The sequence below is a fragment of the Polypterus senegalus genome, chromosome 4 (genome assembly GCF_016835505.1).
Source record: "Polypterus senegalus isolate Bchr_013 chromosome 4, ASM1683550v1, whole genome shotgun sequence".
Lineage (NCBI taxonomy): Eukaryota > Metazoa > Chordata > Cladistia > Polypteriformes > Polypteridae > Polypterus > Polypterus senegalus.
The window spans coordinates 253,057,154-253,196,030 of record NC_053157.1 but is presented as its reverse complement, the minus strand read 5'-3'; the positions used below and the strand labels follow the sequence as shown (position 1 = coordinate 253,196,030).

General features: G+C 39.9%; 4 protein-coding genes across 7 annotated transcripts in view; 3 read left to right on the top strand and 1 right to left on the bottom strand.

The window, feature by feature from the left end:
• Positions 1-20,773: 20,773 nt before the first annotated feature.
• Positions 20,774-47,858, bottom strand: LOC120528488 (gastrula zinc finger protein xFG20-1-like). The gene is made up of 5 exons (XM_039752666.1): positions 47,526-47,858; positions 45,783-46,100; positions 31,416-31,505; positions 31,125-31,189; positions 20,774-20,906 (listed from the first exon to the last, which is right to left on the bottom strand). The coding sequence occupies exons 1-5, from the start codon at positions 47,758-47,760 to the stop codon at positions 20,790-20,792; spliced, it is 825 nt and encodes a 274-aa protein (XP_039608600.1). The 5' UTR covers positions 47,761-47,858; the 3' UTR covers positions 20,774-20,789.
• Positions 47,859-65,799: 17,941 nt separating this feature from the next.
• LOC120529052 lies at positions 65,800-68,914 on the top strand. Its single transcript, XM_039753112.1, has 4 exons — positions 65,800-67,075; positions 67,165-67,314; positions 68,422-68,514; positions 68,606-68,914. The coding sequence occupies exons 1-4, from the start codon at positions 66,731-66,733 to the stop codon at positions 68,912-68,914; spliced, it is 897 nt and encodes a 298-aa protein (XP_039609046.1). The 5' UTR covers positions 65,800-66,730.
• Positions 68,915-70,231: 1,317 nt separating this feature from the next.
• Positions 70,232-93,564, top strand: LOC120528483 (zinc finger protein 665-like). Of its 2 annotated transcripts, none has more exons than XM_039752658.1 (3): positions 70,232-70,306; positions 88,691-89,235; positions 92,556-93,564. In XM_039752658.1, exons 2-3 carry the CDS (start codon positions 88,821-88,823, stop codon positions 93,218-93,220), a joined length of 1,080 nt encoding a protein of 359 aa, XP_039608592.1. In that variant the 5' UTR covers positions 70,232-70,306; positions 88,691-88,820; the 3' UTR covers positions 93,221-93,564. The 2 variants fall into 2 exon arrangements, with proteins under 2 accessions (XP_039608592.1, XP_039608593.1); XM_039752659.1 differs by lacking the exon at positions 70,232-70,306 and adding an exon at positions 76,251-76,315.
• A 21,598-nt stretch (positions 93,565-115,162) lies between these two features.
• The window catches only part of LOC120528469 (zinc finger protein 184-like), a 120,574-nt gene continuing 96,859 nt past the window's right edge, over positions 115,163-138,877 (top strand). For 2 of the 3 annotated variants that reach the window (XM_039752632.1, XM_039752630.1), the window contains exon 1: positions 115,163-115,643. In XM_039752632.1, coding sequence (XP_039608566.1) covers positions 115,226-115,643 — 418 coding nt within the window. In that variant the 5' untranslated portion in view covers positions 115,163-115,225. Of the gene's footprint in view, positions 115,644-116,482; positions 119,092-138,877 lie in introns of those variants that run through there. The other variant, XM_039752631.1, reaches the window with a different exon arrangement.

The window sequence follows — 138,877 nt, the reverse complement described above, 5'->3', positions numbered from 1 at the left end:
AGAGGAGTGTCAGTCTGGAGGAGATCAGTGAGGTGTGAAGAGCTTTAAATGTTAAGAGCAGTGTTTAGTATTGTAGTCTGTAGTGAACAGGGAGCCAGTGAAGTTGAGAGAGGATCGGTGGGATATGTTCAGTGGATTTAGAACAGCAGGTTATTATCCTGGCAGCAGAGTTTTGAAGAAGTTGTGTTTATGGATACGTTTTTTATGGGATGCCAGATAGAATAGCATTACAGTAATCTATATGTGAGGTGACTCGGGCATTAAGCAATACTTCAGTGCTGTGTTGCGTAAGTACAGGACGAAGTCTAGAAATGTTTCGGAGATGGAAGAAGGCAGCTTGAGAAATTTTACTTATATGGGAGGAATTATTAAATAATAATAATAATTATTATCATTTAATAATTGCCATTATTAGTGTATAAATGGATATAAACAATTGCATATAAATGATTCGCCAAAATCTGTTGTACGTAAACGATACTGTTTTAAACGTTATTGTTTTTTCATCAGAAAACCCAGTTTCCACATCTACCTGTACTGTATTAGTTTAAATGGCACTTTGCCACTCGCAATGTGACTGACGCTCTGACTTATCGTTTCGACTGGGAAACACAGTGAATGTGGCGTCTATCTATATATGTCTATGATCCAGTACAGTTTGGAGACATCTTCAGGGCTCTGTCTAGTTAAGAAATCCCACCCTGAGTCGAGAGGGTGCTGCTCCTGCTAATGTCATCAATTCAGTGAGTTCACGGGCCACAAGACGAGTGACGTCACTTCCACAGCCCGCTAATTAAGCTCCGTCTCTTCAGTGACACCACTGTAAAATGTCACCAGAAGTTGGTGTTCATTACAGATCTGTGACTGAGGAAGACGGAGCTCCGACTCACAAGTGACTTTAACTTGACAGCCTTTGATTGCAGCAGATGTCATCATTGTGCTCCATCTTTGTGGTTTTTACTTCATCTTCATCATTAAATGGGGTATTTCAGGGTGGTACCCCAACTCTTTGTGCCCACTCTCTGCTTATTTTCACAATATACATATACAGTAGCGCAGCATGGTGGCACCGTGGTAGTGCTGCTACCTGACAGTAAGAAGACCAGGGTTCATATTCAGGGTCCACCTTGCATAGAGTTTGCATGTTCTCTCTGTCTTTGTGGGTTTCCTCTAGCTGTCCAGTTTCCTCTCATAATCCACAAACATGCAGGTTAGTTGGACTGGTGACACTAAATTGGCCAGGGGAGTGTGAGTGTGTGTGTGTGTTTGTCCAATGATGGGCTGGAGCCCTGTCCAGACAGGTTTATTCCTGTCTTGCGCTGTATGCTAGCTGTGATTGGCATCAGTAGACCACCAACACCCTCCTCAGGACTAAGCAAGTTTGAAAATGACAGACTGACATATGCAGTATACGTCTGTTGTGGTGGACGGCCAAGATGGACTCTTTGCTTGAATAGACCTTGTGTTTAAACAAACTGGAATCTTTATGCGTAATATAACTAACTCTTAAATTGTGAAGTGCACTTTACCTTTGAACTTGTCACTGTGCTCTGAGGCTGCACTCACTGAAATGTCCGGGGGCCTCATGTATAAACGGTGCGTACACAGAAATGTTGCGTAAGAACTTTTCCACGTTCAAATTGCGATGTATAAAACCTACACTTGGTGTAAAGCCACGCACTTTTCCACGGTACCTCATGCCTTGTCGTACGCAAGTTCTCCGCTCGGTTTTGTAAACTGGCGGCACCCAGCGTCAAAGCAGTGCTACTGTTCCTGTGTGGTTACACCTTATTTTCCTGGCGCGGCTTTATAAATACACAGAAACTAACTGCATATTGTTTATTAGTGTAATGCATCTGATTGTAATTAACTTGTAACAATATAATGGTCCAGGGAACAGCCATAGTATTCCAAATACCAGAACTGCTTTAGTGTTGTTACTCTCACTTCTTCTTCTTCTTCTTCTTTTTCTTTCAGCTCCTCCCGTTAGGAGTTGCCACAGCGGATCATATTTTTCCATATTACTCTCACTGCATGACTCGGAGTATTTATATCACTGTATCTGAGTGTGAATCACAGCAGCAGCTGATCGGAAAGAGAATTATCGATATACAGCTTTAAGGACACGCTGTCTCAGCCACTGCAAAACGTTTTAAAGCCTTTCCTGTACGGACCTCGCGGTTCAGAAACAGTTTCATCCCAAGAACTTTAAATGCACTCAATCAATTGCTCCTTGTAGAACGGTTTGTACTTATAAGTACAATCACCCCACTGTAAACTTGCACTACAGTTATAATATCTCACAACCTGAGCCACTTTATTAAGCGCGTATTTACATATGATGACGAGATCATTTTTAAGGTGAAATGCAGCAAAATATGTTTATTAAATTATACAGATAAAACTTTAACTTCATTTAAATAATCTATATTCTTCACTGGGAGTGTCTTTAAGGATAGAATAATTAAACATGTACTACGAAGATATTTCAATGTTCTTTAAACGTTTTGAAGAATCGGCGCTCTAAGCTTACAGATGGCTTAACTTCTATTACAGAGTTGATTGTATGGCGATTGGTTACTTGGGAAAGAAAAGCACTGACTGCAGTGACGGCTACGCCAATATATATTGAATATAAAACAGAAAGAGAAAATAACAACACAGCTAAAAACGCAGCGACAAATTTCGGCAAAAGTTAAATGCTTGTGTCATGAGCACGAGGCGGCTATGCAGTGTCTGCAATGGACGAGGCCATCCACTGTGCATAAGCTACCTTACTGACGGGCGGGCGAAGGAGCCACCGATTCTTCCTCTGCCCAGTGCCACCACAAGCCTAGAGCCGCCCCTGAGTACTGCTGCAATAAATTATTTCATCGAAGTGAAACACATGTTTAATAACGTGCTTTAAGTCCTATCATCATGAAAATGATATCACGTATACATCTCAGTATTTGGAGTTATTCAGAGAGCTGTAATATCACAAATGTAATGGACTCTGTGTCCAGTTGGAGGAAGAGAGCCGGTTTAAGAAGCAAGTAGTGATTCACACACATAGAGCACATAGAAGATCAAATACAAAACAAAGCATTTAACGTGCTACTTTAATTACGATGTGATTTGAGAAACTAGTAAATTAAATGAATTTAAGATGAAGTTTATGATGTTCTACTTTAATGACAAAATAAACTACGTGATTAAAGTGGAAATGTCGAGATTGAAGTTGACATTTCGTGCTTTTTCCCCACTGTGTGCCTTTTTTCTGTACCCTAATAAGCTTTCATATGACACTCAGACAGTGGGCTACAACTCGCCTTTTCACGGCAACTTTGATATGTGACTTCTTTTTTATTTCTGGCACTGTGTGATTTTGTGAACGTGAGCTTTCAAGTTTCTCCAACACGCTATGTCACTCGATCAACTTCCTTTTGTTGATTATACCATGGCTTATTTGAACAAATAGTATGTTTTTCCTTTGCCTCCACTTGGTATTCGCTGAAATTCTTATATTTTCCCCCGTGCTTTTCCTATTGTCTTTTCACAGAAGGCTGCGCTTAAGGGCGATTTATATCCATCCATCCATCCTCTTCCGCTTATCCGAGGTCGGGTCGCGGGGGCAGCAGCTTAAGCAGAGAGGCCCAGACTTCCCTCTCCCCGGCCACTTCTTCCAGCTCTTCCGGGAGAATCCCAAGGCGTTCCCAGGCCAGCCGGGAGACATAGTCCCTCCAGCGTGTCCTGGGTCTTCCCCGGGGCCTCCTCCCGGTTGGACGTGCCCGGAATACCTCACCAGGGAGGTGTCCAGGAGGCATCCTGATCAGATGCCTGAGCCACCTCATCTGACTCCTCTGCGCGATTTATATTGATTTGCATATTCAAAGGGGCGTAATTTGGGGAGGAGTTGGATAAAGTTGGGGAGGCGTTACATAAAGTGCGTGCACGAGCGTTAGTTTTCACGCTGATCAGGATTTATGTAGCAGAATTACGTGGAAGTTGGAGTACGCACAGATTCCTGCATCTGAATTTTTCTGTGCGTAAGCACATTTCAGCTTTTGTGCTTACGCCATGTTATAGTGCGAGTTCTACGCACGGCGTTATACATGAGGCCCCAGGTGTTCCTCAAGCAGTCAGAGTTTTGACACAGTCCTGCAATATGCTTATCTTCACCACCAAAATATAGCAAATAAAATGCTTCTGTTACTAAACAACAGCAGACATATAAAACACGAGGGGGAGCACAGCTGAAAATGGATGAACGTGAACTTTTAACATGGACTTCATCCAGCAGAATGTAATGGGCACGGAAGACAGGAGGGGCAGATTCAGATGTTCTGATATTATAAAGCACTGACGCTGAGCTCAATTTGATTCCGTTAATGACTTCACTATTCTCAAATAAACAATTCATTTGTGCACTGAGCCGGCTTAGCCATTTAAAACACATTTTTGTTCATTAATCTTAAGGTGAGGAAAGCAAAGAAAATAAAAAGAGTCCCAAGTCAAATGAAAAGAAAGGACCTCCTTTCTCAGGTCCTCAGATGAGAAATCAGCAGTGACAATGAAGCTCAGCGAGTCTCCATCAGCAGGAAGGACACAGTGAGATGAGAAAGTCTGCATCAGGAGAGAAGAGGGGACGAGATTTCAGAAAGGAGACATTAAAAAGTAAGTAATGATGATAAGAGGGGACTCTTCTGAATTAAGGATCAGTGTGGTGGGCAGTCAGCCATCTCTTTGCAATGTCATCTGATTGGATAGAAAGATTTAAAACTAAGTCACCCAATAAGAATCACCAGTCTCAAGACACATTTGTTGGTATGTTGATCTTGTGAAGGACAGTTTGAATTCTTTGGAGTGATTGATGGTAATTTAATCACAGAATGGAGAGAAGCTGAAGACCACCTCCCAGAAAATATGTGCCCCCCACTATGCCAGGTATCATCTTCTCTCTGCTGATGCTCCTATTAAGGCACCTGCAGGACTTTATGGAGTAGGCTGTCCTGTGTATTCAGCAGGGGGTGATCTATGTCCCATGGGATGTGTCCTTTCTTGATTCAGAACCAACATATTATATGTGCATGGATAAAATTACTTTACACGAGCCCAGAAGTCAGTCTGTGTTAGCAACATGAACTCAAAGTGCTTCAAACTAGAATGTGGGACTTGACAAGGTTGCCCTCTATCACCATTGCTTTTTGCACTAGCCATTAAGCCACTGGCTTATCATTTTCAAAACACATCAAAGGATAAAGGGGATTATTAGAGAAAGAGTTGAACAGAAAATATCAGGTGCAGTATATATGACATTAACAAACATCCAGTAATCCTCTAAGCTCTAGCAGAAATTCAAAGGACATTAATTTGAATAAAAGTGAGCTTTCTCCTGTTTTGTATTTCAGAGCATCCCTACATACATTATATGAACAAATCATTCTTTATTAAACTAGACTCAATTATAACCTAATTTATCTGGAATTCAAGATGTCCACTCATTCTAAAGGTTACTCTAAAAAGACCTAAAGCAGAAGATGGCATGGTGCTACCTAATTTACGGTTTTATTACTGGATGGCAAATGTACCAGCTGTAAAGACCTGGGGCCTCATGTATAAACGGTGCGTACGCACAGAAACGTTGCTTAAGAACTTTTCCACGTTCAAATCGCGATGTATAAAACCTACACTTGGCGTAAATCCACGCACTTTTCCACGGTACCTCATACCTTGTCGTACGCAAGTTCTTCGCTCGGTTTTGCAGACTGGCGTCACCCAGAGTCAAAGCAGTGCTACTGTGCCTGTGTGGTTACTCTTTATTTTCCTGAAGCGGCTTTATAAATACGCTGAAACTAACCGCATATTATTTATTAGTGTAATGCATCTGATTGTAATTAACTTGTAACAATATAATGGTAGAGGGAACAGCCATAGTATTCCAAATACCATAACTGCTTTAGCGTTGTTACTCTCACTTCTTCTTCTTCTTCTTCTTCTTCTTTCAGCTCCTCTTGTTAGGAGTTGCCACAGCGGATCATCTTTTTCCATATTTCTCTCACTGCACCACTCAGAGTATTTATATCACTGTATCTGAGTGTGAATCACAGCAGCAGCTGATCGGAAAGGGAATTATCGATATACAGCTTCAAGGACACGCTGTCTCAGCCACGGCAAAACGTTTTAAAGCCTTTCCTGTACGGACCTCGCGGTTCAGAAACAGAAACGATATCATTTATAAGGTGAAATTCAGCAAAATATGTTTATTAAATTATACAGATAAAACTTTAAACTTAAAACTTTAAATAATCTATATTCTTCACTGGGAGTGTCGTTAAGGATAGACTAATTAAACAGTACTACGAAGATATTTCAATGTTCTTTAAACGTTTTGAAGAATCAGCGCTAAGCTTACAGATGGCTATTACAGAACTGATTGTATGGTGATCGGTTACTTGGGGAAAGAAAAGCACTGACTGCAGTGACTGCTACGCCAATATATATTGAATATAAAACAGAAAGAGAAAATAACAACACAGCTAAAAACACAGCGACAAATTTCGGCAAAAGTTAAATGCTTGTGTCATGAGCACGAGGCGCTATGCAGTGTCCGCAACGGACGTAGCCATCCACTGTGCATAAGCTACCTTACTGACGGGCGGGCGAAGGAGCCACCGATTCTTCCTCTGCCCAGTGCCACCACAAGCTTAGAGCCGCCCCTGATTGTGTTGCTGCAATAAATTATTTCATCGAAGTGAAACACATGTTTAATAACGTGCTTTAACTCCAATCATCATGGAAATGATATCACGTATACATCTCAGTATTTTAGTTATTCATAGAACTGTAATATCACAAATGTAATTGATTCTGTGTCCAGTTGGAGGAAGAGAGCCGGTTTAAGAAGCAAGTAGTGATTCACACACATAGAGCACATAGAAGATCAAATACAAAAGCATTTAACGTGCTACTTTAATTACGATGTGATTTGAGAAACTGGTTAATTAAACGATTTTAAGATGAAATTTATGATGTTCTACTTTAATGACAAAATAAACTACATGATTAAAGTGGAAATGTCGAGATTGAAGTTGACATTTCATGCTTTTTCCCCCACTGTGTGCCTTTTTTTCTCTGTACCCTAATAAGCTTTCATATGACACTCAGACAGTGGGCTTACAACTCGGCTTTTCACGGCGACTTTGATATGTGACTTCTTTTTTATTTCTGGCACTGTGCGATTTGTGAACGTGAGCTTTCAAGTTTCTCCAACACGCTATGTCACTCGATCAACTTCCTTTTGTTGATTATACCACGGTTTATTTGAACAAATAGTATGTTTTTCATTTGCCTCCACTTGGTATTCGCTGAAATTCTTATATTTTCCCCCGTGCTTTTCCCATTGTCTTTTCACAGAAGGCTGCGCTTAAGGGCGATTTATATTGATTTGCATATTCAAATAGGCATAAATCTGGGAGGATTTGGGGCGTTACATAATGCACGTGCATGAGCGTTAGTTTTCACGCTGATCGGGATTTATGGAGCGGAAGAACGTGGAAGTTGAGTACGCACAGATTCCTGCATCTGGATTTTTCTGTGCGTAAACACATTTCGCTTTTGTGCTTACGCCATGTTATAGTGCGAGTTCTACGCGCGTTATACATGAGGCCCCTGGAAATTGACACAAATTGAATATACAAAAGCCTGGACTGCAACAGAAATAAAATTCTGCTGTACTTTTTTATATGCCCTGCTTTATGCCCTAATAAATACAAATTATCATCAATATACTGTACCAGTAATCTGATTATGGAAGCAATGCAGGTTACACTTCAAGGCAAAGAAGATTTTATCTGTTGCACCTCTACATGATAATCACCTTTTTCTAGCCTCTCAAACCTACACAGTATTTAATCATTGGAAAAAATCTGGGATTAATACACTTGGAGAATTGTATATAAATAAGGTCTTTGCATCTAATGAACAATGATGCTTCAAACTTAACTCCTTGGCAACACAATTTTTCCCCTCCTTTCAAATTAGAAATTTTACCAAATGAAACCCACCCAGTTTTCCACACCTCCCACCCATTTCTATTAAAGAAGCCATCCTGATCAGTCCTGAAGACTCCAACAGCATCTCAACAACATATAAAACATCTTAAAGAAGCTCCCCTTCAATGACCCTGGGTGTGCTGAGAAATGAACCTTTCAATCCATATCTCAGAAACGGAGTGGAAGGCAGCCATGCAGAGAATACATTTAGCTCCATATGAATTAAGCATTCAATCACTCAACTTAAACTCTATCATCAATCATCGATCATTTATCTCATTTAAAATTGTCCAAAATGTGTCCAGGACGAGATTCAACCTATCAGTGTGACAATCGAGCTCCAGCCTCACTGGCCACATGTTTAGGGAGGGGAACAAATTAACAACATTCTGGAGAAAAACCTCTGAATGGCCTATCATCGGGGTCACAATCACTAATAACACATTGACAGCTGTGTTTGGTGGTCTCCCTAAAGTGGAAAAGGACACATTGACTGTAATTGCCTTTACCACACGATGAGCTCATAGACTTGTCCTGCTGAACTGGAGGAATCCCAGCACACTGTTATAAGTCAGTGGTTCACTGATGTTCTGCACTGTTTGAAATTGGACAAAATCAAATGTTAACTTAGAGGATCTGCTCAGTTTTTAATTAAAATATTTTTAAATATTCTGTTGAATTGTGTTTTGTTAAGTTTTCTGTTTTTTTCTGCTCCTGCTTTCTATTTCAAGTTTATTTTTTATTTTTGAGTTTCACTAAGGAAATCATTTGTTGTATAATTTCAACTTCATTGTATGCAATGTTGCTTTCTTCAAATAAAATAAAAATAAAAAAGACCATTAAGGAATGTTGTGCCCGCTGATCTAATTCAGAACATCAGCATCGATCTTCAGTGTAAGTTTTTGTTAGTAGAGTTTAGTCTCCTTTAAGCATTTCATGGAATATCAAAGGACTTTAGGGTGATGTTGGCTGAATCTCCACTGAATAACACCTGGGATTCTGTTAACAGTGAAAGGCCATGAAGGACACCACACAATGTCTTCTCTAACTCTCCCTTCTCGTGTCCCTACTCCTCATCACCAGTGAACCTCTGTTGCTCTTCAAGTTCTCATTTGTTTCTCCCCTCTTTGATATGAAGTGCTACCTTCCTATTCCACTCACCTTCATCTCGTCCATCGCCCTCCTCGTCTCCTTCAGTGTCTTCTCTCTCTCCTCAAGTCTCCTCTTGATGTCACTCAGTGTCACATCCAGCTGTTTCTGCTTGGACACAAAAGAGGACACACGTGGTCAGATCAGAATTTCACGTTCACTTTGTGATTTCTTCTTCTCTTTCTGACTCCTGATATTCTCACAACACATTTGTTTGACATTTCATGATACAACTTAGATTTAATTTAACAAACAGGAATGACAAAAAAAAATTAAAAGAAAGGTTAAATTTAATTGATGCAAGATTGAGTTTGGGCTTGAAGAGCACATCAAATACAGAAGACAGTTTAAAGGCATACTGGTGTGTGAGTTAGTTCTTGACATTTAGAAGACATCACATCGACAAACTGGGAAATGTGAAGTTCATACAACACCAAAAATAATAAAACTGGAGTGTGTAAGTAAAGAAACTGCTGAAAGGCCAGGAGGACTTATTTGTATATCATGTCAGTAATTAGATGATCTACAAGGCCATTTGATATCCTGAGTCGGACATGTGAGGACGTTGTCTGCCATTGTCATTTTCTGGAGTCAAGTAAGATAGACAAAATGCACAAACGATTCTGTTGAATTCAGGAAGAAGGCAACTTAAAGGAATTCTAAAACTAAAAATGATATTTTTATATGTTACTCACACCATTTGTTTTGTTTAGATGAGATTTTTTTTATGTTTATGTTTTTTGGTTTCTCCAGAGCATTTAAGACCATCCAGCCATCCCTGTTAAGGGGTCAGCTCAGGGATATAGAGGTGGGTTTGCTTGTGGTGTCCTGGGGCCTCATGTATAACACCGCATAGAATTCACACTAAGACATGGCGTATGAACAAAAGTCTAAATGTGCGTATGCATAGAAAAATCCAGATGCACAAATCTGTGAGTACGCCAACTTCCACGTTCTTCCGCTACATAAATCCCAGTCAGCCTGAAATATAATGCACGTGAATGTGCCTGCCGCCACCCCAGATTTCTCCCAGAATTATGCCTCTTGGAAAATGCATAATCAATATAAATCATCCCTTAAGGTCAGCAATCTGTGAAAAGACAATGGCAAAGCATGGGGAAAAAAGAAGAATTTCAACAAGTGGAGGAAAGTAAAAACATACTATTTGTTGGTTTAAACAGTGGTATAAACAGCATAAGGAAGTTGATCAAGTGACATAGAGTGAAAGTGCCAGAAATAAAAAAAGAAGGGGTCGGATATCAGAGTCACAGTAAAAAGGCAAGTTGTAGCCCACCATCTGAGTGTCATATTGAAGCTTATTAGGGTACAGAGAAAAGATTAAAAAAAATAGGGACACAGTGGAAAAAGCTTAAAATGTCAACTTTAATCTCGAAATTTCCACTTTAATCACACAGTTAATTTTGTCATTAAAGTAGAATGCCATAATTATATTTCATCTTAAAATCGTTTTATTTACTAGTTTCTCAAATCTCATTGTAACTAAAGTAGCATGTTAACTACTCCGTATTCTATGTGTTTGTCTGTGTACTCTGTGTGTTAATCACTATGTGCTTCTTAAACTGACTTCTCTTAAGCCAAGAGGACATGGAATACATTACAATTGTCGATATTACAACTCTTCACATTTAAAGCCACCCAGCATGTCGCGATCTTCCTCACTGTTGACATTTCCACCCGTACGCGATCCCCACGTTCGACTTTGTCTCACCTTCCGCAACTTTGGTTGATCTTGTGGCCGTGAAAAAAATCGTAGCGCAAGGGTCTCCTAAAATCAAACTAGTGATGTGCTGCTCGATACTGAAGTGTAAAGCTCTCTAAGCTCCGCTATGATTGTTGTTTGAAATGCGCCCGTCACGTGATTTTGAGGCACGCTAGCGTCATGACGTCATTGATATTCGCGTCATAAACGTAGAATAACTAGAGGACGCATGCTCAGCAGAATCGTACGTCAACGTCGCCGCCATATTGCGAGTGGCACTGCTGTGGCGTGAAGGGATGGATAAGATGCCTTACACGTGCTGCTTGGGATTGTACAAACTGCTGTACGCTCCAAACCAGATCACAGTGATTACATTTCATAGGTAAGGCTGAACAATTATTTTGGTTATATTTGGCCATTTGAAAATCCCGTTTTATAATCTTAACTTTAGCTACGGCAGGCTAAGCAAGCAAAGCTATGCATTTATGTGGTCAAGCGAGCCTCCAAACAATGTTTTGGCTAAACGTATTTAGTCACTAACTATGTAGATTGCTGTTAGCTGTTAACATTTCTCAAACTAGATGATTTTTTTCTCAAGGAGAACATTGAGGAAACACAGTTTGAAATTGACAACCATCATTTTATGCTCATGTCTTCCACAAACTAAGGCTGCACCACATTGCCAGACTGAATACTCTCAAATTTCAGGATCTGAGTGAGCGAGAGGAGTGTCAGTCTGGAGGAGATCAGTGAGGTGTGAAGAGCTTTAAATGTTAAGAGCAGTGTTTAGTATTGTAGTCTGTAGTGAACAGGGAGCCAGTGAAGTTGAGAGAGGATCGGTGGGATATGTTCAGTGGATTTAGAACAGCAGGTTATTATCCTGGCAGCAGAGTTTTGAAGAAGTTGTAAGCGATGGATACGTTTTTTATGGGATGCCAGATAGAATAGCATTACAGTAATCTATATGTGAGGTGACTCGGGCATTAAGCAATACTTCAGTGCTGTGTTGCGTAAGTACAGGACGAAGTCTAGAAATGTTTCGGAGATGGAAGAAGGCAGCTTGAGAAATTTTACTTATATGGGAGGAATTATTAAATAATAATAATTATTATCATTTAATAATTGCCATTATTAGTGTATAAATGGATATAAACAATTGCATATAAATGATTCGCCAAAATCTGTTGTACTGTAAACGATACTGTTTTAAACGTTATTGTTTTTTCATCAGAAAACCCAGTTTCCACATCTACCTGTACTGTATTAGTTTAAATGGCACTTTGCCACTCGCAATGTGACTGACGCTCTGACTTATCGTTTCGACTGGGAAACACAGTGAATGTGGCGTCTATCTATATATGTCTATGATCCAGTACAGTTTGGAGACATCTTCAGGGCTCTGTCTAGTTAAGAAATCCCACCCTGAGTCGAGAGGGTGCTGCTCCTGCTAATGTCATCAATTCAGTGAGTTCACGGGCCACAAGACGAGTGACGTCACTTCCACAGCCCGCTAATTAAGCTCCGTCTCTTCAGTGACACCACTGTAAAATGTCACCAGAAGTTGGTGTTCATTACAGATCTGTGACTGAGGAAGACGGAGCTCCGACTCACAAGTGACTTTAACTTGACAGCCTTTGATTGCAGCAGATGTCATCATTGTGCTCCATCTTTGTGGTTTTTACTTCATCTTCATCATTAAATGGGGTATTTCAGGGTGGTACCCCAACTCTTTGTGCCCACTCTCTCTGCTTATTTTCACAATATACATATACAGTAGCGCAGCATGGTGGCACCGTGGTAGTGCTGCTACCTGACAGTAAGAAGACCAGGGTTCATATTCAGGGTCCACCTTGCATAGAGTTTGCATGTTCTCTGTCTTTGTGGGTTTCCTCTAGCTGTCCAGTTTCCTCTCATAATCCACAAACATGCAGGTTAGTTGGACTGGTGACACTAAATTGGCCAGGGGAGTGTGAGTGTGTGTGTGTGTTTGTCCAATGATGGGCTGGAGCCCTGTCCAGACAGGTTTATTCCTGTCTTGCGCTGTATGCTAGCTGTGATTGGCATCAGTAGACCACCAACACCCTCCTCAGGACTAAGCAAGTTTGAAAATGACAGACTGACATATGCAGTATACGTCTGTTGTGGTGGACGGCCAAGATGGACTCTTTGCTTGAATAGACCTTGTGTTTAAACAAACTGGAATCTTTATGCGTAATATAACTAACTCTTAAATTGTGAAGTGCACTTTACCTTTGAACTTGTCACTGTGCTCTGAGGCTGCACTCACTGAAATGTCCGGGGGCCTCATGTATAAACGGTGCGTACACACAGAAATGTTGCGTAAGAACTTTTCCACGTTCAAATTGCGATGTATAAAACCTACACTTGGTGTAAAGCCACGCACTTTTCCACGGTACCTCATGCCTTGTCGTACGCAAGTTCTCCGCTCGGTTTTGTAAACTGGCGGCACCCAGCGTCAAAGCAGTGCTCCTGTTCCTGTGTGGTTACACCTTATTTTCCTGGCGCGGCTTTATAAATACACAGAAACTAACTGCATATTGTTTATTAGTGTAATGCATCTGATTGTAATTAACTTGTAACAATATAATGGTCCAGGGAACAGCCATAGTATTCCAAATACCAGAACTGCTTTAGTGTTGTTACTCTCACTTCTTCTTCTTCTTCTTCTTTTTCTTTCAGCTCCTCCCGTTAGGAGTTGCCACAGCGGATCATATTTTTCCATATTACTCTCACTGCATGACTCGGAGTATTTATATCACTGTATCTGAGTGTGAATCACAGCAGCAGCTGATCGGAAAGAGAATTATCGATATACAGCTTTAAGGACACGCTGTCTCAGCCACTGCAAAACGTTTTAAAGCCTTTCCTGTACGGACCTCGCGGTTCAGAAACAGTTTCATCCCAAGAACTTTAAATGCACTCAATCAATTGCTCCTTGTAGAACGGTTTGTACTTATAAGTACAATCACCCACTGTAAACTTGCACTACAGTTATAATATCTCACAACCTGAGCCACTTTATTAAGCGTATTTACATATGATGACGAGATCATTTTTAAGGTGAAATGCAGCAAAATATGTTTATTAAATTATACAGATAAAACTTTAACTTCATTTAAATAATCTATATTCTTCACTGGGAGTGTCTTTAAGGATAGAATAATTAAACATGTACTACGAAGATATTTCAATGTTCTTTAAACGTTTTGAAGAATCGGCGCTAAGCTTACAGATGGCTTAACTTCTATTACAGAGCTGATTGTATGGCGATTGGTTACTTGGGAAAGAAAAGCACTGACTGCAGTGACGGCTACGCCAATATATATTGAATATAAAACAGAAAGAGAAAATAACAACACAGCTAAAAACGCAGCGACAAATTTCGGCAAAAGTTAAATGCTTGTGTCATGAGCACGAGGCGGCTATGCAGTGTCTGCAATGGACGAGGCCATCCACTGTGCATAAGCTACCTTACTGACGGGCGGCTAAGGAGCCACCGATTCTTCCTCTGCCCAGTGCCACCACAAGCCTAGAGCCGCCCCTGAGTACTGCTGCAATAAATTATTTCATCGAAGTGAAACACATGTTTAATAACGTGCTTTAAGTCCTATCATCATGAAAATGATATCACGTATACATCTCAGTATTTTAGTTATTCAGAGAGCTGTAATATCACAAATGTAATGGACTCTGTGTCCAGTTGGAGGAAGAGAGCCGGTTTAAGAAGCAAGTAGTGATTCACACACATAGAGCACATAGAAGATCAAATACAAAACAAAGCATTTAACGTGCTACTTTAATTACGATGTGATTTGAGAAACTGGTTAATTAAATGAATTTAAGATGAAGTTTATGATGTTCTACTTTAATGACAAAATAAACTACGTGATTAAAGTGGAAATGTCGAGATTGAAGTTGACATTTCGTGCTTTTTCCCACTGTGTGCCTTTTTTCTGTACCCTAATAAGCTTTCATATGACACTCAGACAGTGGGCTACAACTCGCTTTTCACGCAACTTTGATATGTGACTTCTTTTTTATTTCTGGCACTGTGTGATTTTGTGAACGTGAGCTTTCAAGTTTCTCCAACACGCTATGTCACTCGATCAACTTCCTTTTGTTGATTATACCATGGCTTATTTGAACAAATAGTATGTTTTTCCTTTGCCTCCACTTGGTATTCGCTGAAATTCTTATATTTTCCCCCGTGCTTTTCCTATTGTCTTTTCACAGAAGGCTGCGCTTAAGGGCGATTTATATCCATCCATCCATCCTCTTCCGCTTATCCGAGGTCGGGTCGGGGGGCAGCAGCTTAAGCAGAGAGGCCCAGACTTCCCTCTCCCCGCCACTTCTTCCAGCTCTTCCGGGAGAATCCCAAGGCGTTCCCAGGCCAGCCGGGAGACATAGTCCCTCCAGCGTGTCCTGGGTCTTCCCCGGGGCCTCCTCCCGGTTGGACGTGCCCGGAATACCTCACCAGGGAGGTGTCCAGGAGGCATCCTGATCAGATGCCTGAGCCACCTCATCTGACTCCTCTCGATGCGATTTATATTGATTTGCATATTCAAAGGGGCGTAATTTGGGGAGGAGTTGGATAAAGTTGGGGAGGCGTTACATAAAGTGCGTGCACGAGCGTTAGTTTTCACGCTGATCAGGATTTATGTAGCAGAATTACGTGGAAGTTGGAGTACGCACAGATTCCTGCATCTGAATTTTTCTGTGCGTAAGCACATTTCAGCTTTTGTGCTTACGCCATGTTATAGTGCGAGTTCTACGCGGCGTTATACATGAGGCCCCAGGTGTTCCTCAAGCAGTCAGAGTTTTGACACAGTCCTGCAATATGCTTATCTTCACCACCAAAATATAGCAAATAAAATGCTTCTGTTACTAAACAACAGCAGACATATAAAACACGAGGGGGAGCACAGCTGAAAATGGATGAACGTGAACTTTTAACATGGACTTCATCCAGCAGAATGTAATGGGCACGGAAGACAGGAGGGGCAGATTCAGATGTTCTGATATTATAAAGCACTGACGCTGAGCTCAATTTGATTCCGTTAATGACTTCACTATTCTCAAATAAACAATTCATTTGTGCACTGAGCCGGCTTAGCCATTTAAAACACATTTTTGTTCATTAATCTTAAGGTGAGGAAAGCAAAGAAAATAAAAAGAGTCCCAAGTCAAATGAAAAGAAAGGACCTCCTTTCTCAGGTCCTCAGATGAGAAATCAGCAGTGACAATGAAGCTCAGCGAGTCTCCATCAGCAGGAAGGACACAGTGAGATGAGAAAGTCTGCATCAGGAGAGAAGAGGGGACGAGATTTCAGAAAGGAGACATTAAAAAGTAAGTAATGATGATAAGAGGGGACTCTTCTGAATTAAGGATCAGTGTGGTGGGCAGTCAGCCATCTCTCTTTGCAATGTCATCTGATTGGATAGAAAGATTTAAAACTAAGTCACCCAATAAGAATCACCAGTCTCAAGACACATTTGTTGGTATGTTGATCTTGTGAAGGACAGTTTGAATTCTTTGGAGTGATTGATGGTAATTTAATCACAGAATGGAGAGAAGCTGAAGACCACCTCCCAGAAAATATGTGCCCCCCACTATGCCAGGTATCATCTTCTCTCTGCTGATGCTCCTATTAAGGCACCTGCAGGACTTTATGGAGTAGGCTGTCCTGTGTATTCAGCAGGGGGTGATCTATGTCCCATGGGATGTGTCCTTTCTTGATTCAGAACCAACATATTATATGTGCATGGATAAAATTACTTTACACGAGCCCAGAAGTCAGTCTGTGTTAGCAACATGAACTCAAAGTGCTTCAAACTAGAATGTGGGACTTGACAAGGTTGCCCTCTATCACCATTGCTTTTTGCACTAGCCATTAAGCCACTGGCTTATCATTTTCAAAACACATCAAAGGATAAAGGGGATTATTAGAGAAAGAGTTGAACAGAAAATATCAGGTGCAGTATATATGACATTAACAAACATCCAGTAATCCTCTAAGCTCTAGCAGAAATTCAAAGGACATTAATTTGAATAAAAGTGAGCTTTCTCCTGTTTTGTATTTCAGAGCATCCCTACATACATTATATGAACAAATCATTCTTTATTAAACTAGACTCAATTATAACCTAATTTATCTGGAATTCAAGATGTCCACTCATTCTAAAGGTTACTCTAAAAAGACCTAAAGCAGAAGATGGCATGGTGCTACCTAATTTACGGTTTTATTACTGGATGGCAAATGTACCAGCTGTAAAGACCTGGGGCCTCATGTATAAACGGTGCGTACGCACAGAAACGTTGCTTAAGAACTTTTCCACGTTCAAATCGCGATGTATAAAACCTACACTTGGCGTAAATCCACGCACTTTTCCACGGTACCTCATACCTTGTCGTACGCAAGTTCTTCGCTCGGTTTTGCAGACTGGCGTCACCCAGAGTCAAAGCAGTGCTACTGTGCCTGTGTGGTTACTCTTTATTTTCCTGAAGCGGCTTTATAAATACGCTGAAACTAACCGCATATTATTTATTAGTGTAATGCATCTGATTGTAATTAACTTGTAACAATATAATGGTAGAGGAACAGCCATAGTATTCCAAATACCATAACTGCTTTAGCGTTGTTACTCTCACTTCTTCTTCTTCTTCTTCTTCTTTCAGCTCCTCTTGTTAGGAGTTGCCACAGCGGATCATCTTTTTCCATATTTCTCTCACTGCACCACTCAGAGTATTTATATCACTGTATCTGAGTGTGAATCACAGCAGCAGCTGATCGGAAAGGGAATTATCGATATACAGCTTCAAGGACACGCTGTCTCAGCCACGGCAAAATGTTTTAAAGCCTTTCCTGTACGGACCTCGCGGTTCAGAAACAGAAACGATATCATTTATAAGGTGAAATTCAGCAAAATATGTTTATTAAATTATACAGATAAAACTTTAAACTTAAAACTTTAAATAATCTATATTCTTCACTGGGAGTGTCGTTATGATAGACTAATTAAACAGTACTACGAAGATATTTCAATGTTCTTTAAACGCTTTTGAAGAATCAGCGCTAAGCTTACAGATGGCTATTACAGAACTGATTGTATGGTGATCGGTTACTTGGGGAAAGAAAAGCACTGACTGCAGTGACTGCTACGCCAATATATATTGAATATAAAACAGAAAGAGAAAATAACAACACAGCTAAAAACACAGCGACAAATTTCGGCAAAAGTTAAATGCTTGTGTCATGAGCACGAGGCGGCTATGCAGTGTCCGCAACGGACGTAGCCATCCACTGTGCATAAGCTACCTTACTGACGGGCGGGCGAAGGAGCCACCGATTCTTCCTCTGCCCAGTGCCACCACAAGCTTAGAGCCGCCCCTGATTGTGTTGCTGCAATAAATTATTTCATCGAAGTGAAACACATGTTTAATAACGTGCTTTAACTCCAATCATCATGGAAATGATATCACGTATACATCTCAGTATTTTAGTTATTCATAGAACTGTAATATCACAAATGTAATTGATTCTGTGTCCAGTTGGAGGAAGAGAGCCGGTTTAAGAAGCAAGTAGTGATTCACACACATAGAGCACATAGAAGATCAAATACAAAAGCATTTAACGTGCTACTTTAATTACGATGTGATTTGAGAAACTGGTTAATTAAACGATTTTAAGATGAAATTTATGATGTTCTACTTTAATGACAAAATAAACTACATGATTAAAGTGGAAATGTCGAGATTGAAGTTGACATTTCATGCTTTTTCCCCCACTGTGTGCCTTTTTTTCTCTGTACCCTAATAAGCTTTCATATGACACTCAGACAGTGGGCTTACAACTCGGCTTTTCACGGCGACTTTGATATGTGACTTCTTTTTTATTTCTGGCACTGTGCGATTTGTGAACGTGAGCTTTCAAGTTTCTCCAACACGCTATGTCACTCGATCAACTTCCTTTTGTTGATTATACCACGGTTTATTTGAACAAATAGTATGTTTTTCATTTGCCTCCACTTGGTATTCGCTGAAATTCTTATATTTTCCCCCGTGCTTTTCCCATTGTCTTTTCACAGAAGGCTGCGCTTAAGGGCGATTTATATTGATTTGCATATTCAAATAGGCATAAATCTGGGAGGATTTGGGGCGTTACATAATGCACGTGCATGAGCGTTAGTTTTCACGCTGATCGGGATTTATGGAGCGGAAGAACGTGGAAGTTGGAGTACGCACAGATTCCTGCATCTGGATTTTTCTGTGCGTAAACACATTTCGGCTTTTGTGCTTACGCCATGTTATAGTGCGAGTTCTACGCACGGCGTTATACATGAGGCCCCTGGAAATTGACACAAATTGAATATACAAAAGCCTGGACTGCAACAGAAATAAAATTCTGCTGTACTTTTTTATATGCCCTGCTTTATGCCCTAATAAATACAAATTATCATCAATATACTGTACCAGTAATCTGATTATGGAAGCAATGCAGGTTACACTTCAAGGCAAAGAAGATTTTATCTGTTGCACCTCTACATGATAATCACCTTTTTCTAGCCTCTCAAACCTACACAGTATTTAATCATTGGAAAAAATCTGGGATTAATACACTTGGAGAATTGTATATAAATAAGGTCTTTGCATCTAATGAACAATGATGCTTCAAACTTAACTCCTTGGCAACACAATTTTTCCCCTCCTTTCAAATTAGAAATTTTACCAAATGAAACCCACCCAGTTTTCCACACCTCCCACCCATTTCTATTAAAGAAGCCATCCTGATCAGTCCTGAAGACTCCAACAGCATCTCAACAACATATAAAACATCTTAAAGAAGCTCCCCTTCAATGACCCTGGGTGTGCTGAGAAATGAACCTTTCAATCCATATCTCAGAAACGGAGTGGAAGGCAGCCATGCAGAGAATACATTTAGCTCCATATGAATTAAGCATTCAATCACTCAACTTAAACTCTATCATCAATCATCGATCATTTATCTCATTTAAAATTGTCCAAAATGTGTCCAGGACGAGATTCAACCTATCAGTGTGACAATCGAGCTCCAGCCTCACTGGCCACATGTTTAGGGAGGGGAACAAATTAACAACATTCTGGAGAAAACCTCTGAATGGCCTATCATCGGGTCACAATCACTAATAACACATTGACAGCTGTGTTTGGTGGTCTCCCTAAAGTGGAAAAGGACACATTGACTGTAATTGCCTTTACCACACGATGAGCTCATAGACTTGTCCTGCTGAACTGGAGGAATCCCAGCACACCTGTTATAAGTCAGTGGTTCACTGATGTTCTGCACTGTTTGAAATTGGACAAAATCAAATGTTAACTTAGAGGATCTGCTCAGTTTTTAATTAAAATATTTTTAAATATTCTGTTGAATTGTGTTTTGTTAAGTTTTCTGTTTTTTTCTGCTCCTGCTTTCTATTTCAAGTTTATTTTTTATTTTTGAGTTTCACTAAGGAAATCATTTGTTGTATAATTTCAACTTCATTGTATGCAATGTTGCTTTCTTCAAATAAAATAAAAATAAAAAAGACCATTAAGGAATGTTGTGCCCGCTGATCTAATTCAGAACATCAGCATCGATCTTCAGTGTAAGTTTTTGTTAGTAGAGTTTAGTCTCCTTTAAGCATTTCATGGAATATCAAAGGACTTTAGGGTGATGTTGGCTGAATCTCCACTGAATAACACCTGGGATTCTGTTAACAGTGAAAGGCCATGAAGGACACCACACAATGTCTTCTCTAACTCTCCCTTCTCGTGTCCCTACTCCTCATCACCAGTGAACCTCTGTTGCTCTTCAAGTTCTCATTTGTTTCTCCCCTCTTTGATATGAAGTGCTACCTTCCTATTCCACTCACCTTCATCTCGTCCATCGCCCTCCTCGTCTCCTTCAGTGTCTTCTCTCTCTCCTCAAGTCTCCTCTTGATGTCACTCAGTGTCACATCCAGCTGTTTCTGCTTGGACACAAAAGAGGACACACGTGGTCAGATCAGAATTTCACGTTCACTTTGTGATTTCTTCTTCTCTTTCTGACTCCTGATATTCTCACAACACATTTGTTTGACATTTCATGATACAACTTAGATTTAATTTAACAAACAGGAATGACAAAAAAAAATTAAAAGAAAGGTTAAATTTAATTGATGCAAGATTGAGTTTGGGCTTGAAGAGCACATCAAATACAGAAGACAGTTTAAAGGCATACTGGTGTGTGAGTTAGTTCTTGACATTTAGAAGACATCACATCGACAAACTGGGAAATGTGAAGTTCATACAACACCAAAAATAATAAAAACTGGAGTGTGTAAGTAAAGAAACTGCTGAAAGGCCAGGAGGACTTATTTGTATATCATGTCAGTAATTAGATGATCTACAAGGCCATTTGATATCCTGAGTCGGACATGTGAGGACGTTGTCTGCCATTGTCATTTTCTGGAGTCAAGTAAGATAGACAAAATGCACAAACGATTCTGTTGAATTCAGGAAGAAGGCAACTTAAAGGAATTCTAAAACTAAAAATGATATTTTTATATGTTACTCACACCATTTGTTTTGTTTAGATGAGATTTTTTTTATGTTTATGTTTTTTGGTTTCTCCAGAGCATTTAAGACCATCCAGCCATCCCTGTTAAGGGGTCAGCTCAGGGATATAGAGGTGGGTTTGCTTGTGGTGTCCTGGGGCCTCATGTATAACACCGTGCATAGAATTCACACTAAGACATGGCGTATGAACAAAAGTCTAAATGTGCGTATGCATAGAAAAATCCAGATGCACAAATCTGTGAGTACGCCAACTTCCACGTTCTTCCGCTACATAAATCCCAGTCAGCCTGAAATATAATGCACGTGAATGTGCCTGCCGCCACCCCAGATTTCTCCCAGAATTATGCCTCTTGGAAAATGCATAATCAATATAAATCATCCCTTAAGGTCAGCAATCTGTGAAAAGACAATGGCAAAGCATGGGGAAAAAAGAAGAATTTCAACAAGTGGAGGAAAGTAAAAACATACTATTTGTTGGTTTAAACAGTGGTATAAACAGCATAAGGAAGTTGATCAAGTGACATAGAGTGAAAGTGCCAGAAATAAAAAAAGAAGGGGTCGGATATCAGAGTCACAGTAAAAAGGCAAGTTGTAGCCCACCATCTGAGTGTCATATTGAAGCTTATTAGGGTACAGAGAAAAGATTAAAAAAAATAGGGACACAGTGGAAAAAAGCTTAAAATGTCAACTTTAATCTCGAAATTTCCACTTTAATCACACAGTTAATTTTGTCATTAAAGTAGAATGCCATAATTATATTTCATCTTAAAATCGTTTTATTTACTAGTTTCTCAAATCTCATTGTAACTAAAGTAGCATGTTAACTACTCCGTATTCTATGTGTTTGTCTGTGTACTCTGTGTGTTAATCACTATGTGCTTCTTAAACTGACTTTCTCTTAAGCCAAGAGGACATGGAATACATTACAATTGTCGATATTACAACTCTCAGAGCAAGTTATATACTAAGATGTATACTTGATATCATTTAAATAATGATCTGAATTAAAGCATGTCTGCCCAGAGGGGACTGGATGGTCTCTTGGTCTGGAATCCCTACAGATTTTATTTTTTTTCTCTAGCCTCTGGAGTTTTTTTTTTTTCTGTCCACCCTGGCCATCAGATCTTACTTATTCTATGTTAATTAATGTTGACTTATGTTTATTTTTTATTGTGTCTTCTATTTTTCTATTCTTCATTTTGTAAAGCACTTTGAGCTACATTTTTTTGTATGAAAATGTGCTATATAAATAAATGTTGTTGTTGTTGATGTATTAATCATGGGGGCACGTTGGCACAGTGAGCTGGCGCCCATCCAGAGATTGTTCCTGCCACCTGCAAGATGCTTGCGCTATGCTATGCACAACCCTTAATGAAATAATTTATTGCAGCAGTACTGTCTCTTTCAAACGCTTACCCCAATTCCTGTTATTCCTTTACATTCTCCAAGTAACCAATCTCCACACAATAAGTCTTTTAATAAATGTAAAACCATCTCTAAGCTTAGCATGCCAATTCTTCAAAACTTTTAAGGAACGCTGAAATATCTTTGCAGTACATGTTTAATAAACTCCATCCATCTATCCATCCAGGCTCAGTCCAGTCCCAGCCTGCATGCAGCACGAGGCAGGAACAATCCCTGAATAGGGTGCCAACATGTTTAATTATTAACAGTATACATTATTTAAATTAAGTTAAAAATCTATCTGAATAATGCAATATACATACTTTAATGCATTTCATCTTAAAAATGATATCAAGAGCTCCAAGAAGATAAAGCTTGGAAATTTAAATCTGCTTAGAAGCCAGTTGTCATCATATGTAAATATGGGCTCTCTTCAATTGAACTGAATTGAATTCCTTTATTGTTATTGAGATTCAATAAGCAAATTGTCCATAAACTTATTTTTGCATAAAATGATAAAATAATAATAATAATAATAATAATATGAAAAAAACCTATGAAAAATGTACAATATGAAAGCTTAAGTGGTTCAGGTTGTGCAATATTACAACTGTAGTGCAAGTTTACATTGCAGATTAAAGTGCAAAGAGCAAACAGTTCTACTGGGAGAACTTGATGGACTGATTGAGTGCGTTTAGAGCTCTTGGGTTCAAACTGTTTCTGAACTGTGAGGTCCATACAGGAAAGGCTCTGAAGTGTTTGCTGTATGGGAAAAGTTCAAATAGACTGTGCCCATGGCTGAGGCAGCATGTGCTAGATGCTGTACCCTGATAATTCTCTCCGCTCTTGACACAATCTGCCATCGAGCTTTCTGATCAGCTGCTGTAGATCTGTGATTCCACATTCAGATACACTGGGTTAAAATACTCTGAATGGTGCACTGAGAGTAATAACGCTAAATCAGCTATGGTATTTGGAATAGTTTGGCCATTTTGTGCACCATTATATTGTTCCAGGTTGACTATAAGCAGATGCCTTAAGCTAATAATATCACTAATAAACGATATGTGTTATTTTGAGTGTATTGATAAAGTCACATCAGACAATCTAATAAATAAAGAGAATCCACGCAGGATCATTAGCACTGCTTTGACACTGGGTACTGCCAGTTTGCAAAACTGAGTTGAAAACTTGCATAGGCAATAAATTGAGCTGGTGTGAGAATGTGCGTAGCTTTACACCAAGTGTAGTTGTTATACATCATGAAGAGAGTGTGGAAACGGACGTATGCAACATATTTGTGTGTATTCACCTTGTATACATGAGGCCCATGATGATGGACTATCTGTCAGGCAGAGCGCAGTTGGGGAGACTCGAGGACTGAGTGAGCAACACTGGAGCAGCACAAGGAACAGGCCTGTCTGCTTTACTCTTCACTCTGTGCACTTCACACTACAGAGAACAATTTTATTTTTCTTATATATCGAAAAATCACCCAAGGAGAGTCTCAGTGGGCTTTAACAGGCCCTGTTTTTGAGAGCCCCCTACTCCAGATTCCCTAAGAACACAAGAAAAAACTCCCAAATAAACCTTGTAGGGAAAGAAAATGGAAGAAATCTTGGAAGGTGAACTCAGAGAGAGACACCCCTGTAGGTTGGCTGGTCATGCAGTGAGTGTCAAACACAAGTAATCCTCTTCACAGAGCTAGATGGCCAATCCATCATGGCCTCCTCAGAAACACAACACAACAGTACAAACTACAAGCCAGAATGCAAGAACAGATGAGACCACTCAGTAAATACAGAACTACCACATACAGTAGGTACGGAAAGTATTTAGACCCCCTTCAATGTTTCACTCTTTGTTATATTGCAGCCATTTGCTAAAATCATTTAAATTAATTTTTTCCCTCATTAATGTACACACAGCACCCCATATTGACAGACAAAAAAAAAAGAATTTTGAAATTATTGCAGATTTATTAAAAAAGAAAAACTGAAATATCACATGGTCCTAAGTATTCAGACCCTTTGCTCAGTATTTAGTCGAAGCCCCGTTTTGAGCTCATACAGCCAGGAGTCTTCTTGGGAAAGATGCAACAAGTTTTTCACACCTGGATTTGGGGATCCTCTGCCATTCCTCCTTGCAGATCCTCTCCAGTTCTGTCAGGTTGGACAGTAAACGTTGGTGGACAGCCATTTTTAGGTCTCTCCAGAGATGCTCAATTGGGTTTAAGTCAGGGCTCTGGCTTGGCCCTTCAAGAACAGTCACAGAGTTGTTGTGAAGCCACTCCTTCGCTATTTTAGCTGTGTGCTTAGGGTCATTGTCTTGTTGGAAGGTAAACCTTCGGGCCAGTCTGAGGTCCTTAGCACTCTGGAGAAAGTTTTTGTCCCGGATATCCCTGTACTTGGCCGCATTCATCTTTCCCTCATTTGCAACCAGTCGTCCTGTCCCTGCAGCTGAAAAACACCCCCACAGCATGATGCTGCCACCGCCATGCTTCACTGTGGGGACTGTATTGGACAAGTGATGAGCAGTACCTGGTGGTGTCCACACATACCGCTTAGAATTAAGGCCAACAAGCTCTATCTTGGTCTCATCAGACCAGATAATCTTATTTCTCACCATCTCAGAGTCCTTCAGGTGTCTTGAAAACTCCAAGATAGAACTTTTGGAGTGCTGTGTGTACATTAATGAAGGAAAAAAATAATTTAAATGATTTTAGCAAATGGCTGCAATATAACAAAGAGTGAAAAATTGAAGGGGGTCTGAATGCTTTCCATGCCCACTGTATGAGGACACATATTTGAGTAAATTCATCAAACTAAAATAGAAACTAATTAAGATAAATGAGAAATAACAACATCTGACCATCAGTTCATTGTAGGACCACAGCCAGATTGTAGAACAGGAGTCAGACAAGCCAGCCTCATAATGGCTTCTGTGGGTGTCACTGCCACAGCTCCAGTCATAGTATTGAACAAAAGCAGCTACAGACCCCAAAGGGCAGAAGAAAGCCCAGGTGTCTTATGAAGCCATGAAGCCCACCTGAGGATTCACAAATGCCTGTGATGCCAAGTGTCTCCAACATTATGGTGTCCTGAAATGGGGGACTGTGTAGAAAAAGTGCTGTGTGACTGAAATGTCTGAGAATAAACTCAAATGAAAGTCTGCCGTGTGAACTTTAATCACGATGTCTGAATTGTTTGATTTGAAATTTGAAACTGTGGAGTAGACGAGTGAATCAAGGAGAATTGTGTCTTTGTGTTAAACATTATGGAGGTCACTGTATAACAGCAGGTCAGGTCACCTGTAGACATTCACAGATGATTCTGCACTTATTGGGTGTGTTGATAAGGAGATGAGACAGGGGAGAGGAGTCAGGGGGAGAACATTGGGAATTGTCTTGAATTTAACATCAGCAACACCAACAAAGTGCTCAATGACTTTCACCACACCAAAGAGCCTCTATGTCTGGTCACTGCTCAGGGAGTGGATGAAGAGGTGGTCCACTCCTACACGTACTTGGGGGTCCACATCAATGACAGGTTGGACTAGACTCGGAACACAAAGGAACTTGAGAAGGAAGGGCAGAAGAGGCGCTTTTTCCTCAGGTGGCTGTGATCCTTCAATGTGGGTAGTGACAGCCTTCACATCTTTAATAGCTCATAAGAACATGGCTGATAATGGAAATATTGAAAACTGAAATACTCCAATGAACTTTATTAATACAAACTAAGACATCTCGACTACAGTAAATAGCATAATCCATGCAAACACTTTGAGACCAAATGCAGATTTACACCACAATGTGCACAGATGGCCTCACTTAACTCTGTCAAGAGCTTATTGTGCATCCAAAAATATCAAAATGTCTGGAAGTTCAGATGCTTCAGAGGTAAAAAATTAAATTACAAAAATACCAAACAGTAAATCCAGTGTGGGGGTCTCTGTTTCACATTAACGCTAGAATTTCAGAACTGTTAAGAATTCTGTTTGGTGGAATTCACTGAGTCAGTGAGGCACTTCAGACAGAAACTGTGACCACAGGGGATGGTGACGGAATCCGTCAGGGTGTCCAGACACACCGAGGAGTTGAACTCGTCCTGTGACACAAACAGCTGGACTTCAGCCATCAGCAGTCTGAAAAGAGGCAGGCAGAGAGAATCAGTCATACAAACAAGGATGAGGGGTTTTCAGCAGCTTGTTAAAGTGCTCCATCATATTAGCCTATCAGTAAGCTATTCCAGATTTTAGGTGCATAACAGCATTTCTTTAAAGTTTAGCTCTTGGAATTATAAACAGACACTCATTTGAAGATCTAAGGTTACGATCTGCTGTGTAAGGTGAAAAACATTTTGAAATATAGGACGAGGTGAGATGATTTAAGGCTTTGTAAACCATTAGCAGTATTTCAAAATAAATTCTAAATGACGCAGGTAACCAGTGTAGTGATGCTCAGACTGGTGTGATTTGTTCGGATTTTCTTTTCCTAGTTAAGATTCTGGCAGCTCCATTCTGTATTAATAACTGATTGATGTCTTTTTTGGGTGGTCCTGAGAGGAGTGCGTTACAGTAATCTAGTCAACTAAAAAAAAAAAGCATGAACTCATTTTTCAGCATCTTGCAAAGTTATAAGAGGTCATAATTTTGCTATATTTCTTAAGTGAAAAAATACTGTCCTAGTAATCTGATTAATATGTGATTTAAATATCAGGTCAGAGTCAATAATTACCCTTAAATTCTTTACCTCCTTCTTGACTTTTAAGCCTAATGGATCAAGTTTATTTCTAATAACCTCATTATATCAATTTTTGACACTCACTGAGATTTCTGTTTTCTCCTGATTTAGTTTGAGAAAAGTCCTACTCATCTACTCAGAAACACAAGTAAGACATTAGGGTCAGTGACCCAAGAGAGTCGAAATCCTCAGGCGCTATTGATAAATACAGTTGTGTGTCATCAGAAGAGCTGGGGTGGCTCACGTTATGCCTTGAGATAATATAACCTTATGGAAGCATGGATATCGAAAAGAGCAGCAGACCAGGAGAGATCCTTGTGGGCCACTATATCAGTGTCACAATATCACAATATCAGGGGTCTCTGAAGTATAATTACCACAACTAACAAAGAATTTTCTACCTGTCAAGTAAGACTGAAACTAATTTAAGATCCTGTCAGAGAGGCCCACCAACTGACTATGTGATTTCTATGAATATTGTGATCAATGGTATTAAATGTGACACTCAGATCTGAGAAGATGAGAACAGATAAACGGCCTCTGTCTGCATTAACCTGCAAGTCATTCACTACTTTAACGAGTGCAGTTTCTGTGCTGTGATTTGTTCTGAAACTCGACTGAAACTTGTCAAGAGCAGCAGGTTTATTCCGGTGATCATTGAGCTGCGTAATAACTGTCTTATCTAGGATTTTACTTAAGAAAGGCAGGTTAGAAATGGGTCTAAAATTGTCTAAAACAGAGGAGTTGAGATTATTTATCTTGATCAGGGTTTGACAACAGCAGTCTTAAGAGAGTCTGGGAAGACCCGCATATCTAATAATGAGTTCATTATGTCAAGCACACTATCAATTAGCACGTCAGATACTTTGAAAAATCTTGTTGGTGTTGGGTCAAGGAGACAGGTGGAGGGTCTCAGTTGAGAGATTATTCTACATAGATCAGTAAATCTATCCTGGGGAAATAATTCAATTTGCATTAATATGGAAAACCAGGAATTAATAGGATCAGTTTTGGGGAGATTTGCTATATTATTTACAATATCATTAATTTTGTGATTTAAAAAAAATAGCAAAATTTTCAGAAGTTTCCCTGGTAGTTTGTTGGAGACATTCCATTGAGTGAAGTGGGTTTACCAGCCGATCAACAGTAGGGAACAAAACTCTCAGATTACCAGCATTTTTATTTAGGATTTTAGAGGAGTAGCACAGACTCTCCAGACAGATTACGTTGTTGTTTTCTGTGATTTTAGCCTTCAATATTTCATATTGGACAATCAATTTATTTTTCCTCCATTTACGCTCAGATCTCCGCCATGTTTTCTTTAAGTCAGACACTCTTTGGCTCTTCCATGGTGTAACAGTACTGGACGATTTCTTAACTGTCTTTTCAGGAGCGACTATGTCAGCAGCAGCTCTCACTTTAACATTAAAATGTTCCACCTTACTATTTACATTATTATCACTATTGTAGTAAGCACTACAAACAGACTGGTTGATTAATGTATTTGTATATTAAACAATTAGAGAAAATGGTCAGATAAAGCGATATCCACGATCTGCCTCACTTCAACTTTTAACCCTTTAGTAATCACTAAATCTAATGTGTGCGCCCCTTTGTGTGTTGGCTGGCTATCATGCTGGTTCAGATCAAAAGAGTGCAGGAGATTCATGAATTGAAGCTACAGACCACCAACAATGACGTCCCATACGTGTAAAATAATGGAGTGTATGGTTACTCAAGAAGAAGAAGAAGAGTGATGAATCTGATTATCAAAGTACAGTGGAACCTCGGTTTGCGAGCATAATTCGTTCCGGAAACGTGCTCGCAATCCAAAGCACTCGTATATCAAAGCGGATTTCCCCATAAGAAATAATGGAAACTCAGATGATTCGTTCCACAACCCAAAACTATTCATATAAAAATGATTAATACAAAATATAAAGTAAAAATACATAATACAAATTAACCTGCACTTTACCTTTATAAAGAATCATGGCTGGTGTGAGTTTCTAAACTCATGTGGGATTCCACCCAACGGGACGACATGCAGAAGAGCGTCCCAAAGCAATTGCAGTCTCCCAGCGCTGTAGCAGTTCGCCGTATAAGTGCATCCAAAAAGATCGCAGACATGCTATAAGCGCCTGTCATCAATGGGTCATTCAAGGAACATTATAAAGATCCTGGTACAATAAATAACAGCGCTGTTGCTGTTTCAAGCTGAATAAAGCTGGTGTTAAAGTACTGAGACTCAGCTTTGTGTTTTGGGGAGCAAGACGGGGACTCGCACTTCACAGCGCACACACACACAGTCACAATGCTGTAGTAAACAGATGTTGACAATATGAGTGAGGCACACAAACTCAGACGGAGAATAGGAGACGATTACCAGAGTGAGAGAGAGAGCGACACGCTGGGCGGGCGAGATAAGGAGAGAGAGAGAGACGCACTGGGCGAGTGAGCAAGCGAGATAAGGAGAGAGAAACGTGCTGGGCGAGCAAGCGAGATAAAGAGAGAGAGAGAGACAGAGACGCACTGGGCGAGCGAGATGAGAGAGAGAGAGAGACGCGCTGGGTAAGCGAGATGAGAGAGAGAGAGAGAGACAGAGACGCACTGGGCGAGCGAGATGAGAGAGAGAGAGAGAGACGCACTGGGTAAGCGAGATGAGAGAGAGAGAGAGAGAGACGCACTGGGCGAGCGAGCGAGATAAGGAGAGAGAGAGAAGAACCATCAGCTCAGTTGTGATCACATAACGTTCAGCAGACAAAGTGTATCCATACTACTCGTATTGCAAGACATCGCTCGTTTATCAAATCAAAATGTATTAAAAATTTTTGCTCGTCTTGCAAAACACTCGTAAACCAAGTTACTCGTAAACCGAGGTTCCACTGTAGTTTGAAGAGGTAGAAGGACTAGAGACTCTGTACTAACAGAATCTTTGTCTGCTGCCATGTCAAGATGCTACCCTAATAGTCAAATCCACTCAGCCACATCAGGGCAGATATCTCCACGCCACATGCTAATTCATTCTTCCATATGTGACTGGAGCCCTCAGCCCAAATCTGTTTGTAAAGTTGCACAGCTCAGTCTGGTGAAAGGCAGCAGCCAACGACTCAGAGCGGCCATCGCCACACCACAATCAGCCCGTCACTGTCACAGACTTCAAGTCACAATTGCCCCAATTCCCTCTGCACCACTGGACACTGCAGATCTCACATTCTCATCTTTCAATCTCAAAATGTGGTGCCTCAAGAACAGGGGAACGTGAATTAGAAACAGAGAGAGATAAGAGAGTAATAGAAATAGAGAAAAAAGAGTAGAAAAAGACAAGAGGACAGAGAAAGGAGAAAATAACATCAAGTGAGATGAATGAAAGTGGGCCAGCACTTGTGTGACACAGTGACACACACACAGTCACACCAGGAGAGGACATGAAGTGTCACAGATACTTGTCAGGACCACCAAATCAATAAGAACACAAACTCACCTGTAAAAACTCCTCAGCTCTCAGAGGTTCAGATGACTGCAGGAGGACATTTGGAGCTTCAGGACCTGCACATGAAAAGAGCAGAATGAGGACAGTGAAGACGGCATTTGGTGACATTAGTCTGTTCACTGGGCAGTAGTTACTAGGACAGGACGGTTCAAATGTGACACAAAGTGATGAGCAGTGACCTGCTGAACTCACTAAAGCACCACTCAGTGCCCACCATACCCACTGGCCCATCTTGTCAGCACACTGGGCTCACTGGTGTTTAAAGACTTTTGGTAGACTCACCAGTTCTCACTTTATGTCTCAGTTGTTCTTCTTTACCACAGACAGTCTTCAGGTCCTCTCTGTTAGAGAAGCCGGCCATGAAGAATTCAGCTGCAGAACCCACCAAGAATGAGAAAAACACAGTGTGCTGAGTGTTTTTAAAGGCTTTAGTCATCCTGTGCCTTGGGGGTCTTCATATTTTCATCTCAGGGGGTCTTCATATTTCTATCTCTCTGTGACTTTGTGACCAACCACGACCTTTCACAGGGTCTGACTCTCCAGAGGCTTCAGTCCTACATGAAGAGAAGAGCTGCAGGGTCACAGTGGCCAACAATTTGTCTTTTCACAGGGCAGGCCTTATAAGAAGCCATCAGCTCCTTGGTGAGGTGCCCTGTTGGTCACTTTACATGTGTGTACATCAAGAGCATCCAACTCTGGTCCTGGGGAGCTACTGTGGCTGCATGTTTTCATACTAACCATCATCTTCATCAGTCACCAATGTCTGCTGCTCATTGACGTCTTTTGACTTTACTTCAGTCTCCTTGTTATTTAGAACACAATGGTAGTGTTACGGTCTCACAATATGGAGATCACAGGTTTTGCGTCTGGGGGTCCTCCCTGAGTGAAATATTGTAAGAGTTTTTGCTTTTTCATTTAAAAAAATATGGGCCAATGGTAAGTGAGGGGAGCTATTGGGGCCAGGGGGGCTATTTCTGCCACAGTTGGCGTCATATCATCCTCTAATTAGCCATAAATCAACCTTGGCCGATACATTTTTAGACCTAAACATTGTATTAGACGACTCAGAGATCTATGAGAAATGTCTAACTCAGAAAATGCTCTTTGTTTTAATTTTTTTGAGGCTCTTCATAAATGTCTGACTCACTGACATGTGATTTTCCTGGCTGATAACAATCACTGGCCAACAAACTGTTATATCTCAGCAGAATCAGCTGGAGCAGCAGTCTCTCTTTACTCACAACAACTGCCTTTCATCAGAAGTGGTTCCATCCCACATGACTCCATTGCTAAGTTCGTTCACTTTCAATGGCGTGATGTGGAACCATGGGTATTAGCATGTCAGGAAAGGGAGGATTGGGAGTATGTGAGACCTAATAGGCTTTGGGATATGTGGAAGGAAATCTCAGAGGAAGACCCAACAGAGGACACAAAACTGATTTTATTTAATGGCTGGTAATGCCAGTGAGGCACATTACCACAGCCTGTCTTGGCCTGATGCATTGCCTTTGGCTCTTGCTGGTCTGTGGGGAAGGACTCGTTGTCAGACAGGACTCTCTCTGTTTGAGATTCTTACTGTCTGCCCCATGCTGATGTGCTTTCCTCAAGGTAAAGTCGCTCTCCACACAGTCGACAATGATCTGGTGTCTTTTCTTTCAGTTCTGCGTAGTGCCTTACGGAAAGTGCATGAACATGTGAGGGAAACATGGAGGACTACCTCGTTACTTGAATCATCTATTCCAATACCTACTGGGACTTGGGTCCTCATCGGAGACATACGACATAAACACTGGCAGGAGCCCAGGTGGAGAGGACCATTCCAAGTGCTGCTAAGAACCCTGTGAAGGTTAAAGGACTCCCTTCTTGGACGCACGTCTCTCACTGTAAAAAGTGGACTAAATCCTGAAGCTGTTACTATTTTTTGGACTTACTGTGCTGGACTCTCTCAAGAGATTATTCCCTTTTTCCTAGAGGATAATCTGTGGTCTACGTGGTTGAATTTTACCGTTACACAATTAAGAACAGAGTCCCGTTCTGCATGTCCCACCGCTAAAACCTCTCTCCTAGTTCTGCTCCTTCCCTATAACCTTTTCACTTCTGATATTTTTAAGGATGCCCATAACTCTCCTGGTTGCCCTTTCAAGTGTATCTTAATGTCAGGAAGTACACGCTTAGTGGCCTGGCAGAGTAGAGTAGAGCGTTAGATATGCTCCTAGCTGAACGTGGAGGTGTGTGTGTCGTGTTGGTGTACTTTAATTCACAACGCTGCTCCCAATGGCTCCTTTACTACAGTCCATAACATGCTAAAGTTGCTCCAAATAGAATTTACTGTTCATGTCACCACTGCACCTACGTTACTTTTTGATGGTTCGATCACTATTTTCCAACTGGAAAGTGTCCCTTGCTCAGTTCGCTGTCATGGTAGGGTACTGTCCTTCTTATTGTCTGTCTATTTTTTTGTTGTGCACTGTTCCCTCATCACCCATTTTGTGGCACATCAATTCCTTCTTATATCTCTGGTTCCTGAGTATTCAGATCAGATAGACGACACCCAATGCTTTAACTATCCCTTGGACGTTAAAAAAAAACAACAAGCTACTAAGGGTTAAAAGCTGTTTTGTCTGTCATAAGACAAGGTGAATTATGCTGACCTTCTTTATTTAGAACTTGTCTGTTAGACACAGGAGAGATGACCTGTCCTTCTTTGGGGCCACTCTTGATACGTACACAAAAACAATCTATACTAATAAAAGGCAAAGCCCTCACTGACTGACTCACTGACTGACTGACTCACTCACTCACTCACTCACTCACTCATCACTAATTCTCCAACTTCCCATGTAGGTAGAAGGCTGAAATTTGGCAGGCTCATTCCTTACAGCTTCCTTACAAAAGTTGGGCAGGTTTAATTTCGAAATTCTACACGTAATGGTCATAACTAGAAGCTATTTTTCTCAATTTACTGTAATGGAATTGAGCTAGAAAGCCGTGGGGGCGGAGTTTCGTGTGACATCATCACGCCTCTCACGTAATCACACATTACGTAGAAAACCAGGAAGAGCTACAAAAAGCGCTGAAGAAAACATGCATTATATAATTAAGAAGGCAGCGAAACAATTAGAAGCAAGTGAGTGACATATACAACCATATTCAGCGGCTCACGTGAACTGGCGCAGTGCGCAGACAAAAAGCAACAGTTCCAAAGAGTGCTGAACAAAACCGAATTACACTGCTACGCTCAAATAGACAAACCACACGCCGTGGCTCAATAGTAGAGGCTTTGCCTCTAGCACCGAGGTTCGATTCCCGAGAGGGATGCACTAAGTATGTACGCGCGCTTCTCGATTCATTTTAGCCTCGCATCCCCTTGGTTTGAGACATATGAAAACATATGCGGTTAACGCAGAAAGACAGATCACCAGTTGAAGCTTTATGAATAATGGATACATTATTCGCCATCAATGATTGTTTTGGTAAAGCCATACTCAGTGTATTCATTAGATGAACGGTAAAAAAGTAAGAGCGAGGGGAGGGTAACTTATTGAGGCACACAGGCAAAACCACAATAGCACACGGGCTCGATGTACTGTAGTGCGCGTCAACTCGATCTGAATTGCGCAATCACATTCGAAAAAATATTTCTTTTCAAGTTCTATTTAGTCCATATGTGTCAAGCTCAAGGCCCACGGGCAACATCCGGCCCGGCGTGTAATTATATCCGGCCCGCGAGATCATTTTATATATTATTGTTATTAATGGCCCGGGGATATGAACACTTACCGCGTTAATCAAGTCTAGCTTATGATGCTGCAAGTTATTGCGAAGCTAGCCCACACGATGCCGAAGAGAAAAGGTGATTCTGATCATAGAGCCTTTAAAAACCGATGGGAGGCTGAGTATATGTTTGCTGACATTGCCGGTAAACCCGTGTGTCTCATTTGTGGAGCTAATGTGGCTGTAATTACAGAATTTAATCTAAGACGGCACTATGAGACAAAACATCAGGATAACCTGAAAGACCTGAATGCAATGCAGAAGATACAGAAAGGAGAAGAGTTAAAGAAGAATCTGACACTTCAGCAGACGTTTTTACCCGTGCACAATCACAAAGTGATTTCAAGTGAAGCTGCTTTTATGGGAGACACAAGTGCACCAGTGCAACTTGCCCCACTTTCCCTGTTGCCAAGTAATGTTGAACTAAGTCGGCACAACGATGTTCCCAAATACGCATTTTGCTGATAAACTGAGTTCATGATGCTTTGAGTTCGCACGGCGCTTTGGTGACTTTGAAGAACAAAAAAAGAATTTTGAGTTGTTTCGCAACCCATTTGCCGTCGATGTGGAAACTGCACCTGTGCAGGTTCAGATGGAGGTGATGAGCTGCAGTGTAATGGCACACTGAAGGCAAAGTATGATACTGTACAGTTTATTCACTCCATTCCTGCAGAAATGCTCCAGCTCCGTCTACATGCGGCTCGAACCTTGTGCATGTTTGGTATCACATATCTGTGTGAGAAGCTCTTCTCAGTGATAAAGACTAACAAAACAGCACACAGGAGTCGCCTCACTGATGAGCACCTGCAGTCCATCCTGAGAATCTCCACAACACAGAACTTCACACCAAACAGAAACGAACTTGTGGCCAAAAAAAGATGCCAGGCGTCCAGCTCTGATAAAATGACATATGAGCAAAGACAACTGAATGATTTGATTTGTTATTGCTGAAAAGAACACATTTTATTTATATTTACAGGTTTTGTTGTGCACCATGTTCATATTTGAATTTGTATAATTTTGACAGGATATATTTTTATGGAGTGCAAAATCTTTTGGGATATTTAAAATTTAGGTTTATTTTTTATATAAAATTACATAAGAGTAAAGAAATTTGAATGTTTGTTCTTTTAAAGTTTACTTTATTTGACCATTAGTCAAATATAACACAAGTAAACACAAAATGCAGTTTTTAAATGATGGTTTTTATTATTTAGGGAGAAAAAAAAATCCAAACCTACATGGCCCTGTGTGAAAAAGTAATTGCCCCCTGAACCTAATAACTGGTTGGGCCACCCTTAGCAGCAATAACTGCAATCAAGCGTTTGCGATAACTTGCAATGAGTCTCTTACAGCGCTCTGGAGGAATTTTGGCCCACTCATCTTTGCAGAATTGTTGTAATTCAGCTTTATTTGAGGGTTTTCTAGCATGAAGCGCCTTTTTAAGGTCATGCAGGTCATAGCATCTCAATTGGATTCAGGTCAGGACTTTGACTAGGCCACTCCAAAGTCTTCATTTTGTTTTTCTTCAGCCATTCAGAGGTGGATTTGCTGGTGTTTTTTGGGTCATTGTCCTGTTGCAGCACCCAAGATCGCTTCAGCTTGAGTTGACGAACAGATGGCCGGACATTCTTCTTCAGGATTTTTTGGTAGACAGTAGAATTCATGGTTCCATCTATCACAGCAAGCCTTCCGGGTCCTGAAGCAGCAAAACAACCCCAGACCATCACACTACCACCACCATATTTTACTGTTGGTATGATGTTCTTTTTCTGAAATGCTGTGTTCCTTTTACGCCAGATGTAACGGGACATTTGCCTTCCAAAAAGTTCAACTTTTGTCTCATCAGTCCACAAGGTATTTTCCCAAAAGTCTTGGCAATCATTGAGATGTTTCTTAGCAAAATTGAGACGAGCCCTAATGTTCTTTTTGCTTAACAGTGGTTTGCGTCTTGGAAATCTGCCATGCAGGCCGTTTTGCCCAGTCTCTTTCTTATGGTGGAGTCGTGAACACTGACCTTAATTGAGGCAAGTGAGGCCTGCAGTTCTTTAGACGTTGTCCTGGGGTCTTTTGTGACCTCTCGGATGAGTCGTCTCTGCGCTCTTGGGGTAATTTTGGTCGGCCGGCCACTCCTGGGAAGGTTCACCACAGTTCCATGTTTTTGCCATTTGTGGATAATGGCTCTCACTGTGGTTCTCTGGAGTCCCAAAGCTTTAGAAATGGCTTTCTAACCTTTACCAGACTGATAGATCTCAATTACTTCTGTTCTCATTTGTTCCTGAATTTCTTTGGATCTTGGCATGATGTCTAGCTTTTGAGGTGCTTTTGGTCTACTTCTCTGTGTCAGGCAGCTCCTATTTAAGTGATTTCTTGATTGAAACAGGTGTGGCAGTAATCAGGAAATTGAACTCAGGTGTGATACACCACAGTTAGGTGATTTTTAACAAGGGGCAATTACTTTTCACACAGGGCCATGTAGGTTTGGATTTTTTTTTTCTCCCTAAATAATAAAAACCATCATTTACAAACTGCATTTTGTGTTTACTTTTGTTATATTTGACTAATGGTTAAATGTGTTTGATGATCAGAAGCATTTTGTGTGACAAACATGCAAAAGAATAAGAAATCAGGAAGGGGGCAAATAGTTTTTCACACCACTGTGTATATTGTATATATATATATATATATATATATATATATATATATATATATATATATATATATATATATATATATATATATATATATATATATATATGTATATATATATATATATATATATATATATATATGACAGAAACACTCATAACAGTGACAAAACAATTACATTGACAATCATGTTACGTTATTTTCAAAATGTTTCCTTTTCTTTTTCATTACTCCTTTAACACACTACTTCTCCGCTGCCAAGCACTGGTATTTTGCTAGTAGAAGATGAAATGCTTAGCTGCTGTTTCATAAGTAAGAGGGAGGGAGGAATATGAATATTAAAAGCCGACTGAAACAGGGGAACTTTGCTCTTCTGCCTTGTAACATAGAATCCATGTCCTCATCTGTGACTGAATAAAGACTTGTAGTGCTTCTTGAAACTTCAACTCCCAGCAGACCCTGCAGTGGCTCTGATTGTTCATCTGCATAAGGTGCAGGGGCTGATGGGCACAAAGAGACTGGTGCATCATTTTAAATGGGGGTAGTGTTATCAAAAAACTACCTTCCATTGTGATTCCTGTGCCTTCTCATTTTTGCCCTGGATCGTTTCTGGGTCGGGGTCTGGATTATCTACTACCTGCCTGTTACGTGAGGACTGTATGTGGATTTATGGTCATCCTGTGAAGAAAGGAGCGCTCCTGAACCCGTCCACCCATCTTCACCATTTCAGGAACTTTAGGTAGGACTATCTTTACATTCCCCTTCAACGTGTGATCTCTGGACTATTTACCTTCATCTTTACATTACATCTGTTGCCGTTTTTTCATGGACTTTACTGTGTGTGCTTTTTGTTTGTGGTTTGTTGTATTTAATGTATAATCGACGTAAGGAGAACTGGGGTGGGAGCATTGTTTTCATTATTATTGTTATTAAATTCTTTATTTGCTGTTTTATTTCAGGTGGCTTTTTGTCATTGTTTGTGAGTGTGTGAGTGTCGAGCCAAGGCTGGGGGCATCCCTGGAATATCCACTAAATAATAAATAAACCATCGTCTCCTCGACGTTTTAAATCTTACTGGCAGTGGACCGCTACAGACTAATTGATTGAACTATTCCTGTCTTCCTCGGAGATCTCCTTCCTCATTGCCCAGAAGGCTCAGTTTATATTACCAACATTACTTCAGACAACTTCAAACTAGAACGTGATACTAGACAAGGATGCCATCTCTCACCACTGCTCTTTGCAATCTCCATTGAACCACTGGCTATTTACTTTAGAAATGCATCTGAGATTTACTGGCAGATCACTGTTGAAATGCTTATGAGATAGACTGGACTAGACTGGACACCTTCCCATTTATATTAGCAGATCAGTTTAAAAACCTGGGGTTAAATTACAAGTAAATATAAAGCCTTTATCAATAAAACTTTTCTGTCTGCATGGAAAATATTAAACAAGAAGTGAAGAGATGGCCTACCCTCCATCTCACGTTAAGAGGGAGAATCAGCACTGTCAAGATGAGCATCCTTCGCAAGCTTCTTTTTCTATTTTTAAAGCATCCCCCTATACATTAATGTATAAAAGTCTGAGCATGCTGTCTTTTGCGTCATCACGCTCACAGGTTATGTATGAGCGTGTGCACGTGTTATTTCTTTACCTGATATGCGGAAAATGCTGTACTTCCAGGAGTCTGCACGTACCCGCATTTATGCAATTGTTTGTTGACTTTGTGTGCATCGGTTTGATGTAAGTTACGCTTTGCTATTTATTTAATTAGAAATACTTTTCTGCAAGTAATGATAAAGCTCGTAACGTTGTTTTACTAACAAGTTCAGACATCCCTTTATGTCAAAGTGTGTTCAGTTTAACGTTCAAAATTGTATAAGTACATTCAGAAATGTTGCTTCTTTATTAATATAGAAGAGCTTTAAGAAAACAGACTTGGTAATAGTTGCTTAAGTAGTGATTTGTCTGAGTCTGTACACTGCTAATGTATTTGGTAAGTTTTATTTAGTGCCTTTTGCAAACGACAGCACGTCATAGCGCTCTGTTAATTTCTGCTGCTATCTATTGACCTTTTTGGGCATTACCTGTTTTAGCGTTCTCTGAGCCTTTATTTGTGAGTTATTTTATGTTATTGGATTTGTTCTGTTTCAGAGACCACACACATAAATATCTGTCTGCAAATAAACATTTAGCTCTACAAAGCCAATGCAGCGATTCATTCCTTTGCAATGTTCAGCAGTTAAATGAGATCTTTCTACCTTAATTCTGGTCTGCCTCATCCTTCTTATCGGGGATTAGGATTTGGTGCAACAGACACACCAGTTTGACGCACGCACTATTTAACAAAACTCAAAGCGTCAAGTTCTTCATCTGACCGGTGCTGTAGACTCCTTGAGGAGAGGATTGCTTCAGCCATACACCTCAATACACACACAGCCAAGGGACTGGCAAAGCAGAGAATGGGATTAACAGTTGGATCAGCAATCTTGGATTCTGCCTCACGTGTGATGAAGGGTGTGAGGCCGAGCGTCGGTGATGTGGCACTTAATTCTAGGGAGGCAACAGTGCAACACGTCCTAACAACACAGTCAAGAAGGATAAAGATACAAAATGGCAGCAGGCCACACTTATAACTTAGCAATAAAAACAGTTTATTAATTGTCAATTCATTATTAACACTAAATGCTCATGTATTAATAATCTCTATGTAGAAGGACTCCAAGAACTCAAAGTAAAGAAGCAGAAAAAATATTTAAAGTAAACCAAAATGTCAAGAACGTTCACATTGTAACAGGCCTGGCTCATCTTGGATTAACTCTGCTGGTTATCTGATGAAACACAGAAAGCAAGCTGATGAAATGTCGGCTAACAGGAGCACCGCAGAACAATCCCACCACTCAGGTGAGTCCTTCTGAATGAAGACAGAGTAGGGAGGGCAGCTGGCTTTGTTCACGTCTTACAAGTCTGTCCTTCTCAGAGTGCCATCCACCTTGTGCTTCAATCCCAAACTCCAAATGTACCACGGGGTGCAATGGGGTTGCCGATCTGGAAGTGGCACTCTATACAGGGCTGATGAATGGTGCCATAAAAAACAACAAAAGTGATTGATCACAAATGTCACATTACGTGTTTGTGTGATCTTTGTGATGACGTTACAGTTTCAGAACATGCTAACTGATAAATAACAGACTTATTCAGTGCATGGTCACAGATTTGAAATTAAAAACACATGAACTTTGAAGTCTGCATGCCACGACTGTCCTCAACAGTCCACTCAGGAGTGACTGACAGTTCTTTCCACCAATCAGCTTTCTTCTGTTGTCTTCAGTTGGTACCTGCCTTTTCTGTGCTGTCCTCAAACTGAAACCTGAACCAACACATTCGGAGTATAGAGCGTCCTTCACACACCACCCCAGGATATACTGCCACGTAGAAAAGTAACATCTGTTACATTTTTAGGTTAATTTATCAAATTACCAGCTGGGACAGCAAGGATCCCTGTGAGTTTTCTGCTTTGTCTTCCCTTTTTCTCTTAAATGTCAGAAAATAAAATCAGTTCATTTCATTTACAATATGTTCTGCATTCACTATGGTGTCCCATTTTCATAACATCATTATTTTAAATAATATTCCTTCTACACATTAATTGAAATTCTTCACAACTGTGTCTCCTGTGCTAACTGTGCATGCTGTTGTGACTCCCTCCTCAGGGGCCTCATGTATAACGCCGTGCATAGAACTCGCACTATAGCATGGTGTAAGCACAAAAGCGGGAATATACGTACGCACAGAAAAATCTAGATGCAAGAATCTATGTGTACGCAAACTTCCGCGTTCTTCTGCTACATAAATCCCGGTCAGCGTGAAAAGTAACGCACGTGTATGCGCCTGCTGTCCCGCCCCAACTCCTCCCAGAATTACGCCTCTTTGAATATGCAAATCAATATTAATCGCCCTTAAACTTAGCCTTCTGTGAAAAGACAATGGGAAAAGCACGGGGGAAAATATAAGAATTTCAGCGAATACCAAGTGGAGGCAAAGAAAAACGTACTATTTGTTCAAATAAACCGTGGTATAATCAACAAAAGGAAGCTGATTGGAGTGAAAGAGTGTCAGAGCTAAAGTTCATAAAGTCACACAGTACCCGAAGTAAAAAAGAAGTTACATATCAAAGTCGCTGTAAAAAGGCGAGTCGTAGTCAACCGTCTGAGTGTCATATGAAACTTTATTAGGGTACAAACAAAAAAAAAATAGGCACACAGTGGGAAAAAAAGCACGAAATGTCAACTTCATTCTCGACATTTCCACTTTAATCACGTAGTTTATTTTGCCCTTAAAGTAGAACATCATAAACTTCATCTTAAAATCGATTAATTTACTAGTTTCTCAAATCCCATCGTAACTAAAGTAGCACATTAAATGTTTTGTTTTGTATTTGATCTTCTATATGTTGCATGTGTGTGAATCACTACCTGCTTCCGTTCTTTCTCTTTCTCCGACAGGACACAGAATCCATTACATTCATGATATTATAGCTCTCTGGATAATTAAAATACTAATATATTATATGTGATATCTTTTTCATGATAATAGGAATGAAAGCATGTTATTAAACATGGGAACACGATGGCACAGTGATTGTTCATGTCTCACATAAGATGCTGCTGCGTCATGCGTGATCTTCGATGAAATAATTTATTGTAGCAGTACTGTCTCTTTCAAATGTACTAACCTCCAATTCCTGTCCTTACTTTTCTTTCTCCAAGTAACCAATCACCACACAATTAGCTCTGTAATGGACGTTAAGCCATCTGTAAGCTTACAATGACGATTCTTCAAAACTTTTAAGGAACATTGAAATATCTTCGTAGTACGTGTTTAATTATTCTATCCATCTATCATTCCAGGGTCACGAAAGCACAGCAAGAATACAGTGCGAGGCAGGAACAATACGTGAACTAGCTAGCCCTGCGGCACCGTGTTCTCACATGTTTAATTTTTAACAATACAGATTATTTAACTGAAGTTAAAGTTTTATCTGTATAATATTATCAACATATTTTGCTGCATTTCATCTTAAAAATGATATCATCATCATCATCATATGTAAATATGTGCTTTATAAAGTGGCGCAGGTTGTGCAATATTATAACTGTAGTGCAAGTTTACAGTGGGGTGATTGTACTTATAAGAACAAACCGTTCTACAAGGAGCAATTGATTGAGTGCGTTTATAGTTCTTGGGATGAAACTCTTTCTGAACCGCGAGGTCCATACAGGAAAGGCTTTGAAACGTTTTGCCGTGGCTGAGACAGCGTGTCCTTGAAGCTGTATACCGATAATTCTCTTTCCGATCAGCTGCTACTGTGATTCCCCACTCAGATACAGTGATTTAAATACTCCGAGTGGTGCAGTGAGCGTAATATGGAAAAAGATGATCCGCTGTGGCAACCCTTAAAGGGAGCAGCTGAAAGAAGAAAAAAATTAATTACAATCAGATGCATTACACTAATAAACAATATGCATTTAGTTTCAGTGTATTTATAAAGCCGCGTCAGGAATGTGGATCTAAGAAAGAAAGAATGAGCACACAGTAACAGTAGCACTTCTTTGACGCTGGAGGGCCGCCAGTCTGCAAAAGCGAGCGGAGAAATTGTGAACGACAGGGTATGAGGTACCGTGGAAATGTGCGTGGCTTTACACCAAGTTTAGGTTTTATGCAGCACGATTTGAATGTGGAAACATTCGTATGCAACATTTCTGTGCGTACGCACCGTTTATACATGAGGCCCCAGGTCTTAAACAGTTCTCTTAATATTCCTCCTAATATTCTCTTAATATTACTTCTATACATTAATTGATATTCTTCACCCCATGCTAACCCTAACATGCTGTTGTGATGCCCTCTTCAGGTCTTAAACATTTCTCTTTGAACCCTAAATGTTTCATTTTATTTGTATTTAGATCTTCTTAAATTCCCACTTTTGGACTCACCCTTGACACACAGCAGATGACTCTTATCATTTATAAATGATAACCTAAATTAGTGTCAAAGTGTTATAAAGCCCCTCTACATTGGTCTGTCATGTGATGGCTCTCTTTTTAGTCTCCTGTCCTCCTCGACTGTCCCTCCCCAGTATCTGACTGGACAGCATTGGCTGTCAGCTGACATCACTAAATGACTTCTTCATTATCAGGGTTGAGAACGGCTGTCTGCACTCAGCCCAGGAGTCAGCCATCAGATGACATCCCAGAGACGGTACACGTTCATGGCTACTCAGATAAGGCCCCATCTCCAAAGCTCTGAAACAAAAAGATCCCCCTTGTTGTCAGTGGCACACCCTGGTAGTTGGCACTTCACTGTGGATTTGCTTTGATTTCTCCATTTTTAATTAGTACATTTAACTTTTTCAGTTGTGTTTTGTGGTTGAAGTTGTTATCACCACACAGTATTGTTGCTACCTCATTCTGCTGTCTGGTTTTTGTATTGTTCACCATCTAATGTCACAGCACTGGTGCAGAAATGCTCAGTCCCTTTGTGGCTGACATCCTGGCAGTACAGTTTCTGAGTCCATCATGAAATCTTACGTGTTGCTGATGATGGCTGATACAGGAGGACCACTTTCAACATTCAGAACAGCTAAGAGGCTTACCATAAGTAAGCAGGTCATTTATGACTATGAAGGCCACTGCTGTCTGAAAAGCGTTAACCACATTTAGGACAACAATGAGGTTTTTTTCTTGCACCTATAAGATCTTGAAATTAGATTCTTGCTGTTTGTGAAATATGTGTTGTATTCCAGTGTGAATTCATATGCAGCTCTGAGGTGACCTTACATCTACGATCTGTTTGCCACTTTCAGTGTTTTCTCCACTATTCTTATGTACTTATTAACTACTTTCAACTGGAGTCCTTTACAACATTCAAAATTTTTTCTTCATTTTTTGTGCCCGAGGACCAAAGGAAAGATCATTTGTCATTGCTGGGACAGGCTTTACTCCAATATGACTGTGTGTCTATGGAAACTTTTTCTGGAAGAGTACCCTTTACCACATTAAGAACAGGTGTACTGCTTCTCTCTAGTGTGGATCCTTCTGTGGCACCGAAGTGCACTTGGAAGTGAGAATCGTTTGCCACACCCTGGACAGCAATAAGGTTTCTCTCCAGAATGAATTCTCATGTGATCTTTAGGAGTCACACTGTCTGAAAAAAGCTTGCCACATTCAGAAGAGCTTTGTTTCTTACCAGAATTAATTATTTTATGATTGTGAAGAGAACTGTTATATGAGAATCGAATTCCACATTCAGTATAACTGTAAGACTTCTCTCCAGTATGACTTCTCCTTATACAGAGAATTGAGGTGTGAGAATTGTTTGCCACATTCCAAGCAAAGGTGAGTTTTTTCTCCGGTGTGACATCTGATGCGACTCTTTATGGTGCTTTGTTGTAAGAACTGCTTATCACATTCAGGACAACAATAAGGTTTATCTCCAGTATGAGTTCTGATGTGGCACTGAAGTGTGCTTAAATCTAAGAATAGTTTCTCACATTCAGAACAACAAGGAGATTTTTCTTCAGTATGGATTTTGGCATGTTAGTAAAGACATGTCTAGCTTGTATAACATTTTCCACATTCAGAACATACATGCTGTATTTTCACTTTAGTGGGAGTTTGTGTGTTTACTTGAAAAGAGCGAATGTTTAAAACCTTTTTCCACATTGAGAACAGCAAAATGGCTTCTCTCCAGTATCAATTTCTGTGTGCTTTTGAAAACTATATTTGTCAGAAAATTGTTCATCACATTCTGGACAGCAATTAGGTTTTACTCCTGTGTGGCTTCTTCTGTGCCTCTGAAGATTGCTTCTCCTTGAGAAAGACTTACCACATTCTGAACAGCAATGAGGTTTATCTCCCGTGTGGATTCTTCTGTGGTTCTGAAGAGTGCATCTCCTTAAGAACGACTTACCACATTCTGAACAGCAATGAGGTTTTTCTCCTATGTGTATTCTTCTGTGTCTCTGTAGATCGCTCCTCCATAAGAACGACTTACCACATTCAGGACAACAGTGAGGTTTTTCTCCTGTGTGGCTTTTTCTGTGATTCTGAAGATTACTTATCATTAAGAACGACTTACCACATTCTGGACAGCAATGAGGTTTTTCAACTTTGTGGATTTTTCTGTGGTTCTGAAGACTGCTTATCCTTAAGAACGACTTACCACATTCTGAACAGCAATAAGGTTTTTCTCCTGTGTGAATCTTCATATGCTTATTAAGATCACTTTCGTGTGAATTGTTTGCCACATTCCAAACAACATTTTCTTCTGTGTGAATTTGGATTTCTTTCTCCAGTTGCTGTTGATTAGTTTTGCTGGCTTCTGTCTGTGTTACTCCAGTAGCAGGGAGAGAACTGCACTGCAAAAAGGCTGCTGTCAGGTTCTCTGATCCTCTTGCTGATTTCTTCATACCTTTCTCTTTGTATTGAAGAGAGAGCTGACTAAATGAAGGTGGAGAGAAGCTGTCATTCTTCTGTAAATCTGAAATAACACAAACATTTTAACTATTTTTTTCCTGATACCTTTATCCAAGGTGACTTACAACATTTGAGACACAATTGGTTATAGTTCCCTTGTTCTTCCAACTGGAGCACAGAGAGGTCACGTGACTAACTCAAGATCACATGGTGTCAATACCTGAATTTGAACCTACAACTTCAGGGTTTGATGTCCAAATTCCTAAGCACTACCCGCCTTTTAAAATAAATGACACAGTGCAAGTAAAGTGGTGGCACACTGGTTGGAGCTCCTTCCTCACACAGAAGTGCCATTTATGGTCTGGCCACTCCATGAGTGGTCTTTACATGTTCTGCTGCTGTCTGTTCAATTTCTCCACCTTTCTCTCACATGTGAAAGACAGGCCTGGTCTGATCAATCCATCACAAATCAAAATCAGCCAATTTTCACTCCACATGACTTGATCGATGATCAGCAAATCAGCTGATCTTAAAATCTGATCTTGAATGATAAAAATCATGCGAGACAAAGTTCTAACATTACCAAAATACAGAAACACATCCTTGCCAGTCTAAAAGTTTTATTGCCTTCCAACGGGAGATAGCAAATTTGCCGTTTGTAATATATGTATAAAAAGAAGACAGTGATGGTGGATTCTCTGCAAACACTTTCAACAATACAAACCTTATTCACCATCTTAGAAGTCAACACAAAGGGACTGGTGTGAAGAACGAGCTGTTCAAAGACTGAGTTGACCATCAAGCTTAGTGTAGCTCAGTCGCCTACTCTCACTTGGCCTCCAATAATGGCAGCACTTAGAAAACTCAACCTTATAATAGTGTTAAGGCAGTGCTGGGAAATTATGGTGGTCACACAAAATATTGGCACTTGGGCACAATTTGGACATTTTTCACTTAGGGCTGTACTCACGTTTATTGCCAGCGGTTTAGACATTAATGGCTGTTTGTTATTTTGAGGGGACAGCAAATTTACACTGTTATACAAGCTGTACACGGACTACTTTACATTGTATCAAAATTTCATATCTTCAGTGTTGTCCCATGAAAATATATAATAAAACATTTACTAAAATGTGAGGGGTGTACTCACTTTGGGGAGATACTGTATGTCTTTAACAAAATATGACTTTGATATTTTAATGAAACGTAATGTGCTGTTGGCCTAACATACGTCACAGCTTCAGTCAGAGACTCATGATTTTTAAGTCATGTGCTCAACACTTTAGATTTTTCCTTATTCACCCAGGTTTTTCATATTTATCATTTATTAGGTAACCTATAGTTTATTATCATGCACCCAAGCAGGTGGTCTTATCCAAGTTTAATTAACTGTGTTTTCCACTTTCATTTCAATCTTCTAAAAACATCAAAGCAACCACCATTAGAATTTGTAAATGCTCTTTCTTTTATATTTAATCACATTACTCACATATTCCAACACTCCCAGGTGACTCTTCTCCTTCTCTCTCATTTCCCTCTGTGATGTTCTCTTCAGACTCCAAAAACTCTGATTTCAGCTCTGCAGAATTCTCCTGTGTAGCCAGTCGTCCCGTATTAGTGGACCAGGGCTGTAAACTGGACGGAAATTCTTCACAGGCCTCTTGCTTGAAAATATCCTCAGTTTCATGATTTTGAAATTCAAGAGCAACAGAGTAATCATTCATATCCTCAGTTTTAATGGCAGCAGTCACCCCATTGCACTCCTCCTCCTCCTCCTCCTCTTTAAAAACTGAAATTCTTTCTTCGTGATCCTCCACTTTCACACACACATACTCTGGTGTGAGCCACTCAAAGTCCTCTTCTTTAATGTCCACCGTTCTTTCATCCATGCCATCTTCTTTGGCAGAGGCCATGCTCTGTGGGAAACTCTTCTCTCTCTAAGTGTCTGCCCTTCTCTTCTCAGATTTACTTCTCACATGGACAGCCCTGAGCTGGAGACCACTAGACACCTCAGTGTATGGCCATGTGAAATGGAAAAGACCTGTGAAAATAAAAAAAAAGTGTAGAATTAACTTCATAAAGTCAGTAAAAATAATGAGCACACTTCACGGTCACAGTGCCCTCCATAAGGTTTTGGTCTGAGAAAGAAAAAACATTAACAACTGAAATGATTAGAAGTATTTACCTCACAATACCAATGACTGTATTTTGTACTAATCATGAGGCAGAGAGCTATATGATTTATTACTTCTATATAATTTGTTCTTCGTTTAGGTAGACAAGAATTAAGTTTGTCCACAGAATTATTAGATAACTTGCATTCTTTTATTAGAAAATGCTGATATCTTGACATTAACAGAACACCATATGAAATTAGAAACCAGTTGTGACCGTTTCTGAATTCTTGCTTAAAACTGTAAGAAACATGTCACTTATGGATTAATGAAGAAGGATTTATTAATCTAACCAAACAAAATCTAATGAAGACATTAAAGCTAAGTAGACTCACACCTGGTGGCATGGATTGTGAACCATCTTACAGACAGACCTCAATATGTGCGTCTCGGTAACTGCAGGTCTGACATCGTGTGCAGCAATACAGGGGCGCCGCAGGGGACTGTACTTTCTCCGGTCTTGTTCAGTCTATATACATCAGACTTCCAATATGACTTGGAGTCCTGCCACGTGCAAAAGTTTGCTGACAACACTGCTATCGTGGGCTGCATCAGGTGTGGGCAGGAGGAGGAGTACAGAAAGTTAATCAAAGACTTTGTTAAATGGTGCGACTCAAACCACTTACACCTTAACACCAGCAAGACCAAGGAGCTGGTGGTGGATTTTAGGAGGCCCAGGCCCCTCATGGACCCCGTGATCATCAGAGGTGACTGTGCAGAAGATGCAGACCTATAAATATCTGGGAGTGCAGCTGGATGACAAATTGGACTGGACTGCCAATACTGATGCTCTATGTAAGAAAGGTCAGAGCAGACTATACTTTCTTAGAAGGTTGGCATCCTTCAACATCTGCAATAAGATGCTGCAGATGTTCTACCAGACGGTGTGGCGGCGCCCTCTTCTACGCGTGGTGTGCTGGGGAGGCAGCATAAAGAAGAAGGACGTCTCACGCCTGGACAAACTTGTTAAGAAGGCAGGCTCTATTGTAGGAGTAAAGTTGGACAGTTTAACATCTGTGGCAGAGCGACGGGCATTAAGCAAACTCCTGTCAATCATGAAGAATCCACTGAATCCACTGAACAGGATCATCTCCAGGCAGAGGAGTAGTTTCAGTGACAGATTTTTGTCACCGTCCTGCTCCACTGACAGACTGAAAAGATCGTTCCTCCCCCACACTATGCGACTCTTCAATTCCACCCGGGGGAGTAAATGCGAACATTAATTTTATTTTCTTTTTTCATTTTTATTACTATTTAATTTAATATTGTTTCTTTGTATCAGTATACTGCTGCTGGATTATGTGAATTTCCCCTTGGGATTAATAAAGAATCTATCTATCTATCCATCTATAAGACTGTAATTTCTTTATAACTAATCTACTGAACTATAAGAAACTGCTTTAAACCGGTCATGTGTGTGTGCGCTGATAAAGGCGTTTTTTTAGGAATACAAGTGCCCTGATGACTCTTTAAGTTGGTGATAAACTCTGTACACTCTTGCATGTAATAAATTAGGATGTAACCGTAATTTACAGCAATCTATGTATGACCTTAAAATGAACTGCCATGTATTTTTTCTCTCTTTGGTTAATGAATACGTTGGGTAATAAAAAGAGAGGATTTCTTACTTTTAGGCTGCCTGTCCATTCTAACCAATCATTGGCACTGAGCCAGGGGGGCTGCAGTCTCTTTGACTCACCAAGAATAAAGAAATTGCTTTTTATTTTAAATTGGTGTTTTTGTCTCCTGTTGTTTTCAACTTCAGCGTCCACAAGTCAAAGACACATTTTTCTCGATTTCCTCCTCTGCCTCACAGTTTAAAATTACAATTCAGACGTGATCAAAGTGCACTGCAGACCTTCATTAAAGGGGATTTGCATACATTTCAGTCCCACCATGTAGATATGACAACACTTTATCTACACGGCACCATCATGTGTGGACACAGCAATGGCAGGTCTATTAAAGCCGTCATATTAGGGCTTTGTTGGCTACAGACTGACATGAACTTCAAACAGGAGGACGGGGTCTTCACCTCATTGACACAATCACATGTTTCAGTGCAGGAAGTGTTGTAAAGACAAAGAGACCATCAGAAATTGTGAGACAATTCATTCATTCATTCTCAGATAAGAGTACAAGGAGCTCCTCAGAAACTACTTACTGATAATGGTGGAGAATCAGAGAGATGGCAGAGAATTTTAATATTGAAACAAAGACCACCGCAGCATACAGTCCCTGGGGTAATGGACTACCTGAGAGACACAATCAGACACTCACAGAGATTATACACAAAGTGATAAAGAATACTGGATGTGACTGGTTAGTGCCAGATTAGCGCCACGGGGCACTAGTGGTAAAGAATACCATGCACAATATTTATGGGTACAGCTCAAATCAGCCGGTGTTTGGTCGAAATCCAAATCTTCCTTGTGTTCTCGTGGACAGACCACCCGCCCTAGAAGGCACCACTAGGAGTGTGTCAGTGGAGCACATATTCCAGCGCTGCACACTCCAAGAAGAGCATTTACTGAAGCTGAGTGTTCAGAGCGAATACGGAGAGCACTCCAGAGACAGGTTAATTCTGAAAATGATAAATCGGAGACAAAGTGGATGACCAAAGAGTGGACTGTGCAGAATGGAAGGGACCTGCAGATGTCATTGGACAGGATGGAGTTGTGAAATGTGTCAGACATGGAGGTGCTCTTGGAAGGGCCCACCATTCTAGACTACGTAAGTCAACGGTAAAGGTGACAATCGACATACCACCAGCAGTGAGAGAGATGAAGAGAGAGATTTATCTAACACTACATCAGATAATGAAGACACTGGAGATGAGAAGGAGACTCTAAACTCTTCAGTCCCAGTAGAAGATGTCGATGTTGAAGTTGATCAGACTCACAAGTTAAGACGGAGTCGTTGTGTTTGTCTAAAAAAAGGGGCAAACTGAGAGATATGTGGACAGAGATGGTGGCATAGAAATAAAGAATTAGATTGGGCTGGCAAAGCAGAAGTTGGTATAATTTAGAGTTTACTGATCCTGACAGCATTGCTGACACAGAAGGTCTGTTGACACATCAAGTGTGGATAATCTGCAAGTTGAACCAGAAACTAATGAACTGCAACTATGGGACTTGTGTGTGGAAATCACGGAGATATCAGCTGAGTCAGCAAAGCAGGAAGAGATAAGCAGCTGGGAAAGAAATGGAGCATCTGAGAAGGTGGAAAACCACAAGATGGATATGCCCTTTAAAAAGAGACTTCAGCAAGAATCGCACCTAAAGACCACCTAGTGGCACGAGGGTCTGAGGGGCAAGATAGGAGTGGGCTCAACAGGGATTCACCAACATGGGCATCAGAATCTGCTCACCAAGGTCTCTGAGGCGGCACTGACACTTTAAACAATGAGGAGAGACAGTTGAGCTCCAGCCCATAATAGTTGACTTGCGGCTCTGCTGAGCTCTGCAGCTTTCATATTATTTTATTTTGATGGCTTTATATGATCTGACACAAACAGCCCTGATGGGCTCACCACTACCCTCCCTGTCTTGCCCAGAGGGGACTGGGCAGTCTAATGGTCTGGAATCCCTACAGATTTTATTTTTTTCCTTCAGTCGTCTGGATTTTTTTTTTTTTTTTTTCTGTGCACCCTGGCCATTGGACCTTACTCTTATTCTATGTTAATTAATGTTGACTTATTTTATTTTCTTACTGTGTCTTTTATTTTTCTGTTCTTCATTATGTAAAGCACTTTGAGCTGCTGTTTGTATGAAAATGTGCTATAGAAATAAATGTTGTTGTTGTTGTCTTGAGTCCTGTTCTTCATTTAACACAGCCATCTTTAGTAAGCAAAAGAATAAAAGTACATATAAATACTGAAAGTAGCTGCAAAGGATAAAAAGACATTAAATAAAACAATACCATTTCAAATATTGCAAAAAAAATTTTAAATAAAATAAACTGTAATGCCATGCCAGCTGTAGATTTTATTGTATCCATCCAGCAGCACTAGCTTGCGGGAGTGAGCGGCTGAAAAAGCGCGTGGCCGACGGACAGCACAGTTCGGAGCATGCGCGAAATCAAAAGGCGAAGCCTAGCAGAAAAGTGCACGAGCGCGAAGAGAGCAGAAGCAATCCCGAGGTAACGCGCCTGCGCCAAGTCAGATGTAGCATTACATTTAACGGGACACCGACAGGAAAATAACATAACGTAGCAGTAGCAAAAAAAGTGCGCGTCCCCCGTCATCCACAGTAAACTCGTGAAGGTGCGATTTGCGGTGCCGCCTCCCAAACGCAGCGCTCAATCCTCAAAATTTACAAGCAAACGCAGGCGGCGTCAGGCACCTCCTCAAATTTAAAGCCTCTCAGCGTGTCGCTGCCATTCCCACCCGTACGCGATCCCCACGTACGACTTTGTCTCACCTTCCGCTAGTGATGGGCTGCTCGATACTGACGTTTCGACATTGTGTCGGGCTTTCGAAGCTCCGCTCTGAGGCTTCTTTCAAATGCACCCGTCACGTGATTTTGAGGCACGCTAGCGTCATGACGTCATTGATATCGCTGCAGTCAGCAGCCGATTTGGTCAGTTGCTCGTCCGCTGAACGGCTTTGGCTCAAAGTGTAATGGCAGTTGTCCACATTGCAGCGGTGACGTGCGCTGCCCCGAGTCCAAATCCTAATTGGGGCTCGCGTGTTGTTCTTACCTGAAGCTAAAACAGTTATGTAGTACTTGTCTGTAAGTTAAATATATTTTGAAGACATTATGTAGTATATTGGCGCAATCAGCTACGAAGAATTGACCATTCACAACCTGCTTCGGCTACCAAGAATTGGCCAATGACGGCTCGTGTTGGCTACCAAGAATTGGCGAATCACGGCTCGTGATGGCTACGAAAACTCGGAAAGGGCGGACCAGCCTCTTGTCAGTTCATGGATTCTGCTAAAGCTTGTCGAGTCACACAGACGCTCTGCGAATTGCGTTTATTTTTGAACTTTCTCAAAATGTTACTGACGAGTGTCGGTTTGTGCAGATATATTTACATTCAAGTTCACATCTTCTGAATGATGTTTTTAAACATTCTTGGTGCAGTTTATTACATTTATTAAATATGTGTGCAAAACGGAAAGTAAAGAAAGATATAATTATGTGTAAATATAATAAACATTGAATTGTATAATCCTAGTTGGATTTTACAGAATGAGCTTTAAAATAATAATATTGTGGCGCTCTGGGTAAATAATAACAGGAGCACTCGCAGCTGTCAGGGCCTCTTCAGTTTTATTTTAGTTAAATTGGTCGTATACTAAAGTAATGGGGCAATCTCGTTGACTCCGGAAATCCACTCACTCCCAGCTCACACCAGGAACCCCAACACGCCCCCAAAACAAGAACCCCCAGGTGTGTCCGCCCCTCTCAATTAGAAACCTCCCTTCCACTCCTCCTTCTCCCTCAGACAAGGCTAGAAAGCATTGCCTGCACGTTACAATATGAAGTGCTGTATAATTATAAAAATACAAATCATAGAAAGTGAAAACTTTTTTTTCTTGACTTCATCTTTGCCAATTTAAAAACTTTTTTTCAATGCATTGTTTGGGTGAGTTAATTTTTATCTGAAAACATGTGCACATATTTCCTACAGAAGACCCTAGGAAAGTCTTTCTGGTATATAAAGACCAATAATTCGTAATGAATTTCTGCAGTGAAAATTATATAGAAAAACAAGTGACTGATTTGTTTTTTATTTTTTTATACTTAACACTTATTTCATAAATCGTTCATATCAATGCCAATACAGAATAATAATAATAATAATAATATATAGTTATACTCTATATTAACACTAATGTTATAAAATATGCTTATAAAATAGACCTACACCTTTAATGCTCAGACGAGTCTAATCATGCTGTAGAACAGCGTATATAATTATAATTATAATATATAACTATATGTGTGTGCTGTTTACCAGAACACATATACTTGTTTTACGCTAAGTATATAAACATTCCCCTTTGCAATATTTCCAAATATTTACTTTTACCAACTCCGAATTAATTCAGTGTCAGCATCAACTAGAATACAAGGCTGAGCAAAATCATTTATTCATTCTTATTGTACCCCTCTTAATTATCTGTGCAGCCGTCTGAGACCACGGTAAAGGTGCTATATAAGTAAGTAAAATGCATTATTATTTATTATAATTATGATTCAATAGAATACAATGCGTGTTGTCCATGTGTTCCTTGACAAATCAGTCATTCATTAAACAGTTTTTATTTAATCAAAAAGAAAAACAAACAACTACATGTGCAATGTAGGATTCAAAGCACTGTTCGTTGAAGATAAAGTTTTCTAAAAAAAATATTTTAGAGAAACATTTTTCCATTCAGCAATGTGCCATGAGCGGGATTCGAATCCTAATCCCTGCGATAATTTCTGGTAGATCGTCTCTCAACAATCGCAGCTGCACCTCGACTAATACGCGATATTCTTAACGTTCTCTGCTCCTCACCTGTCGTGTTACCCAAAGCATCAACACGGAGTTTCATTCAAGGCTTTACCGTCCGTCCTGTCACACACATATCCTCTACATAGTGTCCAATAATAATAATAATAATAATAATAAACTGGCAGGTGGCTTGTCTCCCGTTATGTGAGCTCGTCTGCCGCCCCTCACTTACACTGGCACGCGTTACACTGGGGGGTGGGGGGCAAATGCAATGGAGAATACCGACAATGTACACCTTCAGAAGTGGAATAAATCGACTGTACACTGAAGGATTACAGTGCCAAACGTAAAAATACAAAGGAAAACATTCCTGATAAATGAGGTTTTGTTAATTATAAACAGCGTAACATAACTGTTATATGTGTTGTTACTTTTTTATTTACTCTCACCAAACGTTACATTTCTACATAGGAAATGAATATGGGTAATATGTTAATAATCATTCTCACTAAAATACACTGTCAAAATATATTAATGAGCAAACCGAGACACATTGGCCTTTTATCACAAAGCGTGTGCGCTGTCATTTAGGACACAATGCATTGTTAACGTCACGCACTCTCTACTGACGCGATGTCACAAAAACACAGAAACAGCGCAGTCCATGAAACTCACAGCCTCCTTGATTTCTGACCTTATGATTAGTTGTCAATATCATATAAAAAAGTCATTTTAAGAAGATGACAAGTCTGCTACAGTCAGTTCAATAAACGCTCTGTTTAAAATGTTTGCATATACAGAATATAAAACAGAATCTCAATGAAGTGTGACTCGTGATTAGTAACGAATAATATGTGACGCTGAGAAATTATAATTCATAATTACGGGAACAAATAAAAACTACGACTTCCTAAAACGGACACTGTAAACGTAGACATTTCAATAACTCATTGAGGAGGCTTGTGTGTTTATTTCAATATCGATTTAAGAGCTCAGTAAGCCACCTGTTGTACTAAACGGCCGCTCAAACAGCACTGAACAGTAAATCGTTAGTGTTGTTTTAACTCTTACTAAAGGTGAAACGTTTAGTCAGGAGAGTAAATAAGTAACTCTAATTAGTGTTGTTTTAACACCATACAAGTGTGATTCATATCTACAAAGAGTGAATAAAATACCCTGACTGGTGCAGATTTAACACTGATTATCGGTTCATAATACATATGAAGAGTGAAAGCAAACTCTGAACAGTGTTAACATTAGGCCTGCATCCATTGGAACAAAAATTTTAAAAATCTAATAAATTGATATTTTAGTAACATTTCTGGACAAATGAATTTCAGTTAAATTTTTCTTGTCTTGTGTTAAGGGTTTAAAGATGGTAATAAATCAAATCTACTCATATCTTACTTTCTTTATTGAGCATATATATATATATATATATATATATATATATATATATATATATATATATATATATATATATATATATATATATATATATATATATATATATATATATATATATATATTTATATTTGACTAAATACAACTTAAATAACTTACTGTCTGTAATTACACTCAGATATAAATCCAGTATAAAAGTTGATATCAAACAATGGAGAAGCACCACATACATGCTGTCATCTGGTCCACATGAACACTGAAGATCAAACGGTCTATAAAAACGCAAACTCTGCAACTCAATGACAGCTTCTTTTTCTTCCCCATCACATAAAGTAAAGGCATGGTAATGCTCATTGAACGAAAGTGTTACCAGAGAATTCACCAGAAAATAAATACTATCACGCATCAACAGAATTTGTGCGATTCTGGAAAAGACTGGAAGCTCGTCTTGTATCTCATTACAAACAATAAGACCGATTCAATATTCTGCACCATCCATTTTAACCCAATTAGTGCAACAGACATTTTCATTATGTGGAATTGAAAGAGACATAGCCAATTCATCAACAACACCAGACTCTTCAAAACGGTACAAAGACATTGGACCATATTCTTTACGTTGGAATGTCAATGCGTCCCAATGATACCCAATAGCCATCTGGTGTTTTTTGGCTAAAGACTTGGTGATGTTTTTAAAGTTCTTGAGAGTGTTTTTGAAAAGCTTATGCTTTGCTTCAAATCTCATACTCCAAGTGTGCAAAAGAGGACCAATTTTCCTAATGCAAGATGGGTAATGTATCATGAAATGATGTTTGGGTATTAAATTTCGGTCTGGGTACAAGAGCTTAAAAAGTTGGTGGTGTTCATGAATGAAGTGCTTAAGTACTACAGTCATCCCATAAGTAATGCTTGGTGAAAAAATAATGTTCATTATTTGTAACAAAAGAAGCAGTAAGTTCCAGTTTTGATTTGCAAGTGGAACAACATCCCCAAACAGTAAGGGGGTGTTCCTTACAAGGCATAGAGTTTGAACTGAATTCAAGCCCAAACTGTTTCCAGTGTGGTCCAAGTTCACATTTGTTGGACGGTTTTTACGTTCCATGTAACCATAGTCATATGAATTGATACGTGAAAGCAGCTCTTGCTTTGAGAGAAAATGTTCAGTCAAATAGGCAAACAACAACTTGAGCTCATACTGAGCCACTCCTTCAAGGACATCATGCATGATGTCAAAGGAAAAATTGTTGCACACATGAAAAAATTGTAAAGTGTTTAGTGCTGAATTTCTCTTGACCCCATAAACCTTGTTAAGCTGTGGGTCTGATTGAAGAGTTTCACAATGCATTTGGAAACTTTGCTCATCACGCATTATGACCCTGTGATCATCCTCGCAAAATACATCTTGAGCATCCCATTTACTTATCAAACACAATCGACAAAAATAGTGGCTACTGAAGGACTCTGTAAAGCCAAGAATGGAGTGAAGTCCTAAGTTAGCGCCTGTAATTTGACATATTGTTCCATATGTTCTCTCAGATGATATAGGCAAATGCACTCCTTCACTCTCAAGAGTTTTAAGGTCCAAAAGCAAGGGCTCGAGAATCAAATCAAAGCCGTATTTCTTAATATCTAAAGAATGAAACAGAGACACTAAATGAATGTTTAGAACTGATGAATTAAATTGTGGGGGTAAATTTCGCAAAACAAAATACAGACATCCTACTTTGTGAATTCCATGTTTTGAGCCAAGGGGATTGGCGGTTTCAAATTCGTCATAATAAAGCTGTATTTATAAATAATGTGAGCATCGAGAGAACAGTGGGTGGGTTTTACAATAACTTCCATCCCTGAAGTCTTTGTATAAATTTGGAATGGATGCGATGTCTGCTTTGGTCATATTACAAATCTCTGGGTTTCTGAACATGAATTTCAAACTCTCTAAAACAGGAATGTATATAAATGTATCATTTACAGGCACCTGGCAATAAGTAGCCATTTTTTTGTTCCATCTACTATCATACCGAACACCTAAAACTATTTCAACAGGCTCAACAATTCCCCATTTTTCAGTAAAGTAACTATTTCTTTTAGAATCTGTATTGAAAAAAGCAAAGGGGTTTTCAAAATCATTTAAACTATGTTCTACTTCTGACTTTAAAGAATCGTTCACAGGAAAAGCAGAGAGTACTCTGTGCTGAATCTCAGAGTGTATCTCAGTTACCAATTCCTCTAGATCCCAAAAAATTGATGATACTACATTAGTGGAAGCACCACTTCCTTGTATTTTTGCTACAATATCTGCACACATATTTTTCACATCACCTGGTGAAAAACCAGACTCACTGTTCTCAAGATTCTCTGCATCTAATACAGACTCATCACCTAAAGTACGTGGTGTCTCTGATGTGTTGTCTTTGGAAGATAAATGTCTATTTTCATTCGCAATGCTTTCAGGGATGTACTGGGATGGATGACTAGTGTCTAAATGTTTTCGAAATCCAGAATAAGTGCTAAATTGGTTTATGCGTGTTTCTTGTCCACAAATCAACTTGAATTTTACAGTGGGATAAAAGGCATGCTCGAACCTTAAATGTGAAATGAGTGACTGACTAGATTTATATAATGCTTTGCATTTAAAACAAGACGGCATTCTCAGCTGCTTTACAAATATTAGTCTTTCAGTAGTTTAGCGCGAAGCTATTTTACTCTTGGGGACTCTCTCGTCTTGCCTATATCAATTTTGTACATGGTCGTTTGAATGAAAGTGTAGAAGTTTATGAGTGCATTGTCATATGTTAAATTAAAAACAAAGTGAGCTTTGAAAAGATCGTCGAATGCATTGAGGGAACCAACCACCTGACAGGGGATGAGATTTTTGTCAAGGACTACATAAAGGTTGTCAATCTGGTCTTGGCTTCTTCCTACAGCAAGGAGGTAGGGCTGCCATCCTTCTCTTTGCTGAACATGTTCATCAATGCTGTTGCAAGACTATAAAGAAACAAGAAAGTATTACATTAAATTACATTACATTAAAGTATTACATTAATCAACTAGGCCTACTAAGAACATGTGTAAAACAAAAACAGTTTACACACACCCTTATGAACCCTTTTTACCTTATGAAACACAACAAGGAGATCAGCAGCCCTGATTTTGGCAGTTCTCTTGCCTCCCAGTTGAGGTGGAAGGAGATGAACGAGCAAAAGCAGAGTGGCCAAGTCACTAATCTGACAATAACAAAGATGAATTCATTAATTAGCCTTAACCTATCATATACATTTGTTGCTACACAGGTCTTATAACTAAAAAATACTAAAATCTTTGTTTCTGATATAATAATAAGGTAATAGTATATGGAAATACAACTTACTGCAATTGTCTTCACCGATTGTCTGTTTTCTTGCTGATGAGATGAGGGAACGCACAGCAGGAGTTAAAGTCAAGCCCATGGCTTCGTCAATGATTCCTGGCTTGAATACAGTGTTCCACTTTTCCAGCAATGTATTAGCTGTTTCAGGATTGAAGAGGAGTGTGAAGTCTTGGTTAACCTTTAAAATACCAAAATCATGCATTTCAGGACCATTAGGTAATTTCACATTATTATTTTCACATTATGCCAACCACTGGATAAGCCTACCAGTCCTTTGGTGTCTAAAAACCGTGGAAATGTTTTCAGAATATCCATGGTTTTATCTGGGTCATGGACAAGACCATGTCTGTGATGGAATGTTTCCTTCATTTTAAAGAAGATCAAACCTTCTTCAGAAGTATGGCGGAGCAAGGCAATGGCCTCTCTCACTGCGTCTTCATCAAGGTGCTCTTCAGGGTTGATGGATCTCTTCAAGGAAGGTCCTCCTAGTTCAGAGCTAGCTGTATCACCCTTAGCAGCACGATGAGATGTATTTGTCTGCACCGTCTTTAGTCGCCAGGCAAGGTAGCCAGTTCCGCTGTCAACATCATAGAAGTGCTCCTGCACAATTAAGAAACAAAAGATTCACTTATCATTGTGATCACAGTCAAAGCAAAATACACAATAGAATTCATGGATCTCGCAATGCTGGAAAAAGTGTCACAATACCAAGGGCATACTGCTCTCTTTGGTTCCGTGTAGGAATCCGCCTTAAAATGATTGAAAGGATTTCAAAAGAAAGGTGTATTTAGCCAGTATTTTTAAGATCAACAGCTGGTACATCCCAGATACTGCCTGACTGCATAATTATGCAAAGTATAGGGAATATTAAGGTTAAATTCAGATCAAATTACATAGGGGAAAAATAAATGGACTTACCCATGCATCTCTACCATGTGTCCAACCAGTATGTTGACAAGAACACGCCTTGTTTCACTTGTCAGAGTGTTTTTGGACCTGCACTTAGCAAGTATGGCATCGCCACCGGCTTTGTGGTTTAAGGCAGCAAGGACAACCTTCAAAACAACTCAAATACATGAGTTCTGAATTCAGTATTTAAAGTTGTTAACTGATTAGATGTGATTAACAATATAGACTTTAAGTAACTTATACAAATGTAGAAAGAGACCAATGTTATAATTAAAGGGCAAATAATATGACCGTATGGCAAAATATGACAATGCTAACAAACAGAGCAAGACAATGACATTTATATTTTGATGCTGTAGGATTACAAAAAATGCAAATGCAATGCAGAGATAAAATTTAAAACCTCTTTGGCGGCTGCTGCTGAATCTTCTAATTTTTTGGACCTCTTGGTCGGATGCTCCAGTGTTTGGTCTTGGTCACTTGATGAACGGCTAGATAAGGACAAAGTATCAGTGCAGGAACTGCTTCCTGGAGCTAACATCTCCAATTCTGGAAGGAAAAATAAGCATTCTAAGGGATGAGGATATGACAAAATAAAAGAGAAGAGAACCAAACCTACCAGTATTGTTGTCTCTGACTGTTAACATAATGTCAGGTTTTGCTTGAAGTAAATCATGTAAAATGTCCTCCTCAATCTCAGTTTCAGTGTCATCATAAATACGAAGAGCTTGTGAACTAAAAATGAAGTATGAAAATTACTCCAAGCATGAAAAAAGCACTACAGCAAAGAACTCAAATCAGATATGAAACTTACTTTCATTTATGAAGTCCACATATGTAAATCCATCTTGAAGCTTGATGAATTTTTTGGAGTTCCAAAACTGAACTTTAACAAGCATGTCTTACACCTGAATGAGAAACATTAAAAATCGCACAAAATGAGAACAACTTGCATTTAAAATAAATACCGCGTATGCACAACATAAAAAAATCTCTTTAGAGCTCCGTGGATTCGTTGTTTCTGTTTTAACTTGTATTACGTTACATAAACGGCTCTTGGACAGGAGACGTTCACGACCAGCACACAGGACTTTTCCAACCGGCCAGTCCGCCACTGCACTGAACCACGTCACACAAAAAAGTTTTAAGTATATGCCAGTTAAATGTATTTCTCGTAACACACTCGCTACACATACATGCACTTTAAATGCAAATTAGCCAGCGTTAAAATGGAAGCCCGGTTTTTACCCTGTCTTCATGTCTGCTTCGGTGGTGTTGGCTAGACAAATGTACTTAGCCTAGCTTTAAAAGAAGCCACGAAAACTTGCTAGATATAAAATAAAGGCACAGACACGTACTGGAATTGTAATACTATTCAAAGTTAATGTTGGATTACCTGCGTAATTTAAGTTATGGCGAAAATGGGTCGAAAAAAATAAATGAAATTCATGACAGCATATATGAAGCTGATATAAAAATGAACAGTGTTCTGTTTTAATGTATTTACCTCGTGTGGAGTTCTTCAGAATCGTAAAATGGTGCCTAAAAGAGAAGTACGATAACAATTAACTATTTCAACTAGGAAGGTAATACTGCTAAAACAATTAACATACAACAAATTGTACATACTTATTCGTAAAACCATAAATTAAAGCAAAAACCAATCGACATACGGATTATTTCTTTACCTCTGTAATTTCAGCTGCCTCAGAACTTGTCTTCCACGCCTAATGAATGGGAGGAGCTTCAATTAACTTCTAGCCAGTGTTTTCTGATTGGATCACTAGGAAACAATTCACTTACTGGGGACTTTTCAACTATGTTGGTGTTAATAACATTTTAATGAACACTGGAATCAACTCCAGGCAGCTCTGACATGACTAACACTGGAAATTCAACACTAGCAATTTTGCTGTGTAAAATTATTTTAATTTAAGAAAATATTTTATTTTTCTACTGTGCTGTGAGTAAGATGGCGTTGTGCTGATCGCCTCTCTGGACCTTGAAGATATGTTCACGAGGAGAGATGTTACTGGTAAAGTCTGAGGCTTTTTATGACAGCAGGTCACGATGTGTTTATCCCGCTGCTCTTTGCTGATTTGACTCGATTTCTGACACAATTCCTTTAAATGTTTCAATGCTTCGTGAGGCTTCACTCTGTTCATCACTAACTTCCTGGACCTGCGCAGACCCTGACAGAAGCTCCTCTGGGTCAGATGGAAGTCTCCTGAAGCAGGGAGTCCCTCGCCCTGCAGCACCCCTAGGTGACACCCAAGGACCATGACAGGATTGCCCCTCAGGACTACGACTCCCATATATTCCTGCGGGTGTCCTTACTGGGTTCACACCAGCGGAGCACTGCCATCTGTTATACTGGGGGAGGAACTGCTCTTGATACTCCACCTCCATCCATTGATCGCTTTAGTTGAGCAGGATATCGACTCAGCCCCATCCCCATTCAGGTTACTCCTCCTCAAACCCTTTACACAAGAGACCCCCCAAACTGTGACCCCCGGCTGATTCAGCTGTTCTTCCATCGTTACGTGAGGATTTTCTGTGCAATAGTATAAATCAAGTTTTTCACATTTCAAGTATTGCTCTTAAAGTTAACGTAAAACTTTAAGTTACGACAAAATAAAACGTTCTGTTTAATTCACGCATGTCTAAATCGTTGTTTGACTTACACTTCCGGCAGATTCAGGAAAGTGACTCCATTTTCATTGCATGCGGTATTTTGTGAAGATTTTGTTTAGTTCTGAGGTACGTGATATTCTCTGACATTGACAGTGTGAGTTAAGGAAAGCGGTCAGCTTCATAATAATTCGCGAATAATTAACCTGCCGTAAAGGAGGAAGTCTAATAGCGTGAGCCGTGAATTGTTTGCATAGCTAAGCAGTTTACTTCGTTTCACTTTAGTTGCACTTCTTTATTTTTCTGCCAAAATTTCAGAATAGTCCTAGTTTATATAGTCTTGTTATATCAGAAATGTTAATGAATGTGCCAATTTTAAAGTTTAAGGAAGTCGAGTTTAAATAACAAAATAATGTCCACGCCATTAATACCTTGTCGTTATTGCAAATTTTCACATGAAAAACAACACATTCTGATTAAGCACTATCGATTAAAACACTGGCATCATCTAACCAACAGAAGAGTGCAGTGTTTGTACTTGGACTGTTTAGCTTTATTTAATACAATAGGAGCTTTAAAAACGCACCTAAGCCGCGTGCATTATAAAAGTGATAAATCGGAGTGTGCGACATTTAACTGTGAAAACTGTCATTTCAGAGACATTTGCAAAGAAAGGACTTATATTATTCATTTGAGCAGACACTTGAAAAACTATGAAACTGTGAAATGTCCATATTCTAATTGTATTTTTAAAACCAACATTCTTTCCACATTCCGAGTGCACATTAATAGAAAACACAAAAATCACTCGTTGAAGGATTTTAGAACATCTGTGGTGCTTGTAGAGGATGAATTAGGTGAAGCTTGCTGTACTTTAGAGGACTCTAATAATGGTGAAGATACCACAGAGGCGTGTAGCAGTAACATTTTAACAAGTATTGTTGTTGAAGGAGAAAATTTAGATTTAGCAATTGAACATAAGCTTGCTGCTTTCTTTTTGTGCATGCAAACTGTGCTGCACGTTTCACAAAATGCAGTGCAACAGATTATTGAAAATTTAAAAGAGATCTCAGAACTTTCAGAATCCCAAACCTTAAATATTATTGTAGACACTTTGAAGAAAAATGGCTGCACTCTTGGTAACTCTGATCTTGCAAATATTTCAGACACCATTCACAAAAGCAACCCATTTTTAAAAGCTTGTGAAGGAGGAACACTTGCTACTGGTCACAAAGAAAGGCTTATTTTAAGAAAACTTTGCTGTAGTTGAACCAGTTGAGTTTGTGTTCAACCGAATAAAAAACAAGTCATTTGTTTATGTTCCAATACTGAAAGTGTTAACAACTTTGCTGGGTCGAGATGATGTTTTGGAGAACACATTGAATACTCCAGTGGAGATACCAGGATATTATATGTCGTATCTTGATGGAAAGTTTTATAAAGAAAACAAACTTCTTGGTTCCAGAGAGTTCAGAATTGCTATTTGTTTGTACATTGATGATTTTGAAGTTGCCAATCCACTTGGCACTTCACGCAAGAAACACAAGTTAACTGCAGTATACTGGGTTCTTCTTAACTGGCCATCAGAATTTCGAAGCAATCTCAATGCAATACAGTTAGCACTTATAAGCAAAAGTGTGGATGTAAAAGAGTTTGGTTATGAAGCTTTTTTTGATCCATTAGTCAAAGATTTAAAGATGCTTGAACAAGAAGGTTTGTACATCAGTAAACTTTCTGGAAACATCAGAGGAACTGTGTTTGCTGTTTCTGCCGATAATCTTGCTGCACATAGTCTTGCAGGATTCCAGGAGAGTTTCAAGGTAGACAAATTCTGTCGTTTCTGTTTAGCATCACTGAGTGACATTCAGAGCATAGATGTACGACAAGGATTATTTCAAATAAGAACACAACAGGGGCATGATGATTTAATTACTCACCTTAAAACAAACCCCAGTCTTGAGTCTGCCAGTGGTGTGAAAGCTGAATGTGTGTTGAGTAAGCATTTGACTTTTTTCCACTCTGTAACTGGGTTTCCACCAGACCTTCTTCATGATTTTCTTGAGGGTGTTGTGCCTTTTGAATTAAGTGTTTGTTTGCACAAGTTGATTAAAGATAATTATTTCACACTTGACTGCCTTAACACTATTATCCAGAATTTTCCATATGACCACTCTGATAAAGTTAATCGGCCACAAAAAATTTCACAAGCCTTCCATTCCAAAAAAACAACTGGTGGTAATGGGCATGAGAATTGGACACTGTTAAGACTCTTATCTTTGATGATTGGTAGTTTAGTGCCAGAAAAAGAGAAAACTTGGGAAATTTTAATGGACCTGAAGGATATTGTGGAACTTGCATTTTCCAAAAAATTTTCCGAGGAAACATTGTGCTATTTGGAGTCAAAACTCTCAGGACACAGACAGCTGTTTCAAGAAGTGTTTCCAAATGAAAAACTAAAACCCAAACACCATTTCATAGAGCATTATCCAAATATGATAAGATGTTTTGGCCCCTTAGTTGATCTGTGGAGCATGAGGTTTGAATCTAAGCATAGTTTTTTCAAGAGGGTAGTTCGTGATTCACGCAGTTTTAAAAACATTATAGTTACTTTGGCAAGGCAACATCAGTTATTGCTGGCATATGTTTTGGACTCGCCCAGTTTTTTTAAGCCTTTATTGCAACCTGGCAAAGTAAAGCTTGTCCAAACTCAGTTCCTTGAACCAAAGGTTAAGGATATTATCAGTAAAAGGTATCCAGGCCAAAACATGGTGTCTGTCACACATACTGTATGTTTGCGTGGAACTACTTACTCAAAAGGTATGGTAATATCTGTGGGTTCTTGTTCTGGTCTACCTGACTTTGCCTTCATTCAGAATATTTTAATAATAAATGGTGAAGTTTCATTTGTTGTTGAAAAACAGAGCTCATGGTACATTGAACATCTTCGGTCATATGAAATTGCAAGGTGTAACTATGGAGATGTAATTCTTGTTCGTCCAGAACAGCTGAATGACTTTTATCCTCTTACACCATACAAAATAAGAGGAAAGCTTTTAATTTCTCTCAAGAGATTTATCATTTGTTAGCCACTTATTGTAATTATATTGAACATCTTTTTTTATCTTTTTTAGTAACATTTGTCACTATGCTACTTCGAGTTATTCTTGGACCTGACAATATACAAAAAGTATCCATTCCCAACCCTTCTTCACTTGAAGACCTCAAAGAAATGCTATCGAAAAAGCTACAGATTGAGAAAGGATTTTCAATGCAATATGAAGATCCTGACTTTGATTATCGGCTTTGCAATCTACATAATGTGGAGGAACTTCCACCCGAAAAAGCCACTATAAGAATTTTTTGGGAACTAATGATGAGCCCAATAGAACAACCTGACAAAGACTCATCAGATGTTTCTTTTGACACTTTAGATACAGCAAGTCTGGTATCAGTAGAGTCCGGCCCAAGCTCATCCAGTTCTTGTCACCGTGTAAATCAGTGGCCATCAAAATTTCTCATACCAAGTTTTTCATTTGACGTAGAGATCCGACTCAGAAAAGGCAATGAACAATATGAGAAAGAACAAACAACTTTGAATGTGCCCCGTGATATGAAAATGGAAATATTAGACAAATTAGCCGAGCTAATGTATTCTTTCAAAGCTTACCCCACTGACAAAGAGTTTGAAGGTGTTGCAAGGGAACTTGTTTCCAAGCACCCTTGTTTGTCTGAGCCTGGACCTGAGAAGGGGTGGCAGGCATGGAAAATGAGCCTAAAGCACAAGATGGGCAACTATCGTCAAAAATTGCGCAGGCTGGTTGCTTTGAAGTCACGGTAAACCAAAAGAAAAAGAAAGGTGTTAAAAAACCAAAGCATGCGGAGATAAACTTCCTGCCTGACCATCCACCAGGTATCAATGAAGAAGTACTGGAATGTGAAAGGAGAGCCATGGTAGATGAACTTAAGAAGAAAAATTTCAACATGACCCTTCTAAATGAAAAAATGGACATTACATTCTCCATGAGACGACAAGAAATTGTTCAAGAACAACCTTTAGTGTCACTTGTAAAAGAGAAATGGCCAGGCCTCTTCTTACAGCATCAGGTAATGTCATATGTGAATTTGATTTCATTTTTTAATATGGGATTTTATAAATATTAATGCCATTGGTAATTTCTGTATGTATCTTTCAGGTGTATGGAGAATTCAAACGAATAACGGGAATCGACCTGTATAAAACCTTCCTGTTTGCTTTGGAAACGTATGCAAATGGGCTTATTCGCTTGTTCAGAACAAAAGGAGGTGATGAAATCGGGACCCTTTTGGAAAGACTTGATCAGCAGGTGATAATCAAGTTCTGGTTAGTTAGTGCCAGTCATTTAAAGAAATAGTTAAATGTTTTTTCTGTAATTATGTCTAATTATATTTTGACTAAGCTTTCAGGGTTCATGTGGACTGTAAACTTTGTTTCCTCTCAAGATTTCTACTTATTATTGTTTAAGTAGGGTGTTTTTTTTTGTCATCCTGGTTATTGACAAATGTGTATAAGGCTGCCTTGCAATCATGTCTATTGTGTCTGTCAATTTAGTTGCATAATTCTTGTTACATTACATACTATACCTTACAGTAGACATTGTATGTAACACCATGTTGATACCATGTGTTCAATATAAATGCTTAAATGTTTTCAAATGGACACTCTGGATGAAGCACCAGTTCAGATACTGTATTATAAACACACACAAGCACCGACACACTCACACTCAGACAATTTAAGCCAAAGTAAATTTTGTTCATAAAAATTATAAATGTATTTTATTCATGTAAAATACAAATTCAGTGTGTTCATGTGTTCCCACCCTGTTATGTGATCCTTACTTTCCATTTATGTTTTCATCCATGGGTAGACCAGGTTTCATATATGAATTTTTTTGAACAGTGTAGAACTTCAACATCTAATTCTACATCTTTAAGAAGTGATGTTTAAACTTCCAATAATTTAGAAGCAGAAAGATTACCCAGTATACTTCTAATGGTGATTTGAAAAATGTAAAACATTAAATTAAACGGGAAGTGAGTTTCCTCCCACAAACCAATGAAAGACCGCTTAGGTCTAACTAAATTGTCCAGGTGTGAGTGTATGAGAATTGTGGGGGTCTGTCTGTGTGTACCCTCTGGTAAACTGGCACCCTATTGTGCCTCTTGTTGAGTCCTCTGTGCTCCCAGAATAAGGCTCCGGCTAACAGTGATGTTGACCAGCATAAGCGGCCACTGAAGTGTGACATAAAAAATATTTTACATGTGAAACTATTTATGCATTTAAGAAATGTATTCATTAACATGTATTTTTAAATGTATTGAAATGTAAATATATGTTGTGATATCAATATAAGAAAGCTTGTCTCTCCTTTTTGTTGTTTTATAATACCATAAATCTTTCATCTTTCCAGACTACAGACATAACTGAACACCGTAGATCAGTTGCATTGAAAGGCCTTCCACATTACCTGAGAGAGCACACACCACTATTGAAGACTTGTTTGGTAAGTTTTTTTTTTCCCCCCAATCATCATAAAACTAACAACTGTTGTTCACAATGGTGTATTACAACATTTGTTTTTATATGTTTTTAAGGTAACTAAGTCAAAGGAATTGGACACTCAAGGTGTGAAAATCATGATGATTGAAATGGTCAGAGATGAAAAAGATTCCAGGACACTAGACAGCATGGCAGTTGTGATTGAGGACACTGTTGTGGTTGAAGGACTGCCAGATTATCCCACTGCTTTTTGTGTACTGTTTGGGTTGATTTATGCCTTAAATATGGAGTATCCCAAAGAATGGAAGTACACATTTGAGACCATTCAGAAGGTCTTTCTTAATCTTGGAGAGCAATGTTCGGCTCGCACCCTGTCTTTAAAAATAAGTTGTTGCAAGTTCTAAAGCTTTAACCTGGTGTATCAATTATGTTGATATTCATTTTGCAAGATTAGTAATTATATATAAGTAAAATCTGTTGATTGAGGGTAAATGATGTGCAAACCTTTATTAGTTTTGTCTTTTTTGCAGTTTGTAAATATTTAATGTTTTTGAATATCTTTATTTAATTTGAGATGTTTAAAATCTTTGACGTTTTATTTGTTTAGATCTTGAAAGAATGGAGTAAAACATCTCTTCTCAGGTACAAAAATATTGTCTTAGTGTCTGTTATATGGAAAATGTTTTGTTTTATTGTGTTTAAATTGTTTTAACATGAAACGAAAAATGCTTATTAGGTGTCTCTGTTAAACAGATGATTTAATTTGCTCTTGTTGAACATCAATACTAGTGGTTTACTTAACACTAATGTTTTTCACAAATTTTAACAGATATGTTTTCATTGGTGTCTGTTGAGAGAAAATAATAAACAGTTTTGCTAAATAAATTCAGTTTTTCATTTATTTAATGAGCTTTTTTTAGTTAATCCATGCAAGTAATATATTTTTGTATCACATATCAATTTAAAAAAATAAAGTAACAAATTACATCACTCTTTTTAAGTTGGGTTGTCCAACTTGTTTTTTTAAGCCCTAACACAAGTTGGTAGACACAGTTGTGCCGATTTACAGCACCTGAAACTTTAAATTGAGCTTCGTCGGTACTCGTAATTTTATCAGTGATGCCATTGCCTTGTCTTTCTTCATTCATAACCATTTTGCGGAATTGTAAATGGCGATCATGATCATCCTCTAATAACCCATGAATCCATCTTGGCCGATTCATTTACAGCCTAAACATTACATTAGACGTTCTCATGTTCAGGGTTGCAAAAATAAATAAAAGAAGGAAAGAAAAAGTATATTTGTGTTTCCTAAGAATAAGAATAAATAATTTTAAGCCACATTACATTAATAAATATTTATAGTTATTAATAATTATCTTTATAACTACATATAATTTATTTGATTAAAAAATGACTAAAAACAAAACAAAGAAACGTTTCAAAGAAAGGACCAATAATGGGGGTGGTCTCACCAAAGTGAAGCTGTAACTTTTTTGGCAAGGTGCTTAGAAATGAGTTACTTTAATTTAAAATTCATAGATAGCTTAAGTCTGAGTCTAAAAGACATTTCTGCTTGTCCCAAGTCACATCAATTCCTGTCATTCTTACAGCGGCCGTCGCTTCAGTGATGCTGCCTTACAATAAGCGGGCAGTTCACCATTACAGTGGGCGTGTCGTGAATGACGTAGTAGCTACTGTCTCCACCGCCTGCTGCAGTTCCTCTCTGTTTGCTCTTATGAGACCCTCGTGCTCAGACTTCTTCACGGCCACAAGATCAAGCAAACGTGCGGAAGGTGAGACAAAGTCGAACGTGGGGATCGCGTACGCGTGCGAATACCAGCAGTGAGGAAGATCGCGACATGCTGAGCGGCTCTAAATTTGAGGAGCTGCCTGAGGCCGCGTGGTTCGCTTTTAAGTGTTGGGGATTGAGCGCTACGTGGAGGAGGAGGCGGCGGCTCAGCAAATCGCACCTTCACCAGTTTATTGTGGATGACGGGGATCGCGTACTTTTTAGCTGGTGCTACGTTAATTTATTTTCCAGTGAAATGTAATACTACATTACATCTGACTTGGCGGAGGCGCGTTAACTCGCTTCTGCTCTCTTCTCGCTCGTGCACTTTTCCGCGCTGCTTCGCCTTTTAATTTCGCGCATGCTCCGAACTGTGCTGTCCGCCGTGCACGCGCTTGTTCAGCCGCTCGCTCCCACACGGCTCCGTCGTTCATTTCTGATTTTTCCCGTTCTCTGCGTGTTCTTTGTGTTTTTTTCCTCTAAAGCCATCATCGACAAACTGTGGCGTTGAACAATTTAACTTTACAGGGTGCGTTCAGGTTTAATTTCCACCAGTTTGACTCATTCTGAGACCTATTAGTAATAATGTAAATTATTTCATTTTGTGGTGTTTTCTTATCAGGAAAGATGCTCGTACGGTTTCACTGTAACAGGGAGACTTTGATTTGTTTAATGGGGAATAAAAAATACAAACATTGCACAAGCTATTAGTGCTGCTGGAGGGATACAGTAAAATCTACAGCTGACAGGGCATTACGAGTACATTTTTGTGATATTTTAAACGGTTTTGTTTTATTTAATGTCTTTTATCCTTTACGACTACTTTCAGTATTTCTGTATACTTTGATACTTTAGCTTACTAGAGATGTTCGTGTTAAATGAAGAACAGGACTCGAGCCAATCGGGCTGTTTGTGTCGGACCACATGAAGCCATCAAAATACAAAATGTGAAAACTACAGAGCTCAGCAGAGCCACGACTCGACTATTATGGGCTGGAGCTCAACTGTCTGTCCTCATTGTTTATCTGTAGTGATGGGCGGAGTGAAGCCTCACGAAGCATCAAAACGTTTGAAGAAATTGTGTTGTAGAGAAAAGCCAAGCAAAATGACCCCTTTTATTGGCTAACTAAAAAGATTACAATATGCAAGCTTTCGAGGCAACTCGGGCCCCTTCTTCAGGCAAGATGTAATGGCATATTGTAATCTTTTTAGTTAGCCAATAAAAGGTGTCATTTTGCTTGGCTTTTCTCTACATTCATAATGGCTAACACGGTACAACACCCTAGTACTTCAAGCAATTGTGTCGGAAATCGTATCGAAGCTTCGAAGCATTTGACACTCACCTCTCTAGTGACCCCTCCTGGCCATTTTCATTAACGTTACACAAACTCATGATCCACTTCAATGACGTCTGTTATAACTCTTATTGCTTTTATTTTATATATATATATATATATATATATATATATATATATATATATAACTAACGCCGACAAGCAGAATGCACGCCTCACTCATGGATTCCCGGCTCTTTCAATTAGTATTTACTTTTGCACTACTATCATTATAATCGCTCCTGTATTAGTATTATAATTAACCTTCATCTTTTCTGGAGATCACATTTAATAGCCTTAAATGTTTTTTTTGGTTTGACTTAATTAAAATGGAGTAGACGGAAAGTAAAGGTTTATCCCTGTACTTTGCCTTGATATAGGTAAGCACATTTGAGAAAGAAAAGGTGAAATCCTTAAATCAGTTGTTATTATTTGATCAAGTATTGAAATATTTCATTTATTAATATTTTTCAATATTTTGTGGAGCACAAAAGTAATGAATTCGCTACAAAGAAATGTCGTTGTCAATGGCTCAACTAACTAAGGTGGTTGCTTTTCAAATTCTGAGCGCAGTGCTAGCCCGAGTTCGATTGAATTAAAGACTCATCAAAATTAACAATAATAAAAAAAATGATCAGAATTGATATCTTTATAACCAATTTGAACTTAATAATTTTGAGAGATACTGTGGAAGGATCGCATAAGAGATCTGTTTGGGAATCATCACCACTCAGAATCGCCATCTAATTGCGGACGGCAGCTCACGTATTTACATGAATTCATCTTCTATTCATTGCCATTTGACGTCCATGAACCCCTCCATTGAATAAGATGATAACAAACCCACTGTGGCAGATCAAGTTGAATTTGCTCTGCTGCACCAAACATTCAAAGATGTCAATCCGAGAGGCTGAGAGACACGGCGCAGATCAGTCACCGGCACACTGACACACAGACACACACGGGACACTCCAAGGTGAGCGCTGCACATATCAAGGTCGGCATTAAAGATCCTCTTGAGTGCTGAGGCAACAAAAAGCAGCGGGATAAACACATCTGGACCTGCTGTTGAAAAAAACATTTGCTTTTAACCGCAGCATCCCTCCCTCGTGAACACATCTTCAAGGTCTGAACAGGCGATCAGTAAAACATTGTCTTACTCACCGCACAGTGCAATAATAAAACATTTCCTAAAACATATAGTTGTCCTGTCTGTATCATTCCTGAGAAATCTTCCAGTTACAGAGGCGCAATCCCAGTTACTAACACATTTACCCTAATCCCCCAATACTCAAAGTAAGATCACATTCCAACTTATTAATTTAATATTAAAAAATTTAAACTGCTAAACCCGCTATCAACAACTACAATAACAGTTGAAATCGTCACTCAAATCATTTTTTTTGTTATACTGTACTGTAGATATAAAACAAGACGCCCATTTCCATTTGATATATTTTTATTAGTGTTCTCGCCTTGCCTGCTTTTGTTCCACAGTGAAATCTGCTGTTAAATGAAAGAATAAATTAAAAAAAAAACTCTTATGGGTGACAATTCACAGTGGGTGGACGTCGGATCCAAACCCACACAAGCCTTATTATGGAGCAACAACGCTACCGCGGCACCACTACTGTTTTCAGCAGGGACGATCTATATCATGTATGTTTTTCCATGTATGTAATGAAAACGAAAACAATTGTATATAGATGTATACATGACGGGCGGCACGGTAGCACTTCTGCCTCGCAGTTAGGAGACCTGGGTTCGCTTCCCGGGTCCTCCCTGTGTGGAGTTTGCATGTTCTCCCCTTTTAATGCGTGGGTTTCCTCCGGGCACTCCAGTTTCCTCCCACAATCCAAAGACATGCAGGTTAGGTGGATTGGCGATTCTCAATTGGCCCTAGTGTGTGCTTGGTGTGTGGGTGTGTTTGTGTGTGTCCTGTGGTGGGTTGGCACCCTGCCCAGAATTGGTTTCTGCCTTGTGCTCTGTGTTGGCTGGGATTGGCTCCGGCAGACCCCCGTGACCCTGTGTTCGGATTCAGCGGGTTGGAAAATGGATGGATGTATACATGACATACGTTCAGTGTTGCATGGGGCAAAGAATGGATATTTATCAGAGTATTTTAGTGAGAGATGTGCCGTCACCCGTACTGCTAAAGCTCTTCTTTACAGCATTATGTATTCTACATGTCGGCATTTGTATGATGTATAATTTATAATTTTATTTTTTGCCACAAAGTATTATCGGGCACAATCATTTAACATGTATTGACATTGACCTCTATATTTTAAGAGTCTCTCTGACACTTAACTCTCTAGTTATATTTTGTAATTCGTATTGACATTGCACACTTCAGTTGATGTAGTTAAGTGATGGACTGAAACGACAATTCAGGTAGATGCTGAGAATTCATTATTGTTCTTGTGGATTGCTGTGATTTCCTTTGTTTGATACACAGTGTCAAAGATATATTGTCATATATCAACTTTATATATATATGAAAAGATTAGGTAAATTGTGCAACTTTTTTATGGACTGCTTAATTTTGTTCAAAACCATACATCATATAATATACATCTATAAATATATATTTTTTTCATCTTCATTAGGAGAATACAACAATGATATATCATGTCAATTAAACAAATTTAATGTGCATATGTCAAACAACATATTTCTACATCTGCTGCAGTTAGAACAGGAGTAGTAGTTCAGTTGTGCGGAGCTCGTTAATTATCCCGATTAGCTGGCTCAGTGGTGTTGCAACTGTCTGTCAGTGAAAACACCAGGGGTTCGCGGTGTTGATCCTCCTCTTGAGCAGGGAACATTGAATGTGACAGTGACTGCGGGGGATTGTGTAACTGGAAGATGGTTTAAGAATATAGAAACGACAAAAGCTTAGTCTTTCAGTAATTCTATTTACGTCAATTATTTACTCTGTTGTGCTGCAGTTTGGAAGATTACTTATTTACCCCGCGCAGCCTTTGATAAGATGCATGAAAGGATGTTGCTGACAAAGTCAAGTGCTTTTTTGAAAGTTTGGCTCCAGATGTGCTTATCCAGCTGCTCCTTCTTCTCAGTACTTGAGTGATCTTTATGTTCACCTCTGGATGAATTCGCAAAGTTTCTTTACAGCTTTTTGTCTCATTAACGTAGAAATCCCGAGGCTTTCCTAAAGTTGTAGAAGACACTGTTGATGGCGCTGATTCTGTTTTAAAGACAGTTGTGATTAGTTATGCAGAGCTCGCTTTTACTCACATTGCTTTTTGTAAATCAATAATAGAAATCAGCTACAGATCTGGGAATCACTGAATAGTAAAAACGTTTAATGAGGAGTGTCGTGCGCAGATACAAGTCGGCTTTGGTGAAGCGTTTCTTAGCCTCTCTGATATGATCGACATGGGGTAGAAGAGACGCTGGATTGTTATAATACGTGCTGCCTTACGCAAAATAAGCTTATTAATTTGTTACAGATTCTAGGTGGACACGATTCCACACTAAGGAAAAAGGTGCCCCATTTAAATCGTTCATAATGTCTCCAAACTATATTTAACTTACAGACAAGTACTACTTAACTGTTTTATACAAAATCCTTATTTCAACATATGCGAGCCCCAATTAGGTTTTGAACTTGCGTTAGCGCACCTCACCGCTGTAGCATGGACAACTGCTGTTAAGCTTTGAGCCAAAACGCTTTAGTAGAGTAGTGAGTGACCAAATCGACTGCTGACTGCGCTGATTTCGATGACGTCATTACGCTAGCGTGCCTCAAAATCACGTGACGGGCGAATTGGATACTAGCCTTGAAGCGGTGCTTCGAGCTCCAGTGTTTCGAAAGCTCAGTATCGAGCGGCCCATCACTAGCTGGAGCTCAACTGTCTGTCCTCATTGTTTAAAGTGTTGAGCAGGGGGTCAGTCATGGGGGGCTGAGAATGGGCCCCAGTGTTCACAAATAAGGGGGGGCAAACCGACAGACGGCGTTTACTGTGAGTGCAGGGCTTTGGAGATTAGGGGCGATTGGGGAAATATCTAGTTAGTTTAAAATATGAAAGTTTATGTGAAAAAGTTATTTTAAAATGAGAGCAGATTACGTAGCCTCATGACTTTGAAGTAGAAGAGCCTTTTGAATTTTATTTTCTTTAAGTAAAGCGTGTTTGAGAAGCAATGCAGTTATGAGGAATATGTGAAGAAGCGTTAATCCAATGGCAGGGACTTTAAAGTGAACCAATTCTTTACATCCCAGTGACGTTACTTCATATTAAGAATTGTGTTCTCGGAGAAAGTCTGTGCTCAGTTTATATTAACGTATGTTAAATTACGCCAGACAATATCATAATTGGATTAATTACAGATAGCACTGACTGTGGAAGCACCTTTTTATTTTAATTTTTTATTCTCGTCTTCTTGGCTTGAATGTTGTTGTGCTGTGAACTTTTGTATGTAAGTTGATGAATATTTTGTGTGTCATTATTTGTAAGTTAGATACAGCAATGTGATATTAGTGTTTAAATCAAAATTCAAGTTTGTCTAACACTTAATCTAACGCTATGGATACTTTATTTCTCTGCTTCATGAGTGGGCTCCCTCTTAACATGCCGTGCCAAGTTCGTAACGCCATACTGCAAGTGAAAAAAACAACTACAGTGAGAGGAGAACAGATACCTTAATGGCTGTCAAAGGTGAATATTACTTAATTCCTCCTTCAGTAATCCTCCATTATTTTTTGCACAATGCTGACAGGATTAGTAACGTTACTTTACGTCTGTAGAGGTTAAGCTACGGAGTCAGAGAGGCTAATGTGATGGCTGACTAAATAACTTCAGTCAGATGAGCAGGTAGAAACTAAGTGATAGAGGAGCCATTTCAAGCTAATAATTATTTACATTGCTCTAACATAGCATTTACTTATTTTGCATAACCGGTTGAATAGCTCTAGTGAAGTGTAGTGCTGTCCATCTTACCATATTTTCTCAACATTCATTTTTTGTTCCAGCCGCTAATGATTTCTCACGTGTGTTTGTATGTTAATTAAGGATTTTAGATGCAAAATTACCTTACTGCATGTAAGCCTGATGGCATAATGATAAGATACTTCATTAACTGTAATAATCTTTCTTTGAATTTACTTATTTTCCATTTGTTAAGTTTATTTTATACTCCGAAACTGCAAGGTAAAATGTCTTTGCATCTTGCAATAGATGTCAGGTTTGACATATTTAGCAACTGAATATTACTTTGAGGCCTATACTTTTGCTGCTGCATTATGGCTATTTGTTAGACAATGTTTTTGAAAATGTAAAATTGCAACATTATATTTACAACTAGCCATGTGCGCCCAACTACGTTGCGCATGTTAAAGTTGTCTGTGAAGGGCTCCCTGTTTAAACGCGGCTGTCAGTCGTGAACTGGGCCTTTCGTCGCACAGCATTATGATTTTTTATAAGGGAAATAAAATTACAAAACAAAACCCTTGGACATTGATTCAATAGGAACGGCCTACTCGGAATCACTGTCCTAATAGTAATTATGTGGTGGTGGAGGAGCATTTCTGGTTGTCTTCGCACGACTTATGGATGGTTAATCATAAGCGGCGTCTTCCACATCGTCTTCGAGACCTTCAAAATTATAGTCTTGCCATGTTGGGATGCTAGGTTCTTCTTGATTTTCAAAATGTTGCATGACATCTACTATGTCATCAATACTGTCCCAATCAATATCGGCGAAGTTGTCAGTAAGGTACGTCTCCATAGGTTCTGTGTCCAGAATCTCATGATATACAATATTTTGTGTGAAATATTTTGTGTGCATCAGGAAGCAGTTTGTCTTGTGTCTGTGAGCTCAAAATCTTTACCTTTACTTAGTTAAAGCCTTTGCCTCTGGAGAAGGCAACATACAATTGACCTTGTGAAAACACTGATTCTGAAAGTAATATTCCGACAACCTCGAGGGTTTTTCCTTGTGACTTGTTGATAGTTATCGCATACGCTAGTCGTATGGGAAACTGCCGTCTGTGCATGTCAAATGGCATTTCAGTCGTCCATCATATCGAGGCCAATTCTTGGAATTAGTACAGTTTCACCTGCACGTTTTCCGGTAACACTTTTTGCTTCAAGCACATGCGGAAGCATTCTAGTTATAATTAAACGTGTTCCATTGCACAGTCCTTATTTCATATTCAGGTTTCTAAGCAACATAACAATTGCTCCAACTTTCAGTGTCAACTTGTGTGGTGGCAATCCTGATGGAGTTAGACAATTTAAAAATTCAATTGGGTAGTTAACGTCATCGCCACTCTGTGTGACTTTTATTTCATCTACGCTGAAGTATGTGTTGGCTTCACCTTCTAAACGTCTAAGTACTTGATCGTTCAACATCAAGGTGTCTTTATTCTTAGGACATAGAATCGCTGTGTCCTTGAATCTTTCTGGTTGGTCTAACTTAATTGTCTTTAGAAATACTTCATCAATTAAGTCTCCCGTAACTACACATTGTTCAGGAATTTTGACAGTTTCAGTACTTAAGTTGTCACTGTTCAACAGTTGACTGTTTCCAAGTTTTAGAAGCCAATCGGCAAAGGCCTGTTGGACAGGATCTGTTCGCATATTTGTATGAAATGAAAATTTTTTGAAATATTGCCATAATGGGCTTCTTTTAATACAGGCTACAATGATTGCAGCACTGTTGCCTCTTTTTTACAACAGGAAGTGTCCACCCAAAACCACTACCTTTCCTCCAAATGGAGTGTCCGGTGTGTTCATCAAGTCTTTGAGCAATCTATCGATCAGTGCTAACAAATGTCCCGACGCCATTGTGCACTCATCCCATATAATCACTTGAGTGTTAATAAGACTTCTTCCTTTGAACGATCTTGCTGTTATATTTGAGGTCGAAGTCTCAGTGATTTTAAATGGCATCCCAAATGTAGAGTGTACGGTAGCTCCATGATGCAAGAGTTCCGCTGCGATACCAGTCAAAGCTACACATTTGTAGTAGATTCCTTTTCCTCTCAAGACACGTACCAAAGCGTTGTATGTCAACGACTTTCCACTTCCTGCAGGACCTTCAAGGAAGAAGCATCTTTCATGTGATTGTGGGTTTTCAACAGCGGTGATAATTTGTTGGCATGCATTAAGTTGTTCTGGGTTTAACTGGGCAACCACTTCTTCGCCTAACCTGGCCTCTTCATGAATGTCAAAGATTGGAATGTCAGGTGTCGACACCATAGTTGGTACAGGTAATTCTTTGACAGCACAGCTTGTGTTATGAATTTTGAGAATACTTTCAATCTCAATTAGAGCAAGCTGTTCGCTTTCAGGTGCAGGATGACTTCGCATGAAGTCTTCTATCATTGCATCTTTGTGCTTCTCCCATAATGTCGCTGGGTCTGCTGGATGACACAATGCACATATAATTCCAAACAGCTCTCTGAGCTTGCTTGGCATATGGAAGAGTTCCGCTTCCATCAAACATCTTTCCCATTCAGCATCGTCTCTTAACAGGCCTCTCGCTTGGGCTGCTTCTTTGAACGTATTGTAAACCAATCCGTCGACACTTTTTACATCATCAAAGCTCTGGGCACCTCTTACATGCAGAAGCAGCAGCCTTAAGTATTATCTCTCCATATCAGAAGGACTGACAGAGTACATTCTGCTAATAACATTGTTGTGGCCCCTCTTTCTTGGAGTCCATGAAGTTGTTTTTGTATTGAACACAAAGTGACTTGCTATGTCTTGGTACAAGTATTGCTGTGCAGACTCATTTGTTTGATTCAATTCAAACCACGCTGTCAATGTGGTTCTGCGTCCCGCCTCTCTTTCAAGAGTTTCAACTTCTTTACCTTCATGAAATACTACTCTTTGTTGGTTTGGCAGATGTACTGCAAGTCGAATTACTGTGTGTGACTGTTGGTGCATTTTATTTTCTCGTATTCTCCACATAGCTTCAGGTGCACTTATGTATCTACTGTCGAGGAACCTTGAAGGTTCGTCCCAGTGAAGTTGTGTTTCCTTTGAATTGAGTTTTAGTTTAGCTCAATCATGTCCTTTGTAAAACATATTTGAATAAATATTTCACACTTTTAATGCTTGCACAAATTTCTACATTAATATGTGCGTTGTACTTTAGGGTTAGGTACCTATTATATGGAACGATCCAGCGGTTATCCACTGTGAACATTCCAACTTTAATTTTTCTCCCATCGTTTCTCCTGCGATAAACTGGGTAACCATCAACGTTCGGCTTAGTTTCCTCACTGAAATCTTTTGGATATTGTTTGGAACATATTCTTTCTTCATTCATGCATGGGCTTGTCATGTTCAAGTGTCCACAAGGGCCATGAACCATAGTCGCCTTGGCGATTTCATACAATCTCGGGTTTTTGACCGGATTTGGAATTTCACAACATACCATCTTGTCAATAAATTCAACAGTTCTTGGTTTATCGTCATTTCTGAGAAAAAGCAGGAGGTGGCAATGTGGTAAGCCACGTTTTTGAAATTCTATTACATAAACATGAGCGATCACCACTCCAAGTACTTTTTTCACGAATAAGTCATGCAGTAGTGCTGTAAGTTTCTCCTTGAAACTACGTGCAACGAGATCAGGTCTATCCTCCGGTCTTTCTCCAGGCTTCAAGTTTTCCATTACTTCACAACACTTTGGATTCATGGTCATAGTCATAAATACATCGGGTCCACCGTGCTTGCGTACGATTGCCATAGCGTCTTGGAAGTTCTGCTGATGAGTTCTAGGGCTTCCTTGAAATGTTGAAGGCAAAATATAGATAGTACCAGGCTTTACACCTTCGTTCTCTGTAAGATTATTTACGTGGTCCATTGAACCAGAGTAGAGATCGCTCCTGAGTTGAGCTTGATTTGATCTATGGAAGTGAATTTGATTAGCTTCTATCTTACAATACGCATCCACCACGTACTGTTGGAATAGTTTTCCAGCACTGAAGATAGGTTTGAATTTCTTTCTGTGTACATGTTGCTCCATTGAGACTTACAAACTGCAGTCACACAGTTGAAGTGATTGCGGCCTTCATGACCAACCTGGAAAGCTGATCTGAGATATTGAATGGCTGAGATGTGAACCTGCGCATAGAGGGCCCTATAGAATCCACTTTATTTTTTCTGATTTTCGGTTTTCATCATTTTATTTTTCCTTGATTCAGATTTTTAGTTTTTTTTTTCAGTTTTTTTTTTAATTTACTGTATGGAAGTATCAACAGCTCCAACAATACAAACAATAATGAAATGTCACTTGACATTCCTTTTGATGAAACAGCACATTAGCACAACTGTACCTTATTGTACTTAAACATAATGGATAGAAGTTCAGGGCATAAACTAAAGAATAATAAAAGTTGAGAAAATAATTCTATATATTATAACTAAAAATATAATTAGTACATTTAAATATCTAAATTCAGTAAACTAAGAGCTGCTAGAAGGTAAGACAGGATCAAGCAATGGGCTCGAACGCGTGCAGAAAGAAACTTCACTGTCTAAAAGTTCATTTTAAAAGTTTTAGTGAAAATTCCAAGCAAACATTCCACACGAGAATAAAGAGAAAAGTTGTTCCACACGCCAAGGCAGGTCACTAACTGAGCCTCATCTGTAGTCGCAATGACAGGAAACAGTTTGAATTGACCAACACAGGTTGGCTTGTGGCTGTTAGAAGAACCTCTCGTAGACTTTGCTCTTTTTATAGGCAGACATTTTACATAACTAAGCCAATCCTTGTATCTGCTTGACGTAACCTCAATAACTAGCAAATGGCTCTTACAGACGGTCATTATATTTCAGGCCCTTAAGCAGTCCATTTTGTTTTAGCGTGGAGCTGTTGTCATTTGATTGATTTCCATCTCTGACACTCATCCCCATTGAAGTCCATGATTGTGAGGCACTTGGTGTTTTAGCTCACTGAGTGACTCTCTCTTGTCTTGTATTCACTAAAGCTCCTCTCACCATCCACTGAGCTGATTGGCATGTAGATGTCGGCCAACGCTATCTCTGTCACCCTTTACAAACACTGTCTCGCACCCTTCCAGTGATCAGCCAGCTCCACAGAAGACGAGAGACCCTCATTGAAGATGCAGTGTAAATACGCTGTCCACTCTTCACTTATCTCTGCTGATGGCTTCATCACAAGTTTCAGTTTTGTGTTTCCTTCATTGTGTTTGTCCATAGCAGGGGCCTGCCTGGGATCAAACACTCTGACCAGCTTATATTCCTCCTTCACAGGATGGACATCCCAGCAACTTAGCAAAGGCCAGTTGGAAGGCATAATGCAGGTGGTCGAGCACACCCATCTGATTCAACAGCTCCTCAGTTTTGCACCAAAGCCATAGGTTTTTGTAGTTCCATTCATCAGGTAGGAGCCCAGATCCTCCATGATGTGTGCTGAGACTGCAGTAGGACAGCGAGTGCCCTCCAGAACTGTAAGAGCTGTTTAGTTTGATGCATCCTTCTGAGATGAAGGTTCACTTCACTTTGAGGGTATCCAGTTCTTCCTCTCAGTCAGCTTTAGCATATTTGTTACAGCCTGAGCTGATGTGTTCTCAGCCAGAAAGACCTCTTTGTAGAGGTGGATATGTTCAGCATGGTGTTCTTCTGATTTGAACCCGCTATTCCACCTGAGGTTTCCTGCCTCCCTTGCTCAGCACAATCTCTTTCACTGAGTAGAAGGTTGCCTGTCTCGTTTTTCTGGCAGGCTTCTTGAAGAAAGCAGATTTTCCACCATCACTAGTGATGCAGTGCTGCCAGGTCTCTCCTACCAAACTGATGCCATGACACCCTGTTAGGCATAACCCCTTTGAAAACGTCCTGGTCTGCTTTCAGACAGTGTGGTGGATTGTCTGTCAGCTCTGCTCAAATTTCAGGAAGATTCAGCTGGTTGGTGTGAAGGGACTGAAGTGCTGCTTCCTGTGAAAACAAACAGAAGTTACAGCTCTGCCTTAAGATAACATCTGACAAAAATTTCTGGGGCCTCATGCATAGCGCCATGCATAGAATTCACACTAAAACATGCTGTATGGACAAAAGCAGAAAATTGCGTACACACAAAAAAATTCAGATGCATAAATCCACTCCATAAATCCCGGTCAGCGTGAAAAGTAACACACGTGCACGCGCCTGCTGCCCCACACCAACTCCTCCCAGAATTACGCCTCTTTGAATATGCAAATCAATATAAATAGCCCTTAAGCTTAGTGTTCTGTGAAAAGACAATGGGAAAAGCACGGGGGAAAATAGAAGAATTTCTGCAAATACCAAGTGGAGGCAAAGAAAGAAGTACAATTTTTTTTGGTTTAAGCAGTGGTATAAACAACAAAAGGAAGATGATCGAATGACATAGAGTGATGGAGAAACTCGAAAGCTCAAGTTCACAAAGTTGCACAGTGCCCGAAATAAAACAGAATTTGTCCGATGTCAAAGTCACTGTGAAAAGGCGAGTCGTAGCCCACCATCTGAGTGTCATGTGAAAGCTTATTAGGGTACAAAGAAAAGCAAAAAAATAGGGATACAGTAAGATAAAAAGCATGAAATTTCAAGCTTTAATCACAATTTCCATTTTAATCACAAAGTTTATTTTTCATTAAAGTAGAACATCATAAACTTGATCTTAAAATCGTTTAATTAACCAGTTTCCCAAATCACATCGTAATTAAAGTAGCACGTTAAATGCTTTATTTTGTATTTGACCTTCAATGTGCTCTATGTGTGTGAATCACTACGTGCTTCTTAAATGGTGTGATACAGGTGCTATATAGCACCCACCCCGGCACAGACTGACGCAGAGGCACGTGTAAAATCAACAGCGGCTTTTATTATATTCTTCAGTCGTGGGACACGCCTTCCCTGTGCCCCACAGTCCCAACACAGTCCCAAAATACTTAGCCAACTCACAAAACTCTTTTTCCCTCTTCACGTTGGCACCACCATACCTCCCAGGTAACTTCGTCCTCTTCCTCCCGATTCTGGCTGTCGAGTGGTGTAGGCTGGCCCGTTTTATAGCCCACCAGGAAGTGTTCCAGATGCTTGACCACCTGGTTCCCAATTGCACATCCTGGTGGGGCTGATGACTCGTCCAGCTGGGTTCTTGAGTCCCGGCAGCACCCCCTAGCAGCCACCCCAGCTCCCAACCAGGCTGTGGAGGACTCCATGTCTCATGGAGCCAAGCGGGAGACTGGGGAATCAACATCGGCCAGGGAGGCTGCCACCAAGTGTGCCGGGGGAGGTATTGAGCTGCCCATGGTGGCTCCGCCCGAACATATACAGCAGGCACGTCCTGTACGGGCATGGGCCCCGGCCGTCCCTTACAACAGGCTTTCTCTTCCTCTGACAGGACACAGAATCCAATACATTCATTATATTACAGCTCTTTGAATAATTTAAATGCTGTGATGTATACTTGATATCAGTTTCATGATGGTAGGAAGCTGTACATCTGAGGCTTCATCTACTGCATATCTTAAAATAATTAATTACAAAGCGAAAACGAGCTCATTTGGAAGACATTAAATCAGGGAATTATATAGAAATAAAGAAAGAGAGACCCACTTTTAAGGGGTTGTTGCATCTGAGGAGACGCCTGCTCTTCTGCTCAGGTTTGTAGGGCCGAGTTTATAAGGGAAGAGTTAAATGTGGAGCCCGTGTGCCTCGTCACTGCCAGGCGAAATGTTTATTAAATCAGAAACATCATTGTTAAGTTATAAAAGGGAACCCGTTAACAACCAGTGCTGTGCACTAATAACAGTTTTCTACATGAAAGACTGTTAATACCAGCTAAATATAATTTAATTGGTTACATGATTTACACTAAATACATCCCATACAATTTAGAACTGCCTACATAAAATAATCACCATACAGCTGAATGCTTACTCGCCTATCACTGTGTTGAGAACACGGTGCTCTCGGCTATCTGTGCTTTCATCAACTACAACATAAATTTTCTTGCCACAAGTCTTTCAAAGAACGGCTTCCATATGTTGTTCAAAGTCACAGGACCAATGAGTTTGACGAAGACTGCTCTCAGTTTCTGGCAGCACGCCTCCCTGTTTACAATGCTTAGTAAAGAAAGGACGCATCTTCGTAATTTTTTTTCAAGCGGTATTTCTGCACACAAGACCACAAAATCCTCCACAAACAGGCGTCTTGCATCTGATTATTTTGTTATTTCCTCTGTTGTTACCTGTAGGTGAACACCTATTGATCTTAATTTCTCCTTTTTCTTGAGATGGGTTTTAGATTTGACACAGTCATTGCAAGTATGTTCTCGTGTCCAGCCTATGATGTGCTTGCAAAACTTGCAGAAAACTTTTCCAGATTCGTAAAAGTCGCTGTGATATTGTTGTGCCCTCAATTTTGCAGTTAAGTTCATGTTTCATAGTTATTCGGATGTATTTGGAGTATCTGATTCTGCTAGTTTTGTCATCTCTGTCTCATGCAACTAGATAATTCACATGCCTTTAGTGAGAAAACATACAGGAAAGACAGACAAAAACAGATAGAGGCGTGACAGAATTTCTACAAAGAATTGCGTCCGCTTGAAAAACAACAAAGTGGAAAATAGTATCTGACTGATAGAATTACAGAGTATTCAATTCTTTTAATATATTGGGAAGATTCGTAACAGCCACCCCTTCAGTCTCTAAATTCCACACATTTCCGTTTTTAAATCTAAAATCTGTTTTTATGTGTTAATTCCGTGATTCCGTTCATGTTTTCTAAATCATAGGGCCCTACCCATATAAAATCACCAACATGGCATGCAGGTTTTCCAGTCACGGTGCCCATCTTCATCCAGCCAATAATAAACTGTGGTGTCCACTTGTGAAACTTCTCCTCCTGTCTTCAGCATGATCTCCTTTACTTTATTGTACCAGTGAAGTGCTGTGACTGTGAGACCACACAGACATTTTCTGAGCCTCCAGTATTCCTACACTTTTAGCTTCAGTAGGTGGATAAATATGAGTTTATAGAGTGACAGTAATGCCCATTGTTACCAGACTTGATTTTTCTACAAAAATTAATGTAATAATAATAATAATAATAATAATGCATTTTATTTATATAGCACTTTTCCCATGCTCAAGGCACTTCACAGAGTCTTAGAATAAAAAAAAACAGCAGGGTATATGTAGCATTGGATATGTTTTCCTGAATGGAACAATGAAATGGATAACAAAGCATTAAAAAGAATAAAGAACAATAAACCAGAGTAAAATATTATCTTCAATACTAAAAGAAAAACCTAATACATAACCTAATTTGTGATAAAACAGACACACAAATTATCCTGAACACCTGGACAGAGAGGTAAACTGAAAGAAAGGGCAAAAAGTTAAGTGAAGTTAAAAGCCTTCCTAAATAGCTGAGTTTTAAGTTGTTTTTTAAAAGAATGAACAAAGTCAGCTCCACTCATTTATTTTGGGATGTCATTCCAAAGTCTGGGTGCTATGGAGCTGAAGGCCCTGCTGTCACCCACAGAGTGCAGGTTAGTGTGAGGCACAACAAGATTACCAGAATCAGAGGACCTTCGTGGGTGGACAGGCAAATAGTGATTTAGAAGGCCACTGGTGTAGTCCGGTGCGAGGCCATTTAAAGCTTTGTAGGTTATTAATAGATTTTTATATTCAATCCTGTAAGACACAGGGAGCCAGTGAAGATGGAGCAGAATGGGTGTGATGTGCTCGCTGTTACTGGTGTGTGTAAGGACTCTTGCAGCCGAGTTTTGAATAAGCTGGAGCTGTGATATAAGATTAGAAGGGACGCCTGCCAGCAGCAAGTTACAATAATCGATGTGGGATGTGATAAAAGCAGGGACAAGTTTCACAGCATTAGAAAAGGAGAGGAAGGAGCGAACACATATGTTACGGTGGGGAAAGTAAGAAAATTTCCTTAATGTGGCTTATGTGGGCGGAATAAGAAAAGGAGGAATCAAAAAAAGGAGCTCATTTTCTTAAGCAGCGCTTTAGTGTTGATTTGCAGGAGTTCAGTTTTGTTGCCATTTAATGTTAAAGAATTGTGCTCCATCCAGGTTTTAATTTCACTGAGGTAAGTTGTGAGCTGAGAAAACTCTGATGAAGTTGCACTTTTAACATTGAAATAGAGTTGAGTGTCATCTGCATAAAAATGACAACCCAGTCCATAGCTATGAATAATATGTCCAAGAGGAAGCATATAAATACAGAAGAGAAGAGGGCCGAAGACAGAGCCCTGAGGAGCTCCTTGTGTGACTGGCGCCGAGCTGGACCTGCTGTTACCAAGACTAACAAACTCTTGCCTATCAGTCAGATAGGACTTGAACCACTGGAGGGCAGTGCCAGAAATACCCAGCATGTTCTCCATTCTAGACAGTAGAATGTCATGTCTGACCTGAGTGTCAAACGCTGCACTGATGTCTAACAGAATCAATATGCTGGTTTGTCCAGAGTCTGCTGCCATAAGCAAATCATTGGTTACCTGTAGCAGAGCAGGTTCACAGCAGTGCTGTGTCCTGAAACCAGACTGAGAGGGTTCCATCAAATTATTAGAAGTTGAGTAGTTGGTGAGTTGGGAGGCTGCAACACGCTCAAGAACTTTTGACAGAAAAGGTAAGTGGGAAATAGGCCGAAAATTGTTAAGATCGTCACCATCAAGACCAGACTTTTTTGCCATGGGGGTTACAGAAGTGATTTTAAAAGTGAGCGGCACAGTGCCAGTGTCAAGGGATGAGTTTATTATTGTTGTAACAGTCGGGATTATGGCATGAAGGCAGGATTTAAGAAGTGTGGTGGGGATAGGGTCCAGTACACAAGTAGTCGGCCTCATCTTACAAAGCAGGTCATTAACAAACGCAGATGTGACTGGTGAGAACTTAGAGAAGAAACTGGATAGAGTGGGAAAACAGGGAGAGATATAAACAGATGATGTATTTATGTTAGTTGAATTATTTAGATCTTTAATTTTATTGTGGAAAAAGTGGAGCAATTTTTCGCAGACCTCTGTAGAAGAGGTAGTTGGGCCAGATGTAGGTTGAAGTAGTTTATTAACTAAAGAGAACAAAACCCTTGGGTTCTCATGTCAACTTTCTATTATTCTGCCATAATGTGCATTCCTGGCTGCAGTTAGTGCTTCTATGTAAGCCCTTTGATGGTCAGAGAAAGCCTAGATGTGAACAGCGAGGCCAGACTTATGTGACATTCTCTCAAAGAAAAGAAATTTGACGTTTACAGGTAAGAGGAGAGAGAGATAGTGAGACAGTTAAAAGCACTGCTTTATGGTCAGAGAGGCCCAAATCAGTTCTGTAAGTGTTGACAACAGATAGTCCAGAAGTGAAGTCAGGTCCAGAATATGACCACCAGAGTTGGTGGGAAACTCAACATGTTGTGTCAGGTCCATGTCCATATTAAATCTTCATTTTTCCAGCTCTCGTGTGCCTTTCTCTTGTCAAATGCAGGCAGGATTCCATAATTAGCAGCCATCCTCAACTACGAATGTTAAACTTAAATAAAAACACAACACCTTTGATGTTAGCCACACACTTTTTATTCTTCTCTCCTATAAAACACACCCATCACGAGTAACCTCCTACAAACCCACTCTCCTCAAACCCCTAATGTCCTTCTCCCAGTCGGGATGCAGTCCCATAATCCCACAAATAGGAGTTCACATGTATAAGGTATAGAATATAACAACTTAACAGAATGAAGCTCCTGATGCACAGTTCAGTTCCAGCGAGGATATCCAACAAAGCCCTAAATACGACAGCTTTAATAGACCTGCCATTGCTGTGTCCAAACATGATGGTGCCATGTAGATAAAGTGTTGTCATATCTACATGGTGGCACTGAAATGTATGCAAATCCCCTTTAATGAAGGTCTGCAGTGCACTTTGATCTCATCTGAATTGTTTGATTTGTAATTTTAAACAGTGAGGCAGAGGAGGAAATCAAGAAAAATGTGTCTTTGACCCAAACCTCATGGAGGGCACTGTGACCCTGAAGTGTGCTCATTATTTTTACTGACTTTATGAAGTTAATTCTCCTACTTTTATTTTCACAGGTCTTTCCCATTTCACATGACCATACACTGAGGTGTCTAATGGCCTCCAGCTCAGGGCTGTCCATGTGAGAAGTGAATGTGAGAAGAGAAAGGCAGACACTTAAAGAGAGAGAAGAGTTTCACACAGAGCATGGCCTCTGCCAAAGAAGATGGTGTGGATGAAAGAACGGTGGACGTTAAAGAAGAGGAGTGTGAGCGGCTCACACCAGAGGATGTGTGTGTGAAGCTGGAGGATCACGAAGAAAGAATTTCAGTTTTTAAAGAGGAGGAGGAGTGCAAGTGGGTGACTGTTACCATTAAAGCTGAGGATTTGAATGATTTCTCCGTTGGTTTTGAACTTCAAAAGCATGAAACTGAGGATATTTTCAAGCAAGATGCCTGTGAAGAATCACCATCCAGTTTACAGTCCTGGTTCACTAATACGGGACGACTGGCTACACAGGAGAATTCTGCAGAGCTGAAATCAGAGTTATCAGAGTCTGAAGAGAAAATCACAGAGGGAAATGGGAGAGAAGGAGAAGAGTCACCTGGGAGTGTTGGAATAAGTGAGTAATGTGATTAAATATAAAAGAAAGAGAGCGTTTATAAATTTGAACGGTGGGTGTTCTGATGTTTTTAGAAGATTGAAATGAGAGTTCAAAACACAGTTAATTGAACTTGGATAAAGACCACCTGCTCGGGCCCATCATAAAAAACAATAGGTTACATAATAATTAAGAATGTAGAAAAACTTGAGTGAATACGGAAAAATCTAAAGTGTTGAGCACATGACTTGAACATCATGAAGCTTTGACTGAAACTGTGATGTATGTTAGGCCAACAGTGCATTACGTTCAATGAAAATATCAAAAGTCATATTTTGTTAAAGACATGTATATTTCTTAAATTGTGTGACAGTCAAGGCAGAAATGTCTGCAATAGTAAATAAATAAATACAGTAGAGTCTCGCTTATCCAACATTCTGTATTATCCGATGTCCCAATGCAAAAAAAAAAAAAACGCATCAATCGGCAACAAGAACTGCAAGTTGCGAGCAATGAGCGTAGTCTATTTTTAGTTGCTAAGTTCATTTGTTCAGTTAAATTTTTCTGTATTTTTGTTGTAAAACATGATTACAGTGGATTATGTGGCCAGCCCTCTCTGGTGTGTGTGTGTGTGCGCATGTGTCTCTCTCTCTTGCATGTGTATGTGTGTGCGCGCCTGTGTATCTCTCTCTCGCGCGCGCGTGTGTGTGTGTGTGTGTGTGTGTGTGTGTGTGTGTGTGTGTGTGTGTGTGTGTGTGTGTGTGTGTGTGTGTGTGTGTGTGTGTGTGTGTGTGTCTCTCTCTCTCTCTCTGTGTCTCTCTCTCGCGCTGTCTCTCTCTTGCTGCACAGGGAATGCACAGGGAAAGACAAAACAGGTGCGTAAATCATCGGCGCACAGAAACTGAAAGGGAAACTGGCTCGTTCGTATACCTAGTGTGTGGTCGTGAACAGATGCAAATGTTTGGCAAACTTTTTGGTCATAACCCGATTTGTACATGTCCAGAGACGTTCGTGAACCGAGTTTCTACTGTATTAGGTTCGTAATGTGTAAAATTATAACATAGTTTGACGTTTAATATGCTTTTTCTTAACAGCTCCCATTATCTGACATTTTCGCTTATTCAACGTTCTGCCAGCCCGTTTATGTCGGATAAGCAAGACTCTAATTCAAGAATCAAATCCTCACCGCTGTGCTCTAAATAAGAGTGAATTTGCTCAAGCCATTGCTCATCTAATATGTGCCTCATCTTTCTAATGGTAATCTCGTGCACTTTGACGTTAACAGTGACAAGAGCTACCTGTACGAGCCATGATGACATTCAGGGGGTCTCAGGGTCTTCTTTCAGCATCTTGTGTTCTGCTCTCAGCCTGATCTTGCTGGGTTAACATGGCCTGGACAAGTTGGCAGTGGTGTGAAATCTTCACTTTGAGATGATCTTGGGCCCTTCTGTCTCCCACAGTCACATCAGGTCAATTTGGAGTCTTCATTCCACTTCACCTGTATGTTTTTGGGGAGGAGGGAAAGAACCAGAATAACCAGAAATGCCATTCAGAGCCCCTTTTGTGGAACAATTGTGGGCAGGATTTGACCCCAGGACACCTGAACAATAAAGCAGCTGAGCTAAACACTGTGCCCCCCTAACACAAGAGGATATATTTGTATGTCTATTGTTTAGTCCAAATTAGGAGCTAGAGGATTTAGATATCATCACATACATTACAATTAAGAAGAGAAAACCCAAATTCTGACACATTATTGGGTAGGAAGGCTCTGCTCGGAGTCTTTAGAGCTGATATTAATCCCCCATTTCATTTGGGTCTGCTGATATCAATAATAATAATACTGATTTTCTTTTTTTTTTCTTCATAATAATAAATGTTTTTTTAGCCATGCATAAACTTTACATTCCATAATAAAGTGCTACTGCATACTGCATACACATAGAACATTTACCCATAATGCACACATAATGGAACAATACAAAAGGCATGTCTTAATCATACTCCACATTTCAAATAAAATAAAATGTTCATCTGGATATTTGTAGATGTCGACTCCAACAAGAAGAAATCGACACAGTCTTGCTGAACGCTTCAGGTTCTTATCTAAGGTTATAAGCATCTTTCATGTTCTGAGGACAGTCTGGTCCTCCTGTCATCCACGATGTGTGCTGCCGTACTGAACAGACCCTCGCTGTCCCCACTCGTATAAGGAGGGCACAGGTAGGACGACGGCTTTTATTGGTCCTCCAGAAAGCCAGTGGCCCAGCATCTCTTGTGGTATGAGGTTCACAGAGATAAAGATTCATCTCTGATGCTGCTGACTCAAATATCGTTTTTATCTTTATTGACAATTTCTTCATGCATTCTGCAGTTCTTTTGGTGGGGAGTTTCTTTGAATCTCTCAGCTGTTGACTGTCGCTCTGAGTGCGTCTGTGTGGTCAAGACACCGGCACTAAGCAGTTTATGTGTTTGAAATTTGCAATCATCTGTGAATTATGTGTCCTTGTACCATTGCTTAATTTGGGGATAAAAATCATTATGATAATAATATCTGTTACAAAATTCGTAACTGTATAGTGGCTATTCACACTCAATGCTTATTATGTGTAATTAGTATTATTTTATTTAGGTCTAAAAACTAGGCTCATACCATTGTACTCAACCAGCCAACAAGAGGGCTGATGACAATTTCTAACTAATCAACATCCCTTGATAACAATTTATATTTAAATACCAGCTCAGTAAAACTCTGCATCCCTTTTCTCCCATCTTACCTACACATTCACTGAAAGGCTAATGAAATGGATTTAAGTCAAAACATCTAATTAATTAATTATTAAAAAAAAAAAATCAGTCAACTAACACTTACTGGCTGATGGAATCGTGGATCAAAATGATCTAGAAGGTGACATCTTCCTGAACTGAAAGTGGCTGGTTGTCCAGGCTTACGAATTCCACTGTTTTTCCTGTCACAGAAAGTCTTTGCTGTTCTTGCTGTCAGTATTATAAGGTTGAGTTTTCTAAGTGCTGCCATTATTGGAGGCCGAGTGAGAGTAGGCGACTGAGCTAGACTAAGCTTGCTGGTCACCTCAGTCTTTGAACAGCTCGTTCTTCACACCAGTCCCTTTGTGTTGATCTCTCAGATGGTGAATAAGGTTTGTATTGTTGAAAGTGTTAGCAGAGAATCTACTATGAGAACTGAACAAGAGATTAGCAGAGAATCTACTATGAGAACTGAACAAGAGAACTGTAACCAATTGTGTTTCAAATGTTGTGAGTCACCTTGGATAAAGGTGTTAGAGGAAAAAACAATAGTTAAAATGTTTGTGTTCTTTCAGATTTACAGAAGAATGGCAGCTTCTCTCTGCCTTCATTTGGTCAGCCCTCCCTTCAACACAAAGAGAAAGGAATGAAGAAATCAGCAAGAGGAACAGAGAACCTGACAGCAGCCTTTTTGCAGTGCAGTTCTCTCCCTACTGCTGGAGTAACACAGACAGAAGTCTTCAAAACTGATCGGCAGCAACTGGAGAAAGAAATCCAAATTCACACAAGAAAAAAATATTTGGAATGTGGCAAACAATTCACACACAAAAGTGATCTTGATAAGCATATGAAGATTCACACAGGAGAAAAAACATATTGTCATGAATGTTGTAAGTCGTTCACTAGGAGAAGCCATCTTAAGACGCACAGAAGAATCCACAGTGGAGAAAAAACTCATTGTTGTCCAGAATGTGGAAAGTCGTTCTTTCGGAGCGGTGATCTTCAGAGGCACAGAAGAATCCACACAGGAGAAAAACCTCATTGTTGTCCAGAATGTGGTAAGGCGTTCTCAAGGAGAACTGAACTTCAGTGGCACAAAACAGTCCACACAGGAGAAAAACCTCATTGTTGTCCAGAATGTGGTAAGACGTTTTTAAAGAGATGCAATCTTCAGAGGCATGGAAGAATACACAGGAGAAAAACCTCATTGCTTTCCAGAAGGTGCCGAAAAATTTTCTGACAAACTCAGTTTTCAAAGGCACACTGAAATTTATACTGGAGAGAAGCTATATTGCTGTTCTCAATGTGGGAAAAGGTTTGAAACATTAGCTCTTTTCAAGTAAACACACAAACTCCCACTAAAGTGAAAATACAGCATGTTCTGAATGTGGCAAATTTTATACAAACCAGATAGGTCTTTATCCATGTGCCAAAATCTATACTGAAGACAAATCTCATTGCTGTTCTGAATGTGAGAAACGATTCTTAGATTTAAACTCACTTCAGTGCAACATCAGAACTCATACTGGAGATAAACCTTATTGTTGTCCTGAATGTGATAAGCAGTTCTTACAACAAAGCACCATAAAGAGTCACATCAGATGTCACACCGGAGGAAAAACTCACCTTTGCTTGGAATGTGGCAAACAATTCTCACACCTCAATTCTCTGTATAATCACAGGAGAAGTCATACTGGAGAGAAGTCTTACAGTTATACTGCATGTGGAATTCGATTCTCATATAACAGTTCTCTTCACAATCATAAAATAATTAATTCTGGTAAGAAACAAAGCTCTTCTGAATGTGGCAAGCTTTTTTCAGACAGTGTGACTCCTAAAGATCACATGAAAATTCATTCTGGAGAGAAACCTTATTGCTGGCCAGGGTGTGGCAAACGATTCTCACTTCCAAGTGCACTTCGGTGCCACAGAAGGATCCACACTGGAGAGAAGCAGTACACCTGTTCTTAATGTGGTAAAGGGTACTCTTCCAGAAAAAAGTTTCTATAGACACACAGTCATATTGGAGTAAAGCCTGTCCCAGCAATGACAAATGATTTTTCCTTTGGTCCTCGGGCACAAAAAATGAAGAAAAATTTTTGAATGTGGTAAAGGACTCCAATTGTTGTCCTGAATGTGATAAGCAGTTCTTACAACAAAACACCATAAAAAGTCTCATCAAACGTCACACCAGAGAGAAACCTCACCTTTGCTTGGAATCTATAAGCATACGAAAAGTCATACTGGAGAGAAGCCTTATAGTTGTATGAATCTTGTATGCGATTCTCATATAACAGTTAATTCTGGTAAGAAACAAAGCTTTTCTGACTGTGGCAAGCTTTTCTCAGACATCATGATTCTTATTGATCACATGAGAATTCACTCTGGAGAGAAGCCTTATTGCTGGCGAGAGTATGGCAAACAATTCTCACGTCCAAGCGCACTTAGGTGCCACAGAAGTATCCACATTGGAGAGAAGCAGTACACCTGTTCTGAATGTGGTAAAGGGTACTCTTCAAGAAAATCTTTTCTGAGACACACGGAAAGTCATACTGGAGTAAAACTTTTCTCAGAAATATCAAATGATCTTTCCATTGGATCCGCAGGCAAAAAAAAAATGAAGAAAAATCTTCTGAATATGGTTAAGGACTCCAGTTGAGAGTAGTTAAAAAGCACATAAGAATAGTGGAGAAAACACAAAGTGGCAAACAGATCGTAGATGTAAGGCCACCTCAGAGCCACATATGAATTCACACAATACAACACATATTTGATAAACAACAAGAACCTTCTTCAACAACTTATTTGTTGAGGTGCAAGAAAAAACCTCATTGTTGTCTTAAATGTGGTAAACGCTTTTCAGACAGCAGTGGCCTACATTGTCATAAATGACTGGCTTACTTGTGGTAAACATCTTAGCTGTTCTGAATGTTGAAAGTGGTCCTCCTGTATCAGCCATCATCAGAAACACGTAAGATTTCATGAAGGACTCAGAAACTGTACTGCCAGGACGTCGGCCACACAGGGACTGATCATCTCTGCACCAGTGTTGTGTCATAAGATGGTGACCAATACAAACAGCAGACAACAGAAAGAGGTAGCAATAGTACTGAGAGGTGATAAGAATTTCAACTACAGAACACAACTGAAAACGTTCAATGTAATAATAAAAAATGGAGAAGGAAAATCAAATCCACAGTGCAGTGCCAACTACCAGGAGGTGCCACTGACAACAAGGGGAATATTTTTGTTTCAGAGCTTTGGAGATGGGCCCTTATCTGAGTAGTAATGAACTTTTACCACCTCTGGGATGTCATTTGATTGCTGACACCTGGGCTGAGTGCAGACAGCTGTTCTTAATCTTGATAATGAAGAAGTCATTTAGTGACGTCAGCTGTCAGCCAATGCTGTCCAATCAGGTACTGGGGAGGGACAGTCGAGGAGAACAGGAGACTAAAAAGAGAGCCGTCACATGACAGACCAATGTAGAGGGGCTTTATAAGACTTTTACACTGATTTAGGTTATCATTTATACACATTAAGAGTCTTTACAAAACAAACACATTCATCAGCTGTGTGTCAAGGGTGAGTCCAAAAGTGGGAATTTAAGAAGATCAAAATACAAATAAAATGAAACATTCAGAGTTCAAAGAGAAATGTTTAAGACCTGAAGAGGAAGTCACAACAGCATGCTAGGGTTAGTAACGGGGAACACAGTTGTGGAGAATATCAATTAATTTATGGAAGGAATATTATTTAAAATAATAATAATGGTATGAGAAATGGGACACCATAATGAATGCATAACACAATAACAATGAAATGAACTGATTTTATTTTCTGACATATAAGAGAAAAAGGGAAGACAAAGCAGAAAATACACAGCGATCTCAGCTCTGCCAAGCTGTTAATTTGATAAATTAACCTAAAACTATAATGGATGTCACTTTGCTCCATGTCAGTATATCCTGGGTGGTGTATAAAGGACGCTGTATACTCTGAATGTGTTGGTTCAGGCCACAAGAGCTCAATAAACTCCAACAGCAGGATGGACGATTAGAAAGCTCTGCTTTGAGAGAGTGTCAGCTACATAAATCTTCGGCTTCATTTACTTGACAGAAAACTCCAAAAAGCAGAAGAGGCCCCTTCTGTACCCCCACCTCTGAAGGTCACATTTGACCCCCTCACTACTCATTGTTGGTTCACTCTGCTTGGACTTTCTGTATTTTATAAGTTTATGTTTCATTTTTTGGCCACACTCTTTTTACATTTCATGTCATCAATGTTCTCAAATGTGTGAGTATAGCTTGACTCTTACAAGGACTTATCTAAAAGGGTACATTGGCTATGAAATGCAAGAAGGCAGAAAAATATAAACAGTGGAAACCACAAAATGAAGAGGTGACATCGAGGAAATACGCTCAGTGGCAGAGGTGACGTGGACAGCATCAGAAAGGACAACATAGAAAAGGCAGGTACCAACTGAAAACAAAAGAAGAAAGCTGATTGGTGGAAAGAACTGTCAGTCACTCCTCAGTGGACCGTTGAGGACGGCCGTGGCATGCAGAGATCAAAGTTCATGTGTTTTTGATTTCCAATCTGTGACCATGCACTGAATAAGTCTGTTATTTATCAGTTAGCATGTTCTGAAACTGTAATGTCATCACAAAGATCACACAAACATATAATGTGGAGTTTGTGATCAATCACTTTTGTTGATTTTTATGGCACCATTCATCAGCCCTGTATAGAGTGACACTTCCAGATCAGCAACCCCACTGCACCCCGTAGCACATTTGGAGTTTGGGACTGGAGCACAAAGTGGATGGCACTCTGAGAAGGACAGACTTGTAAGACGTGAACAAAGCCAGCTGCCCTCCCTGGTCTGTCTTCATTCAGAAGGACTCACCTGAGTGGTGGGATTGTTCTGCGGCGCTCCTGTTAGCCGACATTTAATCAGCTTGCTTTCTGTGTTTCATCAGATAACCAGCAGAGTTAATCAAAGATGAGCCAGGCCTTTTATAGTGTGAACGTTCTTGACGTTTTGGTTTACTTTAAATATTTTTTCTACTTCTCTACTTTGAGTTCTTGGAGGCCTTGTACATTAGAGATTATTAATACATGAGCATTTGGTGTTAATAATGAATTGGCAATTAATAAACTGTTTTTATTGCTATATTGTAAGTGTGGCCTGTTGCCATTTTGTATCTTTATCCTTCTTGACTGTGTTGTTAGGACGTGTTGCACTGTTGCCTCCCTAGAATTAAGTGCCACATCACCGACACTCGGCCTCACACCCTTCATCACACGTGACGCAGAATCCAAGATTGCTGATCCAACTGTTAATCCCATTCCCTGCTTTGCCAGTCCCTTGGCTGTGTGTGTATCGAGGTGTATGGCTGATCAAACCTCTCCTCAAGGAGTCTACAGCACCGGTCAGATGAAGAACTTGACGCTTTGGGTTTAGATATAAAACTGAGAATACCTCATACTGGATATGCTGCAGACGAGTGAAAGGGAGTCCAGTGGGATAGACTGAGGTAATAAGGTAAGTACAGTTAGACAAATTCATAGTCATTTTATCTTTTAATATTTATGTACGATATTGTGCTGTTTGGGTATATAGATGGCTTCTCCTGAACAGTAACTCTTCATTACACACACACACACACACACACGCCTGCTTACCATCACCATTTTCAACAACACATGACGCATATGGAGACTTGACTTGTTCCTTATTTAATTCAGATCAGGGGTGTCCAGCGTCAATCCTGGAGGGCCGCAGGTTTTCATTCTAACCATTTTCTTAATTAATGACCCATTTTTGCTGCTAATTAACTTTTTTGCCCTTCATTTTAATTGACTTGCTTTACTCAGACCCCTTATCTGTTTCTTTTATTTCTTAATTCTCAACCAAACAGTAATGAAATACAAAATGACCCAACACATGACCAGATAACCTTTGTTGTCATACAGTATCAGAAAATAAAGAAAGCTGAAGGTCTCCATGATGCTGATCTGCTTTCTGCTGCAGGCAAACGAGAGCACAGCCATGGAATTAAATAACGAGTTCAATTAACAAGAACAATCGGCTTCTAATTAAGAAACTGATTAGAGTGAAACTGGTGGGAGTTTGATACCCCTAACTGGTCATGTTGATACCCCCTGGCTGGTCAACCATTGGTTCACTTCACATCTCATTTTTATTTGGCTGCCATTTAAGGAACAATAGAAACAATTCAGAGGATTCTTCAATTAACAAAAGGAAAGCAATGGAAAAGAAGTCAATTAACAGCAGAAATTGGTTACTGATTAAGAAAGTGTCAGGAAGGAAAACCTGCAGCCACTGCGGCCCTCTGGGGTCAGAGTTGAACACCCTGATTTAGATTAAGTATCAGCAAGAGTGAAAGGGAAGGTCTACAGGACGATAATGAGACCAGCTATGTTATATTGGCAGGAGATGGTGGCACTGACCAGAAAGCAGGAGACAGAGCTGGAGGTGGCAGAGTTAAAGATGTTAAGATTTCCTTTGGATGTGACGAGGATTGACAGGAATAGAAATGAGGTCATTAGAGGGTTAGAGGTGATATTGTGTTGGTTTGGACATGTGCAGAGGAGAGGTTCTGGGTATACTGGGAGAAGGATGCTAAGGATAGAGCTGCCAGGCAAGAGGAGAAGAGGAAGGCCTAAGAGAAGGTTTATGAATGTGGTGAGTGAGGACATGCAGGTGATGGGTCTGACAGAGCAAGATGACGTGGACAGGAAGATATGGAAGAAGATGATCTGCTGCGGCAACCCCTAACAGGAGCAGCTGAAAGAAGAAGACAAAGAAGACTTCTACCTGAGAGCTGCACCTGACAACGTGACCTCAGACACCCTGGCATTTTTGGAATAGGTAGTCGTAAAGTTTAAGTGAGGTTGGTCTTTAGTTTCTTTTAGCCCTTTGTTTATACATTTAATTTGCCGCATTCTTCGTCCAATAATCTAAAAGAAAATTAAATACACTGGAGGAGTTTCATCGACACTTCAGTCAGGAACACAACAGTAGATGTTTCCAGATCTACAGAGTTAAAGCTTGTCTATTTCTTACATGGCAAGGTTGAGTTGTTGCATTAAATTCACACGAAAACGAGTTGTGTGTGTCACTGGGTCAGGCGGTGGGTGCTTCGTCTATCACACCTTCTGAATCAACTTAGAACCCTCATAGTATAATTTAATCTTATCCAAGTGTATATTTTATTTGAAATCGATCTCCAGCTTTTCAGAGAAGGTGAAATTTCAGACCATTATTGCTTGGATGAATAAGAAGCCTTTCAAATGGCCACTTCTGATTTTCCTCTATCCCAACCTTCACCAAGAATTCATTTTTTTGAGAATGTCAGAATTTCCAGAATAGAAGAATTGACAAATCTGGAAACAAGAAGAAGGTGGTGAAGTTTAATGTCTAATGTGATGTCAGGAGTCTCAGCAGAACACCAAACTCTCGTCAGTATGGCTGACATCTCACTGACCCGTGAGTCCTCGGTGGATTGATTCAGAAATGATGGACCCCTTGTGTGACCAATAGAGGAGGACACTCTACAATAGTCCCACCTGTCACTCGCTCCTACACATAGTCACTATTCCAGAGCTCCTGATACTTAGTCTATATAGTGCCTTTCAGCAGTGCTGCTACAGCAGAATTTTAAACAGTTGACTTTCAATGACACTCAGGGTTATGCGGTTGTGAATCAACATGGGACCCTTCTGGTCAGACAAGTATCTATAGGTCTGAGGTGCCCCCTGTGGAAGAAATCAACTTATTAATTAATGAAAGAAACTTTTCCTTTTCTATGACAAGTCTGATAAAACCCCTTTGAGTCAGTAATCAGGCAGGAGGAAACTCGTCCATTGCATCTTTAATTTACTCCTCAGAAAATGCCGAAGATGAAGTATTTATCACAATAGTCTGTTAGGGAATGGTCAAAAAGAAGGGGCAGAGGACCATTTTATAAACAACTGAATTTGCATAACAGTGCTGAATTAATGCTTGAATATCATTCTCTGATTGGTTAAAAGGCATTTGGTACATTAGCATAGAGCACAACCAGCCTAAGTCTTTCTCCATAATGTCCTTGTTCTTCAATATCACTTGAATTCAGCACATATCCTGTTATGAAAACTGCATACGTGCCAACTGGCAAGACTTATTAGGGGCTTGAAAGAACATCACAGAGTTCCAGTTCCCTGCTCGGCATCCACCTGAAACACTCCGCTTGTTTACTTGACCATTTCAGCCATCTCCTTATGACATTTCTAAAGCAAACATTTATATATTTCATTGTGCGCTGCAAACCAAACACTTAACCGCTGCTACCTCCACATTACTCTCTCACTCCCCGCCCCTCACTATGACACACACACAGCTGATTGGCTCCTCAAATCCAAATCACCCTGGATTCTCAACACCCAATTCAGTTACAGATGTGCTGTCCCCCCAAATCCTGTGAACTTCATTTTGACCCCAAACTACAAACACAAAGATGACCTGCGCTTCTGGGGACATCAAATGTCTGGTGGAGGGTACTGGTCAGTGGTCACATGGTGTCAGATGGCTGATTGTTACACTGGAGTGACCATTAAGATAAAATCCTGGATAGAGGGGCTCAGTGAAGGAGGTGTTGAACCTGTGCAGGAGGGTCATTGTGTGTGAGACGCTATAAAATGACAGAGAGCCAGCAGGCCAGTCCAGATACACACCTACTCTGGGGCTGCAGGGGGCGCTGATTACAGTCCTCTTGTTATTGTGACACACAGCACTGCAAACCCCGGTGCCTGTCATTGTATCTAAGGAGGGACTCCACACCATCTTCTCTCTTGCTCAGTCCTTTATATGCAACTCCAGTCCTCATGAGTAACAGTGAGTCCCAGTCAGAGGCTCTCTGCACAGAACTTGAGACCAGCACTCAAATCTGTAAGGATAATCAGAATATTCAGTCTCAGTCCCCTCACATGTCACCTTCTTGTTCCCTTCAGACAGACGAAGGTCTCTGTGTGCCGTGTTGATGTCCAGTGTGAAGGGACAGAAGTCTGAAAGGAGAGAAAAGGAAATGAGTGAGGAAATCTGGGAGTGTGTAACGGGACTGGGGGCGGAGCACAACACAGACAATTAACAAGAACCAATCAGGAGCTGTACTGACCAGACAGTAATAGTAAAGAGCTCATCTGATTGGACAGAATGTGTGGGAATTCAAAGTAAATATCTGGAATTACAGTATACGCCATAAGGTCACCGTTGAGGTCAGAGTTCTAATGGACTGTCCACACTGACCGCTGGCTTTATTAAAATGGCCCTTTTTATTGTCACTGTCCTCCTCTTTAATTTAGAATCAATCCTCTGTCACACTTCATCACCAGACTGATTTTTCCTTTTCTCATAAAACAGCCCTGATCCTCGTTCTGCCCCTTCCATTCCCAGTGTTTTGTTCTTCCATTTCCAGTTCTCTACTAAACATTTAGGGGTCACCCCGCAGGTCAGGGTTACACAGAATATGAAAATATAAAATAAAATCATAAATGCCTGAAAATGAAATGTTTATAATGAATTGTCATTAAACTTGTGACTGACAGCTCAATGATTATAGAAAACAAGATGGCCATTGAGTGCTGGGAGACGTGCAGTTCATGAAGAAAGTCATCATGGAGTGAGCTGAAGCCACTCTGGCAGTAAAGGGGACACTTTAAAATCAAAAGACGCAGGTTCAAAATAATAAGGAGAGGAAAGAAGTTGAAATGAACTGTGAGGCCGAGGGGATGGAGCTGCAGCCTCACAGACTGAATTTGTCACCCTGTCATCATCTTGACTGTCAGGCCTGCATGTTCTCCTCGTGTCACTCCTGCTTTGATTCAAGCACTCCACAGATGTGCATGTTGGGTTCATTGGCGACTCTGAACTGGCTTTGTGTCCATCAGTTATGTTTTGTCTTTCACATTTCTCTGTCTTAGTGTGTCATTCACATCTGTCTGCTGTATCTCTTTTATAGCGCCTGTCATATTTGTCATTTTCTCTCTGTTATAGTGCCTTTCCTGCCATCTCTTATTACTGCATATTTTTCATATGTATGTTATAGATGGACTTTCATATTTATGTATTATATGATGTCTGTCACATTGCTCTATGCATCTATCATTTTTTATATCTCCTACAGTATATAGTGACTTTAACATATATGTATTTTATAGCGCCTTTTACATCTCTCTATTGTTTGTATTACTGTCATGACCCTCCCACTTTTTAAACAACAATCCAAAAATCAAAGGGAGAAAATAATGCGGCAGGTAGGCTGGCGAGTCCATTTGCCAAAATTTCATTGCAGCAACTCCAAATCGTACTCACTAGTTTGTATGCCTCCCATATTGTGCTTGTATGAATGCCTGTCAAAGTCCTAAAGAGATGACGGATGGTGTCCTGGGGGATCTCCTCCCAGGTCTGGACCAGGGTAACACTGAGCTCCTGGACAGGCTTAGTGTTGGATGGACTGAAACATAATGTCCCACCCAGAGGTGTTCTATTAGATCGAGGTCAGGCGAGTGAGCGTTGGGGGCATCTGGTCAATGGGATCAGTTTCTTCATTCTCTCGCCACAGGAGGCTGGGCATTGTCGTGCACCAAGTTGAGCCAGCATAGGGTCCGACAATGGGTCCAAGGATTTCATCCCGATACCTAACAGCAGTCAAGGTGCCCACCGTTGTCTAGCTTGCATCCCTTCATGGATTTGCCTTCCCACACTGACCATCACTGAACCACCACCAAACCAGTCATGCTGCATGATGTCACAGGCAGCATAACATTCTCCACGGCTTCTCCAGACCCTTTCACGTCTGCCACATGTGCTGAGGGTGAACCTGCTCTCATCTGTGAAAAGCACAGGGTGCCAGTGTTGGACCTGCCAAATCTGTTACTCTATGGCAAATCCTAATTGAGCTCCACGGTGCTCACTAGAAGATATCAACCCTCATGAAGTCTGTTTCTGATTGTTTGGGCAGAGACATTCACACCAGTGGTCTGCCTGCTGGAGGTCATTTTGTAGGCTCTGGCAGTGCCCATCCTGTTTCTCCTTTCCCAAAGGAACAGATACTGGTGAGTCCTGCTGATGGGTTAAGGACATTCTATGAGGGGCTCTGTCCAGCTGTCCTAGAGGAACTGTCTGTCTGTCTCCTGGAATCTCTTCCATGCCTTTGAGACTGTGCTGGGAGACACAGCAAACCTTCTGGCAATGGCACGTGGTACTGGTGTGCCATCCTGGAGAAGTAGGACTACCTGTGCCAGCTCTGTAGGGTCCAGGTATGGCCTTATGCTACCAGTAGTGACACTGACTGTAGACAAATGTAAAACGAGTGACAAAGCAGATGAGGAGGGGAAAATGTCAGTGGCCTCCCTCCAGATGTTAAACCATTCATTTCTGTTTTGGGGGTCATCTCAGTGTTACCCACCACTCTAGAGCACCAACTGAAACTGAAGAACAAGCCCCTCTGCTACTTCACTGACCAGATCAAAAGCCCACAAGTGTCATTGATATATACTGTATATATATATATATATATATATATATATATATATATACACTGTGTGCACAATTATTAGGCAAGTTGTATTTTGAGGATTAATTTTAATATGGAACAAACACAGTGCTATCAGTCAATCCAAAATGTTAATAAACCTGAAACCTGAATGTTTCACAACGGAAATGTGAGTGTGAACATCATCAGGGGAATACATATGTGCGCACAATTATTAGGCAACTATTAGTGTGCAGATTTATTATGCAACTAAAGGAAAAATGAAAATTTTCCCATCTCACTTGTTTATTTTCATCTGTTATAGTGAGAATAATAAACAAACACCTCAAAATTTACAAATAAACATCTCTGACATTTCAAAAAATCAATCAATCAATCAATCAATGACCAATATAGCCACCCTTCTTTCCAATAACAGTCATAAGCCTTTCCATTCATGGAGTCTGTCAGTTTCTTGATCTGTTGACGATCAGCTTTTGTGGAGCAGTGACTACAGCCTCCCAGACACTCTTCAGAGAGGTGGATTGTGTTTCTCCCCCGTAAATCTAGCGTTTAAGAAGTGCCCACAAGTTCTCGATAGGGTTTAGGTCAGATGAGGAAGGGGGGCCATGTCATTATTCCTTCATCTTTAAAAACCTCTTAACGCGCACGTGCGGTCCGGGACATAACAGCGTTCAAAACGTTACAGTAATGTGTGCATGCCCATCTGCCATGCATCTCGACACCCTACCCATCAAATGAAACTTCAAAGTCTCGTCTTTCCGATGATATAAACCATTTTGACACACAACAACCACAGCACTGACACTAAAGCCTTTTTTACAGAGAAGTACATACTTTTAAGAGTTGACTGTCCCTACCTTTGAAGACCCCTGCAAGTCAAACATCAATATTTCCGAGCAGTATTGATCCCATTGTGTCCGTAAGGCTCCAGCGAATATAATCCAGTAAAACGATTAGGTCCAAAACACACGATATATTCTCAAAGGGACAAAACTCCAGAAAACGTTTCATAACTTGAGACCACCTAAGTAATTTTTTCACTTATATTGCTCATATTAGACGTAATTTGTTTCTGTCGGCGATAACCATGCTACGGCATGAAACACGGAAGTGTTAGCTTTCGAAAGACACCTAAGTTGGCCAATTACGACGGGTCTGGGGTTGACTGGCACCTCGTATAGCCAACGAGTGTCACAGAAGCTTGAGGGTGACGTATAGCTTCAAACTCTGGTAGAATCTACCAGTTTGATTGGACACTGTGACTGACACTCAAAACTTACAGCCAATGAGCAGCCAAGCATTTTGATATGTAACTTGCCATACTAACTTGTAAACAAAACGATCGAGCTGCGTGAAGGTGGCATTTGTGCCAGTCTGCAGAGTTGGTGCGTGGTTGTTTATTGTGATTTCGCCAAGTTTTTTCGCATTTTAAATATGAATAAAAGTAGAAGTTTAAACGTAAATACACTCTCGATTAAATAATAGATGCATGTACGCGGCGTGAAAGTATTCAACCGGCACAGGAGACGTCTAATGGCAGAGAGCGCGTGCCACGCCTTGTGCTTTCTGCTTGCTAGTGATTGCTGCCATCAAGTGGCACATGGAAAAACGCTGAGCTGTGTTGTAACAGTTTGTAAAAGAAATATATATAGTTTGTGTGCATTTTATAAAAAAAGTAAAAATAAAAATATAAATATATTTTTGGCCCATAACTTGTATTGACTATTTTTACATAGAAATGTGTATTTTTTATTGTTTTTATTATTTTTATAACTAATAGAGTGACACTGTGTGTAGATATAGATTCCTTTAGGTGTAAGCTTTCAGTAGAGCCCTCATTGATATCTGTGGGTTGAAGCATTCAAAAGTTATTACACTTTTCCATACGTTCCAAAATGTGGATAATGGTCCCTCTAAAAGCCCTGGGCATGCCCACATAAAACTGGTGTAAAAATGTCATTTTGACAGGTATTCTTTTCAAATTTGAAATGTGAGTAGTCAACAAGTTATTCTGTTGGTACATAGTGTGTTTCTGTCCCCACCTACCTACTGCAGCTTTATTTTCCTTTATTTTCATAAAAAAACTTAGGCGAGAACAAAAAAATTCGTTTTTTTTGTGAGTTCTAATGTGCATAACTTTTGATCAGTCACACCTACAGTGATTCTGACTACTAAGGGTGAAACTAGAGAATGTTACCTTTACAAAGAGACCAAACATGTGTTTATACTCCAGATAGTTCAATAACAGCAATGATTCTAATTTGGAGAGGTCAAATTACAAGCGATTTAGCAAAAATGACCCAGAATGATAAGGGCCTTTACTGGCTGGCCACGCAGTGGAGAACTTCGATGCAAGTGATGGAGCATTGGCCTGCATAAAAATCAAGGTCTTTTTCCTGTATCACTGTTTGAAGAAAGTGTCTTCGAAAAACTGGCAGTAGGTTTGGGAGTTGATTTTGAGTTCATCTTCAATGCAAAAGGTCCAACTAGCTCATCTTTAAAAATACCAGCTCATACCAGTACCCCACCTCCACGTTGGAGTGGAGCTCTGTGCCCATTACTGATCCACAGGTCCATCCATCTGGTCCATCAAGAGTCACTCTCATCTCATCGGTCCATAAAACCTTTGAAAAAATCTGTCTTCAGATATTTCTTGGCCCAGTTTTGACGTTTCAACTTATGTTTCTTGTTCAGTGGTGGTTGGGTTTCAGCCCTCCTTACCTTGGCCATGTCTTTGAGCACTGAACACCTTGTACTTCTGGGCACTCCAGGTAGGTTGCAGCTCTGGAATATGAAAGTACTGGAGGATAATGGGTTCCTGGTAGCTTCACGTTTGATTCTTCTCAAATCTTTGGCAGCTAATTTGCGTCTTTTGTTCTCAACACGTTTCTTGCGACCCTGTTGACTATTTGCAACAAAATGTTTGATGGTTCTGTGATCACACACCAATATCTTAGCAATTCCAAAAGTGCTGCATCCCTCTGAAAGACTTTTTACAATTTTTGACTTTTCAGAGTCAGTTAAATCTCTTTTTGGCCCATTTTGCCTGAGGAAAACTAGCTGCCTAATAATTCTGCACACCTTGATATAGGGTGTTGATCTCCTTAGGCCACACCCTCCCTCATTACACAAATACACATCACCTGACGTGCTTAAATCCAATAAGCGTTCAAGTTAATACAGCTTGGAGTTGGAATATACACATTAAAAATGATGATATGGTCAAAATACTCACTTGCCTAATCATTGTGCACACAGTGTATATATATATATATATATATATATATATATATATATATATATATATATATATATATATATAGATATATATATATATATATATATATATATATATATATATATATATATATATATATCCTATAGAAAACTACATTGATGTAAACCAGTTTTTCAGTATAAAGATATGACAGATAACAAAATAAAATGCCTTACCAGTAATATCATTGTCAAAATAAATCCCCAGCTGTTCAGATTGAATGATTTAATGGTTCAGACTTGACAGCCTCAGTGCAGTGTGTGCTACATGACCAGTAAAGTGGAGTCGTTTCCAGCTGTACAGGCTGTAATGTCAGGGCCATACTGGAGTAGACAGACTCGGTGTGCTCTTAATATGCTGTTTCCTTGGGTAGTCATATAGGATGATGCCCAGCTGAACTATGTGCCATCTCTGTCTTGTTACCAGTCGTGATGTTGATGCCCATCAATGCCTGCTGTACAGTTGGACTCCTGGCCTCCTCCTCCAGTCTCAGAGACACTAAAGACAGGCTGATATGTTCAGCACACCACTAGGACCTGATGGAGTCAAATGGAGGATAAATGAGATTTGAACTACAAACAAACATCTGTCATGTTATAATCTCTAAATGTAACTTTTGCATAAATAATATGTATTTTAATAAATATATATTTGATGTGGGCAGCATGGTGGTGCAGAGGGTAGCGCTGCTGCCTCACAGTTAGGTGACCCGGGTTGGCTTCCTGGGTCCTCCCTTACGTGTTCTCTCCATGTCTGCGTGGGTTTCCTCCCAAAGACATGCAGGTTAGGTGGATTGGCGATTCTAAATTGTCCCTGGTGTGTGCCCTGTAGTGGGCTGGCACCCCGCCCAGGGTTTGTTTCCTGCCTTGCATCCTGTGTTGGCTGGGATTGGCTGCAGCAGACCCCGTGACCCTGTAGTTAGGATATAGCGTGTTGGATAATGGATGGATGGGTGGATATTTGATGATCTTAACTTAAAAGGTGCACAGTTACAAAAACTACAACATTATTACTCTTTTTACGGCATAAGATCGTTTAACATACTAAACTTCATTATAAAAATAATCATTGAAATGTGACTATTAGCTCTATGATAACTGTGTTTCGTACATTTAGCACTGATAACATGTAGAGACAGCCAATGGATTCTTTAAAGTCACAATTTTATTGCCAGTTTTCTTAACGTTATCTCTTCCCTGATACATGAACGTGAGAGTGTCAAGTATGTGATTTGTAATATTCTGTAATCATAATACAGCTAAAACCAAACTTGAATACGAGATCCACAGGCAAGAAACTCACTAGAGCTGCCGGCATGATGACAACAGACACGAGGAGCGCAGAATATTAGACAGACATCAGCAAACAAAGAACAGAGGCTCATCTGTGGGCTGAAGGGGGGACAATGGAATATTAGGAACACTTAAATAAACATTGATAAATAGTAATGAAAGTAATACAACACATTTTAGGGTTCTGTACTATAGAAGTAAAGATTTAACTCTGACAGTTTATTCAACGTTTAAAATTCTAATACGTTTATAGCCCGTCTTTAAGGTGACTTGTTTCATTTGGACATTCGACTAAACAACAACAGTCAAACATTTGACTGACACAATCAAGTAGAGCCCACACTTAAATCCACGTTAATCCATTAAAATTAGGCGGACACAGATTTGTATTTTTATGTTTATTTAAAGTTTCTTCAGAGGTTGTTTAGTAACGATAAATATCTCATATCCAAACTTTTATTATTATTTTTTCAGAACCGCTAATCACAAATGACGGTGATAAAAATACACTGCGATCTTAATAATGCACTCGACGGAGTGTTATAGTGTAAGATAGTGACACTCGCTGATGTATTTTACGAATAAACACTCCGTCTCTTACTGTCACTTCATCTCTACCGTCCACCTTTAGAAATTATCTTAAACGTCCACCTTTAGAAATGACTCCCGCCTTTCTCTTTACGTATCCATAAGGCAATTGGCTAAAGTGGGGCATGAATGACAAATAAACCGATCGGCGATTTGTTACACAAAAAGGTGATTGACCGTGACGTGTAATTTTCGATTGGCTAATCTGTGCCAGACGTACGAAAATTTAATATATGATTGGCTGAAGTCGAAAATGATATTCACGCCCCTTTTTACTTCGGTCTGCTGCAATATCTACTTGATTGCGCTTACGAGATCCTCGTGTTCAGTCTTCTTTACTGCCAAGAAAACATCAAGCAAAAGTGCGGAAGGTAAGACAAAGTCGAACGTGGGGATCGCGTATGGGTGGGAATGCGGAAGATCGCGACATGCTGAACGGCTTTAAATTTGAGGAGGTGCCAGAGGCCGCGTGGTTCACTTTTAACTGCTGGTGATTGATCGCTACGTGGAGGAGGAGGCTGAACAGCAAATCGCACCTTCAAGAGTTTATCGTGGATGACGGGAGTCGCGCACTTTCAGCTGACCATACGTTACTTTATTTTCCGGTCGGTGTCCCGTGAAATGTAATGCCACATCTGACTTGGCGGAGGCGTGTTAAATCGGGATTGCTTCTGCTCTCTTCGCGCTCGTGCACTTTTCCGCGCCGTTTCGTTCTTTAATTTCGCGCATGCTCCGAACTGTGCTGTCAGTCTGCCACGCGCTTGTTCAGCTGCTCTCTCTAATACTATCCACTTGCAGAGCCACAGCACTATACGTCACCGCAGTTCTAGACCCGGAAGTGACGTCTCTGTCGTTTCAGGACTGACTTCGTAAAGTTACTTTTGGAAGGTCTCGGCAAAGCCCGGAGAGTAACGTCTGGTCAAAGACCCGCTCAGAAATTAAGCGATAAAAATGAGAAGTGATAAACAGAACATCAAACCAAGTAGTAGGCATCATTGTGAAGTTCAGGGGGTTTCTGCCATCACGTCGTGTCACACATCAAACTAAACAATACGGATCGTTTCTGTGAAATATTAATATTAACATTTACGTTGTGTTCGGGTCTGTGGGAACCATTTTTTAATATGTCGACAAAACTAAAATCATCAAGATCTGTGTTAATTGAAAATAGTTCATGAAATGAAGTATACAATATAATTATAATGTTTACACCACGTTAGAGTTTAATAAAATATTAATAATAAAAGTGATTACGTTTTTTAAAATGTATTATACATGTGTGCAATATTATTATAATCCAATTTAGAATTAACATTTAAGCCAATATAATATTTTTAAATATGTATGTGATGATAACGGCAATACATATTCTACACTGAATTATGTTATATATTAGTTGCCTCATATAGAATTGCTCAAGTTTTTGTCACTTATTATTATAAATGATGGGCCATCAAAAGAAAAAAAAATTAATAAGAACACAATTTATTTATATAGCACCCTGCCCAGAATTCAGAAAGAACAACAGGACCGATATAACATTGGCTACAAATAATATCTCACTAAATAGAGATAAATACAGGATATACGAAACATTCAAATAGAATTAAAGAGAATAATGCAGACTAGAATACAACATATAATACTACAAACAAATCTTGAACAAATAACATAAATTGTGATAAAATTTCAAACCCTGAGTACCTGAACAGACAGAGGAGGTGAACTGAAAGAAGGGGCCGAATGTCAGGTCTGTTTAATGTCCTCCTAAACTAATGAATGGAGTCCGCTGATGTAATTAACTTAGGAGGTCAGTCCACAGTTAGGGCGCTATATACAGCTGAAGGTCACTCACAGAGTGCCAGTTAGTGGGGGGCACAGAATGAGAGGACCTTGGTGTGCAGGTCAAGAACAGAATTTGATATTCAGTCCTGTAAGACACGGAGAGCAGTAAAGGTGCAGCAGGATGGTGTGATGTGCTCGCTATTTGTGGTCCGTGTCAGGACTTTTACAGTTGAGTTTTGAATCCTCTGGAGCTGTGACATAAGACTAGAAATGTCACCTGCCAGTAGTGACTTACAATAATCAATGTGGGATGTGATAAAAGCTTTGACAAGATTCTCGACATTAGAAAAGGAGAGGAATGAGCTAACATAAGGAATGTGACACCGGTGGAGGTTTCTTAATGTGGCTTACAAGGTGAAATAAGAAAAGGAGGAATCAAAGTGACACCAAGAAGGTCTGAGGAGATCATCATCCAGAATGGCTGAAGAGGAGTTTGTTTTCTTAAGTTACACTTTAGTGCCACTTTGCAGGAGTTCAGTTATGTTGCAGTTAAATTTTAAAGAGTTTTGCTCTGTTCAGGTTTTAATTTGAATTTAATTTCACTGAGGTAAGTTGTGAGCTGAGAAAGCTGTGATGAAGTGTCACTTTTAGACCTAATAGAATGTGATCTGAGGGTGAAGAGTAAACCGGTTATTTACATTTCTTGTTAAAATAAAGTGACCATCTGATTTAAAAACTAAGTCACTCAATAGTACATATGTAGCAAAATGTCATCATAAGTTGAGATTCAACATAATTATATTTCATGCTTCTCAAAGAGAAATTAAAATGTGATGTTTGTAAACTACTGCATTTGTGAAGGACTGAAGTGTGAGGCTATCTAAACTATCATTGAGCGTATTTCAGTAATGTGTGTAGTGACTTATAAACCACAATATTACATTAAAATATACTTCTCAAAAAAAAGTAAAGGAACCCTTTTTAATGTGAGTATCACATCAAGTCAGTGACACTTGTGGGCTGTTGATCTGCTAAGTGAAGTAGCAGAGGGGCTTGTTCATCAGTTTCAACTGCTTTGGTGCACTAGATGGGGGGGCAACACTGAGACAAACCCCAAAACAGGAATGGATGGTTTAACAGGTGGAGGCCATTGACATTTTCCCTCCTCATCTGTTTTGTCACTCATTTTGTATTTGGCTACAGTCAGTGTCACAACTGGTAGCATGAGGCCATACCTGGACCCTACACAGCTGGCACAGGTAGTCCAACCTCTCCAGGATAGCAGACACATCAATATGTGCCATGCTAGAAGGTTTGCTGTGTCTCCCATCACAGTCTCAAGGGCACTGAGGAGATTCCAGGAGACAGACAGGCAGTTACTCTACGAGAGCTGGACAGGCCAGAGAAGGTCCTTAAACCATCAGCAGGACCGGAGGAACAGGATGAGCACTGGCAGAACATACAAAATGATCTCCAGCAGGCAGGCCACTGGTTTGAATGTCTCTGAGCAAACAATAAAAAACAGACTTCATGAGGGTAGCCTGAGGGCCCGACATCCTCTAGTGGGCACAGTGGAGCTCAACTGGTATTTGCCATAGAATACCAGGATTGGCAGGTCCACCACTGGTGCCATGTGCTTTTCACAGATGAGATCAGGTTCATCCTGAGCACATGTGACAGACGTGAAAGGGTCTGGAGAAGCTGCAGAGAGCGTTATGCTGCCTGTAACATCGTTCAGCATGACTGGGTTGGTGGTGGGTCAGTGATGGTCAGACTGGAGTGGCATATCTATGGAGGGACGCAGAGACCTCTACAGGCTAGACAACGGCACCTTGACTGCCATTACGTATCGGGATGAAATCCTTGGACCCATTGTCAGACCCTATGTAGCTTATGTCCTGTCCAGGGCAACCCTTATACCTTAATTTATTATATAATAAGTATCTTAATTTTATAATAATCTTGTATCACAGCTCCAGCTGATTCAAAACTCAACTGTAAAAGTCCTGACATGGACCACCAACAGCGAGCACATCCCAGCCATCCTGCTGCACCTTCACTGCTCCCTGTGTCTTACAGGACTGAATATCAAATTCTGTTGTTGACCTGCCCACTAAGGTCCTCTCATTCTGTGCCCCTCACTAACTGGCACTCTGTGGGTGACAGCAGGGCCTTCAGCTGTATATAGCGCCCTGACTGTGCACTGACCTCCTGAAGTTAATGACATCAGCTGACTCCATTCATTTGTTTAGGAGGACATTAAACAGACCTGACATTCGGCCCCTTCTGTCAGTTGACCCCCTCTGTCTGTTTGAATTTTTATTACAATTTATGTTATTTGTTCAAGATTTTTTGTAGTATTATATATTGTATTTTAGTCTGCATTATTGTCTTTTATTCTATTTGTTTGTTTTGTATATCCTGTATTTATCTTGATTTAGTGAGATATTATTTGTAGCCAATGTTATATCGGTCCTGTTGTTCTTTATGAATTCTGGGCAGGGTGCTATAGAAATAAATTGTGTTCTTATTAGTATTTTTATTTTTTGTCTTTTGATGGCCCATCGTTTATAATAATAAGTGACAAAAACTAGAGTAGTTCTGTATAAGGCAATTAATATATAGCATAATTCAGTGTAGAACATGTATTGTCATTTTCTTCACATACATGTTTTAAAATATTAGATTGGCTTAAACGTTTATTGTAAATTGGTTTAGAACAATACTGCACACATGCCTAGTACACTTTAAAAAAACGTAATCACTTTTATTATAAATGTTTTACTAAACTAACATGGTGCAAACAGTGTAATTATATTGTATATTTGGTTTCATGAATGTAAACAAAAAACTATTTTTAATGAACACAGATCTTGATGATTTTAATTTTGTCGACATGTTAAATGGTTTCCACAGACCCCAACACAACATAAATGTTAATATTGATATTTCACAGAAACGAGCCGTATTGTTTAGTTTGATGTGTGACACGACGTGATGGCAGAAACCCTCTGAACTTCACAATGATGCGTTTTATTTGTTTTGATGTACTGTTTGTCCTTCTCATTTTTATCGCTTAATTTCTGATTACTTTCCGGGCATTCCCAAGATCTGTCAAAACCTTCCAAAAGTAATTTAAAGAAGTCAGTCCTAAAACGACAGAGACGTCACTTCCGGGTCTGTAACTGCGGGTCTACAACTGCCTGTAGAGTGCTCGATGTATAATTTTGAGTTGAATAATTGTATGTTCTCCCCGTGTCTGCGTGGGTTTCCTCCGGGCGCTCCGGTTTCCTCCCACGATCCAAAGACATGCGGGTTAGGTGGATTGGCGATTCTAAATTGACCCTAGTGTATGCTGTGGGTGTGGGTGTGTTTGTGTGTGTCCTGTGGTGGGTTGGCACCCTGCCAAGGATTGGTTCCTGCCTTGTGCCCTGTGTTGGCTGGGATTGGCTCCAGCAGACCCCCGTGACCCTGTATTCAGATTCAGCGGGTTAGAAAATGGATGGATGGATAAGCACATATGGGGCTTGAATGAATTCTCTGCATTGCTGCCTTCCACTCCTTTTCTGAGATGTTGACTTTTTCCACAGTCCTCTGGGATCTTTGAAAGGGAGGGACTTTAAAATGGTTTTCTATGTTACAGAAATGCTGTCTGAGTCCTCAAGGCTGATCAATATTTTTTTCGGCAAGAGGTAGGTGAGAAGTGAAGAAAATTGAGCAGGTTCTGTTTTAACAAAGTTAATTTTGAGGTAGTAAAAGAAATTTCAATTGCAAAACCCCTATTTTATGCATTTGGCCAGTTTTTCACTAATGCTACCTTTAATGTGATGAACATGTCCAGAAAATTTGTTTTTTGTTGAAATCTGTGATGATGAGGTCCAAAAGTGTGATGATTTGATGTGGAATTTATCTCTTCTCCAAATCGATGATATAACCCCAAGTGCTTTTTTTTATTTCTAAGCTCAGTAACCCGTGTCCATATTAAATCTTATATTATATTAAAGCTCTCGTATTTCTTTCTCATGTCAAATGCAGGCAGGATTCTATAATTATCAGCCATCCTCTACTATGAATGTTAAACTTTAATAACAACACAACACCTTTGATGTTAGCAACACACTTTTTATTCTTCTCTCCTATAAAGCACACCCGTCACAAGTAACCGCCTACAAACCCACTCTCCTCAAACCCAGAATGACCTACTCCCAGTTGGGATGCAGTCCCGTATTCCCACAAATAGAAGCTCATTTATAAGATAAAGAATATAACAACTTAACAGAAAGAAGCTCCCGATGTGCAGTTCAAGTCCAGCGAGGATATCCAACAAAGCCCTAAATATGACGGCTTTAATAGACCTGCCATTGCTGTGTCCAAACATGATGGTGCCGTTTAGATAAAGTGTTGTCATATCTACATGGTGGCACTGAAATGTATGCAAATCACCTTTAATGAAGGGCTGCAGTGCACTTTGATCACATCTGAATTGTTTGATTTGTAATTTTAAACTGTGAGGCAGAATGAGAAAATGAAGTAAAATGTGTCTTTGAACCAAACCTCATGGAGGGCACTGTGACCCTGAAGTGTGCTGATTATTTTTACTGACTTTATGAAGTTAATTCTACACTTTTATTTTCACAGGGCTTTCCCATTTCACATGGCCATACACTGAGGTGTCTTATGGCCTCCAGCTCAGGGCTGTCCATGTGAGAAGTGAATCTGAGAAGAGTTTCCCACAGAGCATGGCCTCTGCCATAGAAGATGGAGTGGATGAAAGAACGGTGGACATTAAAGAAGAGGACTGTGAGCGGCTCACACCAGAGGATGTGCGTGTGAAGCTCGAGGATCACGAAGAAAGAATTTCAGTTTTTAAAAAGGAGGAGGAGGAGTGCAAGTGGGTGACTGTTACCATTAAAGCTGAGGATTTGAATGATTTCTCTGTTGGTCTTGAACTTCAAAAACATGAAACTGAGGATATTTTCAAGCAAGAGGCCTGTGAAGAATCTCCATCCAGTTTACTGCCCTGGTCCACTAATACGGGACGACTGGCTACACAGGAGAATCCTGCAGAGCTGAAATCAGAGTTATCAGAGTCGGAAGAGAAAATCACAGAGGAAAATGGGAGAGAAGGAGAAGAGTCACCTGGGAGTGTTGGAATAAGTGAGTAATGTGATTAAATATAAAAGAAAGAGAACAATAAATTCTAATGGTGGGTGTTTTGATGTTTTTAGAAGGTTGAAATGAGATTGGACAACACGGTTAATTGATCTTGGATAAAGATCACCTGTTTGGGCAAATGATAACAAACAATAGGTTACCTAATAAATGATAAATTAGAAAAACTTGGGTGAATAAGGAAAAATCTAAAGTGTTGAGTGCATAACTTGAACATCATGAAGCTCTGACTGAAGCTGTGACATGTGTTAGGTCAACATCGCATTACGTTCAATGAGAATATCAAAAGTCTTATTTTACTAAAAACACTTTATTGACAATTTCTTCATGCATTCTGCAGTTCTGTTGGTAGGTAGCTTCTTTGGATGTCTCGGCTGTACTCCATCGCTCCGAGTGCGTATGAGTGGTCAATTTGATCGATCAATCAGCTCAGGCCTGTCTTTCACATGAGAGAAAGGTGGAGAAGTTGAACAGACAGCAGCAGAACATGTAAATACCACACACGGAGTGGCCAGACCATAAATGGCACCTCAGTGTGACAAAGGAACTCCAACCAGTGTGACACCACTTTACTTGTACTGTTTCATTTATTTTAAAAGGCGGGTAGTGGTTAGGAATTTGGATATCAAACCCTGAAGTTGTAGATTCAAATTCAGCTATTGTCACCATGTGACCTCGAGCAAGTCACATGACCAGCCCGTGCTTCAGTTGGAAAAACAAGAGAAATGTAACCAATTGTGTCTCAAATGTTGTAAGTCACCTTGGATAAACATGTCAGGAAAATAAAAAATATAATAATAACACAAATATTTTAAATATTTCAGATTTACAGAAGAATGGCAGCTTCTCTCCATCTTCATTTGGTAAGCCCTCCCTTCAATACAATGAGAAAGGTATGAAGAAATCAGCAAGAGGATCTGAGAACCTGACAGCAGCCTTTTTGCAGTGCAGTTCTCTCCCTGCTGCTGGAGTAACACAGATAGAAGCCATCAAAAATGATCGACAGCAAGTGGAGAAAGAAATCCAAGTTCACACTGGAAAAAAATGTTGCTTGGAATGTGGTAAAAAATTCACACAGAAATGTGATATTAATAAGCATACGAAGATCCACACAGGAGAAAAACCTCATTGCTGTTCAGAATGTGGAAAGTCGTTCTCAAGGAGAAGCGATCTTCAGAGGCACAGAAGTATCCACACAGGTGAAAAACCTCATTGCTGTTCAGAATGTGGAAAGTCGTTCTCAAGGAGAAGCCATCTTCAGAAGCACAGAAAAATCCACACAGGAGAAAAACCTCATTGTTGTCCAGAATGTCATAAGTCGTTCTCACAAATAAGCCATCTTCAGACGCACAGAAGAATCCACACAGGAGAAAAACCTCATTCTTGTCCAGAGTGTGGTAAGTTGTTCTCACAAATAAGCGTTCTTAAGAAGCACAGAAGAATCCACACAGGAGAAAAACCTGATTGTTGTTAAGAATGTGGCAAACAGTTTTCTGACAAATGCAGCTCTCAAAGGCACATGCAAATTCATACTGGAGAGAAGCCATATTGCTGTTCTCAATATGGTAAAAGGTTTTTGTACATTTCAAGTTTGCAAAGGCATGCAAAAGCTCACGTTGTATGATGCAAGCACTTCTCAAACAGCAAGACTCTTAACGACCAAATGAGAATTCACTAGGGTGAGAATACCCCATTGCTCTCCAGAATGTGGCAAACAATTCTCATGTCAAAACACGCTTAAGAGCCACATAAGGATCCACATCGGAGAGAAGCAGAACGCCTGTTCTGAATACTCTTCCAGAAAAAAATTTCAGAGATGCACACAAAGTCATATTTGAGTAAAGCATGTCCCAGAATTGACAAATCATCTTTCTCTTGGGTCCTCAACCAAAAAATTAAAGAAAAATATTCTGAATGAGGTTACGACTCCAGTTGAAAGTAGTTAATAAATACATAAGAATAGTGGAGAAAACATGGGATGTGGTAAACAGATCGTAGATGTAAGGTAACCTCAGAGCCACATATGTACTCACACTGGAATACAACACATTTCACAAACAGCAAGAATCTTCTTCAACAACTTATAGGGGCAAGAAAAAACGTCATTGTTGTCCTAAATGTGATTAACGCTTTTCAGACAACAGTGGTCTTCATATTCATAAATGACTTTCTTTCTTGTGATAAGTCTCTTATCAATTCTGGATGTTGAAAGTGGTCCTCCTATATCAGCTATTATCAGTAACACGTAAGATTTCATGAAGGACTCGGAAGGGGAATATTTTTGTTTCGGAGCTTTGGAGATGGGGCCTTATCTGAGTAGTAATGAACTTGTACCATCTCTGGGATGTCATCTGATGGCTGACGCCTGGGCTGAGTGCAGACAGCCGTTCTTAACCCTGACAATGAAGAAGTCATTTTGTGACGTCAGCTGACAGCCAAAGCTCTCCAATCAGATACTGGGGAGGGACAGTCGAGGAGGACAGGAGACTAAAAAGAGAGCCCTCACATGACAGACCAATGTAGAGGGGCTTTATAAGACTATTAAGCTAATTTAGGTCATCATTTATAAATGATAAGAGTCTTTACAAACCAAACACATTCATCAGCTGTGTGTCAAGGGTGAGTCCAAATGTGGCTATTTAAGAAGATTGAAATACAAATAAAATGAAACATTCAGGGTTCAAAGAGAAATGTTTTAAGATCTGAATAGGATGTCACAACAGCATGCTAGGGTTAGCATGGGGGACCACATTTGTGAAGAATATCAATTAATATATAGAAGGAAAATTATTTAAAATAATAATAATGTTATGAGAAATGGGACACCATAATGTATTCAGACAACAATGAAAATGTAATGTACTGATTTTATTGTCTGACATAAGAGAAAAAAGGAAGACAAAGCAGAAGACACACAGAGATGTCTGCTGCCCCAGCTGTTACAGTTTTTCTCAGTTGCTTTGGTGCATTTCTCACAACAGACTTAACATTTGCATAACAGCAAGTGCATTTCTCAAAACACTGGCAAAACATCATGGATGACCAGCAAAAGCAGGTAACTTCTTCAAAATCCTCAATCCATGCCTCAATAGCAAGTATTTACATCGCTGAATATGTCAGTGCCATCAAAATGCCAAGTCCATGAAACATCATACACGGACATGACAGCCAAAATGTAAAGTCATTTTATCAATATAAAATTGCCACAATCTAAACATTTTCTGATGCACAAAACATCTGAATGACAAGGGCAGGAAACATAAAAATACAAAACACCGATTGCGGGAGATTGATTCAAGAATATTTTATTGATTGCACAGGTATATGGTGACGTACCATGCACTGCACTTGGAGTCTATGAAATGAAGGAAAAAAAATGACAACATCGAAAACAATATTTACAGTAATCCCTCCTCGATCGCAGGAGTTGCGTTCTAGAACCCCCCGTGATAGGTGAAAATCCGCGAAGTAGAAACCATATGTTTGTATGGTTATTTTTATATGTTTTAAGCCCTTAGAAACTCTCCCACACTGTTTATAAATATTCTCCGCACAGTAAACCCTTGTTTGTCACGGTTAATCCGCTCCAGACAGATAAATGAATTTCCACGAAGTAGGATTCTTTATTTATAAATCTAATATTTTCGCAGATAGAGCATTGAAAACCTGTTTACGACCTTCTAAATAAGTTTTTTTAACTTTATTAGAGCCCTCTAGACATGAAATAACACCCTTTAGTCAAAAGTTTAAACTGTGCTCCATGACAAGACAGAGATGACAGTTCTTTCTCACAATTAAAATGATGCAAACATATCTTCATCTTCAAAGGAATGCATGTCAGGAGCATAGAATGTCAGAGAGAGAAAAGCAAACAATCAAAAAATCAATACGTGCTGTTGGGCTTTTAAGTATGCGCACCGCGATAAAGAGGCCACAAAGAAGGGAGCAATGTGAAGGTAGTTTCAGCATTTTTTACAGGAGCGTCCGTATCCTCTAGGCAAACAGCCCCTCTGCTCACACCTCCTCCGTCAGTCAGAAAGCGTGAGAGAGACAGAGAAAAGCAAACAATCAAGCACCGCACGGGAAGCATATCGTATATCATTGAGGAGTTTTATTTAATACGTAATACATGCTCTGATTGGGTAGCTTCTAAGCCATCCGCCAGTAGTGTCTCTTGTATGAAATCAACTGGGCAAACAAACTGAGGAAGCATGTACCATAAATTAAAAGCCCCATTGTCCGCAGAAATCCGTGAACCAGTGAAAAATCCGTGATATATATTTAGATATGCTTACATTTAAAATCCACAATGGAGTGAAGCCGTGAAAGTCAAAGTGCGATATAGCGAGGGATCACTGTACATACTGAAACTCTAAATGCTCTCTACAATTGCTGCTGATCCTGTATATTGGGCCACATGTTCTCATCCACATCACAACGGATATCTTCCTTTGCAATGCAGCGTGGAAAGAACCTCCTAGAATGTCTTATCCAGCCTCTGCAGGCGTCTGCTGTTATGTCCCCCCACTCGGCTTCCATGGCAGCAAGCAGTGTCATTTGTGTAAGTGGGTTACACTCATATACCTTCCACCTCCAAGCTGAGGGTTGAGGAATGGGGAATATGGAGGTAGGAATTCCATCAACATCCTGGGGTGGTTGGCAAACCATTGTCTGATTAGGTTGGAGTGATGGAAACTCATATTATGACAAATGATCACATACTGTGGTCCATTTTTTTGACCAATCTCCTCTTCAGGAATGAGATCCCTGTAGAGGGTGTTCAAGAAGGTCAGCAGATGTTGGGTGTTGTACGGCCCCACAAGAGGAATGGGAGTGTGGGCCCCATTGTCCAAAATAGCCGCACACATAGTGATGTTCCCACCCCGCTGGCCTGGCACGTCAACAGTAGCTCTCTGTCCAATCAGATTACGCCCACGTCTTCTTCCTTTGGCCAAGTTGAAGCCAGCTTCATCCATGTATATGAAAATATATGGTGGTTCACTTGATTCCAGGTCCATTATACGCTGTAACAAACAAGATACTACAGTCAGTTTGATGTAAAATGCATTTTCATTTTGGAGACAATAGTCAAATCTAACATATTCATGTTGCTCTCACAGCGGTAGCAAATCTGTCAAGGAGAAATCAACTGTACTGCATGTCGATATACAATGTTGGACTATTTGCTGTACAGTAGATTACAGTTACAGTATTACTGCAGACGTTCAGTCTTACCTGCACATGCTGGTACCGACGTTCCTTCACTTCTTCACTATTCCTTTCAAAAAGTACGTAGTATAACTGCTTCATACTCATTTGGTTTCTCCTCAGCACCCTGTCAATAGTTGAGATGCTGACAGACTGGACATTCTCAAACACATCGTCATCAGCAATAATGGCAGTTTGTATTTCCTTAAGTCTCATGACCATAGCACAAATAGCCTCTACCTGTCGAGGAGTGCAAATAGGCCCCCTGCCACCTCTTCCAGGAAGTCTCAAGTCCTATGTGTCACAGTAAAAATACAACAATGAATGGACAACAGTAACATACATATTGTCTAGTGTGGACTATTGTAAATATATGACATACTGTAACATTATAAAGTAATACACACAAATACAGAGTAAAATCGTTATTTACACACCTGTTCTCTCTGCGAAATGTCTGAACAATCGACGTTCTCCCCAAATTTGGCTGCACCCTTTGACCTGCTTCAGCCATTGAAAGGCCATGATTTATAACATGGTCCACAATTGTGGCCCTTATTTCATCAGAAACTGACCTATGTGTTGAACCTCTTCTCCCTTGTCTGTTTTGTCTCCTTACACCACACACCACTACTCTTCTTGGTCTGGGCTGGGCTGTTGGCCTGTTCATTTTCTTGCTGTTCTTCCATTTTCAGGTTGTCCTTCCTTGATGTGCTTCCATGCTGCATTGTGCCTTGTCTTTATATGCTTGCCAGCTGCGGGTTCAGGAGCAATTTTAGGGGACTGCTCAGTGATTAGTTGCTTGATTGATCTAAGATCTCATACCTGCCCCGATAATGTGTCACCTGAGAGCAATTTACAGTAAGGTGGTGCAGGAATCATTAGTATTGTAAATACGAACCAAAAAAAAGTTTTGTAGAAACCTATAAAATACACTTGACAGCCAATGACATCTTGTTGAACACTTTTGACTGCAATGACTTACACAATGAAAAAATGACAAGTTTGTCTGGAGTGTAAGACAATGCAAAAGAGGGCTACACAATGCATTTTGATCATCATGACATAAGCAACCATTGATGCATGATATAGCTGAGAATTAATTGCACATAAGCATCTGCCTGAGTGAACTAAAGCAACTGCAAAATGACAAAGACACCCAGAAATTGCTGTTATGATGTGCACAACTGACTAAAGGTTGTGGGAATTGAACGAGTAGTTTTGAGAACTGCAATTATGTTGTGAGAAATGCAACAAAGCAACTGAGAAAAACTGTAATGTGATAAATTAACCTAAAAATATAGCGGATGTCCCTTTGCTCCATGTCAGTATATCCTGGGTGGTGTGTGAAGGACGCTCTATACTCCGAATGTGTTGGTTCAGGTTTCAGTTTGAGTTCAGCACCTTCTTCTTATCGATAACCAAGACAACGTTTCTACACATCGAAACTACAAGCTGGAGGCCACAGGAGCTCAATAAACTCCAACAGCAGGATGGACGATTAGAAAGCTCTGCTCTGAGAGAGTGTCAGCTACACTAAGCTTCAGATTCATTTACTTGACAGAAAACTCCAAAGAGCAGAAGTGGCCTCTTCTTTACCCCCACAACTAAAGGTCAAATTTGACCCCTCACTACTCATTGTTGGTTCACTCTGCTTGGATTTCTGTATTTTGTAAGTTTATTTTTCATTTTTTTGGCCACACTCATTTTACATTTCATTTCATTGATGTTCTCAAATGTGTGAGTATAGCTTGACTCTTACCAGGACTTATCTAAAAAGGACACATTGGCCATGAAAATCAAGAAGGCAGAAAAATATAAAAAGTGGAAACCACAAAATGAAGAGCTAGCATCGATGAAATACGCTCAGTGGCAGAGGTGACAAGGACAAAATCAGAAAGGACATCACAGAAAAGGCAGGTACCAACTGAAAACAAAAGAAGAAAGCTGATTGGTGGGAAGAACTTTCAGTCACTCCTGAGTGGACTGTTGAGGTCAGCCGTGGCATGCAAACTTCAAAGTTCATGTGTTTTTGATTTCAAACCTGTGATCATGCACTGAATAAGTCTGTTATTTATCAGTTAGCGTGTTCTGAAACTGTAATGTCATCACAAAGATCACACAAACACGTAATGTGGCATTTGTGATCAATCACTTTTGTTAATTTTTATGGCACCATTCATCAGCCCTGTATAGAGTGCCACTTCCAGATCGGCAACCTCACTGCACCCCGTAGCACATTTGGAGTTTGGGACTGGAGCACAAAGTGGATGGCACTCTGAGAAGGACAGACTTGTAACACGTGAACAAAGCCAGCTGCCCTCCCTGGTCTGTCTTCATTCAGAAGGACTCACCTGAGTGGTGGGATTGTTCTGTGGCGCTCCTGTTAGCTGGCATTTCATCAGTTTGCTTTCTGTGTTTCATCTGATAACGAGCAGAGTTAATCAAACACGAGCCAGGCCTGTTACGATGTGAACGTTCTTGACATTTTGGTTTGCTTTAAATATTTTTTCTACTTCTTTACTTTGAGTTCTTGGAGGCCTTGTACATTAGAGATTATTAATACATGAGCTTTGGTGTTAATAATGAATTGACAATTAATAAACTGTTTTTATTGCTAACCTGTAAGTGTGGCCTGTTGCCATTTTGTAGCTTTATCCTTCTTGACTGTGTTGCTAGGATGTGTTGCACTGTTGCCTCCCTAGAATTAAGTGCCACATCACCGACGCTCGGCCTCACACCCTTCATCACACATGAGGCAGAATCCAAGATTGCGGATCCAACTGTTAATCATCTTCAGTGTGTGAGTATAAGTTCATGCTTATTCTCACTTTGACCGTGTTAATGGTTCAGCGTCTAGATTTTGGAGACAGTACGTCGTCTGATTATCAGCTTGTGAAAAATCTCGCTTTGTCACCGTTAAAAGTTTTGAGTGTAAATGTTTGTGGAGTTACGCCTTTAAATTATTGTACTGTTTTGAGTAAATGGCCTGAGGCTGAGGATTCAACCCTCCAAGGACTTCACTGTGATACTCATAGGATTGATGATCAATTCAGAGAAATACCATTTTTAGTTTGTTTGCAGTTTTAACATCGAGATTTAAGGCATATCTTCTAGTCGGTGACTGCTGGTGATTTTCATTATAACTCCATTTAGCACTTTTTGTCAATGTCTGTTCTGATTCTTTTACTATTGAGTCTTGCTGCAGTTTCTTGATATGCAAACATCTGATTAGCCACATTTCCTCTTGCCAGATGACAGTTGTAGCTGAAACTCATAAAGCAGGTGGACATTATTCACGCTGCCGTCCAGCAAATCATCTCTGGATATTAGTGGCTGACACAACAACACCATCCATTCAACATAAGGAGCCACAAAGCCGACCCCATCATCTTTATTCACAATCAAAGCAGCCTGTATCCTCCTTATAGGTATTGGAGTTGGACATTCTGAAACGTCTGTGACACCCTGGGGGGCTTTATTAGCTCTGTGCCATTATACTGGGTTGGGGGCTTCAGTGCCAAAACTCCTGTGCCAAAAAGTGTCAAGGCAAAGAGCCTAAGAGTGAGCTGAGGAAGACAACATCAGACCAAATACCTGAAGAAGGAGCACGTCAGAAAGACAATGAGTGCACTCCACTACCAACAAGGGTCTTCCCTTGACCCCTGAGCACAAAGACAACTCCGCACATAACTGGACATTATCCTTAAAGGCTTGGCATCATTAAAGCGGCATGAGTGTGCCAAGAGAAACAAGGACTCTTATCAAGTGACTACACAGCCAGGCCTGCTTTGCCATGTTGAATTGTCATGTGTGAGAAGCTCCTGATTAATGGTTTCATTTAAACTTCTCACTTTTACAAGACTGAACTCATCTGGAGACTCAAGAAAGTTGACAGTTTGGTCCTCTCTGAACCAAAGCTGCTCTTCAAAGTGAGGACACATTGACTGGCACGTCATGCAAGAAATCTTAAATGAAGGAACCTAAATTAATTTAGATAAACTTTATGAGGGGAAGTTTGGACGCCTACAGCAGCAGAAACATAAAAAATCAAGGATATGGACTTACAAGACAAATAATACAATTAATCAATCAGTCAAAGTAAATTGTGCAGAAATAGTTTATTGAACTTAAAGATTATCAGCATTTAGTTTAGAATGTGAGGATGAAGCTTTGCAGTGGGCAGCAAAGACACCCAAGGTGCTTCTTAGTTCACTGTCGTGGAAATAGCCTGTGGCTAAAAGTGCCTCCCAAGTGAGCTCCACCTGGAGGGAATTTTTCCTGGTGACCTCCAGTTTTGCCCCCATCCTCTTTTCACAACAGTGCCCAGGGTTTGCTGTGTGATGGATCAGCTTTTCTGATTGGTTTCTTCAGGCCTTCCTTGCGCTTCGTTTGAATGCCCCAAGAGACCACAGATTTCCAGCAGCTTGCCACACACATCAAAAGACTTGAGTCCTCTCAGGAAGTCCAGTCTGCTCCGGCCCTTCTTGTACAGCACCACTGTGTGGTCAGATCAGTCCAGTTTGCTGTTCATATGGACCTCCAGGTAATTTTGCTCTGCACCACATGCACATCCTCCCTCTGAACAGCAAGTGGTCTCAGAGGCTCTTTGGCCTGCCAGAAGCCCACCACCAACTCTTTTGTCCTGCTCATATTCGATCAGCAGGTGGTTCTCCACGCACCACAAGCTAGTCCTTCACAAGTCCTTCACAAGCATCCTGTACTTCGACTTGTCACCATTATTAAGGCAACCAATGGTGGAGGAGTCTTCTGAGAATTTCTGCAGGTGGCAAGTGCTGGGATTGTACTGGAAGTCTGTTGTGTAGAGGGTGAACAAGAAGAGAGGCAGAACATTTCCCAAAGATGCTTCAGTATTACACACCACCAGTTCTGACACACAGCCCTTGAACCTCACAAACTCTTGTCTGTTTTTCATGTAGTCCAGGACCTGAGGGAGCATCATGATGCATAGCTTTGAAACTTTTCAATAGTCAATAGGGCTGAATGGTGATAAAGGCCATGGAGATATCCAAGAACATGATCAAGACTGTGGTGCCGGCTTTGTCCAAGTGAGAGTGGGACTGAGGTGCAGAGAGATGACAGCATCCTCCACACTTATGTGTGTCTGATTGGCACACTGTAGACCATCCAGATGTGCTGACACGAGAGGCCATAGCTGTTTTAGGACCAAATGCTCAAAGGTCTTCATGATGTATGAAGTAAGTTCATCTTTATTAGTAACTGAACATCTCAGTAGTGTGGTTTCAGGTTAGACTGGGCATACGACGGCACAACGGACACACACAGGGGAACACAGGACACATAACAGAGTGCAGACACTCACATTTGGATTGGAGAGCACTGCTCAGGTCTAAATGATCAATTTCACTGTTATGTTATGTATGAAGTTACAGAAACTGGCCTGAAGTCTTCTGGGTCAGTGGAATGTCCTTTCTTTGGCACTGGGACCACACAGAATGTTTTACACAACTAGGGAACCCTCTGGAAATTCAGGGAAAGGGAGAGAATGTGTTATGCACTGCAGAAATGTCTCTCTTACTTGGATCTTGTTATGTAATGAGATCTTCACAAAGGATTCTTCTGGTCTTACTGACATCCACAAAGCATCAGTCCGGTGGTCGTTCATCAGTGTGCAGTGTGGCATATTGACATGGTGGTCTCATTAATTGGGAAAATGAAGGATTCACAGGTCTTTGACTAAATACGTTAAACCTCAAATCAGAACAAAACAGCTGGGAAGGTATGGAAAATGCATAAATATATATGGTACAGACAGACAGCACTTACATCAGCGTTTCTCAACCTTTAAGTATTTGTGACCCAAGCTTTCATAACAGTTTTAATCGCACCCCCCTAAGGTTTTTTTTAAATGAGCCCACTAATACCAATTTGGTCTTTTTTAATAAATGATATATCATAGATGCATATTTTATTATACCTACTTAACTTTTATCGACATTTATCTAACTCTATATTTTATTTTTTAGTATCAGAATGTAGTTTAAGTTAATTTGCTTTGGTTTCAATAGATATATTTTTCATATTTTCGATTCTTGTTTTCTTTTTTCACATCTTTGCACCCCCTTTTGTTACTTCGTGCCCCCCCTAAGGGGGCCTGCCCCACAGTTTGAGAACCACTGACTTACATGCAAATATTGTGTTGGCTCTTCTTCTCAGGTAAAGCCTGGTGGTTGGCTCATGTGGAGCTTTGGAAAGGATACTGGTTTAGATGGAGTTATGGAGACTGAGCGCTGATGGTGTTACCTCTGATCACCGTATTGAATGGTTTGAAGCAAAACTGTTGGCGTGGATGTGTGTGCAGGCAGTGTGTGAGGAACATGAAAGTTTTTGGAAACACATGGAAGGAGACATGAAGAATTAGGGTAACAGCATTAGCATAGTGAGTGATCAAGGAAGCAGATATTAGAGTAACCTTTAGAGACCATTATTCATTGCTTTTAGCCTCATACAATATTGAACACCCCTAACAAAGAAAATAAAAAGCATATTAAACAGATTTTTTATTTTACAATTGTGAAATTGCATGCAAAACAAATTTTAGAATGAAAATCAGTTTGTGAAACAAAACTCTGCCTTTTCTCTCCTTACTAGTGAGCAGTCAGCAGGGGTTTAGATGAGGATTTTAGTTTCCAATAATATGCAGCAATTCAATGAGTGAGCAACAAAAGCTGACAAGCATAAAATCAGTAAACCAGTGGGGAGGCCATTAGGTCAGGACAACTCTCCGTAAGACACTTGTCCTTACTCGACTGTCACGTCAGTCACTTCACCAGTGTCTTGATTTGACCTCTTAATGTTGAGTGACATGTTGTGTTCCACCCAATTTCTCTGAACTGAAGATGGACCCCGTTGGTCTGGACTTGATTTGTTAAGTACTTTCGTACATTAGGTGGCATTAAACTGGTTAGTGTGAGTCTGTAAGTCACAAAAACACAAAAATAGGACATTGAGAATAAAGAATGAGCTGAATAAATTAGACTGGGAAAGTTTAGTTTATCCAGAAATAGAAATATTCATGACAAGCTCTTTCTATGCTAGGTACAAATTTTCTGATAAATGGTCTTTGGGAGCATTGGGCATGAGGCAGAGATCAGCAGTGGACAGTGTGCCAGTCCATTGAAGGTCAGGATGTAAAGAAACCCACACTGCCAGTCATACAGGGCCAGTTTAGAGTATGTGCTAATCAATCAAATCAACGTGTAGGGATGTGGGAGAAAAACTGGAGTAGCTGGAGGAATACATAAAGTATATTGGAAGAAGGGATAAAAGTCCAATGGACAATGAATGGGGGACAGTGGATCTGTGAGGCAGCAGAAGTGACCGCTAAATTTAACACATTAAGCTGTGGAGTTAAATAAAGCTGTGAAGAGACCATTAAGGAATGTCACCCCAACTGGTCCAACTCAGAACATCAGTGCCAACCTGCAGTAGAAGGTAATGTGGAGGGGGGTACATGTTTAGGCTCTGGGGTGACAATCCACTGGACATTAAGGTCATGCTGTGCGAATCTGTTAGGAATAACACAATAAAAAATCAGCGAGCGGAAGCAGAGAGTGGATCAGCGAGAGGCGACGTCTCCCACAGGCATGTAGCCCTTCAAAAGCACCCCCCGAGCAAGTTCACCTGAGGTAAAGCCGGCAGCTGACCATTAGAAATAACTGGCAGTGAGAAATTAAAGTCGATCGCTCAGCGGGTGGCGGAAATCTAAAGCGACGGTGATTCAGCTGAACACGGAAAGCGCCGAAGCACCTATAAAAACGGCAAAGATGACTTCAACACTTAATTTAAGTTCCATCTGCTCTCTGCCCATCGAGCGCACGTTTATATGTTGTGTGTCCTGCAGTATGTACAGCTCAGGTTTTTTGTGGCCGACAGTGCAGATAGCTTCACCTGCCAAAAATGTTTAGTTAGTTAGAGGCATTCATTTTAAATATTAAAACAGATTCCAACACAATTATAGTGCTAGTCTACAGACCACCAGGGCCATATTCATTGTTCATGACTGAATTTAGCAACCTTCTGTCTGATTTGGCTATAAATTATGATCATGTAGTACTGATGGCGGATTTTAATGTACACATTGATGTGTGACCAGGAAGTCTTAACTTTAATTACTAAAATGAAGCCCACTACTTGTTCCCTAGATCCAGTGCCAACAAAACTAGTAAAAAGTGCAATGGATGTTCTTGCAGCGCCTATTCTAACCGTTATCAATAGTTCATTACTGCATGGCACAGTACTTGATGCACTCAAAGTGTCAGTCATTAAACTTTTACTTAAAAAGTCAGACCTAGACCCACACATACTAAATAACTATAGGCCTATTTCAAATTTACCGTTTCTCTCTAAAATACTAGAGAAAGTAGTCGCCAGTCAGCTTCAGTCACACCTTACGCATTACAATTTATTTGAGAAATTCCAGTCTGGCTTTCGCACTGGTCATAGTACAGAAACGGCACTAACACGGGTTGTAAATGACATTCTGATATCCTCTGATGAAGGAAACTCCACTGTAATTATGTTGTTGGACTTAAGTGCAGCATTTGACACCATTGACCATTCTATTTTACTGCACAGGCCAGAAAACGATGTTGGGCTTACAGGCCCCGTGCTCGCTTGGTTCAGTTCTTATTTATCACATCGATTCCAGTATGTACAGAAATGTGCAGACAGTACTCCATCATTATACACAGAAGTTCAATATGGTGTCCGGGATCAGTACTGGACCTTTACTGTTTTCACTTTACATGCTTCCACTGGGATCTCTCATTAGGAAACATAATGTTAATTTTCACTCGTATGCAGATGACACCCAGTTATACCTTTCATTTAAATCAAATGAAGTTTCTCCGATGTTGTCTTTAATTAGTTGTGTTAGTGAATTAAAGGAATGGATGAATGAGAACTACTTGTCTTTAAATACAGATAAAACAGAGATGTTAATTGTTGGAGGGAATGGCGCTGATCACAGCAATATTTTGTCATCATTTAACTCAGTTGGAATCCCAATTAATTTTACTGAATCAGCCCGCAATCTAGGAGTTATCTTTGACTCTAGCATGTCATTTAAAGCGCATATTACAAAGTCGTCCAAAACATGTTTTTCCATCTTAAAAATGTTAGGAAATTAAGGCTTTCTAAATAAACAGGATTGTGAGAAATTAATTCATGCATTTATCTCTAGTAGGATTGACTACTGCAATGCGGTGTTCACTGGCTGTTCAAACTGTTCTCTATACAGCCTCCAGTTAATCCAAAATGCGCTGCAAGAATTATTACAAGAACTAGAAAATATGAACACATAACTCCAGTTCTTAAATCCTTACACTGGCTCCCAGTTAAGTTCAGGGCAGATTTCAAAATCCTCCTTTTAACATATAAAGCATTAAATGGCCAAGGTCCGCTTACTTGTCTGAACTTATCATGACTTACAAACCTGAGCACATTAAGATCTCAAGATGCCGGTCTGCTTAGGATTCCAAGGATTAATAAAATAACAGTGGGAGGTCGAGCTTTTAGTTACAGGGCCCCTAAACTGTGGAATGGTCTTCCTGCTTCCATAAGAGATGCCCCTTCAGTCTCAGCCTTTAAATCCCGGCTGAAGACTCACTACTTCAGTTTAGCATATCCTGACTAGAGCTGCTGATTAACTGTACAGACTGCATCTCTGTTGTTAGTCATTAGCACTAAAACATAAGTAACATGATAATTATATTTGAATACTAACCCTCACCTATTCTGTTTCTTTTCTCGGTACCCAAATGTGGCCATTGGTGCCACGGCCCACCTGCCAAGTTGTTTGCCTGCCTATGGTAAAGTCATCCCTGATGGAGGATCACAGGAATCATGGGAAAGAGGGTCCTTTCATGAACAGCGTTTCAGCCGTGGCATGGCCAAATGGGGAGGCAGCTAGATGGATGAGGTCTCTCAGGACTCTAAAAATATCCAAACCTAATTATGTCATATCATCTACTGTTAAACCGTAATTCTAAAATTTTTATTATGCTGTCTTAAGGAATTGTTCTGTTCTGTATATTGTATTGTATTGACCCCTACTTTTGACACCCACTGCACGCCCAACCTACCTGGAAAGGGGTCTCTCTTTGAACTGCCTTTCCCGAGGTTTCTTCCATTTTCCTACAAGGTTTTATTGGCAGTTTTTCCTTGTCTTCTCAGAGAGTCAAGGCTGGGGGGCTGTCAAAAGGCAGGGCCTGTTAAAGCCCATTGCGGCACTTCCTGTGTGATTTTGGGCTATACAAAAATAAACTGTATTGTATTGTATTGTATGTGACTTACCAGCAACACATTTCTTTTATTTTCTTCAAATTAGAAACTTTGTTAAACAGAACCTGCCCAATTTTCCTCACCTAATCACCTACCTCTATGCTGGAAAAAATACTGTTCAGTCTTGAGGACTCAAACAACATTTCTGTAATATATAAAATCATTTTACAGTCCCTCCCTTTCAAAGATCCAAGAGGACACTGGGAAAAAGATCTCTCACTCAACATCTCAGAAAAGGAGTGGAAGGCAGCAATGCAGAGAATTCACTTGAGCTCCAAATGTAAAAAAACATACAATTAATTAACTCAAAATTATATATCGAGCACATCTGTCTCGTTTAAAACTGTCCAAAAGGTTGCCATTGCAAAATACAACATGAGAAAGTTACAATCAAGTTCCAGCCTCACTGAGGCACATCAAATTAACATCATTCTGGACGAAAATCTTTAAATGCCTTTCAGATAGCCATGGTGTTCTCAATCCCCCCTAAGCCACTAACAGCTGCATCTGGTGGGCTCACAGAGGGGCTTAAAGTGGAGAAGCACAAACAAACGGTCATTGCCTTTACTTCACTATTGGCACGCAGACTTATTTTGCTAAACTGAAAGAATCCTAACTCCCCTTTTTAAGTCAGCGGGTAACTGATGTTTTATATTATTTGAAATTGGAAAAAATCAAATTCTCAGTTAAAGGATCTGTGCAGAACCTTTTCAAAACCTGGCAGGATCTGATCAATAAAATTTTAGAATAAGCATTTAAACTGAGGAAGTGGATTCTTTCACCTCTTTTGTAATTTTTTCATTGTATTTATTTTTATTCATTTACTTATCTACGTAAGTTTTACTCTACCGACCAAGCTCTCCTTCTCATGGGTGGGGTTCAACTTGTCTTAAAAGTAGTTGTATTAAACTAGACTTGCTTGTATGGAATGTTATTTGTTTATAATAAAATTAATAAAATGAAATTAAAAAAATTAATATTAGGATCATTCATAACATGGTAATTTTGTCATTTTGGGGATAGCATAGTATTTTCACCATCTATAGAGCTGGTAAAGAGCTTTAAAATGATATGAGAACCATGTCTGATCACTGGGCTAAAGACTGTACAAAAATAAATGAACAGGAGATAATAACAGAGGAGACGAAAACAGAGGACTGGAAAGGATGAAACATATCGTTATTTACAAAGGAATCAAACTCAAACACGTTTGGTGTTTTGGTTGAATCTTTAGGATTAGCGGTAATTGATTCTACTTTCACACTCAGTCTATGGAGAGAAACGCTTAGACAACGACATTAGTCAGCCTGACCAGAATAAAGTCACAAAGCTGAAGAACTCAAACATTTCAAGCAGCAGAGCTTTCATATTTGGAGGTGACAAAGTTGTGCATTCCACCAAATGAGTGAAAATTCTGTGAAGATTGGAGAGATACGACGTGGCACTGAAACAGAAGTGGTGCCAGCTGAAATGCCAATGTTGTTAAATAAAGAGAGCAGAGGTTGAGAGAAGGGGCAGATTACAGTGAGCTGTCACACCCACCACATGGCAAGCCCCCCAGATTGAGGTACGAGTTCAGCCGTGCAGCAGGTGACACCTCAGCAGCACACTGAACAGTTGCAGGTTTGTTATGGTGGCTGGAGTGCCAGTCCTTGCTTTTTACAAAGAGGGCACTTGGATTCATTTGGATATTTAATCAATGTAATCAAAGTTGGTTTTATATTCTCTGCCTTTATGAAGAAATGTGACTGTGGAAATCAAGACAAAAATAATATGGAATACTGATTTGGCAGAAAGCGCTAACATGTTTTTATAAATAGCTAATTTAACTACAGAAAAATCAAGTTAAATAAGATATTTAACAAACGTTAATGATGACGATAAACATAAATACCTTTCATATTGTACGCTAACATTGCAGATTTTCTACATAACATCTCATAAATAAATGAAAAAGTTAATATAGATGAAATAATATGGCAAATATTAAAAAGAAATAATACAAGAGGTAAAAATTATTAAAAAGATATGCTTAAAAATATGTCATTAATGACGATAAACACAGAACACTTGGATTCGCGATATATAATCGTACATCTCATTAGTTTTGTTTACTGGATCTAAAGTCTCTTTAAATATACTGAGCTTTTTATTCTGCGAGTCCATTCCTGGTTCTGTTGTGCCATTGTTCCGTGGCGGAAAACGTTTTCAGCTCATTTTCTTTTTCGAATTGGAAAAACTGCACAGCGGCTCTTCCCCTTCTCTTTCTACGGACTGTAAGAGGGCGTGGGGCGTGGAAGGCCGAGCCTGCGACCTGTAGCAGGATACTATTGGATTCTATCTTACTATAAGCGGGCCGTTCATCCTTGAAGTGGGCGAGTCCTGGTGTTGTGGGTGTATCGCCATGGTGTGGGCGTCCCTTTAAATACTTTGTGGGCGTGTCACGGTGTTGTGGGCGTTCCGTGAAAGATGTAGTAGATATCTACAGCGTGCTGCAGTCACTCTCAGTTTGCTCTTATGAGACCCTCGTGCTCAGACTTCTTTAAGACCACAAGATCAAGCAAAGGTGCGGAAGGTAAGACAAAATCGAACGTGGGGATCGCGGGTGGATGGGAATTCCAGTGTTGAGGAAGACCATGATATGCTAAACGGCTTTAAATTTGAGGAGGTGTCTGACGCCGCGTGGTTCACTTTTAAGTGCTGGGGGTTGAGAGCTACGTGGAGGAGGAGGGGGCACAGCAAATCGCACCTTCACGAGTTTATTATGGATGACGAGGGTCGCGCACTTTTAGCTTGTACTACGTTAATTTATTTTCCCGTGTCCCGTGAAATGTAATGCTACATCTGAGTTGGCGGAGGCGCGTTAAATCGGGATAGCTTCTGCTCTCTTCCCGCTCGTGCACTTCACGCGCGCCGTTTCTCCTTTTGATTTCGCGCATGCTCCGAACTGTGTTGTCCGTCGGGCACGCGCTTATTCAACCGCTCGCTTTTTCTCGAGCTCTGCGTGTTCTTTGTGTTTTTTTTTTCTTTTTTCTCTAAAAAAAATCGGCAAACTTCATTAAAGTGGCGTCGAACGATGTAACTTTACAGGGCGCGTTCAGGTTTAATTTCCAGCAGTTTGATTTCATTTTTTGGTATTTTCTTATCAGAAAATTTGCTCGTGCGGTTTCACTGTAACGGGGAGACTTTGATTTGTTTAATGGGAAATAAAATGCAAACATTACAGTAAAATCTACCGCTGGCATGGCTTTACGAGTACAGTTTTGTGATATTTGAGACGGTATTGTTTTATTTAATGTCTTTTATCTTTCACAACTCCTTTCAGTATTTCTGTACACTTTGATACTTTAGCTTACTAGAGATGTTCGTGTTAAAATGAAGGTCAGGACTCAAGCCAATCGGGCTGTTTGTGTCGGACCACATGAAGCATAAAAATACAAAATGTGAAAGCTGCAGAGCCACGACTCGACTATTATGGGCTGGAGCTCAACTGTCTGTCTTCATTGTTTAAAGTGGTGAGCAGGGGGTCAGTCAATCTATACCGAGGCCACAAGACCTTGAATCAATTACAATAATAAATCCTGAATCTTAAATGAAACGGGTGAAGAAATGTTGATACACAAGACAAAGTATTACAAGAAAAAATACAAAAACACATTTTATCAATATAATAATATAATTACTAAAATGCAATTTATTATGGCACTGTTCTAGCCTTTGCACTGGCAAACCTTTCGATGATATTACTCGTGTCTAATTTATCTAATTCTTCATTTTCTGTTGCAATTATTGACAAATTCGACAACCGTTCTTGGCTCATTGGTGATCATAAGTAATTTTTTTATAATTTTTTAATTTACAAAAACTTCTTCTTTCTTCAGAATTTGATGAAGATTACTCTCAATTTTTGGCAGCGTGCCTCCCTGTTCACAATGCTTAATAAAGAAAGGACTCATCTTCGTCATTTTTACAAGCGGTTTGTCCGACTCCAGACACAAGGCCACAACACCCTCCACAAACTGGCGTCTTGCATCTGACAATTTTGTTGTTTCCTGCAGGTGAACACCTATTGATCTTAATTTCTCATTGTTTTTTAGGTGTGTTTTAGATTTGAAGCCGTCATTGCAAGTATCTTCTCATGTCCAGTCTATGATGTGCTGGCAAAACTTGCAGACAAGTTGTTGTCCAAATTCGTAAAAGATGCCAGGTTAGGGTATCTGATTTTCCTCACTTTGACATTTGTGTCTCGTGGAGCTAGCTAATTCATTAACAAGAAAAAATACAGGAAAGATGCACACAAACAAATAGAGGCGCGACTGAATTTCTACAAAAAGTTGAATTCGCTTGAAAAACAACAAACTACAAAACAGTATCTGACTGATAGAACTACAGAGTATTCAATCATTTAATATATTGGGAAAATTTGTATTAGTCACCCATTTAGTCTCTAAATTCCACACACTTCCATTTTTAAATCTAAAATCCATTTCTCTGTGTTAATTCTGTCATTCCATCTTCATCCAGCCAGTTGTAAACTGTGGTATTCATTTGTGAAACTTCTCCTCCTGTCTTCAGTATGATCTCCTTACTTCATTTTCTGAGCCTCCAGTTTTCCTACACTTTAAGCCTCAGTAGGTGGATGAATATCGGTTTATAGTGTGACAGTAATGCCCATTGTTACCAGACATGACTTGACTACAAAAATTCTCATTGGCACCAATTCCATTGAAGCAAAAGTAAGTGCCATCCCTGCTGTTAATGCCAGCTGCCTTTGGTTTGTATCTAAACACGTCATGTCCAGCAGCTTAAAAGCTCACACAGCATCAGGACAGCCATGTTATATCTACACATGCAGGTCACTCCATGTCACATCATCACACTTAGGGACCTCATCGTCACAGATTTTAACGAGACTTGGCCTGCTGATTTGGTCATCTGAGTGACCCATGGAACTGAAATTGGATCAACAATAATAAGGAGATTTAAGATCACAAAGTTTGAACACTGTGCTGGATTAGGACTTTGACTGGCTATTTCTCTTTAAAGATAAGTTGCACAGAAATGTTTCTCATATCGTTTAAATGCTCTTTTCAAGCTCTGTATTTTGTGAAAATATGTTATCCCAAAAATTAAAAAATGACCATGTTATGAGTGATTATTAAATTAAAATTTGAATAGTAAAAAACCCTAAATTTAAAAATTGGCCAATTTATTACTAAAGCTACCTTATAATGTCACAAATATCTCCAGAAAATTATTTTTTTGTTAAAATAAGTGATGATGAGGTCTAAAAGTGTGATGATTTGATGTGTAATTACCCATCAGCAGTATCTCTGGTCCAAATCGATGATCTAATCCACCATAGAAACTGCACTCGTCCTTTTAACTCTGTAAAATCTGAATATCCTCATAGGTTACAATCCTTTTTCTCCTTTAAACACAACATCAAGCCTTTCTATCAGAATAGTCGCACCTTCATCTTTGTTCAGGTCTTCTGCTCAAATTGACATCTCAATGCTGTCCCTGTAAGCGACAGTCCAACCCCAAGTGTGTGTTTTTTATTTCTAAGCTCAGTAACCCGTGTCCATATTAAATCTTCATTATTCCAGCTCTCGTATGCCTTTGTCTTGTCAAATGCAGGCAGGATTCTATAATTATCAGCCATCCTCTACTACGAATGTTAAACTTAAATAACAACACAACACCTTTGATGTTAGCCACACACTTTTTATTCTTCTCTCCCATAAAACACACTCGTCACAAGTAACCTCCTACAAACACACTCTCCTCAAACCCCTAATGTCCTTCTCCCAGTCGGGATGCAGTCCTGTAATCCCACAAATAGGAGCACATATATAAGATATAGAATTTAACAACTTAACAGAATGAAGCTCCCGATGTGCAGTTCAAGTCCAGCGAGGATAACCAACAAAGCCCTAAATATGACGGCTTTAATAGACCTGCCATTGCTGTGTCCAAACATGATGGTGCCGTGTAGATAAAGTGTTGTCATATCTACATGGTGGCACTGAAATGTATGCAAATCCCCTTTAATGAAGGTCTGCAGTGCACTTTGATCACTGAATTGTTTGATTTGTAATTTTAAACTGTGAGGCAGAGGAGGAAATGAAGGAAAATGTGTCTTTGACCCAAACCTCATGGAGGGCACTGTGACCCTGAAGTGTGCTCATTATTTTCACTGACTTTATGAAGTTAATCCTTCCACTTTTATTTTCACAGGGCTTTCCCATTTCACATGGCCATTCACTGAGGTGTCTAATGGCCTCCAGCTCAGTGATGTCCATGTGAGAAGTGAATCTGAGAAGAGAAGGGCAGACGCTTAGAGAGAGAAGAGCTTCCCACAGAACATGGCTTCTGCCAAAGAAGATGGTGTGGATGAAAGAACGGTGGACATTAAAGAAGAGGACTGTGAGCGGCTCATACCAGAGGATATGTGTGTGAAGCTGGAGGATCATGAAGAAAGAATTTCAGTTTTTAAAGAGGAGGAGGAGGGGAGTGCAAGGGGGTGACTGCTGCCATTAAAGCTGAGGATTTAAATGATTTCTCCATTGGTCTTGAACTTCAAAAGCATGAAACTGAGGATATTTTCAAGCCTGATGCCTGTGAAGAATCTCCATCCAGTTTACAGCCCTGGTCCACTAATACGGGACGACTGGCTACACAGGAGAATCCTGCAGAGCTGAAATCAGAGTCTGAAGAGAAAATCACAGAGGAAAATGGGAGAGAAGAAGAGTCACCTGGGAGTGTTGGAATAAGTGAGTAATGTGATTAAATATGAAAGAAAGAGAGCATTTATAAATTCTAATGGTGGGTGATTTGATGTTTTTAGAAGATTGAAATGAGAGTGGAAAACATGGTTATTTGAACTTGGATAAAGACCATCTGCTAAGGCCCATTAAACAAACAATATGTTACCTAATAAATGTTAAATTAGAAAAACTTGAGTGAATACGGAAAAATCTAAAGTGTTAAGCACCTGACTTGAACATCATGAAGCTTTGACTGAAACTGTGATGTATGGTAGGCCAACAGTGCATTACGATCAATAAAAAAATATCAAAAATCTTAAACTATGTGGCAGTTAAAGTAGAAATGTCCAGGAAAACAAAGAAATAATTAAGAATCAAATCCTCAGCCCTGTGCAATAAATAAGAGTGAATTTGCTCAAGTGAGTGCATGCGTAATATGTGTCTCATCTTTCTAATGATAATTGGCAGTTGGCAGTGGTGTGAAATCTTCACTTGGAGATGATCTTGGGCCTTCCCGTCTCCCACAGTAACATCGGGTCAGTTTGGAGTCACCACTCCACTTCACCTGCATGTTTTTGAGGATGAGGGGAAGAACCAGAAACACCATTCAGAGCCCCTGTGTAGAACAGCTATAGGCAGCGTTTGACCCCAGGACACCTGAACGATAAAGCAGCTGTACTAAACACTGTGATAACACAAGCAGATTTTTTTATGTTTATTTTTAATCCATAAAATTTTTAGCCATGCATAAACTTCGACATTCAATAATAAAGTGCTACTGCATACAGCATCCACAAATAACATTTACTCATAATGCACACATAATGGAGCAGTAACAAGCTGAGCAAAACAAAAGGCATGTCTTAATCATACTCCATATTTCTAATCAAATAAAATGTTCAATTAGATATTTGT

Coding starts and splice junctions, on each gene's coding strand:
- LOC120528483 (XM_039752658.1), top strand. CDS start 88,821: ATGGCCTCTGCCAAAGAAGATGGTGTGGATGAAAGAACGGTGGACGTT. Junction 89,236..92,555: donor ACCTGGGAGTGTTGGAATAA/GTGAGTAATGTG, acceptor GTGTTCTTTCAG/ATTTACAGAAGAATGGCAGC.
- LOC120529052 (XM_039753112.1), top strand. CDS start 66,731: ATGGAAAATGAGCCTAAAGCACAAGATGGGCAACTATCGTCAAAAATT. Junction 67,076..67,164: donor GCCTCTTCTTACAGCATCAG/GTAATGTCATAT, acceptor TGTATCTTTCAG/GTGTATGGAGAATTCAAACG. Junction 67,315..68,421: donor TGGAAAGACTTGATCAGCAG/GTGATAATCAAG, acceptor TCATCTTTCCAG/ACTACAGACATAACTGAACA.
- LOC120528488 (XM_039752666.1), bottom strand. CDS start 47,760: ATGAATGATTACTCTGTTGCTCTTGAATTTCAAAATCATGAAACTGAG. Junction 31,506..45,782: donor TTATTGCTGTTCAGAATGTG/GTAAGTCGTTCT, acceptor TGGGTTCTGCAG/CTGAATTCTTCATGGCCGGC. Junction 31,190..31,415: donor GAGACATAAAGTGAGAACTG/GTGAGTCTACCA, acceptor TTTCATGTGCAG/GTCCTGAAGCTCCAAATGTC.